Raw genomic sequence first — 121896 nt, forward strand, 5'->3', positions numbered from 1 at the left:
GATTTTTAATGGAATATCTACATAGGCGTAGAGGCCCATTATCAGCAACCATCACTCCTGTGTTCCAATGGCAAGTTTATCATTTTAAAAGGCTAATTGATTGTTAGAAAACCCTTTTGCAATTATGTTAGCGCAGCTGAAAACTGTTCTGATTAAAGAAGGAAAAAAATGTATTTCTTTAGACTAGTTGAGTATCTGGAGCATCAGCATTTGTGCGTTCGATTACAGGCTCAAAATGGCTAGAAACAAAGAGCTTTCTTCTGAAACTTGTCAGTCTATTCTTGTTCTGAGAAATTAAATTGCCAAGAAACTGAAGATCATGAACAACGCTGTGTACTACTCCCTTCAAAGAACAGCAGAAACGGTCTCTAACCAGAATAGAAAGACGAGTGGGAGGCCCTGGTGCACAAGTGGGCAAGAGGACAGGTACATTAGAGTGTCTAGTTTTAGAAAGCGACGCCTCACAAGTCCTCAACAGGCAGCTTCATTAAATAGTACCCGCAAAACACCAGTCTCAACGTCAACAGTGAAGAGTCGACTCCGGGATGCTGGCCTTCTAAGCAGAGTTTCAAAGAAAAAGCCATATCTCAGACTGGCCAATAAAAATAAAAGATTAAGATGGTTAAAATAACACAGACACGGGACAAAGTAAGATTGGAAAAAAGGTGCTATAGACATACAAATCTAAGTTTGAGGTTTTAGCATCACAAAGAACATTTGTGAGACGCAGAAAAAATGTAAAGATGCTAGACCGCTTGACGCCATCTGTCAAGCATGGTGGAGGCAATGTGATGGTCTGGGGTTGCTTTGGTGTTGGTAAAGTGGGAGATTCGTACAGGGTAAAAGGGATCATGAAGAAGGAAAGCTATCACTCCATTTTGCAATGCCATGCCATACACTGTGAATGGTGCATAATTGGAGCCAATTTCCTCCTACAACAGGACAATGACCCAAAGCACAGCTCCAAACTATGCAATAACTATTTAGAGAAGAAACAGTCAGTTGGTATTCTGTCTATAATTGAGTGGCCAGCACAGTCACCTGATCTCAACCCTATTGAGCTGTTGTGGGAGCAGCTTGACCGCATGGTACGTAAGAAGTGCCCATCAAGCACATCCAACTTGTGGGAGGTGCTTCAGGAAGTATGTGGTGAAATTTCTTTAGATTGCCTCAAAGAAATTGACAACTAGAATGCCAAAGGCCTGCAAGGCTTCAATTGGTGCAAATGGAGGATTGTTTGACGAAAGCAAAGTTTGAAGGACACAATTATTTTTATTAAAAATTCTTATGTATAACCTTGTCAACATCTTGACTATATTTCCTATTCATTTTGCAACTCATTTCATGTATGTTTTCATGGAAAACAAGGACATTTCTAAGTGTCCCCAAACTTTTGATATACTGTTGAAGTCGGAAGTTTACATACACTTAGGTTAGAGTCATTAACCTCTAGTGACTCCCCATCCCGCATGAGGGAGCGTAATCATCGGCTGAAACTAATTAGCATAACGCAATGGACATAAATATTCCTAGAAAATATTCCTATTCATGAAATTCACAAGTGAAATATATTGAGACACAGCTTAGCCTTTTGTTAATCACCCTGTCATCTCAGATTTTCAAAATATGCTTTACAGCCACAGCTGGACAAGCATTTGTGTAAGTTTATCGATAGCCTAGCATAGCATTTTGTCCAGCTAGCAGCAGGTAACTTGGTCACGGAAATCAGAAAAGCAATCAAATTAAATCTTTTACCTTTGATGAGCTTTGGATGTTTTCACTCACGAGACTCCCAGCTAGATAGCCAATGTTCCTTTTTTCCCAAAATATTATTTTTGTAGGCGAAATAACTCCATTTGTTCTTCACTCTTGGCTGAGAAATCGCCCGGAAATTGCAGTCACGAAAACGGCAACAAATATTCCAAAATTAGATCCATAATATCGACAGAAACATGGCAAACGTTGTTTATAATCAATCCTCAAGGTGTTTTTCAAATATCTATTCGATAATATATCAATCGGGACTGGTGGCTTCTTTAGTAGGATAGAGAAAAACAATGTCCTTTACGCACCAAACACTCTGAGAGACTTCAGCTGACCACTGACGCAATGTTGACGTTCAGGCTCATTTTTCAAAATAAAAGCCTGAAACTATGTATTGTGACACTAGACACATTAGGGTTGCCATAGAAAAAGGAATCTGGTTGATATCTCATTTACTGCTCAATAGGGACGCATAGGAATGCAGAGCCTTCTAAATAAGAGTCCCTTCCTGTTTGGATTTTTCTCAGGCTTTCGCCTGCAACATCAGTTCTGTTATACTCAGAGACAATATTTTGGAAACTTTAGAGTGTTTTCTATCCTAAGCTGTCAATTATATGCATATTCTAGCATCTTGTCCTGACAAAATATCACGTTTACTACGGGAACGTTATTTTTCCAAAAATGAAAATACTGCCCCCTAGTTACAATTAAAACTCATTTTAAACCACTCCACAAATTTCTTCTTAACAAACTATAGTTTTGACAAGTCGGTTAGGAGATTACTGTGCGCATGAGAGTAATTGAGTAATTTTTCCAACAATTGTTTACAGACAGAATATTTCACTTATAATTCACTGTATCAAAATTCCAGTGGGTCAGAAGTGGGTCATACACGAAGTTGACTGTGCTTTAAACATCTTGGAATATTCCAGAAAATTATGTCAGTGCTTTTGATTTGATTTGATTTGATTTAGAAGCTTCTGATAGGCTAATTGACATCATTTGAGTCAGTTGGAGGAGTACCTGTGGATGTATTTCAAGGCCTACCTTCAAATTCAGTGCCTCTTCATTTGACATCATGGAATAATCAAAAGAAATCAGCCAAGACCTCAGAAAATAAATTCTAGACTTCCACAATTCTGGTTCATCCTTGGGAGCAAGTTCCAAAGGCCTGAAGGTACCACGTTCATCTGTACAAACAATAGTACGCAAGTATAAACACCATGGGACCACGCAGCCGTCATACTGCTCAGGAAGGAGACGCATTTTGTCTCTTAGAGATTAACGTACTTTGGTGCGAAAAGTGCGAATCAATCCAGGAACAATAGCAAAGGACCTTGTAAAGATGCTGGAGGAAACCGGTACAAAAGTATCTATATCTACAGTAAAACAAGTCACTGCTCAGTAACTGCCATAAAAAAGCCAGACGACAGTTTGCACCTGCACATGGGGACAAAGATCGTACTTTGAAACAAAACTAGAACTGTTTGGCCATAATGACCATCGTTATGTTTGGAGGAAAAAGGGGGAGGCTTGCAAGCCGAAGATCACCATCCCAACCATGAAACATGGAGGTGGCAGCATCATGTTGTGGGGGTGCTTTGCTGCAGGTGGGACTGGTGCACTTCAAAAAATAGATTGCATCATGAGGTAGGAGAATTATGTGGAAATATTGAAGCAACATCTCAAGACATCAGTCAGAAAGTTAAAGCTTGGTCACAAATGGGTCTTCCAAATGAACAATGACCCCAAGAATACTTCCAAAGTTGTGGCAAAAAAGGACAACAAAGTCAAGGTATGGTAGTGGCCATCACAGAGCCCTGACCTCCATCCCATAGAAAATTTGTTGGCAGAAAAAGTGTGTGTGTGCAAGGAGGCCTAATAACCTGACTCAGTTACACCAGCTCAGTCAGGAGGAATGGGCCAAAATTCATCCATCTTATGGGAAGATTGTGGAAGGCGACCTGAAATGTTTGACCCAAGTTAAACAATTGAAAGGCAATGCTACCAAATACTAGTTGAGTGTATGTTAACTTCTTACCCACTGGGAATGTGATGAAAGAAAGAAATGCTGAAATAAATCATTCTCTCTACTGTTATTCTGACATTTCACATTCTTAAAATAAAGTGGTGTTAAAAACCTATTATTGCTTTGCCATTATGGGGTATTGTGTGTAGATTGCTGATTATTTTTTTTTGGAATATCAAATTTGTAGTCAGGCTGTAACATAACAGATTGTGGAGAAAGTCAAGGCGTCTGAATACTTTCCCAAGGCACTTAATATACATTAATTTATATGTATTTTTTTGTTGACAAATAACATCAAGCAATCAAGCATTCTAAATTGTTCAGCAACAAATTTATGAATGGAAAGAGATATCTGTTACAAAACACCAAAAAGTTGAATGACATTCGGAGACTGTCAAGTCAAGCCTTCAATATGTTAAGATGGCGTCGGCTGACGTTTTACCTGTCCCCAACCAATTGTGTTGTCCTTCCATTCTGCTAACAAAAGTGCAATCTTTGGAGAAAAAAAATAGATGACATACGCAGAAGACGAATAAACTACCTACGGGACATTCAAAACTGTAATATCTTATCCTTCACGGAGTCGTGTCTGAACGATGACACTATCAACATACAGCTGGCTGGTTATACGCTGTACCGGCAGGATAGAACAGTGGCGTCTGGTAAGACAAGGGGCGGCGGACTATGCATTTTTACAAATAACAGCTGGTGGACAATATCTTAGGAAGTCTCAAGCTGTTGCTCGCCGGAGGCAGAGTATCTCATGACAAGCTGAAGACCACACTATCTACCTAGAGATTTTTCATCTGTATTTTTTTGTAGCTGATAACATACCACCACAGACTGAGTCGGGCACTAAGACCGCATTGAATGAGTTGTATTTAATGCAGGGAAAATGAAATCTGTTTTACCAAATCTATCAGAATGTTAAATGTGCAACCAGAGGAGAAGGAAAACTCTGGAACACCTTTTCTCCACACACAGAGACACATACTAAGCTCTACCTTACCCTCCATTTGGCAAATCTGACCATAATTCTATCCTCCTGATTACTGCATACAAGCAAATATTCAAGCAGGACGCACCAGTGACTCGATCAATAAAAAAATAGTCAGAAGAAGCAGATGCTAAGCTACATGATTGTTTTTGCTAGCACAGACTGGTAAATGTTCCGGGATTCCTCCAATGACATTGAGGAGTACACCACATCAGTCATTGGCTTAATCAATAAGTGCATCGAAAAAGTCGTCCCCAACCAGAAGCCATGGATTACAGGCAGCATCCGCACTGAGCTAAAGGCAAGCGTGCCGCTTTCAAGGAGCGGGACTCTAACCCGGAAACTTGTAAGAAATCCCGCTATGTCCTCCAAAGAACCATCAAACAGGCAAAGCGCCAATAGAGGACTAAACGCACTACACTGGCTCTGACGCTCGTCAGATGTGGCAGGGCTTGCAAACCATTACAGACTACAAAGGGAAGCAAAGCCGAGAGCTGCCCAGTGACACAAGTGTACCAGAAGAGCTAAACTACTTCTATGCTAGCTTCGAGGCAAATAACACTGAAACATGCATGAGAGCACCAGCTGTTCTGGAAGACTGTGTTGACATTCTCTGCAGCCGATGTGAGTAAGACCTTTCAACAGGTCAACATTCACAAGGCCACAGGGCCAGACGGATTACCAGGACGTGTACTGCAAGCATGCGCTGACCAACTGGCAAGTGTCTTCACTGACATTTTCAACATCTCTCTGTCCAAGTCTGTAATACCAACTTGTTTTAAGCAGACCACCATTGTCCCTGTGTCCAAGAACACTAAGGTTACCTGTCTGAATGACTACTGACCCGTAGCACTCACGTCTTTAGCCATGAAGTGCATTGAAAGGCTGGTCATGGCTCACATAAACACCATTATCCCAGAAACCCTAGACCTACTCCAATTTGCATACTGCCCCAACAGATCCACAGATAATGCAATCTCTATTTCACTCCACACTGCCCTTTCCCACCTGGACAAAAGGAACACCTATGTGAGAATGCTATTCATTGACTACAGCTCAGCGTTCAACACCATACTGCCATCAAAGCTCATCAATAAGCTAAGGACCCTGGGAATAAATACCTTCCTCTGCAACTGGATCCTGGACTTCCTGATGGGCTGCCCCCAGGTGGTTAGGGTAGGTAACAACACATCCGCCACTCTGATCCTCAAAACGAGGGCCCCTCAGGGGTGCGAGCTCAGTCCCCTCCTGTACTCCCTGTTCACTTATGACTGCACGGCCAGGCACGACTCCAATACCATCATTAAGTTTGCCGATGACACAACAGTGCAGACCTGTTCACCGACAACAACGAGACAGCCAATAGGGAGGAGGTCAGAGACCTGGCTGTGTGGTGCCAGGACAACAACCTCTCTCTGAACGTGATCAAGACAAAGGAGATGATTGTGGATTACAGGAAAAAGAGGACCGAGCACGCTCCCATTCTCATCAAGGGGCTGTAGAGGAGCATGTTGAGAGCTTCAAGTTCCTTGGTGTCCACATCACCAACAAACTAACATTGTCCAAACACACCAAGACAGTCGTGAAGAGGGCACGGCAAAAGCTATTCCCCCTCAGGAGACTGAAAAGATTTGGCATGGGTTCTCAGATCCTCAAAAGGTTCTACAGCTGCACCATCGAGCATCCTGACTGGTTGCATAACTGCCTGGTATGGCAACTGCTCGGCCTCCGACTGCAAGGCACTACAGAGGATAGTGCGAACGGCCCAGTACATCACTGGGGCCAAGCTTCCTGCCGTCCAGGACCTCTATACCAGGTGGTGTCAGAGGATGGCCCCCCAAAAAATTCAAAATCTCCAGCCACCCTAGTGAAAGACTGTTCTCGGTAAGCGATATCGAAGCGCCAAGTCTAGGTCCAAAAGGCTTCTAAACAGCTTTTACCTCCGAGCCATAAGACTCCTGAACATCTAATCAAATGGCTACTCAGACTATTTGCATTGCCCTCCCCCTTTTACACCGCTGCTACTCTCTGTTGTTATCATCTATACATAGTCACTTTAATAACTCTACCTACATGTACATATTACCTCAACTAACGGGTGCCCCCGCACATTGACTCTGTACCGGTACCCCCCTGTATATAGTCTCCACATTGACTCTGTACCGGTACCCCCCTGTATATAGTCTCCACATTGACTCTGTACCGGTACCCTCCTGTATATAGTCTCCACATTGACTCTGTACCGGTACCCCCCTGTATATAGTTTCCACATTGACTCTGTACCGGTACCCCCCTGTATATAGTCTCCACATTGACTCTGTACCGGTACCCCCCCTGTATATAGTCTCCACATTGACTCTGTACCGGTACCCCCTGTATATAGTATCGCATTGCTATTTTTCTGCTGCTCTTTAATTACTCGTTACTTTTATTACTTATTCTTATCCGTATTTTTTAAACGGCATTGTTGGTTAGGGGCTCGTAAGTAAGCATTTCACTGTAAGGTGAAACCTGTTGTTTTCGGCACATGAGACTAATCCAATTAGATTTTTATTTTGATTTGATACCGGGAAGGGAGGGATGTTTTTTCTGTTTGTCAAGAATGACATTGTCTATTTATTGTGGTGTTGAAAATGCAAACCATGACATTGAAGTGCCCAAGATCGGTATGCTTTGTTTATTGGTTGTGTGGTGCATTGGCACAATAACATGTTGGTGGAAAATTCATTGAATATATTTTATAGAATTATAAATATTTCATCAACATTTTGAAAATCAGATTTCCCTCTAGTTGATCATTGCTTGCAGCCGGCTCTGATCGTAGTGTAATGAAACAGGCAGGGAGAGTGAGCTCGTCTGTGGTGGTGGGCAAACCCTCAACATCCTGGCTCGTAGCCCTGTGTGTTATCTACTGTGCCACAAAAGCATGCGGAAGTGGCAAAGTTGATATCCACATTTATAAACGCAGGGTCGCTACAGTTATTGTCATTTGTGGTCGTAAACATTATTTTGAGTTAATTCTGTGACGGGGGAGGGTGTTACATTTATTTTACAGTACAGGGGAGGGTCATGGGAATTATATGTACATTTGACCGACCACCTCAATTCGGTCTATGTGGCAACATTTGAAATGGTGATTTTTTACATGGGTCAAAATGAAATATCATACACTGCAGTTGAGGATCAAGTAAATCTGGGAAAGTAAATCTGCTTTGAAAGTTGATAACCTTTTGAATGTTTTGGAACACCTACTGGAGACCTCTTCTTTGTCTACACCTGTTCAGCATCGTTCACACCCTCTGTCTCTGATAAACACACACTATAAGAAATAAAATCTAAGTTTATTTGTCACCTGCACAGGATACAGGTGGGCCTGCTGGAAGGTGTAAAAGCTACAGTGACATAGCTACTTGCATATTTGCATATTAGCAATATCAAAAATAGGAAGTGTCCAGATAAAAAAATATTGTGGATAAACAATAGATAGGCTCGTAATATTTTTTGTATTCATATTTATAAAAGTGTGTTATTAGGCACATGAAAGTGCACAAGTTCCAGATGGCATTTCTGGCAAAAAAAAACCCATTGAGATAAGAATACTATAAAACGTTTAAATGCCTCTCCTGTGAAGTAGTGACTTGCGACATATGCCTTGTTTCCTGAAACGGGTCACAAATATATATTTGAGTCAGTTTAATAAATAACTGTTTTGCTTTGGATGTAAGCTGTCAGGGGCAACATGAACAACAAGTAAAGATGGTGAGAACAACAGTGACACCACATAGACATCCTGCAGAAAACCACATAGAGTCATAGAGAGCAGGTATGAGGGACCTGTCAGCACAAAGCCAGCAGGCCCACCTGACTAAAGCGTAGACACAATCTCTTCTTGGGCTTACGGAAGTCTGCAGAGTACCTGTGAACTTGTTGTGTGGGGTGGGTGTGATTGACATGCTATCAACACAACTTTAAGAGGACAAGACATTACAGAGGAGAGATGACTTAAATAAATAGGTTGTTTCCCATTCTTATTCAACTACTCCCTAGAATTCAATAGAAAATTACACACAAACACACAAGTCATTGTCTTCATCATATGCAGTAGAGAGTACTCTGCTACCCATTTTATTTTGAATGATTGTGTGGCTCCTCCTGATAACTTAGCTACACTTTATAGTTACTTAGTTGATGTTAGTAGTAATGATCCAGTGATGATGACTACCTAGCCTGATGGATGCAAGTAATTCTATGATTCTGAAATGGATTTATGACATGATACAGATGTCTAATATGCATGTAATCAATTACCTCGTTAAAGATTCTTAACCGAACATTGTCTTTATTGGACCTTTGTTGACAGATATTATGACTACACACATGATATATCACGGGAAAGTACATTTTCAATGATTCTTAGTGAAAAAGGTTAACATCTGGACAATTCTAAAAGTTGCTGCCAACTCTGAAGTTAAAGCAGTTATGAGGACTTCTATGTACATTGTTGCACCCTATTGAAAGAGAAATGAAGTACACCACTTCAACCTGCACATATGCATATTCACATTTTCTATTGTTTGCGAAAACGTCTTAATTACAATGTGTACATTGTCATATTTGGATGATATGTTCGACACTATCAGCTCCCTTCAAAATATACTCGGCTAAAAAGTATATTTTTAGTTCAGGCTTTTCTCATGATGAGAGTGAGTTGTGCTCTTGGTGACATGGATGTTTGTGGTTTTGATGCACTGAGGTGTGTGAAGACAGTGTGTGGTGAGGACTGATGGTCATTTCTGGGGTTTAAAGATGAGTTAAGCTGATTGGAAAATCCATTTAGGGCCGTCAGAACACCACAGAGATCTGATACAGGATACAGCTTAAAAAGAGAGTTTGAGACAACTGAAAGCTACGAATGCTATTATGCATACCATGCAATCAGGATGCAATGTCCTATTCTGCATACCATGCAATCAGGATGCAATGTCCTATTCTGCATACCATGCAATCAGGATGCAATGTCCTATTCTGCATACCATGCAATCAGGATGCAATGTCCTATTCTGCATACCATGCAATCAGGATGCAATGTCCTATTCTGCATACCATGCAATCAGGATGCAATGTCCTATTCTGCATACCATGCAATCAGGATGCAATGTCCATGCAAACTTACCAGTTAAACTTGAAGAATATGAGTGAATATCAAACAATACATAAAAATTACAGTGAATTCATGTTTTATTTGATCTAAAATGGGCAACAGTATCACAACAGTAATGTAAAAAGGAGTTAGACAGAATATAAGCAATTGCAACTCAATTATAATGATATAAACACAGTGTTTAACAGAAAAAGCTATGCAAGTCTTAGAGGAGATCAATCTATGTTTTTTGTCCATGTTTTAGCACCTCACCCCAGAGTACTCTGTGTCTCTCTCCATGGCGCTCCTCTGTCTCTGGGTCTTTGGCTTCTTGTGGATGATATTCAGAGCAGCGTAATGGACCGACATGAGTGTGTCATCATCTTCTTGATCCTAAGAGGAAATTGGAAATTTGATAGAAGGATCTGTTTACAGTTCATCAAAGTAATACTCACTATAAGTGAGTAGTTCACTATAAGGTCTGCATACCTGGTCATGAGAACTGGGGACTGTCAGACCACTTGGCTGAGGATGCGTTCCTTTTAGACAAAGATGAAGGAATCATCATCATCATCAACATCAACATAAAATGAATTAACCCAGTTTCATGACTAATACATGTAATGTATACTGCACCAACAGTTTAAGCATATATTGTGGTTAATGATAACTCTTACCTCCGCACAGCAGAAAGGTTTTCTTGGTACTCTTATACATGACACAAGCAAGGACAATGATGATGATGACACAAAGAGCCAACGCTACACCGCAGTACACCAAGAGAACACGTTCCTTCTTACAACCATCTGTGGAAATACAGACAGGAAATTCAGGACATTTTGTTCAAGCATGGATAAAATATTAGAACATATTAGAAATGTCAGAAATATCACCAACAGTCCATTTCCAGCTTGGTCCCTTTCCCAAACAGTATCTCCCCACATGAGGCCACAGCACAGTAGTAAGTCCCAGCATCAGAGAGGCTGAGGTTTCTCTTGGGGAGGTTGTAAACACAGCTCTGTGTAGGAGACCCAGCCTCTGGGCAATTCTCACACGGATCTCTCCTGTCTCCATTGTTGTAAATTATTCCTGGATGGAATTTTCCTGAGCCATGTCTGAACCAATAGACACTGTGTTCTCCTGCACAGGTCTCTGTGTGTATTGTACAGTTCAGAGTCACAGAGTCTCCTGGCTGAACTGACTCAGACACAGGCTGCTGGAGCACAGACATGCTGTTGGACTCTGAACCTGAAGAGAGTGAGTAAGATCATTGTGTGTACATTTTCTTTGCCTGCTAGATTAATTCATTTAGCATTATATGAACACACATTAGGTTGCGACTTAAGTTACCTTTGACAATTAAAGAAGTTCCTTCTGCAAATTTGAGTTCGCCCTCTTCCATAACACCACAGTAGTATGTAGCTGTGTCCCCTGACTCTGTCTTGGAGATGGTCAGGTTAGAGCTGTCAACTCCTCTCTTCACACTCAAACGTTTAGTCTCAGTAAAGTCTTTGTTAAAGTTTTTGGAATAAAAACTAGTTTTAGTGCGATAATATGATGATGCCATGAGAAGAGGCTTCTGTCCAACAGTTTGCTTGAACCAAGAGACCCTGACCATCAAATTAGATTGACAAAAGCAAGTGAGAGATACATTTTGTCCCAGGCGTGTAACTATCACAGGGTCTGGTTGGATTACATCCTTGTTAAGTGCACAACCTGTGAAGCAAACAAACAAAATAAATCAGACAAAGTTATAGTACAGAATTATACATTATTATCATTATTCAGACTACATAGTCATTCAAATGGATTCAAAAACACTATGATGTAAAAAATTAAAAGGATCCACATGTATTTTTCTTACTTACCAAAATTGGCGTAAAACAAAAAGATTGTCCAATATATAATCATAATTTCCTTTCTGAACTGTATAGTGTGAGGGGTCTGACAACGGGGCACCATTTATATGATGACACTCATTGGGTAATCATATTGAAGTAGGCGGAAACTCTGAACTGAGTGATATTATTGGCTGTCTGAACAGGCATAAAACATGTGATAAAAACTACAATCTAACATGTGTCCTGTGGCATACCATAGTTAGAGCAGACCTTCAAATGATGTACAGTCAGAGTTACTTGTCTGTATTTTTTCATCATTTGGGTCGGTGGCTGAGACTACCGGTACATATGTCCTCTTTGACATACACAGGGGGTTTACATTGTATTTCTCACTTCATGTCTGTAGAAGGCAGTTCAAGCTTTCAGGAGGAAGTGAACTCTGGTGAGGTTGGCACCTTTTTGACAAAGTAAAGATGTGATCCTTTGATACCCATGATCAAATCCATTGTAGAATACCACATCACTCAGGTTCTTCAAAGATTTAGTGATGTACTGAAGCACCATGCCAGTGGTGAGTTTGTACCGTAGCATGTAGTTTGTGATCTCACTTGTTATGTGACGTTCAATAGTCACATTGTCGCCCAGCTTTGCATTCTGGGAAGAAGTGGGCTGAATAAGAGCCGAAGTTTGAGATGCACCTGTAAAAAACAACGATATTTACTGCATTTATTACATTTACCAAACACCTATAGTAAGCACTTTAAATGTATAGTAAACATGTATAACATTAGTCATTTGAGTTTGATGTTACTGACATGCTTTCCAGATTAAAAGAAAGGTGAGGAGTTGATTTTCCTTGCTTGCTCTTTCACGGGACGAGACTGACCTGTGTAAAATGCAGTCTCTCTACAGAAAAGAATGGAAACCTGCGTTTGCCTTCATTGGTTCATTTAGGGCTGCCGAGTGGCACAGTGGTCTAAGGAACTGCATCTCAGTGCAAGATTTGTCACTATAGTACCTGGTTGGAATCCAGGCTGTATCACATCTGGCCGTTATTGAGAGTCCCATAGGGTGGCGCATTGTAAATAAGAATTTGTTCTTAACTGACTGACCTAGTTAAATAAAGGTTCAATATAAATAAAATCTAAGGTACCGTCTGTTTTTCATGGTCAGATTTGATTGGCTGAACACTCGATAGGCGGCCCAGTAGGCCACAAATGGAACAAACACCATACTTTCATGTTGTTGTATAGCTTGATTCTGTGTTGCACAACTTTATGACCTAACTGTTACCTAACTACACCTCATACTGTCTATTGACATGTTTTCTGTTTCTCTGTGTTATGAAGTGACTGTGTGGAAGTCATAGAGGCCCTAGAGGATGACAGTGTCATAACATGTGGCCAACCAGGTCCCAACTACTAGTACGACTCCCATGGACCACAATGGCAAGAAAAACAATTAACAACTATGTACTGCAGCTGGCCAACAGAGGGCTTGTCCACCCAAAGTAAGAGACACAACAGCAAGAGTCAGTGGATCCTTTACTTAATGTTTTTCTTGCCATTGTGGTCCGTGGGAGTCGTGCAGTAGTTGGGACCTGGTTGGCCACATGTTATGACACTGTCATCCTCTAGGGCCTCTATGACTTCCACACAGTCACTTCATAACACAGAGAAACAGAAAACATGTCAATAGTCTTTACTTTATTCTGTAATGTATTGACAGATAAAATTCCTACCATCATATAATTAGAAGGAGGCTTTTTCTTCTTGGTCCAGATGATGATGATACTTTACATCACACTTCAGACCATGGTTTGTGTTTAACTACGGACTTCATATATCTAGGTCAAATGACCCAATAAATAGTTAATTTAGTTTTTTCATAGATTTCTGTAGAATATGTATAGATCATTTGCTGCCTCATTAAAATGGTGTTCTATTGTTGATAAAAAGGACAACATGTAGAGCAAAAGTGTATGTCATACAACTGACTGAGATACCCTGCTGAAACCCATGAAAGAGAGAGAGATAAAGAGAGAGAAAGAGAAAGAGAGAGAGAGAGAGAGAGAGAGAGCGACAGAGGGTCCTGTGTAGAAGCCAACAGGCCTTACCACAGTGTAGATAGTTTTGTTCATAGCAGACCGCAGAATACCTTTAAATATGTTGCTGAGTATGTGAGGGGGTGTTTGGCATGCAATCAGTAGGCCTATGTCTTAAAGAGAAAACAAAAAAGTAAACCTCCTACACCACAACTGCATTGTATTTTCTGTAACATGATGGATGGGACCACCTGACTCCACATAAATGAGAACATTGACCTTTACCTTGTAAGCACTGTGTTTAGAGACCAGTGTTGCACTCAGGGGTATGAACAGTACTTTGGCCCTGAGAGGAAAAGTATAGTGCAGTGTGTTGTTGCAGGTCAGTCTTCCTGTGTTAAAGGTCTGTTAAAGGTCTGGAAAGTCACTGTAACTATGACCACAGAGGAGTGTGAACAGAATGCATTCTGAGTTCAATTTATTCATATTCATTTAGCTTAAAACCTTTTTGGGATACGGGGCAGCATTTTCACTTTTGGATGAATGGCATGCCCAGAGTGAACTGCCTCCTACTCTGTCCCAGATACTAATATATGCATATTATTATTAGTATTGGATAGAAAACACTCTGAAGTTTCTAAATCTTTTTGAATGATGTCTGTGAGTATAACAGAACTCATATGGCAGGGCGAAAACCTGAGAAAAATCCAACCAGGAAGTGGGACATCTGAGGTTTGTAGTTTTTCAAAGCTTTGCCTACCGAGTGCACATTGAGATATGGACGATATTGCACTTCCTAGGGCTTCCACTAGATGTCAACTGTCTTTTAAAACTTGAATGAGGATTCTACTATAAAGGAGGGGCTCATGAGACCTGTTTAAGTCAGTGGTCTGGCATAGTGGCTCGGTCTCATGACGCGCGCTCCCGACAGAGTTACCTCCCGTTCCAGTGCTTTTTCTGAAGACAGGAATTCTCCGGTTGGAACATTATTGTTGTTTTATGTTAAAAACATCCTAACGATTGATTCCATACATCGTTTGACTTGTTTCTAAAGGACTGTAATGGAACTTTTCGAGTTTTTGTCTGGATGAATAACAAGTGGCTATTTGGACATAAATGATGGAACTTTATGGAACAAATCAGTAATTTATTGTCGAATTGGGATTCCTGGGAGTGCCTTCTGATGAAGATCATCAAAGGTAAGTGGATATTTATGGTGTTGTTTCTAACTTTGTTGATTTCAAAATGGTGTCTATTCCTCTGGCTGTTTTGGGTTCTGAGCGCCGTTCTCAGATGATACTTTTTCCGTATTTAAAAAAAAAAATCTGACACAGCGGTTGCAATAAGGAGAAGTCTATCTTTTTATTCTGTGAATAACACTAGTATCTTTTATCAATGTTTATTATGAGTATTTCTGCTAAAATCACTGGATGTTTTGGAATCAAAACATTACTGCACATAAGGCGCCAATGTAAACTGAGATTTTTTGATATAAATATACACATTATCGAACAAAACATACATGCATTGTGCAACATGATGTCCTATGAGTGTCATCTAATGAAGATCATCAAAGGTTAGTGATTCATTTTATCTATATTTCTGATTTTTGTGACTCCTATCCTTGGCTGGAAAAATGGCTGTGTGTTTTTTCGACTTGGCGGTGATCTAACATAATCATATGTTGTGCTTTAACTGTAAAGCATTTTTTAAATCAGACATGATGGGCAGATTAACAAGATGTTTATCTTTCATTTGCTGTATTGGACTTGTTAATGTGTTAAAGTTACATATTTCTAAAACATATTTTTGAATTTCGAGCACTGCCTTCTCAGCGGAATGCTGTCCAGGTGTTCTGCTAGCGGAACCCCTGCGCTAGAAAGGTTAACAGTTGATAATGCTTTATTTATCTTTACACATGCAAATCAGATGTAAAATGAGTTGGACAGAGAAGTAATACATTCAATTATTTTTACTTCATATTACACTTGAAAGAGTCTATCACATTTTACTGAAGCATTCATATAGAGCTAGTTATTAAAGAGGTATCTTGCATACAATGACAACTGTTTCATTCATCCAGTTCTACTGTCTGATCCCAGAGTACACCGTCTCTTCCTCCATGTTGCTTCTCTGTCTTCTAGACCTGTTGTTCTTGTTGCTCAGATTCAGAGCTACGTAATGGAGACTGTCTGCATCTTCGGCCTGTGAGAAACAGAACTATATTTTTAACATTAATTGTAATTGTTTTTTTTGCGAGCTGACTGAGGTCCTAATTCATCACAACACAGAACGATTCATGCTTACCCCTGCGTCTGTCTGGGAAACTGTAGGACCTCTTGTCTGAGAGACCAGTTCTGAGAACAGCAACACAAAAGACTATAAATCCTGCCACGTCTTCCACTTTTGCTACATTCAGAGATGGTGATATCAAAGAATAGTAACTTTGTAATCATTTACCTCTGCACTTTCTCTTGTTCATCTTGTACATGATGCTAGCAAGTGCAATGATCAGGATGAACGAAAGAGCCAATGCTACACCCAGGCAGTACACCAAGAGAAGAGGGTCTGCTCTATGGCCTGTGATGATTAAAACAGTGATAGAGGGAACTAAGTATAGATCATAGATTTCTGTAGATTGTCTAATCTGAAAGTCTGTCTTTTGATAAGAGACTTTAGAATTAGACCTCGCCTGCAAATGAACCTACCCTCAATGTCCAGCTTGGTCCCTTTCCCAAACAGTATCTGCCCACATGAGGCCACAGCACAGTAGTAAGTCCCAGCATCAGAGAGGATGAGGTTCCTCTTGGGGAGGTTGAAGACACAGCTCTGTGTAGGAGACCCAGCCTCAGGGCTCTTCTCACACTGATCACTCCTGTCTCCATGGGTGTAAATGATTCCTGGATGGGATTCTCCTGAGCCATGTCGGAACCAATAGACACTGTATTCTCCTGCACAGGTCTCAGTGTGTATTGTACAGTTCAGTGTCACAGAGTCTCCTGGCTGGACTGACTCAGACACAGATTGCTGGAGCACAGTCATGTTTCTGGACCCTGAAACCGACAAAAAGGTAAATTAACCCATAGATTTTCTAGAATATCACGATAACAAGTGTTCTATCTGATCATTTGTTAAATTAAAGTCTCATCTGATTAAGAGAATACCTCATATTTTCACCGTATATGTCTAATTTCAGATAAAAAAAAAAAAATGTCTCTTTACCTTTTACAATGAGAATGGCTCCTTCTCCAAACTCCATCTTATTGCTATAAGAGCTCCCACAGTAGTAAGTGCCTGAATCTGACAGCTGCATGTCTGAGATCCTTAGGTGATTCTTTTCTTGGCCATTTTCCACCGAGAAGCGAGGGTTATCCTTAAACTCATGGTAGAATGTTGCGTTCCTTTCAAACTTATTGACAGTTGAGAAGAGTTGAAGCTTATCTCCCAAGGTTTGCTTGTACCAAGAGAACAATACTGCCATGTCACTTTCTTGAAAGCAGTGCAAAACCACTGTGTCTCCAACGTTGGCTGACATGAGACCACTCTCTTGACGTATGGATGAAGACTCAGTTCCAGCTAGCACATCAACTAGAGAACATGAAAATATAGTAACTATGCTATAGGTTACCCAAAATACAACTTTAGATTGTCAAAGTGTCTGTAAAACAATAATTTAAAACCCTGTGTCTCCAAATCAAGTGTGGACATCACATAAGAGAAACATTAAGGATTTCCTTACCCATCTCTACGAGAAGTGGAAATATCAGACACAGTGTGATCATCTTTAAAGTTGTCATCCTCTTCACAACTTGTCTTGAGTGGAAAAACTCTACCCCTGTGTACAACACTTCAACAATCGAGTTACAGGTGATTGGTCGAACTGGACGCGTAATTTTTGTTGATGCCTCATTCAGGCGCGCCCATGTCCTCCTCATGTGTATAGTACAGCTCTGTCTCACAGATTGTCCTGGCTGGACTGAATCATAATAGTTGTTTTATAGGTAGATTCTGATCATTATAGATTTATTACAAATGAAGTACTTATTATTGAAGTTTGGCATCCGTTATTCTTTATCACTGCAGCTACTGTTGTAAAAGAAAGTCATAGTTGTGACCTTTTTGGAACACGTATGCTATGACACTGTCATCCACGAGGGCTTCTATCACCATACAGCCACTCCACCTCGCCAAAACCATCTATGGAGAAAACACAGCAAACACAATACAGTCGTCTTCTTTTAGTGATCTCTCATTCAGGATTTACACTCAGTAGAACAGATGGATAGAATACCCTCCCATGATATTGTTATTGAGTAGGTCCATGGTTCTAGAGGCCTAACATCACACTTAAAATCAGGGTTTGTGTATGACCAAGAACTACAAATCACTAAGTCAAATTACCCAATAAATATCTATTTGTGTATTTTCACAGATTCCAGTCAACTATGAATAGATAAAGCGGCCTTATCAAGAGTTGGTTTACTGTTGGTTACTAAAATGGTTAACTTGAAGAGCAAGTGGAGTATAGACTAAGTTCAGTATGAGAGAGGTAACAGCTCTGAGACAGCCAGCTGAAAACCACAGAAAGAGAGAAACAGAGAGAGAGAAATAGGGGGAGAGGGGGAGAGGGAGATAGCGGGAGAGAGAGAGGGAGAAAGAGAGGGGAAGAGAGAAGAAGAAAGAGAGGGGTGAGAGAGGGAGAAAAAAAACAGAAAGACAGATAGAGCAAGAGAGAGAAAGTGAGAGAGAGTGAGAAAAGGGCCCTGTGTGCAACAGGCCAGCAGGCCCTAACAAAGCGTAGATACAGACCACAGAGTACCTGTAAATAGGTTGCTATGTACTGTGAGGGGGTGTTAGTGGCATGAGAAGGGGAACAACTGTTAAACCCTAGAACCTAACGTGGAACTGATACCGTTTAAACTACTTTCCAGAAATGAAACAAACAGACATCTGTCCAAAATATCAAATTTGCACTTCATGCTTGAAAGCCATCTTTATAACAGGTTTTAAAAATATGTTCTATTTGACTTAAAATTACATTACTTGGAGTAAAGCATTGTTGGCAGAATGAAATGGTTGCAGTCAATGCATCATTAATCAAATTCAACAATAAATCGCTAAGTAGTCTAATAAATATTGTCTGCAGGTTGTAAATCACAGCTAGTAATGTTACATTGTTTACTGCCTCCAACCATTCAAGGGATGAACTGTTTCAGTTTCACAATATTTTTGACAAAAATGGACGAAAAGGGCAATGATTGGGAATCTCAGCACAATCAATCTAGCTATGCAGTAACGTTACGTAGCTAAGGCTATAGCTTATCTATTTATGTAGACCTACTTATTTAGGAAGCTAGCTATATGGCTTGATAGCTAGCCAACATAAAATGACAGAGCCGTATACTGTTGGTAACTAGCTCCTGGAAAGATGCTATGCTAGGACCTGGACAAGTGATGGAGTGGCAGATTTGTTCCCCCAAACCGTTTCATTTGTATTTTTCAGCTTCGGTGGATACAGCTATTGAGATGATCTACCAAGAAGTGTGACTAACTCAGCTAGCTACTCATTTACTCAAACTTGAATGACTGTTTGCATATCTCTTTGTCAATCAATGTATTTGCAATCGATCAAATGATCAGGCAAGCAAGCTGGAAATCCCATTCACTTGTAAAAATGTTGGTTGTAATGATACTAGGGGCAGGGGCAGGTGGAGAAAATAGAATGGCATCAAACACTTGGAAACCATGTGTTTGATGTATTTGATAAAGTATCCACTGATTCTGCTCCAGTCATTACCACGAGCCCATTCTCCCCAATTAAGGTACGACCAACTTCCTGTAGCCCAAACGTATGGCTGCTTTCCCATTCAAATGAATATAGAAATGTCTATGGATGTATGATAACATGAAAATTAGCATATTTATGTGCTCGCTTGTCAGGGGCGTTCTAGGACTAGATATTGGCCTTGGCATTTCGAACACAGCAACTCATTTTTTTACCTTGAGGCCCCCACCCTGGCCCATTTTTATAATTGAGGCCCCCACACTGGCCCATTTTTTCCCTTGTGGCTGCCATTATTAACCAGAGTGATATTTTTGCGTGAAAACCCCAAGTTAGATGGGCCCACTGTGTTTAAAATGAACCAGCCCATCGGGCATTTGCCCAAAATGCTAGATGGCCAGTCCACCCTTGTCGATTATCACAAAACGAAGAAAACAAATGTGTGTAATATTCTTTATTTGGTGTATAATACATATACTACATGACCAAAAGTATGTGCACACCTGCTCGTCAAACATCTCATTCCAAAATCATGGGAATTAATATGAAGTTGGTCCCCCCTTTTCTGCTATAACAGCCTCCTCTTTTCTGGGAAGGCTTTCCACTAGATGTAGGAACATTGCTGCAGGGACTTGTTTCCATTTAGCCGCAAGAGCATTAGTGAGGTTGGGGACTGACTTTAGGCGATTAGGCCTGTCTCTCAGTCAGCGTTCCAATTCATCCCAAAGGTTTTCGATGGGGTTGAGGTCAGGGCTCTGTGCAGGCCAGTCGAGTTATTCCACATCGATCTCAACAAACCATTTCTGTATAAACCTCTCTTTTTGCACGAGGGCATTGTCATGCTGAAACAGGAAGGGGCCTTCCCCAAACTGTTGCCACAAAGGTTGAAGCAGCCCCAGACCATTTTTCCTCCTCCACCAAAATTTACAGTTGGCAGTATGCATTGGGGCAGTTAGCGTTCTCCTGGCATCTGCCGAACCCAGATTTGTACGCCGGACTGCTAGATGGTGAAGTGTGTTTCATCACTCCAGAGAGCACGTTTCCACTGCTCCAGAGTCCAATTGTGGCGAGTTTTACACCAGGTGTGTGTAATGATGAGACAAGTCCAGGGTTGATGAGTGAAGGGCGTTTGCCAGTAGTAGGTTAGGCAGCAGCTAGAAGGCCGCCGACGCCGAACACCTGAGCTGGACAGGAGGGGGAGCCAAAGCGAAGGCTGATGCGACACAGACAAACAATTATTGTGCTGACATTGCTTTCAGAGGCAGTTTGGAACTGGGTAGTAAGTGTTGCAACCGAAGACGATTTTTACACACTACGCTTTTCAGCACTCGGTGGTCCCATTCTGTGAGCTTGTGTGGCCTATCACTTCGCGGATGAGCCATTGTTGCTCCTAGATGTTTCCACTTCACAATAACAGCACTTACAGTTGAGCAGGGGAGAAATTTGAGGAACTGACTTGTTGGAAATGTGGCATCCTATGAAAGTGCCACATTGAAAGTCACTGAGCTCTTTAGAAAGGCCAATCTACTGCCAATGTTTGTCTATGGAGATTGCATGGCTGTGTGATTAATTTTATACACCTGTCAGCAACGGGTGTGACTGAAATAGTCAAATTCACTCACATACTTTTCTATATATATTATATTTTATATGTTTTATGGTGCGAAATCTTTGTCACTTACTCTTTTAAAGAGGACTGCGTAAGGCCTAAATAAATACAATCACCTTCCTTTGTCTTGATTATTGTTAAATGCTTTATCACAAGCCAGTCCATGTCAAATCATTTACTTTATTCATTAGTAGCTACAGTTACAGTAATACAGATAATAAAGTTTTTAAAAACTGGAGTCAATAAAGAGCTAATTCCTTTTAATGGACGTATTTTGTGTTGTTTGTATTGTATTGTATTCTTTTACTGTCTGACCCCATCTGTAGATGGTGATATCAAAGAAGAGCAACTTCTAAGAAAGAGTCACTTCCCTGTGCACTGCAGACATGCTCTCTTGTTAATCATGTAAATTCAATTCAAAATTCAAAGACAATTAATATGGTGATAGAAGTATGGTACAGTAACCACATATACGCTTGTATATAGTATGGTGGTATACTAACTATATGGAGGCTGGCACAATTTCTTATGTGATATAAAGAACTAGTACTGTATACATTTTGACACAGTATATTGTACAATTGTTATAAACAAAAGTAAGATGTGTCACTTTGTCAGACTGTGTGTGCAACTGGTCAACTGGAGTCAGGTGCAGGAGAGCAGAGATGAGTGAACAGGCACACTTTAATTGGCAGAAGCAAAAGAGTCTGACGGAACAGCCACAACACTCCAGCCAAAGGCAAAAGCGAATAGCGCACTAGTCACACAAAATAATGTACAACAATACAATACCACAGGTTCAAAACAATGCCTGGAAAAAAACAGCCTGACGCATCACACAATAAACGTAACTAACAATTACACACACAGACACGGGGAGTGTGAGGGTGTGCGGGAAAACAAGACAAAACAAATGGAAAATGAAAGGTGGAGCGACGATGGCTAGAAGACCGGCCGCGTCGACCGCCGAGCACCGCCCAGACAAGGAGAGGAGCCGACTTCGGCGGGAGTCGTGACACACTTACCTTTTGATGTCCAGCTTGGTCCCGTATCTAACCTGTCAAGAAAGTCTACATGTCAGTAAGTCTGTTTCCTATACAGTGATATCTGATTATATGCATAGCTACCTCATGTTCAAGACATAGTATTCAAAAAAGTGCAAAAGGTACTGATTTTAACATGATGTTCAATCATCTAAAGGTGACTTTGTTGAGCTTCACAATTAATTTGAGACACTTTCAAATGATTTGGACATGATGTGCGAAAAATGCTAATATCGGTCCCATGACTTGAATGGGATTTGTGCCACAAATGCTAAAACATTAGCATTTGGAAACAGTGCCAGGGAAACTGAACCAAAGCATGGATTGCTGTCATACCTTGTCCATAGAATGCTTATATGCTTATAGGGTAAGGAAACCAATATGTAACTATCCCGTTTAAGTGGACCAATGCTTACTATGTAGGATATGTTGTGCAGGGTGTGTGAAGCATAGACACTGTTTGGTGTCTAGATGATCAATTCATTTTGTGGAACCATTGTATAATTCTTTCACCGGTTGGATTTATTTTTTATTTCACCTTTATTTAACCAGGTAGGCTAGTTGAGAACACCTTTATTTAACCAGGTAGGCTAGTTGAGAACACCTTTATTTATCCAGGTAGGCCAGTTGAGAACACCTTTATTTAACCAGGTAGGCTAGTTGAGAACACCTTTATTTAACCTGCGACCTGGCCAAGATAAAGCATAGCAATTCGACACATAGCAATTCGTCATATACAACAACACAGAGTTACACATGGAATAAACAAAACATACAGTCAATAATACAGTAGAACAAAAGAAAACAAAAACGTATATATACAGTGAGTGCAAATTAGGTAAGTTAAGGAAATAAATAGGCCATGGTGGCGAAGTAATTACATATAGCAATTAAACACTGGAATGGTAGATCGGCAGAAGATGAATGTGCAGGTAGAGATACTGGGGTGCAAAGGAGCAAAATAAACAAATAAATACCAGTATGGGGATGAGGTAGGTAGATAGATGGGCTGTTTACAGATAGGCTAAGTACAGGTGCAGTGATCTGTAAACTGCTCTGACAGCTGGTGCTTAAAGCTAGTGAGGGAGATGTGAGTCTCCAGCTTCAGAGATTTTTGCAATTCATTCCAATCATGGGCAGCAGAGAACTGGAAGGAAAGCCGACCAAAGGAGGAATTGGCTTTGGGGGTGACCAGTGAGATATACCTTCTGGAGCGCGTGCTACGAGTGGGTGCTGCTATGGTGACCAGTGAGCTGAGATAAGGCGGGGCTTTACCTACCAGAGACTTGTAGATAACCTGTAGCCAGTGGGTTTGGCGACGAGTATGAAGCGAGGGCCAACCAACGAGAGCAGACAGGTCGCAATGGTGGGTAGTGTATGGGGCTTTGGTGACAGACGGATGGCACTGTGATAAAGAACGTACAATACTGAGGTTGCAGTGTGAAAACAGATGCATTTTCTTCAGTAAGAAATTGTTATCTGGCAAGCATACAATATATTTTCAAATAGAGTACAAACAGTAAAGAGCAAGGACATGCATAGGCTCTTGGTCTGACACCCAGTTATCTTCCTTAGACTTGGCCCAACCCCATGTAACAGTTACAGTACTCTTGATGACCAATAAGAGGTCTGTTTGGTTTACAACAGGTCTTGATATGTACCAGGGGGAAGAGTGGTGGAGCATCATGAGTGTATATGGGGGAATAACATACACTACAGAATGAAACAAGTCTATTTTTATGTCAGTCTCATTACCTATCATTCACAGAATCATGCTCTAACTGAAGTGTGACACCTGTCGGTTTAGTATGGGTGTAACGGTTAACTGGCAAGACCTTCTGGATGCAGCCTGGGATAAATAGATAAATGCTATTTAGACACTATGAGCTAATGATTGTAGTCCAATAATTAATTCAACCTGGCCTTCTATTCAGTTTTGGTGATAATATACTGTGTGGGTCTTACATGTCAGTGGACTGTGTTTCTAATTGTCATTGTTGTCAACAACAATGAGAGAAAACAGTGACACCACACAGACATCCTGCTGAAAACCACATAGAGAGAGGGTGTGTAGAAGGCTATCACGCCTGTCCAAAGCATAGTAGTGGCCTCGTTTTGTGCTTACAGGAGACCAACGGGTTCAGGTACGTGTGAACAGCTAACTGTGTGCATGCATGGGTGGTTGTGTTTAGCATGGTAACACCCACGTTTTGGGTCAGTTTAAATCTTCCCTTTGCAAGCTCTCTGCACACACATTCATTCATACACACATTGGGTATTCACACAAAAGATGGAAGAAGTCTATTTTAGTCAGTATCAGTTGTTTAATTTGATATTTTTTCATAACAAAAGAAGCCACATCAGTTCGCAGCCATTAATACAAAAAATGCAATATCAAACTCAGAAATCTCAATAAATTATAAGTTGCATTAGATAGTGATGATATATCCAACAATTACTGCAAAGACAATCTAAGCTCTACAGACATTGGCCTTAGCTTTATGTATTTTCTGGTGAGGTAGATGATGATGAAGATGGTCAGACAGCAGAGGAGAACTACAGTTCTTATGATGGAGAGAAGGACCAGGATTCTCATCTGTGGATCAGAGTGACCACATTCAACATCCAGCTTGGTCCCGTTCCCAAACAGTATCTCCCCACATGAGGCCACAGCACAGTAGTAAGTCCCAGCATCAGAGAGGCTGAGGTTCCTCTTGGGGAGGTTGTAGACACAGCTCTGTGTAGGAGATCCAGCCTCAGGGCTCTTCTCACACTGATCACTCCTGTCTCCATGGCTGTAAATGATTCCTGGAGGGGATTCTCCTGAGCCACGTCTGAACCAAAAGACACGGTGTTCTCCTGCACAGGTCTCAGTGTGTATTTTACAGTTCAGAATCTCATTGCTGTACTGACTCACACAGACTGCTGAGTAAGATGATGGTTCCTGGAATCTGCACCTTTTACACAATAAAACCAAGGTTCTAATAATTGTTTGTTATATTACAAAATAACCAGGTGGAGAGCCTGATAGTCACATGATAATAATATTAATTTTTTTTTTAGATTTCTGTAAAAAAAAAAATTGAAGACTGAACAGTACACTACTTTTGAATAGGGCCCACAATATTTGGAAGCACACTTGTCATTTGGTTAATGCTGTGATCCATTATGTTTTGGCCCCCCGACCATCTGCTCATGAAAAAAATCAGCCCGTGGCTGAATCTAGTTGATGATCCCTGCCCTACAGTACATAGTGCACTTCTTTTGACCAGAGCACACAGGGTGCCATTTTGGAAGCTCATTTGTCATTTGGTTTATGCTTTAGGTAGCACAGGAGGTTGGTGGCACCTTCATTTGGGAGGATGGGCTTGTGGTAATGACTGGAGTGGAATCAGTGGCATGGTATGAAATACATGAAACACACCAGGTGTTTGATGCCATTCCATTTGCTCCATTCTGGCTATTGTTATGAGCTGTTCTCCTCTCAGCAGCCTCCTGTGGTAGGTAGACAATGGTTTTGGGTAGTCTTGATGAGTGCATGTCCTTACTGCACCCTCATGTCCGCCTAAACAATGAGGACATGAAAACAACCGTGGGCCTTAAGTGTAAGACGTCAAAATGCCCCTGTGACATTTGGTCATCAACTTCTTCTGAATCCCTCTGCTCAGAACAAATACAGAAATTGAAAAAGTGCATGATGACCAAAGACATCACAAGGCTCATCACAGGCCTTGTAAATACAACAAGACAAATTATCTGTATGCAAATCAAACTGCATTGGTAGCAAACTATAACACATAAAACACATCATGTCACAGGAAATATGAGGTGTGAAATCAAAAGTACCTAAGAAAGAAATGTGTATGCCAAATGTATGAAGGCATGATGTCTGTTTGTTGAGTTGTTGAGTGGAAACTTCTGACCACAGAGATCTTTGTATGAGGTGTGTGTTGTTTTCCATCCCTGTTCATACCAGCGAGGTGACACTGACCACAGGCCGAGGATGTAGCGTCTGCAGCGAATGCATCAGATGAGAGTCTGCAGAGAAGATTGACACCTGCCTCTGCACACTCAACATTCTATTGTTTATGGATGAATTCACTGCATGCAAATACCTCATGGATGCACTTTGACTGAAGTAGGCCTACAAGAGCTCCAAAGTGTTCAATATGATGACGTTGTCCAGGTGTCCAGCATTCAATTAAATTCAAATGTATTATTGTTTAGATGAGAGAGCGAGAGAGAGAGAGAGAGAGAGAGAGAAGCCTGGGGTAGTTTGGTTTTGGTCAGGTATTTGTAGTCTGGTGGTATAGATGGAAAGAGATGTGAGGCATGATTGGTGAGAAGAGAATGTGTGAGATTTAGATGCTCAGAGAGAGAGAGAGAGCGAGAGAGTCAACATTATGCACACAAACTACAAAAAGTATTATTTGGTACAATTTGTTAGTTTTAGTGGATATTTCCCCATAAATAAATAGTGCAGTACATTACCACAAGTATTATTATGTCATCTTATTTACACAGAATTAGATATATTACCACAGGGCTATGTCATCTTTCATTTTAAAAGATGGTAAAATACTGGGAATCTATTCTATAGTTATTTAAAAAAGAAAAGTATTCTACTGTCTTTCAGACAAATGTCATGAGAGGCCCAGTGATGTTCACCTCGGCAGGTCTCACTCAACACTGGGCTCCTTCCTGTCACTCACACTACAGCAAGCGATGCGTTGCTCATTGGCCCCTCCTACTCTACCTCTAACCATGGTGGCTGTCAAAAGGGGATTTTTGACATCTTGAAATAGGGTGGCAGAGCACAACAACAGTCAATTATAAAACAACTATTCAGTGTATTGCATTTGTTCTTCTTCAGTGCTAATCAAATCAACATTAAAACATGATCTTTTGGCAGCGTACACAATATGCTCCATCTCCATTATTAGACATTTAGCTGTTTTCTTATTCCTTGTCCTCTTCTGACTGAATCTCAACACTGTAGTTCAGAGAGTCTGGGTCCTGACCCGGATCCTGTAGAAAACAAATTATAATATTACACAACACATGCAAATACTGTATCAACAAAACAAACACTTCTAAAATATAGCTTAGTCCAAGTACTGTTATCTTTAGGTCATGTACACATATCATGTAAATTTAACAGTTTCTATTACCTGGCTATTTTGTGGTTGTAGTTGAGCCTCAATATCTGAATAAGTAAAAAGGAATTTCGGTCAGTACACAAACAAACATTTCTTTCAGTGTACAAAACATTAGAAACGCCTTCCTAATTTTGAGTTGCATCCCTTTTGCCCTCAGAACAGCCTCAATTCATTGGGTCATGGATTCTACAAGGTGTTGAAAACATTCCACAGGGATAATGGCCCATGTTGACTCCAATGCTTCCAACAGTTGTGCCAAGTTGGCTGGATGTCCTTTGGGTTTTGGTGCAGCGATGCAGTTCTTGACACACTCAAACCGGTGCACCTGGAACCTACTACCATACCCTATTCAAAGGCAGTTAAATATTTTGTCTTGTCCATTCACCCTCTGAATGGCACACCAGAGGTCTCTTCACAGTTCCCAAGTCCAAAACAGACTATGGGAGGTGCACCGTACTACATAGAGCCATGACAACATGGTACTTTATTCCACACCCAGTAACTCATGAAAGCTGTCAAATTAGATTTACAAAACAGATAAAAATACACCTCATGGAACAGCGGAGACTGTGAAGAGACACACACACACACACACACACACACACACACACACACACACACACACACACACACACACACACACACACACACACACACACACACACACACACACACACACACACACACACACACACACACACACTATAACATACACAATATAACATACACAATATACACATTTTGTGTTGTAGATATGTGGGAGTAGAGTAGTGGCCTTAAGGCACACACTTAATCTGTTGTGAAATCTCTTTACTTTCATCTACACTGATTGAAGTGGATTTTTACAAGTGACATCAAGAAGAGATCATAGCTTTCACCTGGATTCACCTGGTCAGTCTATGTCATGGAAAGAACAGATATTCTTAATGTTTTGTACACTTAGTTGATAGTCTAATAATCTGAGACATACACCTTCTAGAAAATGCTCATGGACTTCCATTGTAACTTTATTGTGTGTGTTTGCATCTTGTCTGATCCTGGATGAGGATGAGGATGAGGATGAGGATGACTATCAGGTGAACAGTAATCACAACACCCAGGATCATAGCGGTTTCTTCCTTCTCTCTTACAGGACCGATAGTTCTGTTAAAATGTCCTATTAGATGAAATGTAATTAAATCAGTTTGTGATCCTTTAATGATAGAGCTAAAAATGCAGTACATTTTTTTATTTAAAGAAAATTGTTTTGCATCTACGTGGAAAGAAAGGGAAACCCACTGTCTTTAAATTAAATTACTCTAGCTTTTCCTCATGTTCTTTGTGTCCTATAACATCAGGATCAGTAGAATATATCATTTGTTTTCCTCAAAATTATAATGATAAAAAATATGGCCAGCAATGGTTTGCATTTCTTTTGTGATAACTCCTGATTAGCTTGATAAACATTTTCAAATGTATCAAAAGCCAGACAAATAGTGGAAAACGTACATAGCATTTTTTGACATGTAGCCTTGTGGAAACAATCCACAGAAATACAGGCTACTGTCAGCTATTTCCACTTTTGTGATTTTGAGGAAGACACCACAGAACATTTCATATATAAGGAAATTAAATTGTGGAAACCATGTGTTTGATGTATTTGTTAGCATTCCGCTGATTCCACTCCAGTCATTACCATGAGCCAGTTCTCCCTAATTAACCCCCTGTGCTCATCACAGATGCTGCTGCTACTGTTTATTATCTGTCACTTTATTCCTAGTTTTATGTACTTACAGTATCTACCTCAATTAACTCGTACCCCTGCATACAACTCGCTACTGTTACCCTGTGCATGTAGCCAAGTTATCGTTGCTCATTGTGTATTTATTATTACTTTTATTTCATGTTCTATGTTATTTCTCTCTTCCTTGGTAGTGAAGGGCTCATCAGTAAGCATTTCACCTTTATCTACACCTGTTGTTTACTAAGCATGTGACGAATAACATTTGACTTGAATAATTATTTGAAACAACAACATTTGTGGGTGTTTAATTTTTTTCAATGCATGGTTATAGCTGCTGGGAATGCTTTATTTGGACAGTCCCTACAGTCTATGCATGTTAACCCTAACCCTAACCCGAAAGACCCAGTCCGAACCCTAAAGCTAACCCTATAGCCCGAGTCCTAACCCTAAAGCTAACCCTATAGCCCTAGTCCTAACCCTAAAGCTAACCCTAGAGCCCTAGTCCTAACCCTAAAGCTAACCCTATAGTCCTAGTCCTAACCCTAACCCTATAGCCCTAGTCCTAACCCTAACACTATATCCCTAGTCCTAACCCTGAAGCTAACCCTATAGCCCTAGTCCTAACCCTAACCCTAACCCTATAGCCCTAGTCCTAACCCTAACCCTATAGCCCTAGTCCTAACCCTAAAGCTAACCCTATAGCCCTAGTCCTAAACCTAAAGCTAACCCTAAAGCCCTAGTCCTAACTCTAAAGCTAACCCTATAGCCCTAGTCCTAACCCTAACCCTATAGCCCTAGTCCTAACCCTAACCCTAAAGCTAACCCTATAGCCCTAGTCCTAACCCTAAAGCTAACCCTAGTCCTAACCCTTAAACTAACCCTACAGCCCTAGTCCTAATCTTAAAGCTAACCCTAGTCCTAACCCTAAAGCTAACCCTATGGCCCTAACCCTAACCCTATAGCCCTAGTCCTAACCCTAAGCTAACCATATAGCCCTAGACCTAACCCCAACCCTAACCCTATAGCCCTAGTCCTAACCCTAAAGCTAACCCTATAGCCCTAATCCTAAACCTAACCCTAACCCTATAGCCCTAGTCCTAACCCTAATGCCCCAGTCATAACCCTTAAGCTAAACCTATAGCCCTAGTCCTAACCCTAAAGCTAACCCTATAGCCCTAATCCTAACCCTAAAGCTAACCCTATAGCCCTAGTCCTGACCCTTAAACTAACCCTATAGCCCTAGTCCTAACCCTTAAACGAACCCCATAGCCCTATTCCTAACCCTAAAGCTAACCCTAGTCCTAACCCTTAAACTAACCCTATAGCCCTAGTCCTAATCTTAAAGCTAACCCTAGTCCTAACCCTAAAGCTAACCATATAGCCCTAACCCTAACCCTATAGCCCTAGTCCTAACCCTAAAGCTAACCCTATAGCCCTAGTCCTAACCCTAAAGCTAACCCTATAGCCCTAGTCCTAACCCTAAAGCTAACCCTATAGCCCTAGTCCTAACCCTAAAGCTAACCCTATAGCCCTAGCCCTAACCCTAGCCCTAAAGCTAGCCCTATAGCCCTAGTCCTAACCCTAGCCCTAAAGCTAACCCTATAGCCCTAGTCCTAACCCTAGCCCTAAAGCTAACCCTATAGCCCGGCTGTAGCTACAGCTACAAAGGCAGAGAGGTCTTATAGCTCATCATCAAAACCTGCAGTTCTGTCTGGGTGTCAGAGATACTAACCAATAATATCAGGTCATCTCTGGCTCCAGACTTGTAGTTCCTGTCACCTCACACTGTGGTTGATTCTCGTCGTCTTTCTAATATCAGTTAGATCATGAAGAACAAACTACAAGAAAGGGGCATAGCTGACACCTATGAAGGAATTTTTTCACACGCTTGAGTCTGATACAGCAACGTACTGCGGTCGAAGCCTATTCATGATGGACTTTGGAGAAAAAGGTACATTCATTGTGACTATTGTATTTTGTTTTAACTTGAAAATACTGTTAATTTATGTACAAATCATTTAGGTACAGTTTAAAATACAGAAACAGATAAGAATGTTGACCTCCTGATGTGTACGACAGCTAACCCCATGTCTCACTCTTATCTGACAGACAAGATGACCAGTATACACATCAGAAGGACAATGATGAAACTCTGTCTGTTATATGAAGAAAATCTATCTGTTATTCCGAACAGGTAAAGCTAGGGGTAATAAGAGTGCAAACTTACTATTAAAGGGACAATCATGCTTACGTATTTAAATAAAACAGATCTTTTGAGTTCTTACAGTACATGCATGAACTATGATATGTGGAGTCTTTAATAATCTAAATATATATCTTTCAGCTTTGTCTCTTGCTGTTGTTGTCACTCAGTCTGATGTTTGGAGCACCTTCACTCTTGGAGACGCAGTTGATTTGGAATGCTTCATCACTGTGGATGACAGGACAAGCCCCAGATGTTATCTCTGTATTCTCACTGCAATTGTCTTTGGAGAGTTTGACTAAAAGCTTTGCTTTGCTACAAGGAAGAGTGGCACCAGATTTGTGCTGACCATCTCAGATTCCACGGCATCCAACATGGGGATGTATTACTGTGCTGCAATTGATTATGAAAGCATGATCTTCGGGAGTTGTGTTTTTCTGAAACATCAGGGTATGCATACAAGTGTTTTATCTTCTCTTTTAGCAAATATATGTTGTATTTGGAAATTGTGCAAGTCATTGATAGTAATGTGATTTTATAGTCCTGGAAAAGCTGCAGATTCCAGGACCCAGCATGTTGAACAGTAGTCTGTGTCTGAGTCAGTCTAGCCAGAAGACTCTGACTTTGAACTGTGCAATCCACATTGAGACCTGTGCAGGAGAACACACTGTCTATTGGTTCAGACATGGCTCAGGAGAATCTCGTCCAGGAATCATTTACACCCATGGAGACAGGAGTGATCAGTGTGAGAAGAGCCCCGAGGCTCGGTCTCCTACACAGAGCTGTGTCTTCAACCTCCCCAAGAGGAACCTCATTCTCTCTGATGCTGGGACTTACTACTGTGCTGTGGCCTCATGTGGGGAGATACTGTTTGGGAACGGGACCAAGCTGGATGTTGAAGGTATCTAACATTTCTTTACCCTTATGCTATTAACATTATGTTTAATGACTGATAACACATTATCGACAACTGCCCATAGCACTATAGTGGAGTGATTACATTTTTTTTCAGATGTTGACATTGATCCATAGATGACAATCTTGGTCCTTCTCTCCATCATAACTGGAGTTCTCCTCTGCTGTCCTACCATCTTCATCTACACCACGAGGAAATAGATACATCTATGGCCAATATCAATAGAACGTATGTAGTATGTTACTTGCTTTCACCAAATCCCTGTGTATGCACTTATTGTATTAGCACTGTGAACATTGATACGGACTTTAGTCGTTCTGTTTGAGGGAATGGGTCAGAGGTGACAGAAGTTATCCCGAAGGAAAATTGTTGAAAAACTATTGAGAACCAATCTGAGTATGCACTTTCTACTCTAGTTGAATACTTTCTTCAGATACTTTGCACTTCTGAGCAGCAGGGGTCTGGTTATCTTCCAGATGAAGAGAGGTGTGAACAGAACATGTGGTTTTGATGCACTGAGAGGTGTTGTGAGAGCTGAAGGCCAGTCTTATTTTAGTGCAGGTTGTCTTCAGCAGAGAGAGGATGACGCAAGGTATGTCTACAGTCTCCATCTCACATTCCCTTACGGTTAACCGCCCCTCAAATCACCCACGCGTTTCTACTTACATGTCAGGTGGTGGAAAAGTGACCAGGTTCTTTTGAGCAGGCACACAGAAAAAAGTGCTATCTAGAACCTAAAAGGGTTATTCGGCTGTCCCATAGGAGCACCCATTGAAAGACATTTGTTCAAGATACATTTAACAAGTACAATTCGTTGGGCAGCGGGCAGAGAGCGACCCACCCCCCAGTGTTAGTCTAAGAGGCCCAGTGATGTTCACCCCAGCAGGTCTCACTCATCACTGAACTGCTCCTCCACTCACACCACAGGAAGTGATGCCTTCTTCACTGGCCCCTCCTCTACCTCAGACTAATCATATTCTCCTTATAAGGTAACTAGATGCTTTTCAGAATAGGGGCTGTGATCAGTGCAGTCATGACAGGAAATACTAAAGGGGCGAATAACATAACATGAGGTTTTGATTAAACTATTTTTATTAAGTAATCAATGTAATACAACTGTCCAATGCTGGGTACTTTACAAAGGAATTATTAAAGAATAACCAAATCACTAATACACACAGCAGTGACCTAAGCTGAGAGAGGCAACTACTCCTGTGGCCATTAAACAGTTGTGGTTTGAGTCCAACTCCCCCTCTCTAACCACCCCTGTACTACTGAGCTGTGTGGCCTAACAGAGTGGAAGAGGGCTACAGTGACCCTGAGGTATAAAGCACAGAAACTACAGAGATATTTACTGATTTATTTTTAATACATTTGATTTAACTACACATACAATAGAGGATTTAAACTTGTGTTCAAAGATATGGCAAACCACTTGTCCTCTCCACCCTCCACTTTGCCATCTTGTAGCAGCATACACTACATGGGGGTCCAACTCCTCTCTTCTCTCCCTCTTTTTCTAGGTGGTGAAATTCAGGGCGGCATAATTCAGTGCATTAGTATCTTGGTTCTGTACATTTGAAAACTACCTAACATACAATTATAATTTACACTGTTTCTGAATTGCTTGTATTTTCTAAATTTCACTGAACAAATAGCACTTACCTGATATTTTTGTGGTTGTTGCGATTCAGGTCCTGAATATGATATAAAACAGAGATGAGAAGATAAACTGATCATTCCATTGTTGAGCGCACAATATATACTTTACCTACTCTTTCAATTCTCAGTATATAGTATGTCAGGGGTAGGCCACCCTGTTCCTGGAGTGCCGCAAGTAGTGCAGGATTTTGTTCCAACTCGGCACCACACCTGCCTAACTAAGCTAATTGATCAGTTCAGTGGTTGCCTAAATTCAACACACCTGGTCTTCCAAATCGGTTAAATCAAAAACATGAAGTGCCTGTGGCACTCCAGAACCAGGGTTGCCTACCCCTGCAGTGTCATAGGAAACATTTTCACTTTGTAAGTGTAGTTAATAGCCGGCCCCATATGAAATAGGCTCCATAAATGTGTTTAGTCTGTTCGCATCGTCTTACCTTGAGGACCAGGATGAGGATGATTATCAGTAGAACAGCAGTTACAACACCCAGGATCACAACCAGTAGGAAGAGCTTCATGGTTCCAATATCCTCTCCTGCAAAACAGATTTCAATTAGAATCAGAACTATACAAACTTTTACCCAGTTTCCTACCTATGGAGAATTCTCAGATTGCTATAAAATGCTATTATACTTTATTTTTATTCTGTGGTACTTTCACAACACATCATATTAATTCATTTCTTTTTCTGTTATAGTTTTTATTGTTTCCTTTTCCTTACACAGCTCTCTGCTCTTGGCCATTGTGGAGATGTTGGAGTCTGTTTGATTGAGTGTGTGGAACAGGTGTCTTTTATACAGGTAATGAGTTCAAACAGGTGCAGTTAATACAGTTAATGAGTGGAGAACAGGATGGCTTCTTAAAGAAAAACTAACAGGTCTGTGAGAGCAGGAGTTCTTACTGGTTGGTAGGTGATCTAATACTTATGTCATGCAATAAAATGCAAATTATTTACTTAAAAATCATACAATGTGATTTTCTGGATTTTTGTTTTAGATTCCGTCTCTCACAGTTGAAGTGTACCTATGATAAAAAATACAGACCTCTACATGCTTTGTAAGTAGGAAAACCTGCAAAATCGGCAGTGTTTCAAATACTTGTTCTCCCCACTGTATAAGCCCTGCGTTATGTGGTAATTTGCATAGGATTTCTATCTTAACGCTTATATTGGAATATATTGGGAATTGGTTGTTGTTTTGTCCTACCTTAATTAAGCAAACAATCTCTAAGCTGGAGATACCTCAAAAAGTCTTGTTTCTGTGAATTATACTTGGACCATAGCTCTTCAAAAGAGGTAAAAGTGTTTTCTTGATACAGACAACCAATGTTCTTTATCTCCTTTCTATACCAATCTTTCCAGAAAAGCATGTGTCCCCCTTTTTTCAATTTAGGGTTGTTCCTTAACAAAGCATAGCTTATCAAGAAAGGTGAAGATCTCTTTTTTGATAGAGGCATTACTTCAGATGTGGTCCAGTTGACTTTATAGCCCGATATCTATGAGAATACATTTACAAGGTCCAGTCAAGGCAAAGAATTGGGGGTCTGATATTAATAGTAATATGTCATCTGCATAAAGCAGTTGTTTATTCTCCCTACCTCCCATATTAATCCCTTTGATTGACTGATGCATCCTAATGGCTTCGGCTAATGGTTCTAATGCTATAATAGATATGAGGGGCGAGAGATTTTTTTTTTTTCTTGCCTCATCCTACAGAAAACGGAGATGATCATAGTCCGTTAGTGACGACTATGGATTTGGGGTCGTTGTACAGAAGTTTAATAATATTCTGAAAGCCCTGTCCAAATCCAAATGTATTTATAGTATAACGCAGGTAGTCCCAGCCCACCCTATCAAAGGCTTTCTCTGCATCTAGGGATAAGGCTGTCACTGAAGTATCCAAATCGTTTGCCTTCCAGATGACATGCAATAGGCACCTAAGATTATCAGATGAAGTTCTGCATTTCCCAAATCCCACCTGATCTGGATTCATGATTTTCTTAATGATATGATTCACCCTCATAGCCAGAAGTTTTGTAAACAGTTTTCCATCACAATTTATCAAAGAATTTGGACGGTAGCTCCCACACTCATGGGGATCCTTTCCTTTTTTGAGGATTTGGGTGATTACTGCATCACTCATAGAAGGTGGGAGCTGACCTGTGTCAATCAATGTGTTAAATGTTTTTAATATTTCTGGGCTAAGCTGCTCTGCAAACCTTTTATACGAATCACTGGGTATCCCATCCAACCTTGGAGTTTTACCACTGGGTGCTTGTCTTATAGTTTCGGTCAATTCCTCCAAAGTAATAGGGCGGTCGAGCCAATTCCTGTCATCCTCTGTTAATATAGGAAGGTTCAGATTCTGAAAGAATGCCTCTGATTTCTGCGTATCTAAGGGACCGTCTGACGTACAAAGTTCCTGATAGAAGTCTCAAAACATATTGTTTATTTCTTTATGATTGGGAATCAGCTTGCCTGTCATATTTCTGATTCCACCTACTTGCCGATCTGTTTCTCTAGATTTCAATTGACTGGCCAACAATCTTACTGCCTTTTCACTAGATTCGTACCATCTCTGCTTCAGCCTGTACAGGGAATATTCCACCATTTTACTGAATACAATATTCAGCTCATATTTGTTTTTTGTCAGATTTACAAGAGAAATGTTGTTAGGATTGGACCAATATTCCCTCTCCAGCATTTTAAGCTCTGTTTCAAGTTTATACATTTCTGTTTAACTAATTTCTGAATAGTAGCTGATCGTTGTATCATTACTCCGCTTTAAAAGCTTCCCAGTCATGTACCTGTTTCAAACTATTGTTGTTTGTTTCAAAGAATATCGTAATGTGTGTTTCAAGGAATTCACAAAACACATTTTCAAGTAAGACGCCCCCCCCCCCCCCCCCCCCCCCCCCCTAGCACCAGAGGAAAATCACCAAAATTATTATTATTATTTTGTTAAGTTGAAGCAAGAAGTCTGGGTCCACTTCATTTGGAGCATACATATTTCCAAATATTATATGTTGAATCAAGATTCATCCCTCTTTGTCCTTAAACTATTTTCCCACTTGAATATGTATACCTTTGGAAAATAGAATAGAGACATCTCTTTTTATGGGTGGAATGTATTATGGTAAGCACTACCCACCCATCTGTCTCCCACCCTAGGATAATCATTTTCCAGTAGGTGGGTCTCTTGGAGCTTAATCACATCTGAGTGTTTTTGTTTAAGATAATTCAATACCTTACATCTTTTTAAATATGAACCTAGTCCCATTCACATTCCACAACATAACTTTAATCACGTTGTTCATTCAAATCAAATCAAATTAAATTTATTTATATACTGTAGCCCTTCGTACATCAGCTGATATCTCAAAGTGCTGTACAGATACCCAGCCTAAAACCCCAAACAGCAAGCAATGCAGGTGTAGAAGCACGGTGGCTAGGAAAAACTCCCTAGAAAGGCCAAAACCTAGGAAGAAACCTAGAGAGGAACCATGCTATGTGGGGTGGCCAGTCCTCTTCTGGCTGTGCCGGGTGGAGATTATAACAGAACATGGCCAAGATGTTCAAATGTTAATAAATGACCAGCATGGTCGAATAATAATAATGCAGAACAGTTGAAACTGGAGCAGCAGCACGGTCAGGTGGACTGGGGACAGCAAGGAGTCATCATGTCAGGTATTCCTGGGGCATGGTCCTAGGGCTCAGGTCCTCCGAGCGAGAGAAAGAAAGAGAGAATTAGAGAGAGCATATGTGGGATGGCCAGTCCTCTTCTGGCTGTGCCGGGTGGAGATTACAACAGAACATGGCCAAGATGTTCAAATGTTCATAAATGACCAGCATGGTCGAATAATAATAAGGCAGAACAGTTGAAACTGGAGCAGCAGCACGGCCAGGTGGACTGGGGACAGCAAGGAGTCATCATGTCAGGTAGCCCTGGGGCATGGTCCTAGGGCTCAGGTCCTCCGAGAGAGAGAGAGAAAGAAAGAGAGAAGGAGAGAATTAGAGAACGCACACTTAGATTCACACAGGACACCGAATAGGACAGGAGAAGTACTCCAGATATAACAAACTGACCCTAGCCCCCCGACACATAAACTACTGCAGCATAAATACTGGAGGCTGAGACAGGAGGGGTCAGGAGACACTGTGGCCCCATCCGAGGACACCCCCGGACAGGGCCAAACAGGAAGGATATAACCCCACCCACTTTGCCAAAGCACAGCCCCCACACCACTAGAGGGATATCTTCAACCACCAACTTACCATCCTGAGACAAGGCTGAGTATAGCCCACAAAGACCTCCGCCACGGCACAACCCATAAAAATGGAGCTCTATAGGAGAATGCCCTGCCTCCAGCTGTTTGCTTAGAAATAATTCTAGGGACAATTAGGAGGCCTGCGTCTTGTGACCGTAGCGTACGTGCAGGTATGTACGGCAGGACCAAATCAGAGAGATAGGTAGGAGCAAGCCCATGTAATGCTTTGTAGGTTAGCAGTAAAACCTTGAAATCAGCCCTTGCTTTGACAGGAAGCCAGTGTAGAGAGGCTAGCACTGGTGTAATATGATCCAATTTTTTGGTTCTAGTCAGGATTCTAGCAGCCGTATTTAGCACTAACTGAAGTTTATTTAGTGCTTTATCCGGGTAGCCGGAAAGTAGAGCATTGCAGTAGTCTAACCTAGAAGTGACAAAAGCATCGATTCATTTTTCTGCATTTTTTTTGGACAGAAAGTTTCTGATTTTTGCAATGTTACGTAGATGGAAAAAAGCTGTCCTTGAAATGGTCTTGATATGTTCTTCAAAAGAGAGATCAGGGTCCAGAGTAACGCCGAGGTCCTTCACAGTTTTATTTGAGACGACTGTACAACCATTAAGATTAATTGTCAGATTCAACAGAAGATCTCTTTGTTTCTTGGGACCTAGAACAAGCATCTCTGTTTTGTCCGAGTTTAAAAGTAGAAAGTTTGCAGCCATCCACTTCCTTATGTCTGAAACACATGCTTCTAGCAAGGGCAATTTTGGGGCTTCTACCATGTTTCATTGAAATGTACAGCTGTGTGTCATCCGCATAGCAGTGAAAGTTAACATTATGTTTTCGAATAACATCCCCAAGAGGTAAAATATATAGTGAAAACAATAGTGGTCCTAAAACGGAACCTTGAGGAACACCGAAATTTACAGTTGATTTGTCAGAGGACAAACCATTCACAGAGACAAACTGATATCTTTCCGACAGATAAGATCTAAACCAGGCCAGAACTTGTCCGTGTAGACCAATTTGGGTTTCCAATCTCTCCAAAAGAATGTGGTGATCGATGGTATCAAAAGCAGCACTAAGGTCTAGGAGCACGAGGACAGATGCAGAGCCTCGATCTGATGCCATTAAAATGTAATTTTATGCTATGATGGGGTCTAAAACCATTGTTTGTCTTCAGGAAGGCAGTGAGTTGTTGCACAACAGCCTTTTCTAACATTTTTGAGAGGAATGGAAGATTCGATATAGGCCGATAGTTTTTTATATTTTCTGGGTCAAGGTTTGGCTTTTTCAAGAGAGGCTTTATTACTGCCACTTTTAGTGAGTTTGGTACACATCCGGTGGATAGAGAGCCATTTATTATGTTCAGCATAGGAGGGCCAAGCACAGGAAGCAGCTCTTTCAGTAGTTTAGTTGGAATAGGGTCCAGTATGCAGCTTGAAGGTTTAGAGGCCATGATTATTTTCATAATTGTGTCAAGAGATATAGTACTAAAACACTTGAGCGTCTGTCTTGATCCTAGGTCCTGGCAGAGTTGTGCAGACTCAGGACAACTGAGCTTTGAAGGAATACGCAGATTTAAGGAGGAGTCCGTAATTTGCTTTCTAATAATCATAATCTTTTCCTCAAAGAAGTTCATGAATTTATCACTGCTAAAGTGAAAGTCATCCTCTCTTGGGGAATGCTGCTTTTTAGTTAGCTTTGCGACAGTATCAAAAAGGAATTTCGGATTGTTCTTATTTTCCTCAATTAAGTTAGAAAAATAGGATGATCGAGCAACAGTAAGGGCTCTTCGGTACTGCACAGTACTGTCTTTCCAAGCTAGTCGGAAGACTTCCAGTTTGGTGTGGCGCCATTTCCGTTCCAATTTTCTGGAAGCTTGCTTCAGAGCTCGGGTATTTTCTGTGTAGTTTCTTATGAGAAATGTTTTTAGTTTTTAGGGGTGCAACTGCATCTAGGGTATTGCGCAAGGTTAAATTGAGTTCCTCAGTTAGGTGGTTAACTGATTTTTTTCCTCTGGCGTCCTTGGGTAGACAGAGGGAATCTGGAAGGACATCAAGGAATGTTTGTGTTGTCTGTGAATTTATAGCACGAATTTTGATGATCCTTGGTTGGGGTCTGAGCAGATTATTTGTTGCAATTGCAAACGTAATAAAATGGTGGTCCGATAGTCCAGGATTATGAGGAAAAACATTAAGATCCACAACATTTATTCCATGGGACAAAACTAGGTCCAGCGTATGACTGTGACAGTGAGTGGGTCCAGAGACATGTTGGACAAAACCCACTGAGTCGATGATGGCTCGAAAGCCTTTTGGAGTGGGTCTGTGGACTTTTCCATGTGAATATTAAAGTCACCAAAGATTAGAATATTATCTGCTATGACTACAAGGTCCGATAGGAATTCAGGGAACTCAGTGAGGAACGCTGTATATGGCCCAGGAGGCCTGTAAACAGTAGCTATAAAAAGTGATTGAGTAGGCTGCATAGATTTCATGACTAGAAGCTCAAAATATTTTTTTTTTTGTAAATTGAAATTTGCTATCGTAAATGTTAGCAACACCTCCGCCTTTGCGGGATGCACGGGGGATATGGTCAGTAGTGTAGCCAGGAGGTGAGGCCTCATTTAACACAGTAAATTCATCAGGCTTAAGCCATGTTTCAGTCAGGCCAATCACATCAAGATTATGATCAGTGATTAGTTCATTGACTATAATTGCCTTTGAAGTAAGGGATCTAACATTAAGTAGCCCTATTTTGAGATGTGAGGTATCATGATCTCTTTCAATAATGACAGGAATGGAGGTGGTCTTTATCCTAGTGAGATTGCTAAGGCGAACACCGCCATGTTTAGTTTTGCCCAACCTAGGTCGAGGCACAGACACGGTCTCAATGGTGATAGCTGAGCTAACTACACTGACTGTGCTAGTGGCAGACTCCACTATGCTGGCAGGCTGGCTAACAGCCTGCTGCCTGGCCTGCACCCTATTTCATTGTGGAGCTAGAGGAGTTAGAGCCCTGTCTATGTTGGTAGATATAATGAGAGCACCCCTCCAGCTAGGATGGAGTCCATCACTCCTCAGCAGGTCAGGCTTGGTCCTGTTTGTGGGTGAGTCCCAGAAAGAGGGCCAATTATCTACAAATTCTATCTTTTGGGAGGGGCAGAAAACAGTTTTCAACCAGCGATTGAGTTGTGAGACTCTGCTGTAGAGCTCATCACTCCCCCTAACTGGGAGGGGGTCAGAGACAATTAATCGATGCCGACACATCTTTCTAGCTGATTTACACGCAGAAGCTATGGTGATCTCTGACTGTATCATCCTAACATCGTTGGTGCCGACGTGGATAACAATATCTCTATACGCTCTACACTCGCCAGTTTTAGCTTTAGCCAGCACCATCTTCAGATTAGTCTTAATGTCGGTAGCCCTGCCCCCCGGTAAACAGTGTATGATCGCTGGATGATTTGTTTTAAGTCTAATACTGCGGGTAATGGAGTCGCCAATGACTAGAGTTTTCAATTTATCAGAGCTAATGGTGGGAAGCTTCGGCGTCTCAGACCCCGTAACGGGAGGAGTAGAGACCAGAGAAGACTCGGCCTCTGACTCCGACCCGCTGCTTAATGGGGAAAACCGGTTGAAAGTTTCTGTCGGCTGAATGAGCTACACCGGTTGAGCGTTCCTACAGCATTTCCTTCCAGAAACCGTGAGAAAGTTGTCCGGCTGCGGGGACTGTGCCAGGGGATTTATACTACTATCTGTACTTACTGGTGGCACAGACGCTGTTTCATCCTTTCCTACACTGAAATTGCCCTTGCCTAGCAATTGCGTCTGAAGCTGGGCTTGTAGCACAGCTATCCTCACCGTAAGGCGAGTACAGCGACTGCAATTAGAAGGCATCATGTTAATGTTACTACTTAGCTTCGGCTGTTGGAGGTCCTGACGAATCGTGTCCAGATAAAGCGTCCGGAGTGAAAAAGTTGAGGAAAAATAAACAAAAATATAAACGGTAATTAAAAAGTAAATTTGTCAGGTAGCAAAACAGGTTGGCAACAAAACGCACAGCAACTCGAAAACAAGTCTGCAAGTTGTGACCGGAAATGACGTCAACGAAGTCAACTCAATCAACTCAACTCAACTCAATCAACAATATTATGGGGTGGCAGGGTAGCCTAGTGGTTAGAAGGTTCATACTAGCATCCGGAAGGTTGCAAGTTGAGCTGACAAGGTACAAATCTGTCGTTCTGCCCCTGAACAGGCAGTTAACACACTGTTCCTAGGCCGTCATTGAAAATAAGAATTTGTTCTTAACTGGCTTGCCTAGTTAAATAAAGGTAAACAATACATATCTGAAAGGTTGTAAATATATTATTACCACAACCACTTCAAATCTCTTCCCATTTCTACACTGACATTGAATCATAAGATATGCACCATTTCCAAAATATAATGTATTATACCAGAATATTCAAAGGGTGGCTACTTTGAAGAATCTCAAATATATTCAAAAGGTCCTTTGCTGTTGTTCTGGGATTCATTTGCACTTTTTGCACAAAAGTACTTTCATTTCTAGGAGACAGCAACCGTCTCCTTCTTGAGCGGTATGACGGCTGCGTGGTCCCATGGTGTTTTTACAGATGAACGTGGTACCTTCAGGCGTTTGGAAATTGCTCCCATGGATTAACCAGACTTGTGGTTTACAATCTTTTTCTGAGGTCTTGGCTAATTTCTTTTTATTTTCCCATGATGTCAAGCAAAGAGGCACTGAGTTTCAAGGTAGGCCTTGAAATACATCCACAATTGACTCAAATACCTCCAATTGACTCAAATGATGTAAATCAGAAGCTTCTAAAGCCATGACATAATTTTCTGGAATTTTCTAAGCTGTTTAAAGGCACCATCAATTTAGTGTATATAAACTTCTGACCCACTGGAATTGTGAAACAGTGAATTATAAGTGAAATAATCTGTCTGTAAACATTTGTGGTAAAAATTACTTGTGTCATGCAAAGTAGATGTCCTAATCGACTTGCCAAAACTATAGTTTGTTAACAAGAAATTTGTGGAGTGGATGAAAAATGATTTTTAATGACTCCAACCTAAGTGTATGTAAACTTCCTACTTCAACTGTATATTTATTTTTTATTTCACCTTTATTTAACCAGGTTGGCAAGTTGAGAACAAGTTCTCATTTACAATTGCGACCTGGCCAAGATAAAGCAAAGCAGTTCGACACATACGACACAGAGTTACACATGGAGTAAAACAAACATACAGTCAATAATACAGTAGAAAAAATACAATGTGAGCAAATGAGGTGAGATAAGGGAGGTAAAGGCAAAAAAAGGCCATGGTGGCAAAGTAAATACAATATAGCAAGTAAAACACTGGAATGGTAGATTTGCAGTGGAAGAATGTGCAAAATAGAAATAACAATAATGGGGTGCAAAATAAATAAATAAAATAAATACAGTAGGGAAAGAGGTAGTTGTTTGGGCTAAATTATAGGTGGGCTATGTACAGGTGCAGTAATCTGTGAGCTGCTCTGACAGCTGGTGCTTAAAGCTAGTGAGGGAGATAAGTGTTTCCAGTTTCAGAGATTTTTGTAGTTTGTTCCAGTCATTGGCAGCAGAGAACTGGAAGGAGAGGCGACCAACGAAATAATTGGTTTTGGGGGTGACCAGAGAGATATACCTGCTGGAGCGCGTGCTACAGGTGGGTGATGCTATGGTGACCAGCGAGCTGAGATAAGGGAGGACTTTACCTAGCAGGGTCTTGTAGATGACATGGAGCTAGTTAGTTTGGTGACGAGTATGAAGTGAGGGCCAGCCAACGAGAGCGTACAGGTCGCAATGGTGGGTAGTATATGGGGCTTTGGTGACATAACGGATGGCACTGTGATAGACTGCATCCAATTTGTTGAGTAGGGTATTGGAGGCTATTTTGTAAATGATATCGCCGAAGTCGAGGATTGGTAGGATGGTCAGTTGAGGTATGAGGTCTGTAGAGTCAGAACGATCTTTATATTGTGTAACCCTTTCATTGTGTAAGATGGGTTTCTGACTGATGGAGCCTGACACACATTCAGCTAAACTACTATTCCTTTAAAACCTGTGGTAACAAATATGTACTTTACAGAGGAAACAGATGTATGAAGGGTTCAAATATTAGAGTTTATTATGATAAAAAAAACCATAAACATACAGCGAACAAGGGATCCTCTATCAGAGAATTTCTATTCATTAAAAGCACAAGTAAAAGGTTTGAATGCATTACAGGATAATCATATAACTATAACATATAAACATTGTCAAAATGACATACATTTCAGTTATTAACAGTCCTTTTATTACAAAGAGTAAACTGGTTCTGCTTGGAGTGGTGATACGGTGTTTCTCACTCCTGCTGAAGGTACCTGACCTCAGAGTACACTGCATCCTCTCTACTGGTCTTCCCTCTTGTTCTTCTGGAGGGAGAAGAGTTCTTCTTGGGAGTGAAACTCACAGCAGCATAGTTCAACACGTCACCGTCTTGATTCTGAGAGAGGTGAAACCATGGCAAAATGCATTATGATGCTAGTATGAACTGCTATATGACATGTTATTTTCTCCTCTACAAAAGACCTGTCAAACGCACTGTACTAAATGACCTTGTAGTCAGTGGAACAGTAACAAAGAGAAAGTCCATGGAAATAAGTAACAACCATCACAAAGAAAAGTAAGTTACATCTAGTACAGTGATCTATTACTTCCAAGCTGAATACTAGTTGTAAGGAAACCTAAATGGACAGTTGTAAAGAGACACTTATGTAAAAACTGAGAATATATTCATGAACTTTTTTGAATTTACCTGATTCCCCTGGGATGTTGGACCTTCTTTCCTCCCTTCGGAGATTGAAACAGAGGAAGGCCATTTATTATTTTTAAGACAATACATTTTCCTACCTCATGTAGTTAATCGACAATGCTTATAAGTTAGATATTAAATTGCCGTTGACAGACTTGACATTTTATACATGTACATGAAACAGACACGATATAAAGTAAAAGAATTACCTCTGTGATGTCTGTTCAGATTCTTGTAAAGTGCCCAGGCAAGCAGCAGGGTCACTGTCCCAAGAACGATGTTGGACACGACCAAGGCAAGAACAGTAGGACTTAGATCAAATGGAGAATAATGCTCTGGAACTGTGAAAAGGTATCAGTAGATTCATATTGTATTCATGAACGCTTAGGTAAAATATGATACTAGTAAACTAGTCAATTTCAGTAAAGTAAAATTCCCCATTGTAGAGACAAACACTTTTTACCAAATACATTGTGCCAAAATAAAGGTCCTGCTAAAACTAAGGATACCGTGTTATAGGGGCATGAATTGGTTGAAACAAAAAGCAGTCATTTTGAGCTATGTGGCATACATTAAAATGTATTTGTGGCAATGTATGGCAGAGGAAATTGGAATTACCTTGAATGTCCAGCTTGGTCCCGTTCCCAAACAGTATCTCCCCACATAAGGCCACAGCACAGTAGTACGTCCCAGCATCAGAGAGGCTGAGGTTCCTCTTGGGGAGGTTGAAGACACAGCTCTGTGTAGGAGACCCAGCCTCAGGGCTCTTCTCACACTGGTCACTCCTGTCTCCATGGCTGTAAATGATTCCTGGAGGGGATTCTCCTGAGCCACGTCTGAACCAATAGACACGGTGTTCTCCAGCACAGGTCTCAGTGTGTATTGTACAGTTCAGAGTCACAACGTCTCCTGGCTGGACTGACTCAGACACAGATTGCTGGAGTATAGGCATGTTTCTGGACCCTGACAAAAAGTTAAACTAACCCATTAATTTCTAGATTATCACGGTAGCGACTATTTTAATTTATCATTTGTTAAATTAAGATCTCATCTGATTAACATAATAGCACATTTTTACACCGTATATCTGTAAATTCAGATTTAAAACAAAAACTTTCTACGTACCTTCTACAATGAGAATAACTCCTTTTCCAAACTCCACCCTATTGGTATAAGCGTTTCCACAGTAGTAAGTGCCGGAATCAGAGAGTTGCATGTCTGAGATCCTTAGGTGATTCTTTTTTGGGCCATTTTGCACTGAGAAGCGAGAGTTATCCTTAAACTCATGGTAGAATGTTGCATTCCTGTCATACTTATAATGAACGGTTGAGAAGAGCTGAAGTTTATCTCCCAAGTTTTGCTTGTACCAGGAGAAATGCATGGCCATGTCGCCTTCATAGAAGCAACGCAAAATCATTGTGTCTCCAATTTTGGCTGACTTGAGACCACTCTCCTGACGTATGGATAAAGATTCAATCCCAGCTACCCCATGAACTAGAGAACATAAACATATATTAGCTGTTACATATCTCAAATACAACTTTGGATTCTCAAAGTGTCTATAAAATAGTAATTGGAAACCTTGTGTCTCCAAATCATCACATAAGCAGTGAATAATTAAAGATGGACTTACCCATCTCTACGAGAAGTGGAAATATTAGACACAGTGCGATCATCTTTAAAGTTGTCAGCTCTTCACAACTTGGGTCTTGAGTGGAAAGAGTCCACCCATGTAGACAACACTTCAACAATGGAGTTACAGGTGATTGGTCGAACTGGACCGCATCATATTTGTTGACGACTCATTCGAGACTATGGTCTTTAACTGTGTATTTTACAGTTCAGAGTTTCCTAGCTGGACTTATAGGTATATAATCATTGACGTTTGGCATCAAATATTCTTTATTACTGCAGCTACTGTTGTCTAAGAGACACATAGTGTGAGTGACTTTGATGGTATGACACTCATCCTCTAGGGCTTCTATCACCACACAGTCACTTCACCTCCCCAAAAACATATATGGAAAAAACACAGCAAACACAATACAGTAGTCTTCTTTTAGTGATCTCTCATTCAGGATTGACACTCAATTGTATGGATATAAATTCCTCTCATTATATTGTTATTAATGACACAGATTGTTCTAGGCCTAGTTGATAATGATACGTTACATTTAACACTGTGGGTTGTGTTTGACTAAGAACTTCTGATCTCTAGGTCAAAGGACATTTTTTTCACATATTTCAGTCCAATATATGTACATACATAAGCTGCCCCATCAACAGAGTTGGTTAACTGTTGTTAAAATGGTCAACTTGAAGTGCAAGTATTGTAGCCTACAGTATGAGAGAACTAAGAGTTCTGAGATATCCGGCTGAAAACCACAGAAAGAGAGAAACAGTGAGAGCGAGAGCGATGCAGCTTAAGCCACACCCTCTTCAACATACAGTGGGGGGAACAAGTATTTGATACACTGCTGATTTTGCAGGTTTTCCTACTTACAAAGCATGTAGAGGTCTGTAATTTTTATCATAGGTACACTTCAACTGTGAGAGACGGAATCTAAAACAAAAATCCAGAAATCACATTGTATGATTTTTAAGCAATTAATCAGGGGGACGCAGAACGCGTCCCAGGTGTAGCTGGCAGACACCCTTCAGAAACTACGACACAAGGGGGTGACTGTTCAGCTTGTGGCCATCCACTAGGTCATGAGAAGCTGAAATGAAGGCCATGTACACTTTAGTAGTGGTGACTGTCTTGCCCATGTCCAGATGGAACTGGAGAAATCGGAGAAGAAGGACAGGGCTGGTAACTGGGTCTGTCTAGCGTCACACTGAGAGGCGAATAGGCTCCATCTGAGAACATAAAGTGAGCGGGTGGATAGGACACTCACATTTCTTAGAGTCATGAATAGCTGCGTCTAGCTCCTGAGAGATGGACTCGCCATACCCACAACAGTTATTCGCCATACCCACAGCTGAAGGGAAGCTGGGTTGGGAGGCCAAATCTGGCGGTCCAACTGCAACAGGAGGTCTGACCTGGTTGGAAGAGGGTCCAGGGGATCCCCACACCACCCAAAGGAGCTCAGAGAACCAAGGTCTGCCTGGCCATCTTGACGCTACTTGTAGGACCCTGTGGTGTCAGTGCTTGACCCTGTGAGATCAGAGGCAATGGGGGGGAAAGCGTACATCAACCCTTCCGGCCACTCTTGGGACAGAGCATCCAGCCAAGATTGCCCCCTAAACCCCTGAGAGAAAACCACATCTGGCAGTGGGTGGTCTCTTGTGAGGCAAACAGGTCCACCTGGGAATTCCCAAATCTAGACCAAATCTGGTGGAGGCGCCACACCCCTGGAAGAGGACCTGGAGTGGAGGTGTGTAGCATGGTTTGTAACACCCCGCACATGGATGGTCCTGAGGGAAGCCAAGCGGGGTAGAGCCCACCTGAAGGCAACGCAGTGATCTCGTGCCCCTTTAGTGATTTATGTGATACACCGTGGAGGTGTTGTCTGTTCTCACAAGCACATGTCTGTCCAGAATGTGAGGGAGAAGGGCTATGAGCTTAAGGTGAACAGCTTTGAGCTCTAACACATTGATGTGTTCAGAGCGCCAAGGGGGCTCCCACACCCTTCTCACCTACTTGCCTTCCTTGACAGGCCCCCAGCCTCAGGGAGATTCCCCAGAGGAACCCCCTGAGTTAAGAGAATCCTTTCTCTCCAGGGACGGAGTGTCAGAAGGCACGTGTTCGTCACTTTGAGCTTCACCCTTTTGTCTGTTTTGGGGTGAAGGTAGAATGCATTGAACCATCTCGGGGCTCTGAGGCCTAGCGGAACCATGGTCGTTGCTGCTGTTATCATCCCTAAAAGGCTTTGAAACAGTGGAGCAACAAGATGTTTGCCGAGGCGGAAACAGTCAAGAAGGTTCAGGATCTTGGGGTGAGGGACGCTGTCATGGTTAGGGAATTGAGAGATAGACCCACGAAAGCAGTCTGCAGTCTGCGCTTCAGATTGCTCTTATCCAAGTTCACTTTTATGGCCAGGTGCTAGATGCGAGACATCATCCTCTCGGTCTCCATTATCAGACACCTGTGAGATGGAGCACAAATCAGACAGTCCTCCAAGTAGGTGAGTATCTTCAGGTCTGCTAATTGGTGAGGAGCCAGAGCTTCTGAGACAAAACGTGTGAACCATTTGGCCAGGGACAGGCCAAATGGTAGGATGTTGAACTGGTAGGCCTGTCCAAAAAAATGCGAATCTCAGGAGGGGTCAGTGATCTGGCCATATCGGGATATGAAAGTAGGCGTCCTTGAGGTCTAGAGAAGTGAACCACTCCTGGTTTTATGGACTGAAAGATGTGGGTCGTGGGCAACATCTTGAAAGGCAGTGCCTTCAGACAACATTTCAAGCATCTGAGGTAGAGGATGGGATGATAGCCCCCGTCCTTCTTGGGAACTAGAAAATATGTTGTGAAGATTGTTGTGTAAACTCTGGCTTTGGTTCAGGTCTGCGACCTTGGTCATTGAGACGACTGAAAAGGGAAGGGGAGGCCGTCGAAATTGGAGCCTGTACCTTTGGATACTGTTGCCAGTATCCAGGGGTCTTACACCACCCCTTCCCCAGCAGCCAAGAGGATGCTGAGGTGGGCTGTCGATGGCCGGCCCCGCACCCCGAGGCCTGACCACCCTTTCGTCCTCGGCCCTTGGGGGGACGCTTCTTATAAGGCACAGGACAAGAGACGGTATGGAGCTGGTTGCCTGGAGCCGCTGTCAGGAGGGCGAGGATCTGAGTTTGGACACCTGCCTCAAGACCACGACTCCTGTCTTGACCATTGGGTCTGTTGTGGCGGCAGGGAACTGTGCTGGAAGGTCTCTCTAGTAACACATGAGTGTTCTGCCTTGTCAAAAACCTCCTGAAATTTGGGGTGGAAGATCTGGCTTGGTAGGACTGTTAGGTTGATGAACTGATTCCAAAACTGGACTCCTGGTCCTCTGAGCTCATTGTCTTCCATAGGGCATCCAAGAGAATGGCTAAGGCATTTCCCATTCAGGCTGCACGATCTGCAACATTGTAAGTGTGGCACACCAGCTGGTCAGTTTTGTCACACGCCTTCCAAAGGCAGCGCTGCTTGGGGGTTACGTGCTCCGGTTTAAGACCGCCATGTATTGTTCAACGGGAGTCATGTAACCCATCCAGTCTGGGGAACGTAATTCATCTTGATGACATCTTGTAGCCCTACTACTACTCTGGACCCTACTCTTGGGCTGTTGCGGTGACCATATTACTGCCACACCGGCAGTCATGAGTCATAATGGCCTGGCACTCAGGTCCTAACGGCCTGGTACTCATGGCTTTATTGTCCCTCTTACAACTCTGACAAAATCCCATCAAACAAAATCCCATCAAAACTGTATAATGCTTTTAAAACACCTCAATGTGATGATCAATTTGAGGAAACAGTGCAAAACATGGTTGTTGTGGATGTTGTTTCAAAGCATAACACAACGAAATGGACAGCGCTTTCTAAGTTGAAGATTAAGTCAAAACCCCAATAAACATATTAGAGTTTATGCAAGCCTGAAAAAAACTGAATTAAAAGGATAATTGTGCTGTTATACAATACATAGCCCCCTGCATATTACGCATTGCAGAAAAACATCAAACGAAACTGATTTATTGAAGATGTCTTTAGTATATTAGTGATTTTTTAAATATTTTCATAATTAATTGTGTGAAACATTAACTTATCTATACAGAAAACCACCATGTGTTTCCATATCCTCCTCTCTCTCCTTTATTCCTTTCTTGAGCGTGCAGAGGGGCACGAATGTGCAGCGAGAGCATGCTCCTCAACCAGCGGTGGATGCATGGGGTGAAATACAGTTGAAGTCGGAAGTTTACACTTAGATTGTAGTCATAAAAATGAGTTTTTCAACCACTCCACAAATTTCTTGTTAACAAACTGTAGTCTTGGCAAGTCAGATAGGACATCTACTTAGTGCATGACACAAGTAATTTTTCCAACAATTGTTTACAGACAGATTATTTTACTGTATCACAATTCCAGTGGGTCAGACGTTTACATACACTAAGCTGACTGTGCCTTTAAACAGCTTGGAAAATTCCAGAAAATGATGTCATGGCTTTAGAAGCTTCTGATTTACATCATTTGAGTCAATTGGAGGTGTACCTGTGGATGTATTTCAAGGCCTACCTTGAAACTCAGTGCCTCTTTGCTTGACATCATGGGAAAATCAAAAGAAATCAGAGACGTCTGGTTCATCCTTTGGCGCAATTTCCAAACGCCTGAAGGTACCATGTTCATCTGTACAAGCAATAGTACGCACGTATAAACACCATGAGACCATGCAGCCGTCATACCAGATGATAAACCTTATGTTAATTAATGGTCAATTACCGTGAGACCGGCAGTCATTTTCATGACAATAACCGGCTGACACAATTGAATGACCGCCACAGCCCTACCTGAAGCTGTCACCTGCATCGCTGTCCTCTGCGTTTGACTCCACATCCTGGTTAGGAACCAAAGATGGCCGATTGCCAGAGTCTGCAATGCTGTGGGTTTGCTCATCCTGTTGGGTTAGGAAATTGTGAGCAAGAAGAGAGAACATGTTTCTTGGCTAACTCAAGGCTCCGACCGGTGGCTGCTGAACAAGTTCACCTTCTCTGCCTCTGAAAGGGGTGGTGGGCTGTGTAGCATTAGCCTGGGCTGTTTGTTCAACAAACCTAGACAGTTTAATACTCTCTTCCTTGGATATATCCAACACTCATTGCATGTGTTATCAATATCCTGCATGAGGTGAGCTTTGCCCAGGCAGGAATGGCACTCACCGTGGCATCACAGGAATCCATCATCGCCTGGCAGAAACGGTAAAACTGTCTGTGTCACATTGGTATCAAGGATGCTGGAGACAGACGCAGGAATACGTAATAGTGTTATTGTACATAATTTAAGGCATGCCATGTAAAGGCACAGGGACTAAGACCAGACAAACACATAACAAACACAGGGTAGAAACCCAAAACAAAAAAGCGAGGAGTACCTCGAATAAATAACACACATGTACAATGATTAACACATGGGACGAGACCCATAATAATCTGTGCAATACACAAGGGCAATAAAGCCCAACACTCACAGCACAGGTACTCACACACACCAACGGACATTGTAACAATAATCGACAGGACAATGGTAAACCAAGGACACACTTATGCAACTACCAATCACTGGGAATAGGGGCCAGGTGTGCGCAATGAATGTTACGGAGGGATCTGTGACAGTCTGGCAACCTGTGTGAGTCTAAAGAAATCAAACAGCTACGGATAGCTGTGACTGGTAAATTGAGGCAATAGACAAAAGAATACCAACCAGCTACAAACAGTGGTCAATAGTGGCGAGAGAACAGTAGAGTAATTCAGTTTATTTAAACCAACCAGTTACGAATAGTGGTGTAGGGTTTAGTGAGTAATTGAATGTGCAGGTGCATCTTGGGTAGGTGTCACAAACTCAGTTACCTCCTGCGCCTCGACCTCTTGCTTTGGCCTGTTGTTTTACTTTGTTTTATTTTTATTTAGTTCAGAAGTGTTTGTGTCAACACCTGCTACCAACTAACCAGCTAGGTTGCTAGCCAGTTTGCATTGGAGCCCGCTCTTTCCTGGAATGGCTAACAAACATTTCCAGCACATTTCCAGCGCTGCAGAAGCTGTGTTTATTATGAGAGATTGACATAAGGAATTGCTTCGCTGCACTGGTGCCTGATCTACCAGCACCTTCATCGCTGGGATTGCTTCTGTCTGCGACTGCGGTGCTGACTCCAACTATGCTGAATGCAGTGGCTTCGTGGTCAAGTTTGGCTCCTTTTCCTCTCTCTGGATCTGACTGCTGTGGGAGATCTGGACCTATCGCCGGGAGCAGCAGGCATAAGCTATCCTGCTTCCCGTGGGCCCATGTCAACGAATTGTTTGATGGGTAGAAATGGACGGATTTCTCCATTCCCTTCTCCAGCCATTGTATTGGGCAGTTCAATGGTGAGAATTGTCTCAGAGGACAGAGTACAAGACATCCATAAGCTGCTCACAAACATTTTAAACCAGCATCAGGAAATTGAATCTATCATAGTTCATTGGGCAGATAGGATTTTAAAGAACTGATTGGGTAACTGCTTGACACCAACAAACTCCCCATAATATCTGGCCCTCTGCCCTCCCTAAACTGTGGTATTACATGTTTCAGCAGACTTTAACCCTCCATATCTGGCTGTGAGATTATTGCAGCTCTGTGGGTGTAACATTTATTGCCAAATTTGATATCTTATTTGGGTTCCTGGTTACTTTCACAGGGTTTTAAGGCTGCGTTGTGACAATTACTTATCAATGACCCAAGCCCAGCTCACTTAATCCCTAACATTGTGTCACTGAGTCATAATGCTTCAGCAAATTAACATTATGTCACGGTTCCTCCTGGCACCAGAGTGCGGCAGAGACTGCCCTAGAGACTTTTATTGGACTCAGGTGTGTCCCTGTTAAAAGAGGTGTGTTTTCTGTGGTCCTTTGCAGAAGCTTGAATTGTTTACCAAACTCACTCATTTCCTGAGTGAGTTTGAGACTCATTGTTTTTCAAGTGTACTGTGATCCTACGGCTACCGTTTCTCAGTAAAGTATTGTGTTTATCCTTAACCAGCGATCCCCCGTCTGGTCTCTTCTCTACACCTGGTCCTACCTTACCATGTCACAGCAAGATTCTGCCACAACATGGACCCAGCAGAGATCACCCAGATCCGGAATGTGATCCGGAATGAGCGTATGACGGCACCCGGGAGGATGCAAGGGGTTCCTCACTCAGTGTTCTCTTGTGTTCAAGCTACAGTCCTCCTCGTTCCACACCGATTGGGCCATGATCGCCTACATCATCTCTCTATTCTCAGGCAAGGCCCTGGTGTGCAACGTTGGTGTGGGAACAGCAGCCCCAATCTTGCAGATCCATAGTAGCCTTAACTGCCGAGCTGTGATGAGTCTACGAACACACAGTCGGCGGATGAGAAGAGTCCGGCCGACTGTTCAACCTCCGCCAAGGGGCCAGACCAGTGGCTGACTTCGCCATTGAGCTCCGCACCCTCGCCGCCAAGTGTGGGTGGAATACCGAGGCACTGGTTACCTCTTTCCACCAGGGTCTGTCTAACTCCATCAAATACGAACTGGTTGCTCTGGAACTGGGAGAGGACCTTGAGTCCCTGATAACGCTGGAAATCAGGGTTGACAACCGGATCCGGGAACAGGTGAGACAGTGCCCTTTTGACACCTCTCCATTATTCCGGTTTCCTGAGCACCCCAAGCCCACCGAATGGACCCTGTAAAAATTGAGGCGATGGCCCAACAGGCCCCTTACCGCCTCACTCAAGAAAGTCCAGGGGAACCTCCGGTTTGCCAATTTTTACAGGCATTTTATCCTAAACTTTGCTGGATTCCCGAGGCTGACAGGGCATTCATGGAGCTCAAGGGATGATTCACTTCTGGACCCATCCTCATTTATCCTGATCTGACTTGTCCCTTTGTGGTGGTGGTGGACACCTTGGACACCGGAGCAGGGACGTTCCTTTCACAGCGGAAAGAGGTCAAGAAACTACACCCATGCACCTTTCTCTCCAAGCGGTTCTCGCCAGCAGAACGCAACTACGATATTGGCAACCGGGAATTCTTGGCAGTTAAGTGGACTTTTGAGGGGAGGAGACACTGGTTGGAGGGGGAACCTCATCCTTTCGTGATCTGGACGGACCAAAAGAACTTGGTCTCTATTCAAGAAGCCAAGAGGTTGAATGCTCTCCAGGCTAGGTGGGCTCTGTTTTATTAACAGGTTGGATTCCACACTAACCTATCGCCCAGAATCCAAGAATCAGAAGGCAGATGCCCTTTCCCACCAAAACACAATGTCTCTAATGAGAAGAGGGACTCCAAGCCCATCATCCCCAGCTCACACATCGTGGCCCCTGTGATATGTAGTATTGAGACTACAATCTGAAAAGCCCAGACCCGAGAACCTGACTCCAGCGTGGGACCCACTAACATACTTTATGTTCCGCGATCAGCCCGGTCCCGAGTACTACAATAGGGACCCTCCTCTAAATTAACTGGGCATTTGGGGGTTAATCGGACACTGAAGTTATTGAGGCGGAAATTCTGGTGCCCAAAATGATGATGTGAGATCCTTTGTTGCGGCTTGTTCCATCTGTGTCCTAATCAAGTCTTCACGTCAGTGACTTGCCGGGTTGCTCCAACCTCTGCCCATCCCCAGCTGGCCCTGGTCTCATCTGTCTGTAAACTTTATCACAGGGTTACCTCCATCTCAACGTCTTACCACTATCCTGGTGGTCGTCGATGAGTTCTCTAAGGCAGCCCATTTCATCGCCTTACCCAAGATGCCTTCAGCGATGGAGACCACTGATCTCATGATTATCAATGTCTTTCGACTACACAGACTTCCCCAGGAAATTGTCTCAGATCGCGTGTCCCAGTTTGTTGCATGGTATTGGAAGGCCTTCTGTTCCCTGTTGGGGGCATCGGTGAGTCTCTCCTCAAGGTTCCACCTTCAGTCGAATCGGCAAACTGAGTGGGCCGAACTCGTCCACTGGACTGTTGCCGTGTGAGTGTCAGTTCGGGTCCCCCCCCGTTTCCTGAACAAGAGGCTGAATCGGGGGTGCCATCAGCCGAGACGTTCAATGCTCCGCTCCGCTCCTCTCCCCAACACCAACATCAGGCAAACCGGCACAGAAGACCTCTTCGGCTCCTCCGGCCGGGTCAACGGGTATGGCAATACACCCGTGATCTTCCCTTAAAGGTGCTCCTCGCTAAAAGATCCTGAGTTGCATCAACCCGGTCACCTATCGTCTCCAGCTTCCCAGGTCCATGAGGGTCTGTTTGTCCTTTCATGTCTCCCATCTCAAGCTGGAAAAGGATCAGTCCATTTTGTAGAGACACGTTTTGCAGCAATTATAGCTGTAAGTCTCTTGGGGTATGTCTCTATACGCTTGGCACATCTAGCCACTGGGATTTTTGCCCATTCTTCAAGGCAAAACTGCTCCAGCTCCTTCAAGTTGGATGTGTTCCACTTATGTACAGCAATCTTTAAGTCATACCACAGATTCTCAATTGGATTGACAGACCTCAGACCAGGCTTTGACTTGGCCATTCCAAGACATTTAAATGTTTCCCCTTAAACCACACAAGTGTTGCTTTAACAGAATGCTTAGGGTCATTGTCCTGCTGGAAGGTGAACTCAAATTTCTGGAAGACTGAAACAGGTTTCCCTCAAGAATCTCCCTGTATTTAGCGCCAACCCAGTTTCCCAGTCCCTGCAAATGAAAAACATCCCCACAGCATGATGCTGCCACCACCATACTTCACTGTGGGGATGGTGTTCTCGGGGTGATGAATTGTGTTGTATTTGTGCCAGACATAGTGTTTTCCTTGATGGTCAAAAAGCTCTCAATTTTAGTCTCATCTGACCAGAGTAACTTCTTCCATATGTTTAGGGAGTCTTCCACATGCCTTCTGGTGAACACCAAACATGTTTACTTATATTTTTCTGGCCACTGTTCGGTAAAGCCCAACTCTGTGGATTGTACGGCTTAAAGTGGTTCGATGGACAGATACTCCAATCTCCGCTGTGGAGCTTTGCAGCTTCTTCAGGGTTATCTTTGTTTTCTTTGTTGCCTCTCTGATTAATGCCCCCCTTGCCTGGTCTGTGAGTTTTGGTGGGCGGTCCTCTCTTGGCAGGTTTGTTGTGGTGCCATATTCTTTCCAGTTTTTAATAATGGATTTAATGGTGCTCCATGGGAAGTTAAAACTTTCTGATATTTTTTTATAACCCAACCCTGATTGGTACTTCTCCACAACTTTGTCGCCGACCTGTTTGGAGAGCTTCTTGGTCTTCATAGTGCCGCTTGCTTGGTGGTGCCCCTTGCTTAGTGGAGTTACAGACTCTGGGGCCTTTCAGAACAGGTGTATATATACTGAGATCATGTGACAGATCATGTGAAACTTAGATTGCACACAGATGGACTTTATTTAGCTAATTATGTGACTTCTAAAGGTAATTGTTTGCAGCAGATCTTATTTAGGGGCTTCATAGCAAAGAGGGTGAATACATATGCATGCACCACTTTTCCGTTCTTTTCTTCATCAATTTGGGCTATTTTGTGTATGTCCATTGCATGAAATCCAAATAAAAATCCATTTAAATTACCGTTTGTAATGCAACAAAATAGGAAAAATGGCAAGGGGGTGAATACTTTTGCAAGGCACTGTACTCCTCCGCCTTCTTGACTGGATGGATGGCCGCCCGGCCTACACGGTCCTGCATCTGTTGGAGGCTCGTCGGGTCTGAGGGACCCTGCAGTACCTGGTGGACTGGGAGGGCTACGGTCCCGAGGAGCCAGCCTGGGACATTCTGGATCCGGGTCTTGTTAGAGACTTAAAACAACTACGTGGTGGTCGTCATTACTTTTTTTAAATATATGGTGTTGATGATTGGCTGACACAAGGCATCATTCGTAATACTTATCAGTAATGGTCTGAGTCAATAGATCTGTTCAACACTATGACTTAAAGATGCCTGAGTAAGTACACTCAATTTCTTTTTTATTGATTATTGTTAAATGCTTTATTCGTCTTTTTACAAGCAAGTACATTTCAAATTAGTATGGAATAAAAGCAATGCAAGCAATGTTTCGGCATTGAATTGCCAAATTAATGTGTCTTTTTTCTAAAAAGTATAACAACACAAATATCTACTTTGTGCTCCGTCCCAGTCTCAGGTCTTTTGCAGACTCCATCAGGTTTTCTTCCAGAATGGTCCTGTATTTGGCTCCATCCATCTTCCCATCAATTTTAACCATCTTCCCTGTCCCTGCTGAAGAAAAGCAGGCCCAAACCATGATGCTGCCACCACCATGTTTGACAGTGGGGATGGTGTGTTCAGGGTGATGAGCTGTGTTGCTTTTACGCCAAACATAACGTTTTGCATTGTTGCCAAAAAGTTCAATTTTGGTTTCATCTGACCAGAGCACCTTCTTCCACATGTTTGGTGTGTCTCCCAGGTGGCTTGTGGCAAACTTTAAACAACAATTTTTATGGATATCTTTAAGAAATGGCTTTCTTCTTGCCACTCTTCCATAAAGGCCAGATTTGTGCAATATACAACTGATTGTTGTCCTATGGACAGAGTCTCCCACCTCAGCTGTAGATTTCTACAGTTCATCCAGAGTGATCATGGGCCTCTTGGCTGCATCTCTGATCAGTCTTCTCCTTGTATGAGCTGAAAGTTTAGAGGGACGGCCAGGTCTTGGTAGATTTGCAGTGGTCTGATACTCCTTCCATTTCAATATTATCGCTTGTACAGTGCTCCTTGGGATGTTTAAAGCTTGGGAAATCTTTTTGTATCCAAATCCGGCTTTAAACTTCTTCACAACAGTATCTCGGACCTGCCTGGTGTGTTCCTTGTTCTTCATGATGCTCTCTGCGCTTTTAACGGACCTCTGAGACTATCACAGTGCAGGTGCATTTATACGGAGACTTGATTACACACAGGTGGATTGTATTTATCATCATTAGTCATTTAGGTCAACATTGGATCATTCAGAGATCCTCACTGAACTTCTGGGGAGAGTTTGCTGCACTAAAAGTAAAGGGGCTGAATAATTTTGCACGCCCAATTTTAAGGTTTTTGATTTGTTAAAAAAGTTTGAAATATCCAATAAATGTCGTTCCACTTCATGATTGTGTCCCACTTGTTGTTGATTCTTCACAAAAAAATACAGTTTTATATCTTTATGTTTGAAGCCTGAAATGTGGCAAAAGGTCGCAAAGTTCAAGGGGGCCGAATACTTTCACAAGGCACTGTATAGGGAGGAGGTGAGAGCACTCAGAGTTTGGTGTCAGGAAAACAACCTCTCACTCAACGTCAACAAAACAAAGGAGATGATTGCGGACTTCAGGAAACAGCAGAGGGAGCACCCCTCTATCCACATCAACAGGACAGCAGTGGAGAAGGTGGAGCAATTTAAGTTCCTCTGCGTACACATCACGGACAAACTGAAATGGTCCACCCACACAGACAGTGTGGTGAAGAAGGCGCAACAGCGCCTCTTCAACCTCAGGAGGCTGAGGAAATTTGTCTTGTCACCTAAAACCATCAAACTTTTACAGATGCACAATTGAGACCATCCTGTCGGGCCGTATCACTGCCTGGTACGGCAACTGCACCGGCCACAAACGCAGGGCTCTCCAGAAGGTGGTGTGGTCTGCACAACGCATCAGGACACCTGCACCACCTGATGTCACAGGAAGGCCAAAAGGATCATGAAGGACAACAACCCCCCTAGCCTGTTTACCCCGCTACCATCCAGAAGGCGAGGTCAGTACAGGTCCATCAAAGCTGGGATCGAGAGACTGAAAAATAGCTTCGATCTCAAAGCCATCAGACTGTTAAACAGCCATCACTGACATAGAGAGGCTGCTGCCTACATACAGACATGAAATCATCGGCCACTCTAACACATGGATATGGATCACCAGTCACTTTATTAAGCTGCCTACATACAGACATGAAATCATCGGCCACTCTAACACATGGATATGGATCACCAGTCACTTTATTAATGCCACTTTAATAATGATGTTTACATGTCTTACATTACTTATCCCATATGTATATACTGTACTTTATACCATCTATTGCATCTTCCATACGCCGCTCGGTCATTGCACATTCATATATTTATATGTACATATTCTTAATCCATCCCTTTACTTAGATTTGAGTGTATTAGGTAGTTGTTGTGGAATTGTTAGATTACTTTATAGATATTGCTGCACTGTCAGAACAAGAAGCACAAGCATTTTGCTACACTCGCAATAACATCTGCTAAACATGTGTATGTGACAAATACAATTTGATTCGATTTGATCGATTTTTTTGGTTGAAGTAATGTGGAAACAATGTTGATTCAGTTTTTTCCCAGTGGGTTGTTTCAGTTATGGCTACAGGACATCCGACATTCTGATTTTGGTGTCGATACAAAGCCTGAAGTGATTCACCAGCTGCGTTATCTGTGTGCAGTGATCGCTTTGATCACTTTGGGACTGGTTGAAACTGGGTTCTGTTCCCACCGTCTTTCCACCATGGACCAGAAAGCTCCAACCACTCGAGGTAGATTGCAAGCAAAGTGGCTAACCCCTGCAGTCACTACAAAAGTGTCACTACATTTACAACGCTATTTTGTTTGCCATTCGCTGAACTAGCTCGTGGTGTATTTGGCTTGCTACTATAATGGCGACGTTATCCTGTCCTGCTGATTGTTTTCTTTATATTTTGCATTCGTGGCAGACATTAATCTACTCCTGGATTTCAATATGAAAATAACTAAATACATTGGTAAATATACTAAAGCAACTCATCTCAAAATGACCAGGAAAGTGTTATAAAGTGCCCAGAAGTGTTATGGATGAACTTCCCCTTTAAGTAGCTACAGTAATTATTAGTCACAGTAATACTGCTAATAATTTAAATAAAAGAGTTAATAAAAAGCTATTTTTTTTCAATTATCCAGTTCTACTGTCTGATCCCAGAGTACACCGTCTCTTCCTCCATGTGTCACAGGATTCTTCTGTTGAAGGAGAGGCGGACCAAAACGCAGCATGGTTATTGTGATACATCTTTAATGAAGATGATAAATGAACAATATACAAAACAAGAAATGTGAAAAACCGAAAACAGCCCTATCTGGTGTAACATACAAAGACAGGAACAATCACCCACCAAACCCAACACAAAACAGGCTACCTAAATATGGCTCCCAATCAGAGACAATGACTAACACCTGCCTCTGATTGAGGACCATATCAGGCCCAAACACAGAAACAGACAAACAAGACATCCAACATAGAATGCCCACTCAGATCACACCCTGACCAAACAAAACATAGAACATACAAAGCAAACTATGGTCAGGGAGTGACACCATGTTGCTTCTCTGTCTTCGAGACCTATTCTTCTTGTTTTTAGATTCAGAGCTACATAATGGAGACTGTCTGCATCTTGAGCCTGTGAAGAACAATTATAAAATGGAGGGAGAATGTTATTATATGTTATTTGTAACATTTCATGGTAATACAACATTTGGAATTCTGCTTACCCCTGCATCTGAAGAAGAGACTGCTGGACCTCTTGTCTGAGAGACGGGTCCTGAAAAGAAACATAGATAAAAAAAGATACAACTCCATCTTCCATAAGAGATACATCTGGTGATATCAAAGAAGAGCAACTTCTATGAAGTAATTAACCTGCTACATACATCATTCATTTATTAGGTATGGACTTCACTTACCTCTACACTGCAGACACTTTCTCTTGTTCATATTGTACATGATGAAGCCAAGGGCAGTGATCAGGATAAATGAGAGACCCAATGCTGAGCTCAGGCAATACACCAACAGAAAAGGTTCTGCGCCATTGTCTGTGCAAATAAATATTGTGCTAGAAGCATAGTAACTATATGGAGGATTGCATGTTTTCTCATGTGTTCTAAATAACTAGTACTGTATGCAGTTTTACACTGTAGATTATTCAATAGATATAAACAAAAATGTAAGATGTATCACCTACCCTTGATGTCCAGCTTGGTCCCATTGCCAAACAGTATCTCCCCACATGAGGCCACAGCACAGTAGTAAGTCCCAACATCAGAGAGGCTGAGGTTCCTCTTGGGGAGGTTGTAGACACAGCTCTGTGCAGGAGACCCAGCCCCAGGGCTCTTCTCACACTGATCACTCCTGTCTCCATGGGTGTAAATGATTATTGGATGGGATTCTCCTGAGCCATGTCTGAACCAATAGACGCTGTAGTACAGTTCAGAGTCACAGAGTCTCCTGGCTGGACTGACTCAGACACAGGCTGTTGATGCACATATATGCTTCTGGACTCTGATCCCGACAAGGACAATAAACACATTGCATTTCTAGAATATTACTGTAGCAAGTATTCTCCCATAAAAAAATTGTTAAATTAATATCTTCATTATCTGACTAATAAGAAAATACTTTCTTATTTACACTGTATATATGTCAATTCTGATTTACACAAACAAAACAAAATCTGTCTCTTTACCTTTTACAATGAGAACGGCTCCTTCTCCAAACTCCACCTTATTGCTATAAGAGCTCCCACCGTGGTAAGTGCCTGAATCAGAGAGATACATGTTGAGATCCTTAGGTGACTCTTGTTTTGGTCATTTTTCACTGAGATGTGAAGGTTATCCTTAAACTCTTGGGAGAATGTTTTGTTCCTGTCAAACTTAAACACAGTTGAGAATAGCTGTACCAGGAGAAATGTATGTCCATGTCTCCTGTATAAAAGCAACGGAAAGTCTTCAACGTTCGCTGACATGAGACTACTATCCTGACGTATGGATGGCAACTCGGCTAGCACGTGAATTAGAGAACATGTAAATATATTAGCTCAAATACAACTATGTTTTGTCAAAGTGTCTGTATAACAATAATGGATACCTTATGTCTCCAAATCATCACATAAGCAGAGAAATATAAAATATATACTTAACCATGGAAATGGTGGAAATATCAGACACTGTAACGGCTGTTGTCGGGAGAAGGAGAAGACCTTGAGATTCCGGCAACACAGGACAGGCGGGAGACTCCGGCAGCGCCGGAGGGAAGGGCGATTCCGGCAGCGCCGGAGGGAAGGGCGACTCTGGCAGCTCCTGACTGACGGGCGGCTCTGGCAGCTCCTGACTGACGGGCGGCTCTGGCAGCTCCTGACTGACGGGCGGCTCTGGCAGCTACTGACTGATGGGCGGCTCTGGCAGCTCCTGACTGACCGACGGCTCTGGCAGCTCCTGACTAACGTACGGCTCTGGCAGCTCCTGACTGACGGGCGGCTCTAGCAGCTCCTGGCAGACGGGCGGCACTGGCAGCTCAGGACAGACGGGCAGACCTGGAGGGAGGAGTCGGAAAGACAGCCTGGTGCGTGGGGCTGCCACAGGACCCACCAGGCTGGGGAGACGTACAGGAGGCCTGGTGCTTGGAGGAGGCACCGGATGGCCCGGGATGTGGCGGAGCACTGGAGCCACTTTAGCCCGGACCATCCAGAGTGCAGGCACAGGTTGAACCGGGCTGTGGGTGAGCACTGGAGCCCTGGTGCATACCACTCACACCTCTCCCTTCGGCTCAATACTCACATTCGCCCGGCTATGGGCGGAGCGCAGGCATAGAACGCACTGCCCCCTCCCCGCGCCTCGGAGACACAGCACGCAGAGCCGGCGCAGGATACCCTTCGGCAAAAACGGCGTACCGGAGACCAAACACGCTGGGCTGGCACAATGGATGCCCATTCTCGCTTGGCACTTGCGGGGGGCTGGCCTATAGCCCACCGGGCTGTGAGCGCGTACTGGCGACACCGTGCGCTTGACCGCATAACATGGTGCCTGACCAGTACTCCGCTTCTTTTGGTAAGCACGAGGAATGGGCTCAGGTCTCCAACCTGACTCTGCCACTCTCTCGTGCCTGTCACGCTGCCGTGCTGCCAACCCTTATCGCCACAGCTCAGCTGTTGCTGCCTCCAGCTCTGCCTTGGGGCGGCGATATTCCCCAGCCTGTGCCCAGGGTCCTTTACCGTCCAAAATCTCCTCCCATGTCCAAGAGTCCAGAGATCGCTGCTGCCCGATACCACGCTGCTTGGTCTTTGGTTGTTGGGTGATTCTGTAACGGCTGTTGTCGGGAGAAGGAGAAGACCAAGGCGCAGCATGGTAAGTGTTCATATTTTTTATAAAATAACTGAACACTGAACAAAACAACAAACGACAAACGAACAGTCCCGTAAGGTGAATGAAAAAAACACTAAACAGGAAATAATCACCCATAAAACACAGGTGGGAAAAGGCTACCTAAGTATGATTCTCAATCAGAGACAAAGAACGACACCTGCCTCTGATTGAGAACCATACCATGCCAAACACATAAACTTAACATAGAAAAACAAACATAGACTACCCACCCCAGCTCTCGCCCTGACCAAACTAAAACAAAGACATAACAAAGGAACTAAGGTCAGAGCGTGATAGACACAGTGCAATCATCTTTAAAGTTGTCAGCCCTTCACAACTTGGGTCTTGAGTGGAAAGAGTCCACCCATGTAGACAACACTTCAACAATGGAGTCACAGGTGATTGGTTGAACTGGACCACATCATTTTTGTTGACGCCTCATTCAGGCACAATTGTGGTCTTAACGTGTATCTTGCACAGTTCAGCGTCACAGAATTGTTCTACAGGTAGAATCTCATCGTTTTGAGTTGTATAAAATCAGCACAAATGTTTTAATCAGGGTTTCCCTCAATCTTTATCTCTGCAGCTACAGTTGTCTAAGAGACTCAAAATTGTTGCCTTTTTGGAACATGAATGCTATGACACTGTCCTCCACAGGGCTTCTATCACCACACAGTCACTTCACCTCACCAAAAACATACAGTGGGGAGAACAATTATTTGACACACTGCCGATTTTGCAGATTTCCCTACTTACAAAGCATGTAATTTTTTTATCATTGGTACACTTCAACTGTGAGAGACGGAAAGAAAAATCCAGAAAATCACACTGTATGATTTTTAAGTAATTAATTTGCATTTTATTGCATTACATAAGTATTTGATCACCTACCAACCAGTAAGAATTCCGGCTCTCACAGACCTGTTAGTTTTTCTTTAAGAAGCCCTCCTGTTCTCCACTCATTACCTGTATTAACTGCACCTGTTTGAACTCGTTACTTGTATAAAAGACACCTGTCCACACACTCAATCAAACAGACTCCAACCTTTCCACAATGGCCAAGACCAGAGAGCTGTGTAAGGACCATTAGTAACACACTACGCCGTCATGGATTAAAATCCTGCAGCGCACGCAAGGTCCCCCTGCTCAAGCCAGCGCATGTCCAGGCCCGTCTGAAGTTTGCCAATGACCATCTGGATGATCCAGAGGAGGAATGGGAGAAGGTCATGTGGTCTGATGATACAAAAATAGAGCTTGTTTGGAGGAAGAAGAAGGATGAGTACAACCCCAAGAACACCATCCCAACCGTGAAGCATGGAGGTGGAAACATCATTCTTTGGGGATGCTTTTCTGCAAAGGGGACAGGACGACTGCACCGTATTGAGGGGAAGATGGATGGGGCCATGTATCGCGAGATCTTGGCCAACAACCTCCTTCCCTCAGTAAGAGCAATGAAGATGGGTCGTGGCTGGGTCTTCCAGCATGACAACGACCCGTAATACACAGCCAGGGCAACTAAGGAGTGGCTCCGTAAGAAGCATCTCAAGGTCCTGGAGTGGCATAGCCAGTCTCCAGTCCTGAACCCAATAGAAAATGTTTGGAGGGAGGTGAAAGTCCATTTTGCCCAGCGACAGCCCCAAAACCTGAAGGATCTGGAGAAGGTCTGTAGGGAGGAGTGGGCCAAAATCCCTGCTGCAGTGTGAGCAAACCTGGTCAAGAACTGCAGGAAACGTATGATCTCTGTTATTGCAAACAAATGTTTCTGTACCAAATATTAAGTTCTGCTTTTCTGATATATCAAATACTTATGTCATGCAATAAAATGCAAATTAATTACTTAAAATCATACAATGTGATTTTCTGGATTTTTGTTTTAGATTCCGTCTCTCACAGTTGAAGTGTACCTATGATAAAAATGACAGACCTCGACATGCTTTGTAAGTAGGAAAACCTGCAAAATCGGCAGTGTATCAAATACTTGTTCTCCCCACTGTATATCGGGAAAACATAGCAAACACAATTGTAACGTCTGCTTCCAACTCACACTCTCATACACCTGATCCCAATCACCTGAATTCTGATCACTTGTTCACACACCTGTATGTCATTATTACACACTATTTAGTTCAGTTCTTTGCACCCCATCTTTGTGAGGTATTTTTGACACACTTCTCCTCGAAGCTCTGTTTTTCCCATCATCTACTCATCCCGTGTATGATAGTTTTTGCCTGCCTCACTAACGACACCTTTTGCCTATTCCCTGCCTGTATCTGATTTCCTGTTATTCACCTATTGCCTGATCTCTCGGCGACGTCTCTAGCCTGTTCCCTGCCTGTACTGTTGCCTTTTGGACGCCCTGTGTATGACCTGCTTCCTGTCCCTGGACCCAGCTACCTGCCTCGTCCTGTGGTCCTATACATTAAACTCCTGCTGCGCTCTGCGCTTGAAACCAGCTCTCATTCTCCATCGTGTTCATTACAACAATACAGTAGTCTTCTTTTAGTGATCTCTCATTCAGGATTTACACTCAGTAAAATAGATGGATAGTATGCCCTCCCATGATATTGTCATTTAGTAGGTCCATGGTTCTAGTGGCCTAACATCACACTGATCGAGAATACTCTACTGATCTCTACTTCAAATGACCTAATATATAACTAATTGAGTTTTTTCACACATTTCCATCGACTATGTATAGATAAGCTGCCTTATGAAAACAGTTGGTTTACTGTTGCTGAAATGGTCATCTTGAAGTGTAGGTAGTATAGCCTACAGTATGAGAGAAGTAAGAGTTCTGAGATATCCGGCTGAAAACCACAGAAAAAGAGAGAGAGGGAGTAAAGAGCAGAGAGAAAGAGAGACATGTGTCTTGTGTACAATAGACCAGCAGGCCCTAACAAAGCCTTGGCGACTTCCTCATCTTGTGTTCATCACACACCAAAGAGTATCTGTGAATAGATTGCTGTGTGTGTGAGGCGGTGTTAGTCGCATGAGAATGGAAAACACTTCTTCACTACAACTTAAAGATGCCGGAGTATGGCCCAAATAAATACATTCAACTTCCTTTGTCTTGATTATTGTTAAATGTTTTATTCATCTGATCACATGGCAGAGAAGCAATACATTTAATTTATTAGTAGCTACAGTTACAATAACAAAGCTAATACATTAACTTAGCGCTCATGAATCTGTTTTATTGTTCTACTGTCTGATCCCAGAGTACACCGTCTCTTCCTCCATGTTGCTTCTCTGTCTTCTAGACCTGTTGTTCTTGTTTCTCAGATTCAGAGCTACATAATGGAGACTGTCTGCATCTTGGGCCTGTGAAGAACAATATAAAATGGTGGGAGAATATTACAATATGCTATATAGTAATTTATAGCAACTGATATTTTTATTGTAATACAACATTTGGAATTCTGCTTACCCCTGCATCTGAAGAAGAGACTGCTGGTCCTCTTGTCTGAGAGACGGGTCCTGAAAAGATACACAGAAGAGATAATGATACAACTCCTTCTTCCATTACAGATACATCTGGTGAAACCAAGAAGAACAACTTCTATGAAGGAATTTACCGGCTACATACATCATTAATTTATTAGGAATGGACTTCACTTACCTCTACACTGCAGACACTTTATCTTGTTCATATTGTACATGATGAAGCCAAGGACAGTAATCAGGATAAATGAGAGACCCAATGCTGAGCTCAGGCAATACACCAACAGAAAAGGTTCTGCACCATTGTCTGTGAAAATAAATATTGTGCTAGAAGCATAGTAACTATATGGAGGATTGCATGTTTTCTCATGTGTTCTAAATAACTAGTACTGTATGCAGTTTTACACCGTATATTATTAAATAGATATAAACAAAAATGTAAGATGTATCACTTACCCTTGATGTCCAGCTTGGTCCCATTGCCAAACAGAATCTCCCCACATGAGGCCACAGCACAGTAGTAAGTCCCAGCATCAGAGAGGCTGAGGTTCCTCTTGGGGAGGTTGTAGACACAGCTCTGTGTAGGAGACCCAGCCACAGGGCTCTTCTCACACTGATCACTCCTGTCTCCATGGGTGTAAATGATTCCTGGATGGTATTCTCCTGAGCCATGTCTGAACCAATAGACACTGCGTTCTCCTGCACAGGTCTCAGTGTGTATTGTACAGTTCAGAGTCACAGAGTCTCCTGGCTGGACTGACCCAGAAATAAATTGCTGGAGCACAGTCGTGTTTCTAGAACCTGAACCTGATAAGAAAGATTGTCAGAAAATCTGTTTCCAATGTTTGAACTCAACATTTGTTGAATACGTACAGTGATATCTGATATGTAAATACCTGATATAAATTGTTAGTAGATGTTAAGTCCCCTATATAGGGGACATTGATTGGCTGTGGGCCGGTTCAGGTTGACATTTTGGTGTAAAAAGCGCTCTGTGAACGTCCTAGGGTCCAGTGCTTTATAGTGCCAGATGGCCCAGTCTGTCTGCTCTCTGCTACCACTCTGTCAGAGGAGCTGACTACAAGTTTGAGGTTTCCCACCCACATTTGCATAGGTAAATGATGTGTCACTTTTTCTGGCCTATCCAGACAAAGAATCAATTTGCTCTCCCTCTGAGTGATGGAGCTGCTATATGAAAGGGGACAATCTGAGTAGGATCTATCTGTGGACCGCAGACTGTGCCCATCAAGTAGTGCCACGCGAGAGTTGGGTTCAACAGGGTCTGATCCAGCAGATACGGCATGTGTACTAGCTAGCTAGTGTTCATGTAGTGACGTTAAACTTGTAGTGACGTAATGCTAGTGGGCGCGGGCATGTACCGAAAATGCTAATTGCATCGTACTGTTGAAGGTCCCCTCAATTGCAGTGAGTGAGGAATGTAGTGGGTGCAGCGTGTAGTTACTGCAGTCCACAGGTAGATATTATTGGACAGTCTAGCGATTTCAGCAATCATGCTTTAATCTCACAGTGATATTCTCAGACGGATTTAGAGCTCTCAACCTAATACTAAATAATTTAATGAGATTGAAACACGGTCACTTTCTCTTGGTTACAGAAGACGAAATCAGTTTGTGAGTAAAGCTGAAGTTGTAACGAGTCTGCAGCAATTTGAATGGTGTCTCTTCGCCGCTCAGAGGAGGCTTGGCAGAAAATGTTCTCACGTGAAATGGAGCCAAATTTGTACTGTCACTAAATATGATCATATTTATAGTACTTTGTAGTTATAAGAAAGGTGAAATCTTAAAGTAAGATATTTATAATTTGATTGTTACTATATTTAGAAAGCATTTCAGTGATTTCAAGCTCTTTTCCCCTAGTTTTGTAGAGTAGGAAAAAAAATATTTGTACATATTCATAATATTTGTAATATGTACTTGAGCTTGTGTCCTTAAAAGTGAGTACACCTCAGCAATGTGTAACTATTTTTTTTACCAGAAAGGTGAGTTCTAGAGCTTTCTAGAACTTCTTAAACATCACTGGTTATTGTTTATGGCCATAACATGCACAATAATTACTTTTGGGTATGTCTCTTTAGGCGGAAATCAAAATGTTGCATTATCATTCAAGAGGTTAACGCAAATGTTCTTTATAAATTCAGATGTTTTACCTTTTACAATGACAATGGTTCCTTTTCCAAATTCCATGATGTTGTTATAAGAGCTCCCACAGTAGTATGTTGCTGAATCCGAGAGTTCGATGTCGGAGATCCTTAGGTGATTCACTTCTTTGCCGCTTCGCACTGAGAAACGAGGATTATCCTTAAACTTATGGTGAAACGTAGCATCACTCTCATTGTTATAGAAGGTTGAGAAGAGCTGAAGTTTTTCTCCTAATGTTTGCTTGTACCAGGAGGAAATTACTACCATGTCGCCTTCATAGAAGCAACGTAAAATCACTGTGTCTCCAACGTTGGCAGAGATGAGATCATTCTCCTGACGTATGGACGAGGACTTAATCCCAGCTACCATATGAACTAGAGAACATAAAAGTATATTGTCTGCTATATAATATAGGTAACACCAAATACAACTTTGGATTGTCAAACTGTTCAAAAGCATTAAAAAGGGATGCCTCATGCCTCTAAATCAAGAGTGGACATCACATAAACAGTGAAATATAAAATATTGACTTACCCCTCTCTACGATAAGTGGAAATAGACACAGTGCGATCATTTTTGAATTTGTCACACTCTTTCCTTACTGTGTCTTGGGTGGCAAGAGTGTTCCCGTGTAGACATCACTTCAACAACGTGGATATTGGTGATTGGTTGAACTGGACGCATAATTTTTTGTTGACGCCTCATTCAGGGTGCGCTCATGGACTTCTCATGTGTCTTGTTCAGCTCAGTCTCAGAGTTTCCTGGCTGGACTGCCTCAGAATATGTTTTATAGGTAGATTCTGATCCTTATAGATTGATCCTTCAAATTGATCACTAATCATTAAAGTTCGACATCCCTTCTTCATCACTGCAGCTTCTTTGGTCTAAGAGACTCGTAGTTGTGTGTGACTTTCTTGGGCACACACATGCTATGCCATTTTCATCCACTAGGGCTTCCATCACCACACAGCTACTTCACCTCACCAAAAACATATAGAAAAAAACACAGCAAACACAATGCATTAGTCTTCTTTTAGTGATCTCTCATTCAGGATTTACACTCAGTAGAATAGATGGATAGAATGCCCTCCCATGATATTGTAATTGAGTAGGTCCATGGTTCTAGTGGCCTAACACCACACTTAAAATCAGGGTTTGATATTTGACTAAGAACTACTGATCTCTAGGTCAATTGACCTACTAAAAACCTAATTGTGTTTTTTCACCGATTTCAGTTGACTTGGTATAGATAAGCTGCCTCATTAAAAGAGTTGGTTTACTGTTGGTTACAAAAATGGTCAACGTGAAGGGCAAGTCTAGTATATACTAAGTTCAGTATGAGAGAGGTAACAGCTCTTAGACATCTGGCTAAAAAACACAGAAATAGAGAAACAGAGAGATAGGAAGAAAGCGAGAGAGTGCCCTGTGTGTGCAAAAGGCCAGGAGGCACTAACAAAGCAGGAACACATCTTCATGTGTTCATAGATTGCTGTGTAAGTCAGGGGATTTTAGTGGCATGAAAAAAAAAAAAGAAAAAAAAAAAAAAAGTTAAGCACCATTAACCCAGTTCAATGTAACAATGTGTTTAGGCTACTACATGATCCTCAAATTTCCCTATACCCGTCATGTTGCTACAACCTGGCCCATGTATGAAAGTTTACAACGTAGGGACACGCAGGTCGAGAGAAAAATTAGACAGTGACGCATGGACAGACAGCGACACATTCAATACCGCCTTGCACACTCTAGCCTGCATCTAGCTGATATAGGGTGTAATCATTAGTCCAACAGTTGCAAACACGTGTTTATTGGAAAAATGCAGGTATGTTGTCATTGTGTAAGTCTATGGAAGAGGGTGAGAACTATGACCCTCCTAGGTTTTGTATTGCAGTCAATGTACCCAGAGGAGAACGGAAGCTAGCTGTCCTCCGGCTACACTATGGAGCTACAATACCTTAGAGTGATGTTGAAGCTACTGTAGACCTTCATTTCAAAACAGTGTGTTTTAATCAACTATTTGGTGACGTGGATATATTTCGTATAGTTTTATCTAAAAAGGATGACTTTAAATGTTTAACTTTTTTTTAATGAAATTCACTGAGGATGGTCCTCCCCTTCCTCGTCTGAGGAGCCTCCACTGGTGGGTAGGGGTCTTAGCTGTTGCCTGGATACACCTTCATCTCTACACTCTGTAAACTAATGATTGCTGTTCAAGAATGTATAAAACCTATGATCTTGTAAGTGATAAGATACTGTGTTCCGCTACATGGCATACAGTATTTCAGTAGAGCTGTGTTTCTAATTGTGATGGGTGTGAACAACAAAGAATGAGACCAACTGACTGACACCACAGACATCCTGCTGAAAACCAGTGTGTAGTAGGTGTCAGCGCCGTGTGTATAGGTGGCAAGGAAGTCAGGCGCAGGAGAGTCGAAATAGAGTGTAAATTAAGTCTTTTATTAACTGTCCAAAGAACATGCTCCATAACACTAAATAGTACAGACATGAAAAAACATGGTACGAGGACCCGTCGCGCACCAATACAACAAATAAACAACACTGACAATAAAACACTCTGACAAAGACATGAGGGGAAACAGAGGGTTAAATACACAACAGTTAATGAATGGGATTGAAAACAGGTGTGTGGGAAGACAAGACAAAACCAATGGAAAATAAAAAAATAAATCAATGATGGCTAGAAGACCGGTGACGTCGAACGCCGAGCACCGCCCGAACAAGGAGAGGCAACGACTTCGGCAGAAGTCGTGACAGTAGGCCAGCAGGCCTGTCCAAAGTGTAGATATGGCTTCGTCTTGAGCTCACAGCAGACCAAAGTGTTCAGATAACTGAACAGCTCACTGAGTGCATGTTGAGTGGGTGGGTTTAGCATGGTAACAGTAGGTTGTCTCTGCAGAAGCCCTCTGGACAAACATTCATACAGGCATACTGTACATAAATCAAAGCAAAATGTTATTTGTCACATGCACCGAATACAGTTGTGAACCTTACCGTGAAGTGCTAACTTACAAGCCCTTAACCAAAAATGCTGTTCAAGAAATAGAGTTAATAAAATTTTACTAAATAAACTAAAGTAAAATAAAATCTAATCATTCACAAGGTAACACAAGAAATGTACATAACAATAACGAGGGTATATACAGGGGGTACCATGACAATGTGCGGGGGGACAGGTTAATCGACGTCATTTGTAAAGTGACTATGCATAGATAATAAACAGCGAGTTCAATGGTGGGGGGGGTTCAATGTAAATGGTCCGGGTGGCCATTTGATTAGTTTATTTGTTCAGCAGTCTTATGACTTGGGGTTAGAAGCTGTTACACTTTTCATACGTACTAACAAACCAACATACGGGTGTGATCATTCTACAGTGGTCTCAGCAGCGTACGCTTAAACCAGTGTGATTAGCACGATTATTTAGAACGTCCAGTTTCGATTGACGCAACAATCAGCATTTGAGCTGGCCACACTGTTTTTTCACAAAACATTTTGCACAAACACAGTCCTTACAAAGTTATATACAGAATGTGACCATTTTATTGTGGATGCAATGTTCAGACATTCACAGAAGTAGCTACAGCATAACACAATCATCGAAACAGGACAATGTAGGCTACATTTGTCCTAGCGCTAACTGAGGAAAGATTGACATAACACAAGTGGTCATATTTTTATAGCTCTTGGCTGACCGAAACTATAATATGAATTAGCTAATAGCAATTACTATTAATAATGAATCATATTGGGTGAGCTCACCATTGATCTAAATAATTGAGTAAAACACTTTCTAGAAATCGAAAGTAATCCGAGATGTGTAGTTTATAATAAGAGGAGATAAGATGAGTTTTATCTGTTTATAGTATGCATGTTGAAGGGGGTGTGTCGTCTACGATCATTAACTTCCCTTCATTCACTTCCGGAATTTTACCTGAAAGATGTGAAAAATTCCTTCACCTCATTATAGCATCTTTGGTCTGACTGACGTTTACGTGACACCCAGAATGCATTGTTGTAACTACCCATCCCGGATCCGGGAGCGTAATCATCAACTGACACTAATATGACTAGAAAATATTCATATTCATGAAATCACAAGTGAAATATATTGAAACACAGCTTAGCCTTTTGTTAATCACCCTGTCATCTCAGATTTTGAAAATATGCTTTACAGCTAAAGCAAGACAAGCATTTGTGTATAGATTGCCCAGCATTATGCCTAGCTAGCAGCAGACAACGAAAATCAGAAAAGCAATCAAATTAAATTGTTTACCTTTGATGAGCTTCGGATGTTTTCACTCACGAGACTCCCAGTTAGCAAATGTTCTTTTTCAAAAAAATATTATTTTTGTAGGCGAAATAGCTCCGTTTGTTCTTCACGTTTGGCTGAGAAATCGACCAGAAATTGAGGTCACGAAAATGCCGAAAAATATTCAAAATTAGCTCCAAAATGTCGACAGAAACATGGCTAAAGTTGTTTATAATCAATCTTCAAATATCTATTCGATAATATATCCACCAGGACAATTGGCTTTTCAGTAGGACCGAGAGGAAAAATGGCTTCCTGTTTTTTACGCAATAATCATTCTGAAAGCCATCAGGTGGCCACTTACGCAATGTAGTCGCTTACGCTCATTCTTCAACATAAAGGCATGAAACTACGTCAAAATGTTGTAGACACCTTGGGGAATATGTAGAAAAAGGAATCTGGTTGATAGACCATTCACTGCTCAATAGGGACGCATTGGAACGCCGAGCTTTCAAAACATGAGTCACTTCCGGATTGGATTTCTCAGGCTTTTGCCTGCAATATCAGTTCTGTTATACACAGACAATATTTTTACAGTTTTGGAAACTTTAGTGTTTTCTATCCTAAGCTGTCAAATATCTTGTCCTGACAAAATAGCCCGTTTACTTTGGGAATGTTATTTTTCCAAAAATGAAAATACTGCCCCCTAGTTACAAGAAGATAATGTCAACAAACATAGCACCACACATAGCTGGCAAATAGCTTAGCATTAGCTCATTATAGTCAGTACAACATAAAACATTGTTTTACACACATCATAGGTGTCCATTACAATCTATGCAATAATCAGAATGCTTATTTTGTCACCAGTACTTTACAGAACTGTAAATACATTATGCTACATACATACACTACCGTTCTAAACATTTGGGGCCACTTAGAAATGTCCTTGTTTTTGAAAGAAAAGCAACTTTTGTCCATTAAAATAACATAAAATTGAGCAGAAACAGTGTAACATTAATATTGTACTGTAAGTAATTTAATGTATGTACCCCTAATTACACCAAATACATCTGTTTATCCTACAGCTATTGTAAGCAGTAATCATGAGCCTATAAACCAGTGTTACACTGTTAGCACTGAGGCGGTGTGCAATAGTAGGAAAACCACTTTATGCAGCTCACCCTGCACTATCAGCTCCAATGTAAATAACATTGGAAAGTCTACCTCTGATAAGCTTCCCAGTAAAGCATAAAAAAAAAAATATTCAAGCAAGACAGAAGTGCTAAAAAAGAACCCATATTAACATATGTAGCCTGTAAAACAAGGTCCACAAAGTCAATAGCCTGCTTGTAACAGATGACATTCATATTCTGACTCTGAAACTCAGATACCATTGATGATACAGTGGTAGCAATACATGGTTATAACATCCACCAAAAAGACAGAAATGCCAACGGAGGCAGTGTTGCGGTCTATATTCAGAACCACATTCCTGTAAAGCGTAGAGACAATCTAATGTTAAATACTGTAATATGTACTGGTAAGTAATATGGCTACAGGTTCATCTACCTCACCTAAAACCCTCTCGTGGGAAGCTGCTATAGACTGCCAAGTGCTAACAGTCAGTATCTGGATAAAATGTGTGAAATGCTTGATAATGTATGTGATATCAACAGAGAAGTATATTTTCTGGGTGATTTAAATATTGACAGGCTATCACGCTGCCCACTCAAACTGTAACTAGTGCCTGCAACCTGGATCAGGTTGTCAGTAAACCTGTTACGAATCCCTTTTGGCCCGACAGTCTAGGGGGGGGGGATGGTAATGAGACCCGTAACATAACTCATGCAGATTATAATTGTGACAAAGTAAAAGTGAGAACGAAATAACCACGACTACTGAAATCTACCGTCAAACTCAGGGTTTATTAATAAACACACGGTAATGGGGGGAGCAGGACAAGGGGCTGAGCTGGACCCAAGGAAAGAAACAATAAGCATCCAAAACACCCCTAAGCTAGACTAGCCTATTTTAACAGCTAACTAACCAAAAATACAGTGGGTGGTCCGCCCAGTTCTAACTAGTGTATTTAACAAAGTTCACCTATGGGCGACTTGTCTTGGTTTCCCCTTTTCCCACCAGCAAACACCATAAGCAAAAACAATACTCACAGGTGATGACAAAGTGCTATGGAGGTGCTCAAACAAAAGAGAGGTTAATACACAAAGAGAGTGAAACACAGACCTACAGACATGGCATTTACAGAGAGATTGAGCTCTAGAGCAAACTACTGACAGGGTTTTTAAACCAAGGGAAAGGAACTGTGATAGGGTAGGAAACAGGAGGAGGTGTGTCTTCTGATTGATGATTGGATTGGTGACTGATTGGGGAGTGATGATTTTCACCTGTGAGGGGAGAAGGAGAGAAAAGAACACAGGATACACACACAGACACAGGATACCTGTATCCGTAACAACCTACCAGGGTAGTTACAAAAAGCACAGGAATTGAATCATCCACATGTATTGATCACATCTTTACTAATGCTGCAGATATTTGCTTTAAAGCAGTATCCAAATCCATAGGATGTAGTGATCACAATATAATAGCCATATCTAGGAAAACCACATTTCCAAAGGCTGGGCCTAATATAGTGTTTAAGAGGTCATACAATAAGTCTGGCAGCCCAACTGATTGGCAAACACACTGCAAATTAAGACTGTGACTAAACTAAATACAAATAAACTACACTATGAAACAAAGATAAATTATATAAAGAATGATAGTCCAAAGGCAATTTTGGGGCAATTTAAATGAAAAGTTTGGAAAAAAAGCCAACTCGGCTCCTTCATTCATTGAATCAGATGGCTCATTCATCACAAAGCCCACTGATAATGAAATCTTCTTTAATGACTTTTTCATTGGCAAGATAAGCAAACTTAGGGATGACATGCCAGCAACAAACGCTGACACTACACATCCAAGTATATCGGGCCAAATTATGAAAGACAAGAATTGTACTTTTTAATTCCGTAAAGTCAGTGTGGAAGAGGTGAAAAAAAGTATTGTTGTCTATCATCAATGACAAGCCACCGGGGTCTAACAATCTGGATGGAAAATGACCGAGGATAATAGCAGGCGATATTGCCAGTCCCATTTGCCACATCTTCAATTTAAGCCTACTAGAGAGTGTGTGCCCTCAGGCCTGGAGGGAAGCTAAAGTCATTCCGCTACCCAAGAATAGTAAAGCCCCCTTTACTGGCTCAAATAGCCGACCAATCAGCCTGTTACCAACCCTTAGTAAACTTCTGGAAAAAAAATGGTGTTTGACCAGATACAACGCTATTTCACAATAAACAAATTGACAAAAGAATTTCAGTATGTTTATAGGGAAGGACACTCAACAAGCGCAGCATTTACACAAATGACCGATGATTGGTTGAGAGAAATTGATGATAAAATGATTGTGGGGGCTGTCTTGTTAGAATTCAGTGAATCTTTTGACATTATCGATCACAGTCTGCTGCTGGAAAAACGTATGTGTAATGGCTTTACATCGTCTGCTATAATGTTGATAAAGAGTTACTTGTCTAACAGAACAAAGATGGTGTTCTTTAATTGAAGACTCTCAAATATAATCCAGTTAGAATCAGGAATATGATGGTAGCTGTTTAGGCCCCTTGCTTTTTAAAATGTTTACTAATGACATGCCACTGACTTTGAGTAAAGGCAGTGTGTCTATGTATGCGGATGACTCAATACTATACAAGTCAGCTACTACAGCGACTGAAATGACTGCAACACTCAACAAAGAGCTGCAGTTAGTTTCAGAGTGGGTGGCAAGGAATAAGTTAGCCCTAAATATGTCTAAAACTAAAAGCATTGTATATGGAACAAAACACTCACTAAAACCTAAACTAAATCTTGTAATAAATAATGTGGAAATATAGCAAGTTGAGATGACTAAACTGCTTGCAGTAACCCTAGATTGTAAACTGTCATGGTCAAAACATATTGATGCAGTAGTAGCTAAGACAGGGAGAAATCTGTCTATAATAAAGCGATGCTCTACCTTCTTAACAACATTATAAACAAGGCAGGTCCTACAGGCCCTAGTTGTCACACCTTGACTACTGTTCTGACGTGTGGTCAGGGGCCACAAAAAAGGACTTAAGAAAATTGCAATTGGCTCAGAACAGGGCAGCACTTGGATGTACACAGAGAGCTAATATTAATAATATCAATCTCTCCTGGCTGAAAGTAGAGGAGAGATTGACTTCATTGACTTCCTCACTACGTTTATTTATGAAAGGACATGTTGAATGCACCGAGCTGTCGGACACCCATGCATACCCCACAAGACATGCCACAAGAGGTCTCTTCACAGTCCCCAAGTCCAGAACAGACTATAGAAGTCACACAGTACGACAGAGCCATGACTACATTCCACATCAAGTAACTGAAGCAAGCAGTAAAATTAGATTTAAAAAAACCCCAGATAAAATACACAGCGGAACAGCGGGGACTGTGAAGCAACACAAACATTGACACACACACACACAGCAGCTGGGGTTCCTCTTGGGGAGGTTAGAGGCACAGCTCTGTGTAGGAGACCCAGCCTCTGGACTCTTCTCATACCAATCACTCCTGTCTCCATGGGTGTAAATGATTCCTGGATGGGATTCTCCTGAACCATGTCTGAACCATTAGACACTGTAATGTACAGTTCAGAGTCAGAGTCTCCTGGCTGTACTGACTCAGACACAGGCTGTTGATGCACAGACATGCTTCTGGATCCTTTGACAAGAAGGCCAATAAACACATTGCATCTCTAGAATATTACTGTAGCAAGTATTCTCCCGTAATTAAAAAAAAAAAATAATTCCTTAATTATCTGACTAATAAGAGAATACTTTCTTATTTACACTGTATATATGTCAATTCTGATTTACACAAACAAAACAAAATCTGTCTCCTTACCTTTTACAATGAGAACGGCTCCTCCAAACTCCACCTCATTTCAGTAAGTGCCTGAAGCAGAGAGATGCATGTTGAGATCCTTAGGTGACTCTTGTTTTGGCCATTTTCCACTGAGAAGTGAAGGTTATCCTTAAACTCTTGGTAGAATGTTTTGTTCCTGTCAAACTTAAACACAGTTGAGAATAGCTGTACCAGGAGAAATGTATGTCCATGTCTCCTGCATAAAAGCAACGGAAAGTCTTCAACGTTCGCTGACATGAGACTACTATCCCGACGTATGGATGGCAACTCGGCTAGTACGTGAATTAGAGAACATGTAAATATATTAGCTCAAATACAACTATGTTTTGTCAAAGTGTCTGTGGAACAATAATGGATACCTTATGTCTCCAAATCATCACATAAGCAGAGAAATATAAAATATATACTTAACCATGGAAATGGTGGACATATCAGACACTGTAACGGCTGTTGTCGGGAGAAGGAGAAGACCAAGGCGCAGCATGGTAAGTTGAGATTCCGGCAACACCGGAGGGAAGGACGGCTCTGGCAGCTCCTGACTGACGGGCGGCTCTGGCAGCTCCTGACTGACGGACGGCCCTGGCAGCTCCTGACTGACGGACGGCCCTGGCAGCTCCTGACTGACGGCCCTGGCAGCTCCTGACTGATGGACGGCTCGGGCTGCTCCTGACTGACGGGCGGCACTGGCAGCTCCTGACTGACGGGCGGCACTGGCAGCTCAGGACAGACGGGCAGACCTGGAGGGAGGAGACGGAAAGACAGCCTGGTGCGTGGGGCTGCCACAGGACCCACCAGGCTGGGGAGACGTACAGGAGGCCTGGTGCTTGGAGGAGGCACCGGATGGACCGGGCTGTGGAGGAACACTGGAGCCCTGGTGCGTAGCCTTGGCACCACTCCTCCAGGCTGGATGACCACTTTAGCCCGGACCATCCAGAGTGCAGGCACAGGCTGAACCGGGCTGTGGGTGAGCACTGGAGCCCTGGTGCATACCACTCGCACCTCTCCCTTCGGCTCAATACCCACATTCGCCCGGGCACAGCGCAGGCATAGAACGCACTGCCCCCTCCCAGCGCCTCGGAGACACAGCACGCAGAGCCGGCGCAGGATACCCTGGGCCGAAACGGCGTACCGGAGACCAAACACGCTGGGCTGGCACAATGGATGCCCACTCTCGCTTGGCACTTGCTGGCCTACAGCCCACCGGTACTGGCGACACCGTGCGCTTGACCGCATAACACGGTGCCTGACCATTACAGCGCTTCTTTTGGTAAGCACGAGGAACGAGCTCAGGTCTCCAACCTGACTCTGCCACACTCCCAGTGTGCCTCCCCAAAAACGTTTTTTTGGGGCTGCCTCTCGTGCCTGTCGGGCTGCCGTGCTGCCTCTTCATATCGCCGCCGCTCAGCTTTTGCTCCAGCTCTGCCTTGGGGCGGCGATGTTCCCCAACCTGTGCCCAGGGTCCTTTACCGTCCAAGAGTCCAGAGATCGCTGCTGCCCGATACCACGCTGCTTGGTCCTTGGTTGGTGGGTGATTCTGTAACGGCTGTTGTCGGGAGAAGGAGAAGACCAAGAAGCAGCGTGGTAAGTGTTCATATTTTTTATAAAATAACTGAACAAAACAACAAACGACAAACGAACAGTCCCGTGAGGCGAATGAAAAAAACACTAAACAGGAAATAATCACCCATAAAACACAGGTGGGAAAAGGCTACCTAAGTATGATTCTCAATCAGAGACAACAAACGACACCTGCCTCTGATTGAGAACCATACCAGGCCAAACACATAAACTTAACATAGAAAAACAAACATAGACTACCCACCCCAGCTCTCGCCCTGACCAAACTAAAACAAAGACATAACAAAGGAACTAAGGTCAGAACGTGACAGACACAGTGCGATCATCTTTAAAGTCGTCAGCTCTTCACAACTTGGGTCTTGAGTGGAAAGAGTCCACCCATGTAGACAACACTTCAACAATGGAGTTGCAGGTGATTGGTCAAACTGGACCAGGTCATTTTTGTTGACGACTCATTCAGGCACAATTGTGGTCTTAACGTGTATCTTGCACAGTTCAGCGTCACAGAATTGTTCTACAGGTAGAATCTCATCGTTTTGAGTTGTATAAAATCAGCACAATTGTTTTAATCAGGGTTTCCCTCAATCTTTATCTCTGCAGCTACAGTTGTCTAAGAGACTCTTAGATTGTGGCCTTTTTGGAACATGAATGCTATGACACTGTCCTCCACAGGGCTTCTATCACCACACAGTCACTTCACCTCACCAAAAACATACAGTGGGGAGAACAATTATTTGACACACTGCCGATTTTGCAGATTTCCCTACTTACAAAGCATGTAGAGGTCTGTAATTTTTTATCATTGGTACACTTCAACTGTGAGATACGGAAAGAAAAATCCAGAAAATCACACTGTATGATTTTTAAGTAATTAATTTGCATTTTATTGCATTACATAAGTATTTGATCACCTACCAACCAGTAAGAATTCCGGCTCTCACAGACCTGTTAGTTTTTCTTTAAGAAGCCCTCCTGTTCTCCACTCATTACCTGTATTAACTGCACCTGTTTGAACTCGTTACCTGTATAAAAGACACCTGTCCACACACTCAATCAAACAGACTCCAACCTCTCCACAATGACCAAGACCTGTGTAAGGACCATTAGTAACACACTACGCCGTCATGGATTAAAATCCTGCAGCGCACGCAAGGTCCCCCTGCTCAAGCCAGCGCATGTCCAGGCCCGTCTGAAGTTTGCCAATGACAATCTGGATGATCCAGAGGAGGAATGGGAGAAGGTCATGTGGTCTGATGATACAAAAATAGAGCTTGTGGGTCTAAACTCCACTCGCCGTGTTTGGAGGAAGAAGAAGGATGAGTACAACCCCAAGAACACCATCCCAACCGTGAAGCATGGAGGTGGAAACATCATTCTTTGGGGATGCTTTTCTGCAAAGGGGACAGGACGACTGCACCGTATTGAGGGGAGGATGGCTGGGGCCATGTATCGTGAGATCTTGGCCAACAACCTCCTTCCCTCAGTAAGAGCATTGAAGATGGGTCGTGGCTGGGTCTTCCAGCATGACAACGACCCGTAATACACAGCCAGGGCAACTAAGGAGTGGCTACGTAAGAAGCATCTCAAGGTCCTGGAGTGGCAGAGCCAGTCTCCAGACCTGAACCCAATAGAAAATGTTTGGAGGGAGGTGAAAGTCCATTTTGCCCAGCGACAGCCCCGAAACCTGAAGGATCTGGAGAAGGTCTGTAGGGAGCAGTGGGCCAAAAACCCTGCTGCAGTGTGTGCAAACCTGGTCAAGAACTGCAGGAAACGTATGATCTCTGTTATTGCAAACAAATGTTTCTGTACCAAATATTAAGTTCTGCTTTTCTGATATATCAAATACTTATGTCATGCAATAAAATGCAAATTAATTACTTAAAATCATACAATGTGATTTTCTGGATTTTTGTTTTAGATTCCGTCTCTCACAGTGTACCTATGATAAAAATGACAGACCACGACATGCTTTGTAAGTAGGAAACACTGCCGATTTTGCAGGTTATCAAATACTTGTTCTCCCCACTGTATATCGGAAAAAAACATAGCAAACACAATTGTAACGTCTGCTTCCAATTCACACTCTCATACACCTGATGCCAATCACCTGAATTCTGATCACTTGTTCACACACCTGTATGTCATTATTACACACTATTTAGTTCAGTTCTTTGCACCCCATCTTTGTGAGGTATTTTTGACACACTTCTCTTCGAAGCTCTGTTTTTCCCCATCATCTACTCGTCCCGTGTATGATAGTTTTTGCCTGCCTCACTAACGACACCTTTTGCCTATTCCCTGCCTGTATCTGATTTCCTGTTATTCACCTATTGCCTGATCTCTCGGGCGACGTTTCTAGCCTGTTCCCTGCCTGTACTGTTGCCTTTTGGACGCCCTGTGTATGACCTGCTTCCTGTCCCTGGTTACCTGCTACCTGCCTCGTCCTGTGGTCCTTTACATTAAACTCCTGCTGCGCTCTGCGCTTGAAACCAGCTCTCAATCGCCATCGTGTTCATTACAAAAATACAGTAGTCTTCTTTTAGTGATCTCTCATTCAGGATTTACACTCAGTAAAATAGATGAATAGTATGCCCTACCATGATATTGTCATTGAGTAGGTCCATGGTTCTAGTGGCCTAACATCACACTGATTGAGAATACTCTACTGATCTCTACTAATATATATAGCTAATTTTGTTTTTTCATACATTGCCATCGACTATGTATAGATAAGCTGCCTTATGAAAACAGTTGGTTTACTGTTGCTGAAATGGTAATCTTGAAGTGTAGGTAGTATAGCCTACAGTATGAGAGAAGTAAGAGTCCTGAGACATCCGGCTGAAAACCACAGAAAGAGAGAAAAAGAGAGAGAGGGAGTGAAGAGCAGAGAGAAAGAGAGACATGTGTCTTGTGTACAATAGACCAGCAGGCCCTAACAAAGCCTTGGCGACTTCCTCATCTTGTGTTCATCACACACCACAGAGTATCTGTGAATAGATTGCTGTGTGTGTGAGGCGGTGTTAGTCGCATGAGAATGGAAAACACTTCTTCACTACAACTTAAAGATGCCGGAGTATGGCCCAAATAAATACATTCAACTTCCTTTGTCTTGATTATTGTTAAATGTTTTATTCATCTGATCACATGGCAGAGAAGCAATACATTTAATTTATTAGTAGCTACAGTTACAATAACAAAGCTAATACATTAACTTAGCGCTCATGAATCTGTTTTATTGTTCTACTGTCTGATCCCAGAGTACACCGTCTCTTCCTCCATGTTGCTTCTCTGTCTTCTAGACCTGTTGTTCTTGTTGCTTAGATTCAGAGCTACATAATGGAGACTGTCTGCATCTTGGGCCTGTGAAGAACAATATAAAATGGTGGGAGAATATTGCCGTATGCTATATAGTAATTTATAGCAACTGATATGTTTATTGTAAAACAACATTTGGAATTCTGCTTACCCCTGCATCTGAAGAAGAGACTGCTGGTCCTCTTGTCTGAGAGACGGGTCCTGAAAAGAAACACAGAAGAGATAAAGATAAACTCCTTCTTCCATTACAGACAGATCTGCTGATATCAAAGACGAGCAACTTCTATGAAGGAATTAACCTGCTACATACATCATTCATTTATTAGGAATGGACTTCACTTACCTCTACACTGCAGACACTTTCTCTTGTTCATATTGTACATGACGAAGCCAAGGACAGTAATCAGGATAAATGAGAGACCCAATGCTGAGCTCAGGCAATACACCAACAGAAGAGGTTCTGCGCCATTGTCTGTGAAAATAAATATTGTGCTAGAAGAATAGTAACTATATGGAGGACTGCATGTTTTCTCATGTGATCTAAATAACTAGTACTGTATGCAGTTTTACACCGTAGATTATTAAATAGATATAAACAAAAATGTAAGACATATCACCTACCCTTGATGTCCAGTTTGGTCCCATTTCCAAACAGAATCTCCCCACATGAGGCCACAGCACAGTAGTAAGTCCCAGCATCAGAGAGGCTGAGGTTCCTCTTGGGGAGGTTGTAGACACAGCTCTGTGTAGGAGACCCAGCCTCAGGGCTCTTCTCACACTGATCACTCCTGTCTCCATGGGTGTAAATGATTCCTGGACGGGATTCTCCTGAGCCATGTCTGAACCAATAGACACTGTGTTCTCCTGCACAGGTCTCAGTGTGTATTGTACAGTTCAGAGTCACAGAGTCTCCAGGCTGGACTGACTCAGACACAGACTGCTGTACAACGGTGGTGTTTCTGTATCCTGAACCTGATAAGAAGGTTATTATGTCAGTAAGTATATGTGTGGGTCTTAACTAAACATATGTTGAATACATAAAGTAATATTTGATTATGGGAATACATCATTTTGTATTCAGTATCATTTTATCCAGACGGTAAAGTGGAAAAAGTACTCAAGATGTTCCCCTAGTTGCAGTCCATAAGTAACTAGTTATTTTCTCTCTAAATTAGTATTTTGTACCTTTTACAATAAGAATGTATCCTTCTGCAAATTCCACCATATTGGAGTAGGAACTTCCACAATAATATTCTGCTGAATCAGAAAGCTGCACGTCTGAGATCTTTAGGTGGTTTATTCCATTGCCGCTTTCCACTGAGATACGAGCGTTACCCTTAAAGTCATGGTAAAATATAGCATTCTTTTCATACTCATAAAAGGTTGACATGAGCTGAGGATTATATCCGAAGGGTTGGTTGTACCACAAGAAGTGCATTGCCAAATTCCCTTCATGAAAGCAGTGCAAAGTCACTGTGTCTCCAACATTGGCTGACATGAGACGGATGGCTAAGGATTGTGCCACAGCTAGAATACACAAAAGTACAGAACTTCATTATATACCTCAATATACATGTATGAATTGTATCAATAAAGGTGTACATCCTATAAGCAGAGAAATATATATGTGTGACTTACCCATCAATCTGAAAAGTGGAAGTATCATACACAGTGCCATGATCATCTTTGATGTTGTCATCCTCTTTACTAACTGTGTCTTAAGTGGATAAAGTCTACTATGTAGACAACACTTCTACAATGGGCTTATTGGTGATTGGTCGTTCTGGACACGTGCATCATTTTCGTAAATGCCTTTTTCAGCCAACCCTGGTCTTCATAACTGAAAACTACTCATATAATCAACGTTTAAAGTGGACCAATGCTTACTTTATTGGATATTTTGTGCAGGGTGAGTGTCTTGATGATGATATATATATATATATATTTTTTACATTGTGTACTTTGCAGGCACTGAGTGGACAAAGATGTCCAATCCTGAGGTTGCAGTGTGGAATGAGAAATATACATGTCCATCAGTAAAATGGGTTTAAAGTAATACTGTTGTCTGGTAAGCATGCAATACATTTTCAAGCACACATTGCAGTATGTACCTTTATATGCTTTTGGTATCAAACTCAGTTTTGTGCCTGAGATATCTTTGGCCCCACCCCATGCAACAGTTACAGTTCTCCTGATGACCTATAGGAGGTCTGTTATAGATAGAACATAACTTGATATGTATCAGGGGGAACAGTGGAGGAGTATCATGAGTGTATATGGGGGAATCACTGACAGGATGAAACAACTCTTTATTATGTCAGTCTAATGACCTATCATTCACAGAATCAGGATCTATCTGAAGTGTAACACCTGACAGTTTAGTAGGGGTCAGGGGTGTACCTGGGTGGGTAGGGCTCTTATCTGTAGCCTAGTATACATTAATACAACTACTTTAAACTGTAAATCAACTATCATAGTTCAAGAATGAACATGAACATGCTTTTTAGTCCAGGACTAGTCATAATCTGTGTCTGGGAATCTGGCCCATGTGATAGATAGAGGCTATATAGCATGAAGTATGTCAGTGGACTGTGTTTCTAATTGTCATGGTCGTGATCAACAATGTAAACATGAGAGAAAACACACTGACACCACATAGACATCCTGCTGAAACTACGTAGTGAGTGAAAGGCCAATCAGGCCTGTCCAAAGCAAAGAGATGGCCTTGTCTTGATGTTATTCTTCAATAACACAGACCAAAAAGCAAATCAGGGGGAGAAAAATATATTTATTAAAAAATAACAAATCATAGTTCTTATGCTGGAAAGTAGATGGCAGATGTTAATACCCAAGCCTAGCCTGTGGTTGACCGATTATAATACCTTGCAGTTCAATTGGGCCAATGACCAAATACCAGGTATCCCGTTTCAGAGTCAATGTATAGACAATTTGGACCAATGAGAACTTGCCACATGTAGCTATGAGTCCCGGACTGGAATTTCTAAACAACACTAGTTCAATTGCTCTCTAGCCCTCTTGACCTGTAGTCCTCTTGGCCTGTAGTCCTCTTGACCTGTAGTCCTCTTGGCCTGTAGTCCTCTTGACCTGTAGTCCTCTTGACCTGTAGTCCTCTTGGCCTCTAGTCATCTGCGTTGTGTATTTATCTTAAAATATTCTTACAATGGTAACAGTAGGTTGTCTCTGTAGAAGCCCGCTGTACAAACATTCATACAGGCATACTGTATGTACAGAACACAAGAGAAGGAAGAAGTCTGGTTTAGTCCCTATCAGTTGTTTAAATATATATTTATTCATGCAAGAAGAAGGCACATTCTGTACACAGGGATTTCAGAAGAGCAGTTCAATCAATTGACACATAAAGCATAAGCAAGGATGATGATGATCAATTGAATTAGAATATCTTTCAAATCCAATACGTGCAACAAAGCAATCTCTATAAATCATAATTTGCAATACATAGCGATGATACAGTATCACAGACTTCATTCAAAACCCATCTCTAGTCTATTGACACTGGTCTTAGCTTTATCTATTTCCGGGTGGTGTAGATGATGATTATGATGATCAGACAGCAGTGGAGAACTACAGTTCTTATAATGGAGAGAAAGACCAGGATTCTCATCTGGGGATCAACGTCACAATATGAAATAATACAATTGCTCTTTAAATGACATTGACTGACCAGTTTAAAGCTATGATCCCTTACTGATGTCACCTGTTAAATCCATCTTCAATCAGGATAGGTGAAGGGGAGGTGTCACACCCTGACCATAGTTTGCTTTGTATGCTTATAGGTTTTGTTTGGTCAGGGTGTGATCTGAGTGGGCATTCTATGTTGTATGTCTAGTTTGTCTGTTTCTGTGTTTGGCCTGATATGGTTCTCAATCAGAGGCAGGTGTTAGTCGTTGTCTCTGATTGGGAACCATATTTAGGTAGCCTGTTATGTCATTTATGGGTGATTGTCTATGTATGTTGCTTGTTAGCACAGTTCTTATAGCGATACAGTGGTTTTTCGGTTATTGTTTTGTATTCAGTGCTTTCGTTAATTAAAATATCATCATGAACACATACCACGCTGCAGTTTGGTCCGCTTCTTACGATGATCGTGACAGGAGCAGACAGGTTAAAGAAGGATTCTTAAGCCTTGAAACAATTGAGACATGGATTGTGTGATTCAGAGTGTAAATGGGCAAGACAAAATATGTAAGTGCCGGTGTGTGTCAAGTACTGCAATGCTGCTGTGTTTTTCAAGCTCAAAGGTTGCCTGGGTGTATCAATGGTCCACCACCCAAAGGACATCCAGCCAACTTCACACAACTGTGGGAGTCATTGGAGTCAACATAGGCCAGCATCCCTGTGTAAAGCTTTTGACACCTTGTAGAGTCCATGCCCCAAATTGAGACTATTCTGAGGGCAAAAAGGGGGAGGTGGTGGGGGGGGGGGGGGTGGACTTCTGCTTGTCAAACATCACTTTCACAAATCATGGGTGTTAATATGGAGTTTGTCCCCCTTTGCTGCTATAACAGCACTACTCTTCTGGGAAGGCTTCCCACTACATGTTGGAACATTTCCGCAGGGACTTGCTTCCATTCAGCCCCAAGAGCATTAGTGAGGTGGGGCACTGACGTTAGGTGATTAGGCCTGGTTCGCAGTAGGTGTTCCAATTCATCCCAAAGGTTTTTGATGGGGTTGAGGTCAGGGCTCTGCTCTCTTAGCCAACCAGCTAATTTGACACACTTTATCTAGTCTGTTTTACTCTGTGGTTAATGTGGTTCTAAAAGGAATCTATCAGAAGGAGGATCCTCCTCTATTGGTCTCATTCTGACAGAGGAACCTGCAGTTGACTTTTTGCTTCAAAGACATGTCTGTTTGAGAATGTACTGAACGTTCTCACATGACATCATCACAAAATTGCCCCTCCCCCTAGGACCACAAGTTAGAATAGATGGTGCTGCATCATACATGAGGTGCTTAACTCACAGGGTTCAGATAGGGTTCATTAGCAGTTATTTGTGGTTTGTAACTGATTTCAGATAACAAAATATATATTACAGTCAGTTTTATATATACTTGTTTTGCTGTGACTAAGCTATCATGGGAAACATGAACAACCAGTAAAGATAGTGAGAACAACAGTGACACCACATAGACATCCTGCAGAAAACCACATAGAGACACAGAGAGCAGGTAGGAGGGTGTGCACAAAGACAGCAGGCCCTCTCACCAACATATTATATACGACCTCATCTTGTGCTTACAGAAGACTGCAGAGTACCTGTGAATTTGTTCACTGTGTGGGGGGTGGGTGTGAGTGACATGCTATCGACACAACTTAAAGAGGACAACACATTACAGAGGAGAGATGACATGAATAAATAGGTTGTCTCCCATACCTATTCAACTACTCCCTGGAACTCAATACAAAACTACACACAAACACGAGTCATTGTCTTCATCATATACAAAAGAGAGTACCCTGCTACCCATTTTATTTTGAATGATTGTGTGTCTCCTCCTGATAACTTAGCTACACTTTATAGTAACTTAGTTAATGTTAGTAATGATCCAGTGATGATGACTACCTAGACTGTTGGATGCAAGTAACTCTATGATTCTGAAATGGATTTATAACATGATACAGATGTGTAATATGTATGTAATAAATGTATATATTACCTTGTTATAGATTCTTCACAGACACACAGTGTCTTTGTTGGGGCATTGTTGACAGATATTATGACTACACACATGAACTATCTCTGGAAAGTACATTTTCAATGATTCTTCGACAAATTTGTAAACAATTTGAAAATTTTCACAACTTCTAAAAGTTGCTGTGACTCTACTGGTGAAGCTGCCACAGGGGACTTCCATATACACTGCTGCTCCCTATCGACAGATAAAGGAATTTTGTCAATGGTTTGTGAAAACTGCTCAGTCACAATATGTACATTGTCATATCTGAAATCAGTCTCAACAATATAAATTATGTTCAAAGTATATTCACCTAAGATGTTTATTTTAATTCAGGCTTTTTTCATGAAGAGAGTGAGTTTATGCTCTTAGTGAAATGGCTGTTTGTGGTTTAGATGCAATGAGGTGTGTGTAGAGTGCACGTGGTGTGGACTGACAGTCATTGCTGGTGGTTAGAGATGAGTTTAGCTGAGAGTTAAATCTATTTAGGGTATTCAGAACACCACAGAGATGTTTTTAGGATACAGCTAAAAAAAGAGTTTGAGACAAACTAAAACACCAGTCAATAGATGCATTATGCAACCAAAAATAGCTTTGTTACATTGAGCATCAGCCTAATATGGTTGTTGCAAACTGAATCTGTGGTAGAAATATAAGGACAGAGAAAAATATGAATGCAAACCAAACAATATCTCTATATGAAATCAGTTTAATGTTTTATTGGATCTAAAATGCACAACAGTATCATTGTTAAAAGGAGATTGACAGAATACAATTTTAACACACAATGAAAAGCCATAGTTACACATATGGTGTAGAAATCACAAAATCGGTGCGAGTTATTATTAGAGAGCAAAAGTTGATGTTTCAGTCCATGTTTTGGCGTCTCACCCCAGAGTACACAGTGTCTCTCTCCATGGTGCTCCTCTGTCTCTGGGTCTTTGGCTTCTTGTGGATGACATTCAGAGCAGCGTAATGGACCGATGTGAGTGTGTCATCATCTTCTCGATCCTAAGAGAAATAGCAATACATTCCAAAGACATCATGAAATGACCTGATAATTTGATAGAAGGATCTGTTTACAGTTCATGAAACTCGTACAAAAAAAACAAACACTTTATGGTCTGCATACCTGGTTTTGAGAACCGGGGACTGCCGGACCACTTGACTGAGTGTGCGTTTCTGTTAGACAAACACATGGAGGAATAATCATCATCAACATAATCATCATCATCAACAGCGACATCATCATCAACATCTTCATAAAATAAATTTACCCAGTTTCATGACTAAAACTTGTAATCTATACTGCACCTACAGCTTTAGCATATTTTGTAGACGATAACTTACCTCCGCACAGCAGAGAGGATTTCTTGGTCATCTTATACAAAACACAACCAAGGATAATGATGAGGATGACACAAATAGCCAACGCTACACCCAGACAGTACACCAAGAGAACCTGGTGCTCCTTACAACCATCTGTAGAAAAACAGACAGTGATAGAGGAGATTCAGGACATTTTGTTCATCCAGGCATATAATTTATTCATAGCAATATGAAGAAATGTTAGACATTTTCAGAAATGTCAGAAATATCACTTGCGGTCAATGTCCAGCTTGGTCCCATTCCCAAATAGTATTTCTCCACATGAGGCCACAGCACAGTAGTAAGTCCCAGCATCAGAGAGGCTGAGGTTACTCTTGGGGAGGTTGTAGACACAGCTCTGTGTATGAGACCCAGCCTCAGGGCTCTTCTCACACTGGTCACTCCTGTCTCCATTGGTGTAAATTATTTCTGGAGGTGATTCTCCTGAGCCATGTCTGAACCAATAGACACTGTGATCTCCTGCACAGGTCTCAGTGTGTATTGTACAGTTCAGAGTCACAGAGTCTCCTGGCTGGACTGACTCAGACACAGGTTGCTGTACAACAGTTTTGCTTGATCCTGAAATAAAAAGTTATGAATTAATTTTTAATTTTAGGTGATGGATTAGCACATTTGAAGAATTAACATACAAGATATATTTTACGATATTACTGTTAATACAACAACAGCCCACCTTTCAGAATGAGTATTATCCCGTTTTTGAATTCCATCACATTAACATTAATTCCCCCACAGACATATGTGGCGGAGTCAGATGGCTGAGTGTTGGAGATGTGTAGATGAAAAAATCCATTTCCACTTTGCACTGTGAACCGAGGGTTATCTTTAAACTCAGTGTGAAATTGTGCACCACCATCATATTTGTAAATTGTTGATACAAGTTGAGGCTTCTGTCCTACTGCTAGCTTGTACCATGAGATATAAGAATTTCTGTCCGGATAGAAGCATTGCAGAATCACATTGTCTCCAAGATGAGCGTGCAGAAGAGGACTTGGATGGCTAATGTCCTCCGTGTCCACTATAAATAAAATACAGAGAAGATTACTCGAACATTTACTTGCTTTAAATACATTAATCCTAAAACCTGGTTGGGTGTGGTGTACAGTGTTTAGCTTCCCTGTGTGTGTGAATCAAACATGGTTAAACATTGATTCAGGAGTATGAAATATTAGAATCATTGGTTTACCAAAATTATTTTAAGTTGTTAAACTGCAATAACATAGATCATATAATGAGACGAACTTACAGGCTTGGATGAGAACCAGGACAAGACACAACCTGAACATCCTTCAACTTCTCTCTCTCTGGTCTGGTGTAGCAGAACAACTGAGATGAGGGTCAAGAGACAAAGTGAAGTGACAGCATCAGCGGAAATATGTATCTACATGCACCACAGGAGGCACAACTTTTAGGTTGGCTCCATTGGTTGTTTGAAGAGGAAGTGAGGTCAAAAAAATGTCTCACCTTACATACATACAGTATGTATTCATAGATGAATCAATGATGCTATTCTCTCTAAAATGCTTACGCTACCACAATGGAGTGCTATTTTTCTTTTTATTTTCTTCAAGTGGTTTAAAGTCAGTGGCAATTGAAAGTCTACACTAACACTTAAGAATTCATTTTTGATACAAAGTGGGATTGAAATTGATTTAATTGTAATTTTTCGTCAACGATCTACACAAAAAAAAACAATGTCAAAGTGGAAGAAATTCGAATAAGTGGTAAGAATTGGGCAAGTCATTAAACGTAGAGGAAAAAAACATGTTTATTGAAATATCACACAGGCAAGACATCAGTCAGGAAGTTAAAGCTTGGTCGCAAATGGGTCTTCCAAATGGACAATGACCCCAAGCATACTTCCAAAGTTGTTTTCGTTTGGTCAGGGTGTGATGTGGGTGGGTATTCTATGTTGTATGTCTAGGTGTTGTTTTTGTATGTTGAGGCAATCAGAGGCAGCTGGTTATCGTTGTCTCTGATTGAGAACCATACTTAGGCAGCCTGTTTTCCCACTATGGGTATGGGTAGTTGTTTTCTATTTCGTATCTGTACCAGACAGAACTGTTTCGGTTTCGTTTGTTCACGTTGTTGTTTTTGCATTTTTCAGTGTTCTATTAAAATAATTATGAACACGTACCACGCTGCACCTTGATCCTCACCTTCTTCCACCTACGACAACCGTTACAATAACCCAACCAATTCAAAATACAATGCTGAAAAAGATTTTAGAAATTGAAGGGAAGCCTAATATATCGGAGTAAGCGTTGAGATATTAACTTTAAAAGTCCTTTGACACAACAGAAAATAGGTTGTGAACTGGGTTTTTACGACCCCTGGGAAATAGCTTATAGTTGTACGGGTAAGATTTATTAATGTTCAATAAATGCACCTCTATAGATAAGGATTCCAGAAAGGAGAAACACAGATCGAGATAGCAAAATACCCATAGAATGTGTTGAGAGAAGCACACACATAGGGAGTAGTGCCATATACATCAATTGTGAGACACATAGATTGTGAGAATATACTGTAGAACATAACTATAGTAATTGGAAAGCGGTAGAAAGAACACACATAGAAGGTAAAAAGCACATACACATAGAAGAAGATGAGGCAGAAATAGGATTGGGCGGCTGTAAAAGGAGACGTGACCCCAGGTCAGGGGGCAGCGGAGGTTTTACAGTGGGCTGTAGATAGAGAGCAGAGAGAGAGAGAGCGGACAGACAGGAGTCGAATATTTATTGCTACTCTTGGGGAAACAGCAGGAAAGATTTGTAAAAGAAAGGGAGAAAGTCGAGAAAAGTGGACAAGAGTCAAGAGAGGAAAGGAAAAGAGAAGATAAGGCAGAGACAACGAGAGAGAGAGAGAGAGAGAGAGAGAGAGTAAGGAGAATCCTCGCTGGGGAAACGCTTGGACCTTTAAATTGGGGCCATTTTCTGGGAATTGTCTCGGTAGTACGTGCCGGAGTTTACGACTACAGACAATTATAATAATAGGGTTATTTGCGTCTCCATCTTTTCAATAGTGCTGGTGGTCCAGGGGTAGAACTCTTGCCTACAACGTGGGAGACTCGGGTTTGTATCGCAGCCTATGCACCGATAGACAAAAATGTATTCTGATTGTAATTCAAGTATTGATATGTTTTGCCAGGAGAGATACGGTTGTTAGTTTTTGTTTAAGATATAAACTGAACGTTTTAATAGCTTGTTTAGGTTAAATTGAAAGACTAATTCATTCTAAATAATAGCTAGGCGATTTCGATGTAATGCGTTGTCTTGCCTAAATGGTCTGCTGGAACAACCAATTGAGAATGGAGTCGTATTTAAATTACGGAATCATAGAAGAGACAGTTACCTAAATCTAAAGAAATTCTAAATAATAGCGGAGAGATAATGGCGATAGAGTGGTGCCCACCGAAATGTTCTTCATTCTTATGGATTGACTGACATATGTTATAAACTGAGCGAAGTACATGGTACTTTGACATTTTGTAGAAGAGAAAGTGGGAAGTTTGGTTTTACTTTTACAATAGAATAAAGTTCTGTTCAAGGTCAAACATTCATGACCAACTATATTCATTGGGTTTGGCTTGTCGGACCCTTACTACTGCTGCTGCAGTCAGCCAACAATGATTTGCAATTCGCTGAAATTGCTGCTGCCTGGGCACGGGCTGAGCGCCTGCTGCTGACGTCACTCACAATGCATTTTTGCAGCCAGGCAATGATGTTGTGACTGAGGATGTGACAGGGAAAATGGTTTGTGTCTTTTAGAGGGAAAATGCGTGCATTATAGCTTTGAGTCACTTTTCAAAAGTTGCTAAAAGTTCCAAATACATTTTTAAATGTAGCTAAATTTGCTAAATCTATTAACAAAATTGCTAGGTGGGCATCACTGGTTGGTTGTGCATACTGGGCTATATTTGGCTGTAAGGGATTCAGGTCTGAATAGTTCAATCGTAAAAGTTTTTCTGGTTATTGATTCTTGGTTTGACTTTTTAGGTAACACCAGTGAAATTGAACAGGAAGTGAAGGTATTCTAACATTATAATCTGTTTCCATTACGTGGAACAATGACAGGTCCGCAAAGTGGATTGCAGGTTGAGTTAATTTTATCTTAAAGGGACAGTGCTTCATTGTCTTTTTTTGGAATGTTTTCTGGGGGCTGTAATCTTGAAGGGAGTGAGGGAGGTAGAGGCATGTTTATACCAAAATTGAAAAGGCCTGGAAATGTTTGGTTTGTTTTTAGCCTTTTGGTTTGAGGAGATTTCCATTTTCCTAGAGACACGATATCTTAAAGGGGTACACACATATGGAATACTAGAAGTTTTATTTTATGAGTTTTAATTAAACACTTGAATTATTTTGATAAGGGAATGTTCTGGGAACCTGGGGTACAACATGTAGAAAATGTTTGATGTTTTTTCTTTAATTTGTATAATATAGTATGGAACACGAAGGTAAACGGGTATGACCTTTGACCTCTATCATGGCTTTCCTTTGTGGTCTGATCAGCGTCATGGGAGGGCCATTTGGATAATGAATATAAGGTAATTTGTGATACTGATTTTAAGGTAAATTGAGTAATTGATAATTATGAACGATTTTATAGTTCTTCGACATAGTTGTAATTTGAACCAATGAGAAGAAAGAAAGGGCATAGCCTTGGATTAATGGTAGACTTATGTTAAGTATTTAGAACCTAATCGAAGCCAACATGACAGGGATATATGACATCTGTGGTGATTCAGGATTATTGAGAGCATTGAGATAACCTTAATCAACCTATGCAAAATTACTTTAGAGATGGTCACCAAAGACAGATGATTTATCTAAAATCCACGAGTTCAGACAGTGAGACATTTAGTAAATATTTGGGAATACCCCATATTTGATACTGACTGTTATGAGACAGAGCGACACACAGATAGTAGAAAGGACAGACGGAGAAGCCCTCCCCGCACTGCTGAGACCTTGATGGTTTGGGAGCAGAGAGGAGAAGGAGGGGGGGCTAGGAAAAGAGCAAGATAGAGAGAGAGAGCAGAATGAATTTGAGTTGCATGAGGAGAGAAGATAGGAGTGACACAGAATGGGTAGATAACTGTTCCTGAGTGGAGACAAAAGGGGCCTGACACTGAGCCATTGCATAGAAATTATTTGGCACAACAGGTCGAAATAGTAGCATGTACTAGTGCCTGTGAAATAAGAAAGGAGAGAAAGGTTACTATTTACATAGACAAGCACATCGGCATTTAAAACCATGCAAAGCAGCACAGATAAATCTTAACCAACAGCGCAGTTCAAGAAGAAGAACATATTTACCAAGTAGACTAAAATAAAAAAGTTATAATAAAAAGTAACACAATAAGAAAAACAATATCGAGGCTATATTCAGGGGGAACCGGTACCGAAGAAGTTGAGGTAATCTGTACATGTAGGTGGGGGTGAAGTGACTATGCATAGGTAACAAACAAACATCGAGTAGCAGCAACATACAAAAGGGAGGAGGGGGGGGGTCGGGTAAATTGTCGGGTGGCGGTTTTATGAATTGTTCAGCAGTTTTATGGCTTAGGGGTAGAAGCTGTTGAGGTGCCTTTTGGTCTTAGACTTGGCTCTCCGGTACTGCTTGCAGTGCGGTAGCAGAGAAAACAGTCTATAACTTGGGTGACTGGAGTCTGACAATTTTATGGGCTTTCATCTGACATGCCTATTATATAGGTCCTGGATGGCAGGAAGCTTGGCCCCAGTGAGGTATTGGGTCATTCGCGCAACCCTCTGTAGTACCTTACGGTCAGATGCCGAGCAGTTACCATACCAGGCAGTGATGCAACCGGTCAGGATGCTCTCGATGGTGCAGCAGTAGAACCTTTTGAGGATCTGGGTCCCATGCCAATTATTTTCAGTCTCCTGAGGGGGAAAAGGTTATGTTGTGACCTCTTCACGACTGTCTTGGTATGTTTGGACCATGATAGATCGTTGGTGATATGGACACCAAGGAACTTGAAACTCTCGACCCGCTCCACTACTTCCCCGTCGATGTTAATGGGGGCCTGCTCGGCCCGCCTTTTCCTGTAGTCCACGATCAGCTCCTTAGTCTTGCTCACATTGAGGGAGAGGTTGTTGTCCTGGCACTACACTGCCAGTTCTCTGACCTCCTCCCTATAGGAAGTCTCATCGTTGTCGGTGATCAGGCCTACCACTGTTGTGTCGTCAGCAAACCTAATGATGGTGTTGGCGTCGTGTTTGGCCACGCAGTTGTGGGTGAACAGGGAATACAGGAGGAGACTAAGAGTGGGTCTTGGGTGTCCGGGAGGATGCTGTTGATGTGAGCCATGACCATCCTTTCAAAGCACTTCATGGCTACTGACGTGAGTGCCACGTGGCGGTGATCATTTAGGCAGGTAACCTTCACTTCCTTGGGTACAGAAACTATGGTGGTCTACTTGAAACAGGTATTACTGACTTGGTCAGGGAGAGGTTGAAAATATCAGTGAAGACATTTGACAGTTGGTCCGTGCATGTTTTGAGTACACGTCCTGGTAATCTGTCTTGCCCAGCGTCTTTGTGAATGTTGACCTGTTTAAAGGTTTTGTTCACATCGGCTACCGAGAGCTTTATCACACAGTCATCCAGAACAGCTGGTGCTCTCGTGCATGTATTGACGCTTTGCTTGTTTGATGGTTCCTCTGTGGGCATAGCAGGATTCCTTATAAGCGTCTGAATTAGTCTCCCGCTCCTTGAAAGTGGAAGCTCTAGCGTTTAGCTCGATGCGTATGTTGCCTGTAATCCATGGCTTCTGGTTGGGATATGTTCGTACAGTCACTGTGGGGATGATATCATCGATGCACTTATTGATGAAGCCGATTACTGAGGTGGTGATTTCCTCAATGACATTGGATGAATTCCGGAACATATTCCAGTCTGCGCTAGCAAAACAGTCCTGTAGTGCAGCATCAGACCACTTCCGTACTGAGCGAGTCACTGGTACTTCCTGATTTAGTTTTTGCTTGTAAGCAGGAATCAGGAGGATAGAATTATGGTCAGATTTTCCAAATGGAGGGCAGGGGATCGCTTTGTATGCATCTCCTTGTGTGGAGTAAAGGTGGTCTAGGATTTTTTTCCCCCTGGTTGCACATGTGACATGCTGGTAAAAATGTTGTAAAACTGATTTAAGTTTGCCTGCATTAAAGTCCACGGCCACTAGGAGCGCTGCTTCTGGGTGAGCATTTTCTTCCTTGCTTATGGCCTTATAGAGTTGGTTGAGAGCGGTCTTAGTGCCAGCTTTGCTTTGTGGTGGTAAATAGACAGCTACGAATAGTACAGCTGAGAACTCTCTCGGTAGAAAGTGTGGTATACAGCTTATCATAAGGTACTCCACCTCAGGTGAGCAACACCTCGAGACTTCTTTAATATTAGACATCGCACATCAGCTGTCATTGACAAAAAGACATACACCCCCACCCCTCGTCTTACCAGAGGTAACGTCTCTTTTCTGCCGGTGCATGGAAAATCCCTCTAGCTCTATATTGTCCGTATCTTTGTTCAGCCACGTCTCTGTGAAACATAAGATGTTACAGTATTTAATGTCCCGTTGGTAGGATAATCTTAATTGTAGGCCATCAATTTTATTTTCCAATGATTGCATGTTACCAAGAATAATGGAAGGCAATGGGAGTTTACTCTCTCGCCTCCGGATTCTCAGAAGGGTGCCCGATCTGTGGCCTCTTTGCCAGCGTCTTTTCTTCATGCAAAAGGCTTGGATCTGGGCCTGTTCCAGTGAAAGCAGGATATTCTTCTCGTCAGACTCGTTAAAGGAAAAGGTTTCTTCCAGTCTGCGGTGAGTAATCGCTTTTCTGATGTCCAGAAGTTATTTTTGGTTATAAGAGACGATAGCAGCAACATTATGTACACAATAAGTTAAAAAATAAGTTACACAAAAAGCAAAAACATTTACAAAATAGCACAATTGATTGGGAGAATGTAAAACGTCAGCCATGTTCTTCGGCACCACCTCCAGGTATTGACACCAAGCGGACCGCCACCGGACCCCGGCCCCCCGGTGTTGTCTCGAGCAGATGGTATTGCTGTCCACCGAGTACACCGAGTAGAGTCCCGCAAACTTTCCCCCCGCTTTATCGTCCCTTTCCCTATTTCCAAGATTATTAGCCCCTCTGCTGTTTGTCTTCTGTTGCCCCGTACCCTCCGCAATCATCTTACTTTTCGTATCTCACAGCCCTTTGTCTCCTGTTTCTAGGCCCACCCCTATTCCCCTTCTCATCGACAGCCAACCGGCGTGAGCAGTGAGGTGCCTCCTGAAGATTCAACCTTGGGGCAGGGCATTCCAGTACCTGGTTGACTGGGAGGGTTATGGCCCGGAGGAGAGGTGCTGGGTCCCCGCCAGGGACATCCTGGACACAGGCCTCATTGCTGAGTTCCAACGCCGGCACCCTGGTCAATCAGGTATCCGCCCAGGTAGGACACCAGGTGGCGTCCTACCTGGGGGGGTACTGTCCCACGCTGATCTGTTTCACCTGTCTTTGTGCTTGTCTCTACCCCCCTCCATGTGTCTCCTATCTTCCCCATTATCCCCAGTGTACTTATACCTGTGTTCTCTGTTTGTCTGTGGCTAGTTCGTTTTGTTTCGTCAAGCCTACCAGCGTTTTTCCCCGTGCTCCTGTCTGTCTCTAGTTCCTGTTTTCTAGCTTTCCTGGTTTTGACCATTCTGCCTGCCCTAACCCTGAGCCTGCCTGTCATTCTTTACCATGCCTTACCACCCTGGAATACTGACCTCTGCCTGCCCTGGTCCTGAACCTGCCTGCCGTTCTGTACCTTTCTGACTCTGCTATAGACTACTGACCTCTGCCTGCCCTTGACCTGTTGTTTGCCTGCCACTTGTTTGAGTTATAAACTTTTGTTCCGAAAAAGTCTGCATGTGGGTCTTCTCCTGAGCCTTGACATTCTGACAGTAATATGTTGCTGAATCTGAGAGCTGCATGTCTGAGATCCGTAGGTGTTTATTCCTTTGCCACTTTGCACTGAAAAGCGAGGTTTGCCTTTGAAATTCATTGTGGAATGTAACGTTATTGACAAAATTCAAACAACAGAAATCTCATAATTAAAATTCCTCATACATACAAGTGTTATACACCATTTTAAAGATACACTTTTTGTTAATCCAGCCACAATGTACGATTTCAAAAAGGCTTTACGGTGAAAGCACACCATGCGATTATGTTAAGTCAGTGGCTAGCCACAGAAAACCATACAGCCATTTTCCAAAAAAGGAGAGGTGTCACAAAAGTCAGAAATACCGTTAAAATGAATCACTAACCTTTGATGATCTTTACCGGATGGCACTCCCAGGACTCCATGTTAGACAATAAATGTGTGTTTTGTTCGATAAAGTTCATCTTTATGTCCAAAAACCTTATTTGAAATTGATGCGTTATGTTCAGAAATGCATTGTCTCAAACAAACATCCGGTGAAATTGTAGAGCGCCACATCAAATTACAGAAATACTCATCATAAACATTGATGAAAGATACAAGTGTTATACATAGGATTAAACGTCTTGTTTATCCAGCTGTTGTGTCCGATTTCAAAAAGGCTTAAGGCACACCATGCGATTATGTTAGGTCAGCGCCTAGCCACAGAAAACCGTACAGCCATTTTCAGAAATAGTGTTAAAATGAATGACTTACCTTTGATGATCTTCATCTGATGGCACTCCCAGGTCTCCATGTTAGACAATACATGTTAGTTTTGTTCGATAAAGTTAATCTTTATGTCCAAATACCTCCTTTTTGTTCGCACGTTTAGTCCAGTAATCCAAATGCACAAAGCGCAGGCATAAAGTTGAGAGGAAAAGTCAAAAAAATTCCATTAAAGTTAGTAGAAACATGTCAAACAATGTATATTCAATCTTTAGGATGTTTTTATCATAAATCTTCAATAATATTCCAACCGGACAATTCCGTTGCAATTAGAAAGGAAAGAGAACAAGTGTCGCGCTCACGGACACGCGCGAGACTAAACTAATGTCTTTCAGCTTGACCACTTGTTGAAACAGCTCTTATTCGATCCCCTTTCACAATACAAGCCTGAAACAACTTCTAAAGACTGTTGACATCTACTGGAAGCCTTAGGAAGTGCAATCTGAGCCCACAGACACAGGATATTGGATAGGCAATCACTTAAAAAAACTACAGATTTCCCACTTCCTGGTTGAATTTGTCTCAGGTTTTTGCCTGCCGTATGAGTTCTGTTATACACACAGACAGTATTTTAACAGTTTTGGAAACTTTAGAGTGGTTTCTATCCAAATCTACCAATTACAGTGGGGCAAAAAATTATTTAGTCAGCCCCCAATTGTGCAAGTTCTCCCACTTAAAAAGATGAGAGAGGCCTGTAATTTTCATCATAGGTACACTTCAACTATGACAGACAAAATGAGAAGAAAAAATCCAGAAAATCACATTATAGGATTTTTTATGTATTTATTTGTATTTATTTATACAGCCCACCATGCTCTTTACAGGTAAACTGAAAATCACTTACTGTATATGATCAATGCTAAAAGTGGACTAATGCTAGTCATTTTGCAACACATGGCTGGATGAAAGCTGTCTAATACTCTGTTATAACTCTTATCTGGATAGATAGTCTGTGTAACAACAATTAAAATATCCAACAACCTTTTTTTCCATCTTGGCAATCATACTTTAAGAACCGATTTACCATCACAGGTTTATTTTAAAATATGTTTTTCATGTAGTTTGTACTTTTTTGAAGCATACATTATATGTACCTGTATGCTCTTGGTATCAACATCAGTTGTGTGCCTTAGATATCTTTGGTTCCACCACATGCAGCAGTTACAGTTCTCCTGATGACCTATAGGAGGACTATTATTCATAGAACGTTATTTGATACTGTATGTACAGGATGAATACTGGTGGAGCATCATGAGTGTATAAGGGGGTAACACCTACAGGATGAAGCAAGTGCATTTTATGTCAGTCTTGCTTTCATTATCATTCACAGAAAAAAAGCACTAACTGAAATGTAACATCTGAGTAGGGGTCAGAGGTGTAACTGGGTGGGTAGGGCTCTTGGCTGTAGTCTGGATACACCTTCTACTCTACACTCTGTAAATGAACGATTACAGTTCAAGAATGGATAAAACCTATGATCTTGTAAGTGATAAGATACTACATGACATGCAGTATGTCAGTGGGTCTGTGTTTCTAATAGTGATGGGGGAGAACAACAACTGAAGAGAGTAACTGACTGACACCACATAGACATCCAGCTGAAAACCACAGGGTGTGTAGAAGTTCAGCAGGCCTGTCCTAAGCGTAGATATTTTCTCGTCTTATGCTGACAGTAGACCAAAATGTCCAGGTAGCTGTGAACAGCTTAGTGCATGATGACTGCTTGTGTTTGGCATGGTAATGGTAGGTTGTCTCTGCAGAAGCACTCTTGACAAGCATTCATACAGGCATACTGCATGTACAGAAAACAAGAGGAGGAAGAAGTCAATTTCAGATGGTATCAGATGTTTAAATTGATATTTATAAAAAAAGGTACATACACAGGGAGAAATTCAATCAATTAACATAAAACTTTTTAGGCAAGGTCACAGACCATTAATATTAAAAACACAATATGATCAACTCAGCAATCTCAATAAATATCATAAAATACGTGATGATCTCCAGAAGTTACCACAAAACCTATCTCAAGTATGGTTTTAGGTTGATCTATTTCCTGTTGAGGTAGATGATGATGAAGATGGTCAGACAGCAGAGGAGAACTCCAGTTCTTATGATGGAGAGAAGGACCTGGATTTTCATCTGTGGATAATAGTCATCAAATTCAATGTACAGCTTGGTCCCGTTCCCAAACAGAATCTCCCCACATGAGGCCACAGCACAGTAGTAATTCCCAGCATCAGAGAGAATGAGGTTCCTCTTTGGGAGGTTGTAGACACAGCTCAGTGTAGGAGACCCAGCCTCAGGGCTCTTCTCACACTGATCACTCCTGTCTCTATTGGTGTAAATGATTCCTGGAGGGGATTCTCCTGAGCCATGTCTGAACCAAAAGACACTGTGTTCTCCTGCACAGGTCTCAGTGTGTATTGTACAGTTCAGAGTCAGAGTCTCCTGGCTGGACTGACTCAGACACAGGCTGCTGTACAACGGTGGTGTTTCTGGATGCCGATCCTGACAAAAAGGTTTTCACGTCAGTAAATGTGTTTCCTTTTTTGTGTCCTAACTCAACATTTGTTGAAAACTACAGTAATGTCTGATTTTGAGAATACCTCACATTTAATGAAGACATTGTATATCCAAAATGTAAAGTGCAAAAATGATCAAGAATATACGTAGTTGCAGAAAAATAGATTCTAGTTATTTTCTCTCTAAAATCAGATTTTGTACCTTTAACAATTAGAATGGTTCCTTTTCAAAATTCCACCTTGTTGGAAATATAATTCCCACAGTGATATGTTACTGAATCTGAGAGCTGCATGTCTGAGATCCATAGCTGTTTTATTCCTTTGCCACTTTGCACTGAAAAGCAAGGGTTTCCTTTAAATGCATTGTAGAATGTAGCATTATTGTCATACTTGTAAAAAGTTGTCATGAGGATAGTCACCCAAGCTTTGCTTGAACCACAAGAAGTGTAGTGTCAAGTTGCCTTCATGGAAGCAGTGCAAAGTCACTGTGTCTCCTTTGTTGGCTGACACTAGGCGCATGGCTGAGGATTGTACCGCAGCTAGAATACACACAAAGACAAACATGAATAGCATCAATAAAGTTCTTTGGCGTCTTCAAATTTAAGGTGTACCCCCTCTAAGCACAGTAGTATAAAAGTTGAACCTACCCATCTCCCTGAGAAGTGGAAATATCAGGCAGTGTGATGATCATCTTTGAAGATGTCATCCTCTTTACTAACTGTGTCTTGAGTGGAGAAGTCTACCCAAGTAGGCCACACTTCAACAGTGGGCTATTTGGTGATTGGTTGAACTGTCATTCTTGTTGATGCCTTATCCAGCCCACCATGGTCTTCACAGGTAAACTGAGAATCACTTACTGTAAATAATCAATTCTAAAAGTGGACCAATGCTAGTAATTTGCTAAACTGGCTGGATGAATGCTGTCTAATACTCTGTTAAAACTCTTATCTGGATGGATAGTCTGTGTAAGAACAATTCAAATATCATCAACTTTTTTCCCTTATTAACAATCATACTTTACCACCTGAATTACCATCATAGGTTTAACTTTTTTATAAAGCATTTGAAGCATACATTATATGTACCTTTATGCTCTTGGTATCAAAATCAGTTGTATGAAACATCTTTGGCCCCCACCACATGCAGCAGTTACATTTCTCCTGATGACCTATAGGGGGACAGATATACATAGAACCTGACTTGATACTGTACGTACAGGTTGAACACGGCTGGAGCATTATGAGTGTATAAGGGGGAAACACCTACAGGATGAAGCTACTCTATTTTAAGAAGTGGTGGGAAAAGTACCCAATTGTCATACTTGAGTAAAAGTACAGATACCTAAATAGAAAATGACTCAAGTAAAAGTGAAAGTCACCCAGTAAAATACGACTTCAGTAAAAGTCTAAGAGTATTTGGTTCTAAATATATGTACGTTTCAAAGTAAATAAGTAAAAGTAAAAGTATAAATCATTTCAAATTCCTTATATTAAGCCAACCAGACGGCACCATATTCTTTTTCTTTTTTTTACATTTACAGATAGTCAGGGGTGCACTCAATTTACAGATAGTCAGGGGTGCACTCAATTTACAGATAGTCAGGGGTGCACTCCATTTACAGATAGTCAGGGGTGCACTCCATTTACAGATAGTCAGGGGTGCACTCCAACGCTCAGACATCATTTACAAACACTGCATTTATGTTTAGTGAATCTGCCAGATGAGAGGCGGTAGGGATGACCACGTGTTCTCTTGATATGTGCGTGAATTGGACCATTTTACCTGTCCTACTAAGCATTCATCATGTAACAAGTACTTTTGGGTGTCAGGGAAAATTAATGGAGTAAAAAGTATAATATTTTCTTTAGGAATGTAGTTAAGTAAAAGTAAAAGTTTTCAAATATATGAAATGGGAAGTAAAGTGCAGATATCCCAAAAAACGACTTAAGTCGTTAGTACTTTACTTTAGTACTTTACACCACTGATTTCATGTTACTTTCACTATCATTCACAGAAACATTAAGTGTAACACCTGATAGTTTAGCAGGGGTCAGAGGTGTACCTGGGTGGGTAGCGCTCTTGGCTGTAGCCTGGATACACCTTCTACTCTACACTAAACTAATGATTACAGTTCATGAATTGATAAAAACCTATGATATTGTAAGTGATAAGATACTGTGTTAGTCTACATGTCATGCAGTATGTCAGTGGATCTGTGTTTCTAATAGTGATGGGGGTGAATAACGACTGAAGAGAGTAACTGACTGACACCACATAGACATCCTTCTAGAACCACATAGTGACTGAATGGTCAACCAGGCCTATGCAAAGCAAAGAGACGGTCTTGTCTTGAGCTCACAGCTCAAGGTTGTCTCTGCAGAAGCCCTGTGGACAGACATTCATATAGACTCACTTTATGTACAGCACCCAAGAGATGGAAGGAGTCTATTTCTGTCCATGTCAGTTGTTTAAATAGATATTTATTCATGCAAAAAGATGGCACATTCTGAACACAGGGATTTCAGGAGAGCAGTTCAATCAATTAACACATACAGCATAAGCAAGGATGATGATGCTCAATTGAATTAGAAGTCGCAGGCTAATATTTTTCAAATGCAATACGAGCAACTAAGCAATCTCAATTAATCATCATTTGTAATGCATAGCGATGATACAGTATCTCCTTCTTTACTCCAAAACCCATCTCTAGTCTATTAACACTTATTAGCCTTAGCTTTATCTATTTCCTGGTGGTGTAGACAATGATTAAGATGATCAGACAGCAGAGGAGAATTCCAGTTCTCATGATGGAGAGAAGGACCAGGATTCTCATCTGGGGATCAACGTCACAATATGAAATAATACAATTGCTCTTTAAATGACTTAGACTGACCAGGTGAAAGCTATGATTCCTTACTGATGTCACTTGTTAATGGGCCAGCATCCCTGTGGAAGGCCTTCGACACCTTGAGTCCACGCAGAGAAGAATTGAGGCTGTTCTGAGGACAAAAGGGGCGGGGGAGTGGGGGTGCATCTAAATATTAGAAAGGTGTTCCTAAGATTTGGTATACTCAGTGTATATTGTATCACTCCACTATATTGCTATGGGCAGTAGACGATACCGCAAATCAATAATTGCACTGCCATGCCAAAAGTATGTGGACACCTGTTCGTCAAATATCTCATTCCAAAATCATGGCCATTATTATGGAGTTGGTGATCCCTTTGATGCTATAACAGCTTCCACATTTCTGGGAAGGCGTTCCCCTAGATGTTGGAACATTGTTGCGGGGACTTGCTTCCATTAAGCCACAAGAGCATTATTGACGTTTGGTAATCTGATGTTGGCCGATTAAACCTGGCTCGCAGTCGACGTTTCAATTCCTCTCATAGGTGTTTGATGAGGTTGCGATCAGGGCTCTGTGCAGGCCAGTCAAGTTCTTCCACACAACTATCTTGAAAAACAATTTATGCATGGACCTCTTTTATGTACATTGGCATTGCCATGCTGAAACAGGAAAAGGCCTTCCCCAAACTCTTGCCACAAAGTTGGAAGCACTGAATAATCTAGAATGTTATTGTATGCTGTAGCGTTAAGATTTCCCTTCCCTGGAACTAAAGGGCCTAGCCCGAACCATGAAAAACAGCCCCGGACCATTGTTCCTCATCCACCAAACTTTACAGTTGGCACTATAAATTGGGGCATTTAGCGTTCTCCTGGCATCCGCCAAACGCAGATTAGTCCGTCGGAATGCCAGATGGTGAAGCGTGGTTAATCACTACAGAGAACTCGTTTCCACTGTTCCAGAGTCCAATGGCGGCAAGCTTCACACAACTCCAGCCAACGCGTGGCATTGCGCATGGGGATCTTAGGCTTGTATACGTCTGCTCATCCATGAAAATCCATTTCGTGAGGCTCCTGACGATCAGTTCTTGGGCTGACGTCGGGTGCTGACTACTTCCTGAGGCAGTTTGGAACTAGTGAGTGTTGCAACTGAGGACAGACGATTTTTAAGCGCTATGCGCATCAGCACCTGGCGGTCCCATTCTGTGAGCTTGTGTGGCCTTCCACACAGCGGCTGAGCATTGTTGCTCCTAGATATTTACACTTCACAATAACAGCACTTAGTTGATCGGGGATACTCTATCAGGAGATAAATTTGACTAACTGACTTGTTGGAAAGGTGGCATCCAGTATCGGTGCCACGTTGGAAGTCACTGAGCCCTTCAGTAAGGCTCAGTGGCTGAAATCGCCGAATCCATTAATTTGAAGGGCTGTTCTGGTGGTTAATTTCTTTACTATCAAATGAGGAGAGACAAACTTATCACACAAGTCAGAGTTATACTTAAACTAAATCTTTAATCACTTATTAATAAGGGAGCAGGTCAAAACAACCCACACATATAGAGTGAATCGCTCTACGATAATGATGGCTGGTCATGGAAGGTCGACGATTCACGATCAAACATCATAAATCTCCTGTCCGTGTTATCTCCCAGAAGCCCATCCTCAGTAGAACACACACACAATAGTTAACAGAATAGTCTATTCATAACACAACCATTTGATGCAATGAAGTATTATAACATAATTTTGAAGTTGTTCCACCATACTGTCCACATACTTTTGTATATATAGTGTATGTACAAGAGTGAACATGAGAAGTGTAAACACCTACACAATGAAACAAGTACATGTCAGTCCTCCATTCCTTGTATATTATTCACAGAAACATTCACTTAGTGTAGCACCTGAGCATTCATGCCTGATTGGATACCACAGCCACTCAGCTAATGTGACACACTGTATCTAGTCTGTTTTACTCTGTGGTTAGTGTGGTTCTGAAAGGAAGCAATCTATCAGAAGGAGGATCTTACTTTTTTGGTCTCATTCTGACCGAGGAACCTGCAGTTGACTTTGTGCTTCACAAGATATGCCTATTTGAGAATGTACTGAAAGTTCTCGCATGACATCGTCACAAAATGGCCCCTCCCCCCCGGACCACAAGTTAGAATAGATGGTGCTGTATGACACATGAGGTGCTGAACTCAGAGGGTTCAGATAGGGTTCATTAGTAGTTATTTGTGGTTTGTAACTGATTTCAACTAAATATGTATTACAGTCAGTTAAATAAATAACTGTTTTGTTGTGGCTGTAAGCTATCATGGGAAACATGAACAACCAGTAAAGATAGTGAGAACAACAGTGACAACACATAGACATCCTGCTGAAAACCACATAGAGACACAGAGACACAGAGAGCAGGTAGGAGGGTCCTGTGTGCACAAAGCCAGAAGGCCCACCTGACCAAAGCGTAGATATGGCCTCGTCTTGGGCTTACAGAAGACTGCAGAGTACCTGTGAACTTGTTGTGTTGGGGTGGGTGTGATTGAAATGCTATCAACACAACTAAGCGAGGTCAACACATTACAGAGGAGAGATGACATGAATAAATAGGTTGACTCCCATACTTATTCAACTCCTCCCTGGAAGTCAACACAAAATTACATGTCAACTGGATTCATTGTCATCGTCATATACAGACGTTTTTTGCCAATTTCATTTTGAGTGATTGTGTTGCTCCTTCTGGTAACTAAGCTACACTTTATAGTAACTTAGTTTATGTTAGTAGTAATGATCCATCCAGTGATGATGACTACCTAGCCTGTTTGATGCATGTGACTCTATGATTCTGAAATGGATTTATAACATGATACAGATGTGTAATATGTATGTAATAATTGTATATATTACCTTGTTATAGATTCTTAACAGCCACACAGTGTCTTTGTTGTGCCTTTGCTGACAGATATTATGACTACACACATGAACTATCACAGGAAAGTGTTTTATCAACGATTCTTCATAAAAGTAGTGAACAATTTGAACATTTCTTGACTTCTAAAAGTTGCTGTTACTCTACTGGTGTAGCTGCCACAGGGGACTTCCATAAACACTACTGCGCCCTGTTGAAAGATAAATGAATTGCAATCCTGCAAAATGGAATTATAAATTAAGATTTTTGTCAATAGTTTCTGAAGACGGACCAATCACAATGTGTACTTCATACTTAAATCAGTCTCTCAACAATATGCTGTTCAAATTATAATATTTGTATTTTTAGTTCAGGTTTTTCTCATGAAGAGTTGTACTTAGTGACATGGTTATTTGTGGTTTAGATGCACTGATGTGCGTGTGGAGAGCACGTGGTGAGGACTGACAGTCATTGCTGGGGGTTAGAGATGAATTGAGCTGAGTGTTAAATCTATTTAGGGTATTCAGAACACCATAGAGATGTTTTCGGGATACAGCTGATAAGAGAATTGTGTTCTCCAGGTACATCACCCAATTGAATTATATTACTCTGTCTGCAAACCAGAATTTGTAAGATCATGGTCGAATGAAGGTTTATTCACGGAACGTTCTAAAGTCAAGAATACAAAACAAGTCATTTTATACTGACTTCTCACGCCCACACATTCACACACACACAACTAGAACTAGAAGCAACTAGAAGCACAAGGAACTAGAAGCACTAGAAGCACAAGCATTTCGCTACACTCGCATTAACATCTGCTAACCATGTGTATGTGACAAATAAAATTGGATTTGATTTGATTTGATTTGCTTTAAAATGCACAACGGAATCAATATTAAAAAGGAGCATGACAGAAAGAAGTCAACAACAACTGGGACACAATCATGAAGTGGAACGACATTTATTGGATGTTTCAAACTTTTTTAACAAATCAAAAACTGAAAAATTGGGCGTGCAAAATTATTCAGCCCCTTTACTTTCAGTGCAGCAAACTCTCTCCAGAAGTTCAGTGAGGATCTCTGAATGATCCAATGTTGACCTAAATGACTAATGATGATAAATACAATCCACCTGTGTGTAATCAAGTCTCCGTATAAATGCACCTGCACTGTGATAGTCTCAGAGGTCCGTTAAAAGCGCAGAGAGCATAATGAAGAACAAGGAACACACCAGGCAGGTCCGAGATACTGTTGTGAAGAAGTTTAAAGCCGGATTTGGATACAAAAAGATTTCCCAAGCTTTAAACATCCCAAGGAGCACTGTGAAAGCGATAATATTGAAATGGAAGGAGTATCAGACCACTGCAAATCTACCAAGACCTGGCCGTCCCTCTAAACTTTCAGCTCATACAAGGAGAAGACTGATCAGAGATGCAGCCAAGAGGTCCATGATCACTCTGGATGAACTGCAGAGATCTACAGCTGAGGTGGGAGACTCTGTCCATAGGACAACAATCAGTCGTATATTGCACAAATCTGGCATTTATGGAAGAGTGGCAAGAAGAAAGCCATTTCTTAAAGATATCCATAAAAAGTGTTTAAAGTTTGCCACAAGCCACCTGGGAGACACACCAAACATGTGGAAGAAGGTGCTCTGGTCAGATGAAACCAAAATTGAACTTTTTGGCAACAATGCAAAACGTTATGTTTGGCGTAAAAACAACACAGCTGAACACACCATCCCCACTGTCAAACATGGTGGTGGCAGCATCATGGTTTGGGCCTGCTTTTCTTCAGCAGGGACAGGGAAGATGGTTCAAATTGATGGGAAGATGGATGGAGCCAAATACAGGACCATTCTGGAAGAAAACCTGATGGAGTCTGCAGAAGACCTGAGACTGGGACGGAGATTTGTCTTCCAACAAGACAATGATCCAAAACATAAAGCAAAATCTACAATGGAATGGTTCAAAAATAAACATATCCAGGTGTTGGAATGGCCAAGTCAAAGTCCAGACCTGAATCCAATCGAGAATCTGTGGAAAGAACTGAAAACTGCTGTTCACAAATGCTCTCCATCCAACCTCACTGAACTCGAGCTGTTTTGCAAGGAGGAATGGGAAAAAAATTCAGTCTCTCGATGTGCAAAACTGATAGAGACATACCCCAAGCGACTTACAGCTGTAATCGCAGCAAAAGGTGGCGCTACAAAGTATTAACTTAAGGGGGCTGAATAATTTTGCACGCCCAATTTTTCAGTTTTTGATTTGTTAAAAAAGTTTGAAATATCCAATAAATGTCGTTCCACTTCATGATTGTGTCCCACTTGTTGTTGATTCTTCACAAAAAAATACAGTTTTATATCTTTATGTTTGAAGCCTGAAATGTGGCAAAAGGTCGCAAAGTTCAAGGGGGCCGAATACTTTCGCAAGGCACTGTATATATATAGTGTAGAAAAGATAATCAATGCAAGTTATTAAAGAGCAAAGGTCTGCGTTTCAGTCCATGTTTTGTCATCTCACCCCACAGTAAACAATGTTTCTCTCCATGGCGCTCCTCTGTCTCCCGGTGTTCACTTTCTTGTGGATGTTGTTCAGAGCAGCGTCATGGAGTTTTCAGCATCTTGATCCTGAGAGGAATAACCAAAATAAGTGTTCATCAGACAAAAATATTCATAGTGAAACAACACCTATAGCTAAATGCCTATTTTCATATTTGATTGAAGAAAAAATGCATTGAATCAGCAGCAGCTGGACAAGTGTTATGTCTGTCTTCCTGGTTATGAGAACTGGGGACTGACGGAGTACTTGACTGAGGGGTACGCTCCTGTAGACGAACACATGGTGGAATCATCATCGTCATCATCATCATCATTATCATCATCATCATACAACGAATTAACCCATTTTCATGACTAAAACATTGAATGTATACTGCATCAACAGATTAAGCATATCAAATATCAAATCAAATTGTATTGTACCGAATACACTGTAGACCTTACAGTGAAATGCTTACTTACAAGCCCTAATCAACAATGCAGTTTAAAAAGAAAATACAATTTAAAAAATACCTAAAGAAAATAAGAATAAGAAATAACAGTAACAAATAATTGAAGAGCAGCAGTAAAATATCAATAGTGAGGTTATATACAGTACAGGGGGTACCGGTACAGAGTCAATGTGTGGCGGCACCGGTTAGTCTTGGTAATTGAGGTAACATGTACATTTAGGTAGAGTTATTAAAGTGACTATGCATAGATAATAACAAAGAGTCAGCGGCAGTGTAAAATGGGGGGGGGGGGGGGGCAATGCAAATTGTATGGGTAGCCATTTGATTAGATGTTCAGGAGTCTTATGGCTTTTGGGTAGAAGCTGTTTAGAAGCCTCTTGGACCTAGACTTGGCACTCCGGCACCGCTTGCCATGCGGTAGCAGGGAGAACAGTCTATGACTAGGGTGGCTGGAATCTTTGACAATTGTATGGGCTTTCCTCTGACACCGCCTGGTATAGAGGTCCTGGGTGGCAGGAAGCTTGGCCCCAGTGATGTACTGGGCCGTACGCAGTACCCTCTGTAGTGCCTTGTGGACTGAGGCCGAGCAGTTGCCATACCAGGCAGTGATGCAACCAGTCAGGATGCTCTCAATGGTGCAGCTATAGTACATTTTGAAGTTCTGAGGACCAAGGCCAAATCTTTTCAGTCTCCTGAAGGGAAATAGGTTTTGTCGTGCCCTCTTCACGACTGTCTTGGTGTGCTTGGACAATGTTAGTTTGTTGGTGATGTGGATGTCAAGGAACTTGAAGCTCTCAACCTGCTCTACCACTACTGTCCTGGCATCACACGGTCATGTCTCTGACCTCCTCCCTATAGGCTGTCGTCATTGTCGGGCATCAGGCCTACCACTGTTGTGTTATCTGCAAACTTAATGATGGTGTTGGAGTCGTGCTTGTCCGTGCAGTCATGAGTGAACAGGGAGTACAGGAGGAGATTTACCACGCACCAATGAGGGGCCCCCCGTGTTGAGGATCAGCGTGGCGGATGTGTTGTTGCCTAACCACGAACCCCATCAAACGGCCTATGCACCCATGCTCCTCTTGCGAACGGTGGATAAAGAGTAACAGCAAAGCTTTGGTATGTTTGGAATGCGCGCAGTGGATTCATTTAAAATGCAGCGATTCTAGCTTTGGGGTCAATAAAGCTTACCGTTGCTGTCAGTGTGCTGTACCCGCGGGGTGTGTGAGCATTGAAGGTGGAGTGGGACCAGAGGACTACTGAGGGTGGAGAGTGCACCGGAGGAGGGGGGGTCCACAGCGGAGCGGAGACAACCAGAGGCGAGTGAGGGGGGACACGGTGGTGACGATGATGGAGTGGCACCTGGGGAGGGGTGCTCCATGGCGACAGAGAGGCCACCGGAGGCAGGGCAGTGGGAAGATGGCAGCGCAGTGGGAGGCGAATTACAAGTGGATCTGAAATTCAAGGCCTTGGGGAAGAAGGGCTTACATTTTGTGCACTTAAACATCCGAAGCCTACTACCGAAGATCGATGAGATACGCCTGTTGGTTTGCAAATCAGAGGTAGGTGTCATGTTTTACTGAGACATAGTTCATCTGTTTGTGACTCAGAAATTGAGATAGGTAATTACTCTGTTGTCAGGAAGGATCGGAATCAGAACGGTGGGGGGATATGTGCGTTTGTAAGATCAGACATTGCTTTTAACGTCAGATCGGATTTAAACACTGATCTATAGATTGTCTGGCTGGATATCTGCCTTCCCAAAACCAAGTCGATTTTGTTGGTGGTGTGTTACATTATAGGCCGCCCAAGCAGAATGCATTCTATGAAGGTCTTGAAATTGTGTTGTCAAACTGTAATGATTCCCTGTTGACAGAAATCATTTTGTTAGGGGATTTCAATACTGATGTCTGCAAAAAGAATAGCCCAACCCACAATGCATTTATGCACTTTTGTAGATCACTTGCTCTGACCCAAATTATAAAATAATTCCACCAGGATATGTGAAACAGTGCAAAGTACAATTGACTTAATATTGGTGTCTGATAAACCTAAAACATCACAGAGTGGAGTAATAGTCTAGGGAATCAGTGACCATTTTATTACATTTTGCACAAGGAGGATTTTTAAAGATATATTTAAGTGTCACAAAACCGTTAGAATCAGAGGACTCAAAAAATACTGTGCAGAAAAGTTTAGGGAGGGAGTGGGTAAAAATGACTGGTCACCTGTGCTAGATAGTGTAGGGGTAGACAGTGCCTGGGAAGCCTTTAAATGTTGATTCCTTGATTCCTTGATGTGGTGAATGTGATGGCTCCCATTAGGCTCCCGTCTTTTTCTTTATGCGGATGACTCTACACTTCTGGTGTCTCACAAAAGTAAAACTGTGTTGGAGAGCGTACTTAGCACAGAGCTTACTAACATTAGCAAATGGCTTGGAGATAATAAGCTACCTCTGCACTTAGGGAAAACTGAAGCAATTATTTTTGGATCCAGACCTAAATTGTGTAGGTCGTCTGAAATCAGAGTGGAGTTACGGGGTGAGGTGCTGACTACTAAAACCTCTGTTAGCTACTTGGGATATATCCTTGATGGAAGCTTGGGAGGTGTGGGCATGGCCAATAAGGTGCTAGGGAAGGTTAATGCCAGGACTAAGTTTTTGGCTAGAAAGTCCAAGCTGCTTGATAAGGACTCCATGAAAGTGCTAGCTACTGCCCTCATTCAATGCCATTTTGACTATGCCAGTACTTCCTGGTTTGGCACTTATCTAAACGTATGAAGGGGAAGCTCACAGATAGCCCAGAATAAGTTGATCAGGGTAGTATTGAAGGTGAGTCCACGTACTCACATAGGTAGGAGCTGCTTTCAGGAACTAAACTGGATGCCTATTGAGGCTAGGGTGTCCCAGATTAGACTAGGTTTGGTTTACAGGAGTATTTATGGTCCTGCGCCCAGATATCTAAGTGATTACTTTCCTCATGTTAGGGATGCACACAATCACATCACCAGATCAGGTGTTGCTGATGTGTGCTTATACAGGTTCAGGAGTAATGCTGGGAAAGGTACTTTCTTGTATACTGAAGCCTCAGAATGGAATGAGTTGCCTCTGCCTATAAAAACAACATCCTCTCTGGGCAGCTTTATAAATAAAGTAAAAATATGTTTGATGTTCTCTGTGCCCATATGAATAACCCCTATGATCTGACTGCAATGATGAGATAGATTATCTTCTTTTATGTTTTTGTTTTATTATTTCACTGCCATACTGTGTTCGATCTTGTCTAGCCATCTTGTCTCAAGAGGACCACAATGGAAATAAGTCTCATACTTTATTGTGTGTGATTTTGATGATTTTATACATGTGCATGTATGGCTTTTAAGTTTTATGTGTGCTTGTTTTTTTTAAATGGTCGAAACTAAACTAAACTAAAGGGCTCTTCTTACACTGATCCCTACTGTCTCCATAAGTGTAAATGATTCTTAGACTTGATTCCCAACTTACATACAGATACAGAACAACGTTTTAGTCTTTTGAGCTTCCAGTCATGAACTCTATGCAGCCTACTCAATCACTTTTTATAGCTACAGTTTACAGGTCTCCGGGGCCATATACAGCGTTCCTCACTGAGTTCCCTGAATTCCTATCGGACCTTATAGTCATGGCAGATAATATTCAAATTTTTGGTGACTTTAATATTCACATGGAAAAGTCCACAGACCCACTCCAAAAGGCTTTCGGAGCCAACATCGACTCAGTGGGTTTTGTCCAACATTTCTCCGTACCTACTCACTGCCACAGTCATACTCTGGACATAGTTTTGTCCCGTGGAATAAATGTTGTGGATCTTAATATTTTTCCTCATATTTCTGGACTATCGGACCACCATTTTATTACATTTGCAATCGCAACAAATAATCATCCTCAAAGTCGTGCTATAAATTCTCGGACAACCCAAAGATTCTAAGATGCCTTCCCAGACTCCCTCCGCCTACCCAAGTACAAAAATCAGTTAACCTCTCTTGGGTAGGGGGCAGTATTTTGAACAAATGAGGTGCCCAAAGTAAACAGACTCACACCCAGAAGCTAGGATATTTCTTTTTTTTAACCAGGCATGTCAGTTAAGAACAAATTCTTATTTTCAATGACGGCCTAGTAGTTAACTGCCTGTTCAGGGGCAGAATGACAGATATGTACCTTGTCAGCAAGGGGGTTTGAACTTGCAACCTTCCGGTTACAAGTCCAATGCTCTAACCACTAGGCTACCCTGCCGCCCCGAGGCTACCACTAGGCTACCCTTCCGCCACTAGGCTATTTATGCATATGCATAAATAAAGGAATCACAAAAGTCAGAAATAGCGATAAAATGAATCACTTACCTTTGAAGCTCTTCATATGGTTGCAGTCACAAGAGTCCCAGGTAGACAATACATGTTTGTTTTGTTTGATAAAGTCCCTCTTTATATCCCAAAAACTAAATTTTGTTGGTACGTTTTTTTCAGTAATCCACAGGCTCAAAGGCGGTCAAAACATGCAGATGAATACATCCTAATTGTACCGGTAAAGTTCGTTGAAACATGTCAAACGATGTTTATAATTAATCCTCAGGTTGTCAATTGTCTAAATAATCAATAATATTTCAACCGGACAATATCATATTCAATAGAAAGGAAAAACAATGAAATGCCGCAAACCAGCTCTGCGTTTTTCCTCAGTCCACTGAGAGAAAGGTCTTATTCTTCTTCATTTTTCAGAAAAGAAGCCTGAAACAATGTCTAAAGACTGTTGACATCTAGTGGAAGCCACAGGAACTGCAATCTGGTTCTAACCCATTAGAAACTCAATAAGCATTCAATTGAAAAGTACCCACATCAAAACAATCCCACTTCCTGGATGGATTTTCCTCAGGTTTCCGCCTGCCATATCAGTTCTGTTATACTCACAGACATTATTTTAACAGATTTGGAACCTTTAGAGTGTTTTCTATCCAAATCTACTAATTATCTGGTGCACTTCATTCAATAATCCACCGGTTTCCCTCCTTCAAAATGCATACAAAATGAATCCAAAACTGTACCAATAAACTTATCCAAACAAGTCAAACAACATGTGATCTTCCTGTCTGGGTTGGCGCCCCCCCCTTGGGTTGTGCCGTGGCGGAGATCTTTGTGGGCTATACTCGGCCTTGTCTCAGGATGGTAAGATGGTGGTTGAAGATATCCCTCTAGTGGTATGGGGGCTGTGCTTTGGCAAAGTGGGTGGGGTTACATCCTGCCTGTTTGGCCCTGTCCGGGGGTATTGTCGGACAGGGCCACAGTGTCTCCCGACCCCTCCTATCTCAGCCTCTAGTATTTATGCTGCAATAGTTTATGTGTCGGGGGGCTAGGGTCAGTCTGTTATATCTGGAGTAGTTATCCTGTCTTATCCGGTGTCCTGTGTGAATTTAAGTATGCTCTCTCCAATTCTTTCTTTCTCTCTCTCGGAGGACCTGAGCCCTAGGACCATGCCTCAGGACTACCTAGTCTGATGACTCCTTGCTGTCCCCAGTCCACCTGGCCGTGCTGCTGCTCCAGTTTCAACTGTTCTGCCTGCATCTATGGAAACCTGACCTGTTCACCAGACATGCTACCTGTCCCAGATCTGCTGTTTTCAACTCTCTAGGGACAGCAGGAGTGGTAGAGATACTCTTAATGATCGGCTATGAAAATCTAACTGACATTTACTCCTGAGGTGCTGACCTGTTGCACCCTCGACAACTACTGTGATTATTATTATTTGACCCTTCTGGTCATCATTGAACATTTGAACATCTTGGCCATGTTCTGTTATAATCTCCACCCCGCCCCGCCAGAAGAGGACTGGCCACCCCTCATAGCCTGGTTCCTCTCTAGGTTTCTTCCTAGGTTCTGGCCTTTCTAGAGAGTTTTTCCTAGCCATCGTGCTTCTACACCTGCATTGCTTGCTGTTTGGGGTTTTAGGGGTTTCTCTACAGCACTTTGAGATATCAGCTGATGTAAGAAGGGCTATAAATCAATTTGATTTGATTTGATACAGTCTGTATTCATTGATGCATCAGTGATGAGTTTCTCTTCAAAATGCTTACGCTTTCAAAAGGTTGTGATATCTATCTTCAAATGGTGTAAAGTCAGAGTTACTGCTTTGTATTTTTTCATAATTTGAGTAGGTTTCTGAGACTAGTTGCACATACAGTGCCTATATAAAGTCTACACTGACATTGGATGTCTTCATTTTTACTGTGTTACAAAGTGGGATTAAAATTGATTTATTTGTAATTTTGTCAACGATCTTAACATAACACTAATAAGATTACCTCGTACAAATAAGTGGTAAGAATTTGGCAAGTGTTGGGGAATAATCAGAATTAGGTGGTAACATAGGTACGATGTTTTTTCATTCATCATATGTTTGTAAGTTACTTCTCATCAAAAATGTTATTTTTGTATAATACTGTGGCAGGGTTGCAGTATCTGTTCTATGTCAAGACTAAGTTGTTTGGGCCGGAGAGAGGGGAGAGGTCAAGCGTGTATCTCTTGACTCCACAATGTCTGTGTGCCAGTCAGTGTGTCTCTGTGATCTTGTCAAGATAGGATGGATTTGATATATGCCTGTTGATATGGAGGATTGGTTGTATTTAGAATTGGTTGTATCTAAATGACAATTTGATATATATCATAGGGTGTGGGTAATGTCTTGGTACCATTTTGTACCAAGGACGAAATAAGAGCTTTGTTTAGGAGACCAAACTGAACGATAATTTATAGCCAACTCTGTCTGGCTAGGGGATACTCCTCTCTGAAGTAAAGTATTTTCTTTGTGTAAGTTCCTAAGACCTGTGGTTTGTCATGTCGTCTAGGGGGGGTGGATCTTTGCTATTAAAGGATCTCAGTTGCAATGTAGAGGGGGCTCTCAGAGAATTAATTGATAGACACTGAATTGATCTGAGAGTCACAGGGTTGTGATAGAGCTCATATAATTAAATATGGACTTTGTGATAACTAACTCTGACTTGTGTGTGGTTTGCTCCCATGATTTGGTAAATAGAGGAAATTTCCATGACACAAGTCATTAAATGCATGAAATAAAAACATGTTTATTTAAATATCACACAAGCATAAAGACAGGTTACAGAGTTCCATGTCACAACCATTACCACCAAAAGGAAGAGTTCAGGCATTTACAAAATCATTAAACATACAGTATTTTTTGCAAAAGCAGATATATCCAGTCAGTCAACCTCAGCCACTATTGCTGAGGATTTGATACTTATGAAACAATCCTAGTGTCAGCTTTCACACTTGCTGAACAATTATGGTCTGCATCTGAATGATTCTACATTGATATTAGGAGAGTATGCCAATGCAGTGACAGTCTCTTCTGCTTGGCCTGACTATTACATTGTATAACAAATGAGGAAAGTACAAAACAGCCAAGTCACACAGACACAGTCTAGCTCAAAAAGGAGGTCAGTAGGGCTCAACTTAAAATGATGCTGATTGGAGGACTGTCACATCCTGACTTGATGACTCACACCAGAGTAGATGGTTTCTTCCTCTCTCTGTTCTCTCCTCTGTCTCCTGAGCTTCTTGTCAGTGAACTTTAGGCCAGCATAGTTCAGGCCATCATCGTCACCGTGGAGCTGTGGGGATGAAACAGACTCACTCAAATCAGACTCTGGGTCAAATCTAATGCTGTAATCTTTTGCTTTAACAAACTTCTCCAGACTCACTCTTGATACAGTACAATTGATCCTGCTAACCTGTTGGTCTGAGGTGTTGGAATGAGGATTCCCATAGTGGCTTTGTTGAAAAGGGGTTCCTGCTAAAAGGCAAATGTCTAAATATTCAATATATTGGAAAACTTTTCTTGTTTACTGATAAAAACACATACTGCTGTGAATGTCATATTTTCTGCTTCAGAATGAAGTAAGCCCGAGAGGGAAGTGATAAAAGGAGTTCGAGCCTTCACCCTACTTTATGATCTATAACTATTACTATTATTGCTATTAGAATGAAAACATTTACTGTACCTGTACAGTGTTCACATTGTGACCTCTTCATTCTCAAACAGAGGATAACGTTGACAATCACACTCACAATCACAGTAGTTGTCAGGCAAGATATAATGATGAGGAAAAGAAGATTACTCTGATCGCCCAACAGGTCTGAAACTTAAAAAACAAGCCGTGATTATTTTCGATTATTCTTTATTCCTCTGTGATTTTGGCATAAAAATGAGCTATACAAGTTATATTTTAAATCTAATATGAATTGAAAGTAATAGAAATACATGTTGATTTTTTCTACCATTTGAGAGAAAATGTGTGATAGTTTGGTTATGCACAACTTACCTTCGATGTCCAGCTTGGTCCTGTTCCCGAACAGTATCTCCCCACATGAGGCCACAGCACAGTAGTAAGTCCCAACATCAGAGAGGCTGAGGTTCCTCTTGGGGAGGTTGTAGACACAGCTCTTCTCACACTGATCTCTCCTGTCTCCATTGTTGTAAATTATTCCTGGATGGGATTTTCCTGAGCCATGTCTGAACCAATATACACTGTGTTCTCCTGCAAAGGTCTCAGTGTGTATTGTACAGTTCAGAGTCACAGAGTCCCCTGGCTGGACTGACCCAGACACAGGCTGCTGGAGCACAGACATGCTGTTGGACTCTGAACCTGAAGAGAGTGACGGAGTAAGATCATAGTGTGTAAATTGTATTTGCCTGATATATACTGTGTGTACGTTCTATTTTCCTGAGATATGAATTAATTTAGCATTATATGAACACACTTCAGTACCAACTTGTTTAAAAGCAACTTATATTACCTTCGACCATTAAAACAGTTCCTTCTCCAAATTTGACTTTGCTTACTACCAAAGCAACACAGTAGTATGTAGCTGAGTCTCTTGACTCTGTCTTGGAGATGGTCAGGTTGAAGCTGTCAACTCCTCTCTTCACACTCAAACGTTTAGTCTCAGTAAAGTCTTTGTTAAAGTTGTTGGAATAAAGATTATTTTGAGTGTGATAAAATGATGATGCCATGAGAAGAGGCTTCTGTCCAACAGTTTGCTTGAACCAAGAGACTCTGACTATCAAATTAGATTGACAAAAGCAAGTGAGAGATACATTTTGTCCCAGTTGTGTAACTATCAAAGGGTCTGTTTGGATTACATCCTTGTTAAGTGCACAACCTGTGAAGCAAACAAACTAAATAAATCAGACAAAGTTATAGTACAGAATTATACGTTATTGTCATTATTCAGACTACATAGTCAAAAAGACTATGACATGAAAAATAAAAGGAAGCATAGGAATATTTCTTACTTACCCAAATTGGCGTAAAACAAAAATATTGTCCAATATATAATCATAATTTCCTTTCTGAACTGTAGAGAGTGTGGGTTTTGTGTGTGGGCCCCTTTTATATGATGACACTCAATGGGTAATCATTATGAAGTAGGAGGAAACTCTGAACTGAGTGATATTATTGGCTGTCTGAACAGGAATAAAACATGTGATAAAAACTTCAATCTAACATGTGTCCTGTGGCATACCATAGTTAGAGCAGCCCTTCAAATGATGTACAGTCAGAGTTACTTGATACTGGTCTGTATTTTATCATTTGGGTTGGTGGCTGAGACTACAGGTACATATGTCCTCTTTGACATACACAGGGGGGTTACATTGTATTTCTCACTTCATGACTGTAGAAGGCAGTTCAAGGTTTCAGGAGGAAGTGAACTCTAGTGAGTTTGGCAACTTAAAAAAAATGCAATACTTGATACCTGGTGCAAATAAGTGTTTTATTGAAATATCATATAAGCATTAAGGCAGGTTACAGAGGTCCATTTTACAACCATTATCGTCAAAAGTAGGAGTTCATATATTTTCAAAATCATTATATACATTGTGTTGTACACTTCTACAAAAACAAATGTATCCAGTCAGTCAACCTCAACCACTATTTCTGAGGATTTGAGACTTCTGAAAACATCCTAGTATCAGTTTTCACACTTTCTGAACAATTATGCTCAGCATCAGAGTGATTTTACATTTAAATTAGGCAAATCTTGGCTCCTGCAATGGCATCCTATAACAAGATAGAAATGTATATTATCGCCAGGTCACAC

The 121896-nt window shown here is 41.8% G+C and overlaps 7 protein-coding genes, 1 long non-coding RNA gene and 2 pseudogenes across 9 annotated transcripts; all 10 read right to left on the bottom strand.

Annotated features, from left to right (window-relative positions):
• Positions 1 to 9109: 9109 nt before the first annotated feature.
• On the bottom strand, positions 9110 to 11861 carry LOC139416053 (signal-regulatory protein beta-2-like). Its single transcript, XM_071164301.1, has 6 exons — positions 11799 to 11861; positions 11281 to 11646; positions 10828 to 11178; positions 10608 to 10736; positions 10420 to 10469; positions 9110 to 10323 (listed from the first exon to the last, which is right to left on the bottom strand). The coding sequence occupies exons 1-6, from the start codon at positions 11839 to 11841 to the stop codon at positions 10192 to 10194; spliced, it is 1071 nt and encodes a 356-aa protein (XP_071020402.1). The 5' UTR covers positions 11842 to 11861; the 3' UTR covers positions 9110 to 10191.
• A 4039-nt stretch (positions 11862 to 15900) lies between these two features.
• On the bottom strand, positions 15901 to 17612 carry LOC139416057 (uncharacterized). Its single transcript, XM_071164308.1, has 6 exons — positions 17555 to 17612; positions 17038 to 17403; positions 16524 to 16868; positions 16276 to 16395; positions 16123 to 16172; positions 15901 to 16020 (listed from the first exon to the last, which is right to left on the bottom strand). The coding sequence occupies exons 1-6, from the start codon at positions 17610 to 17612 to the stop codon at positions 15901 to 15903; spliced, it is 1059 nt and encodes a 352-aa protein (XP_071020409.1).
• A 16308-nt stretch (positions 17613 to 33920) lies between these two features.
• On the bottom strand, positions 33921 to 34660 carry LOC139416059 (uncharacterized). The gene is made up of 3 exons (XR_011635049.1): positions 34634 to 34660; positions 34350 to 34447; positions 33921 to 33947 (listed from the first exon to the last, which is right to left on the bottom strand). It is a non-coding gene; the product is annotated as an uncharacterized lncRNA (long non-coding RNA).
• A 9667-nt stretch (positions 34661 to 44327) lies between these two features.
• LOC139416055 (uncharacterized) lies at positions 44328 to 46730 on the bottom strand. The gene is made up of 6 exons (XM_071164306.1): positions 46655 to 46730; positions 46147 to 46515; positions 45640 to 45984; positions 45231 to 45362; positions 45025 to 45059; positions 44328 to 44712 (listed from the first exon to the last, which is right to left on the bottom strand). The coding sequence occupies exons 1-6, from the start codon at positions 46695 to 46697 to the stop codon at positions 44572 to 44574; spliced, it is 1065 nt and encodes a 354-aa protein (XP_071020407.1). The 5' UTR covers positions 46698 to 46730; the 3' UTR covers positions 44328 to 44571.
• A 13918-nt stretch (positions 46731 to 60648) lies between these two features.
• Positions 60649 to 63445, bottom strand: LOC139417495 (uncharacterized; annotated as a pseudogene).
• A 3633-nt stretch (positions 63446 to 67078) lies between these two features.
• On the bottom strand, positions 67079 to 79981 carry LOC139417496 (uncharacterized). The gene is made up of 8 exons (XM_071166765.1): positions 79541 to 79981; positions 79220 to 79445; positions 70012 to 70074; positions 69486 to 69851; positions 67775 to 68125; positions 67497 to 67625; positions 67305 to 67354; positions 67079 to 67198 (listed from the first exon to the last, which is right to left on the bottom strand). Exons 1-8 carry the CDS (start codon positions 79979 to 79981, stop codon positions 67079 to 67081), a joined length of 1746 nt encoding a protein of 581 aa, XP_071022866.1.
• A 3578-nt stretch (positions 79982 to 83559) lies between these two features.
• Positions 83560 to 86788, bottom strand: LOC139417497 (uncharacterized). Its single transcript, XM_071166766.1, has 6 exons — positions 86683 to 86788; positions 84827 to 85168; positions 84263 to 84613; positions 83985 to 84113; positions 83793 to 83842; positions 83560 to 83686 (listed from the first exon to the last, which is right to left on the bottom strand). Exons 1-6 carry the CDS (start codon positions 86786 to 86788, stop codon positions 83567 to 83569), a joined length of 1098 nt encoding a protein of 365 aa, XP_071022867.1. The 3' UTR covers positions 83560 to 83566.
• Positions 86789 to 90053: 3265 nt separating this feature from the next.
• LOC139416056 (CD276 antigen homolog) lies at positions 90054 to 92092 on the bottom strand. The gene is made up of 6 exons (XM_071164307.1): positions 91992 to 92092; positions 91419 to 91763; positions 90962 to 91303; positions 90707 to 90838; positions 90489 to 90538; positions 90054 to 90367 (listed from the first exon to the last, which is right to left on the bottom strand). Exons 1-6 carry the CDS (start codon positions 92029 to 92031, stop codon positions 90224 to 90226), a joined length of 1053 nt encoding a protein of 350 aa, XP_071020408.1. The 5' UTR covers positions 92032 to 92092; the 3' UTR covers positions 90054 to 90223.
• Positions 92093 to 102504: 10412 nt separating this feature from the next.
• On the bottom strand, positions 102505 to 113131 carry LOC139417498 (uncharacterized; annotated as a pseudogene).
• Positions 113132 to 118836: 5705 nt separating this feature from the next.
• Positions 118837 to 121157, bottom strand: LOC139416054 (uncharacterized). Of its 2 annotated transcripts, none has more exons than XM_071164304.1 (6): positions 121095 to 121157; positions 120592 to 120957; positions 120117 to 120440; positions 119796 to 119936; positions 119526 to 119587; positions 118837 to 119405 (listed from the first exon to the last, which is right to left on the bottom strand). In XM_071164304.1, the coding sequence occupies exons 1-6, from the start codon at positions 121135 to 121137 to the stop codon at positions 119274 to 119276; spliced, it is 1068 nt and encodes a 355-aa protein (XP_071020405.1). In that variant the 5' UTR covers positions 121138 to 121157; the 3' UTR covers positions 118837 to 119273. The 2 variants fall into 2 exon arrangements, with proteins under 2 accessions (XP_071020405.1, XP_071020406.1); XM_071164305.1 differs by having other exon boundaries at positions 118841 to 119405; positions 119526 to 119584.
• Positions 121158 to 121896: the final 739 nt, after the last annotated feature.

The sequence above is a fragment of the Oncorhynchus clarkii genome, chromosome 9 (assembly GCF_045791955.1).
Source record: "Oncorhynchus clarkii lewisi isolate Uvic-CL-2024 chromosome 9, UVic_Ocla_1.0, whole genome shotgun sequence".
Classification (NCBI taxonomy): domain Eukaryota; kingdom Metazoa; phylum Chordata; class Actinopteri; order Salmoniformes; family Salmonidae; genus Oncorhynchus; species Oncorhynchus clarkii.

What these genes read in the sequence shown, in the direction of transcription:
- LOC139416053 (XM_071164301.1), bottom strand. Translation starts at nt 11,841, where the DNA reads ATGATTATATATTGGACAATCTTTTTGTTTTACGCCAATTTTG. An exon ending in AACTTCTTTAATTGTCAAAG is followed by an intron (nt 11,179 to 11,280) that starts GTAACTTAAGTC and finishes CACTCTCTTCAG; the next exon opens with GTTCAGAGTCCAACAGCATG. An exon ending in GACCAAGCTGGAAATGGACT is followed by an intron (nt 10,737 to 10,827) that starts GTTGGTGATATT and finishes GTATTTCCACAG; the next exon opens with ATGGTTGTAAGAAGGAACGT.
- LOC139416057 (XM_071164308.1), bottom strand. Translation starts at nt 17,612, where the DNA reads ATGACAACTTTAAAGATGATCACACTGTGTCTGATATTTCCACTTCTC. An exon ending in GACCAAGCTGGACATTGAGG is followed by an intron (nt 16,396 to 16,523) that starts GTAGGTTCATTT and finishes TAATCATCACAG; the next exon opens with GCCATAGAGCAGACCCTCTT. An exon ending in TTTCCCAGACAGACGCAGGG is followed by an intron (nt 16,021 to 16,122) that starts GTAAGCATGAAT and finishes TGTTTCTCACAG; the next exon opens with GCCGAAGATGCAGACAGTCT.
- LOC139416055 (XM_071164306.1), bottom strand. Translation starts at nt 46,697, where the DNA reads ATGATCGCACTGTGTCTAATATTTCCACTTCTCGTAGAGATGG. An exon ending in TCCACTTCTCGTAGAGATGG is followed by an intron (nt 46,516 to 46,654) that starts GTAAGTCCATCT and finishes TATGTTCTCTAG; the next exon opens with TTCATGGGGTAGCTGGGATT. An exon ending in CAACATCCCAGGGGAATCAG is followed by an intron (nt 44,713 to 45,024) that starts GTAAATTCAAAA and finishes CACCTCTCTCAG; the next exon opens with AATCAAGACGGTGACGTGTT.
- LOC139417496 (XM_071166765.1), bottom strand. Translation starts at nt 79,981, where the DNA reads ATGCGGTCAAGCGCACGGTGTCGCCAGTACCGGTGGGCTGTAGGCCAG. An exon ending in CTGTACGTCTCCCCAGCCTG is followed by an intron (nt 79,446 to 79,540) that starts GTGGGTCCTGTG and finishes GCCGCCCGTCAG; the next exon opens with TCAGGAGCTGCCAGTGCCGC. An exon ending in GACCAAGCTGGACATCAAGG is followed by an intron (nt 67,626 to 67,774) that starts GTAAGTGATACA and finishes TTATTTTCACAG; the next exon opens with ACAATGGTGCAGAACCTTTT.
- LOC139417497 (XM_071166766.1), bottom strand. Translation starts at nt 86,788, where the DNA reads ATGACTAGAGGCCAAGAGGACTACAGGTCAAGAGGACTACAGGTCAAG. An exon ending in AAAGTGTCTGCAGTGTAGAG is followed by an intron (nt 83,843 to 83,984) that starts GTAAGTGAAGTC and finishes GTTTCTTTTCAG; the next exon opens with GACCCGTCTCTCAGACAAGA. An exon ending in TCTCTTCTTCAGATGCAGGG is followed by an intron (nt 83,687 to 83,792) that starts GTAAGCAGAATT and finishes TGTTCTTCACAG; the next exon opens with GCCCAAGATGCAGACAGTCT.
- LOC139416056 (XM_071164307.1), bottom strand. Translation starts at nt 92,031, where the DNA reads ATGTTCAGGTTGTGTCTTGTCCTGGTTCTCATCCAAGCCT. An exon ending in GATAATACTCATTCTGAAAG is followed by an intron (nt 91,304 to 91,418) that starts GTGGGCTGTTGT and finishes TTTTTATTTCAG; the next exon opens with GATCAAGCAAAACTGTTGTA. An exon ending in GACCAAGCTGGACATTGACC is followed by an intron (nt 90,839 to 90,961) that starts GCAAGTGATATT and finishes GTTTTTCTACAG; the next exon opens with ATGGTTGTAAGGAGCACCAG.
- LOC139416054 (XM_071164304.1), bottom strand. Translation starts at nt 121,137, where the DNA reads ATGATTATATATTGGACAATATTTTTGTTTTACGCCAATTTGG. An exon ending in AACTGTTTTAATGGTCGAAG is followed by an intron (nt 120,441 to 120,591) that starts GTAATATAAGTT and finishes CACTCTCTTCAG; the next exon opens with GTTCAGAGTCCAACAGCATG. An exon ending in ACAATGTGAACACTGTACAG is followed by an intron (nt 119,588 to 119,795) that starts GTACAGTAAATG and finishes TTTGCCTTTTAG; the next exon opens with CAGGAACCCCTTTTCAACAA.